This window comes from Trachemys scripta, chromosome 3 (genome assembly GCF_013100865.1).
Source record: "Trachemys scripta elegans isolate TJP31775 chromosome 3, CAS_Tse_1.0, whole genome shotgun sequence".
Lineage (NCBI taxonomy): Eukaryota > Metazoa > Chordata > Testudines > Emydidae > Trachemys > Trachemys scripta.
The window spans coordinates 106,751,753-106,895,931 of record NC_048300.1 but is presented as its reverse complement, the minus strand read 5'-3'; the positions used below and the strand labels follow the sequence as shown (position 1 = coordinate 106,895,931).

Sequence of the window (144,179 nt, the reverse complement as noted above, 5' to 3'; positions counted from 1 at the left end):
GAAAAGAGACAATCCTTGCCCCGAAGCGCTTACAGTCTAAAATGCCATAACATTAAGTCAGTTATTCTATTTTAAATCCATATTTTGGAGGGTCTATATAGAGCTGACTGCAAAAAATATATTCTTGGCCATGTTGTAGAAACTGAGCATTACTGTAATTCTATGTATGAAAATAATTAATGATTAAGGGTCTGATGGGACTGACAAGAGAAAATCTTAAAAGAATTAAATATATAAAGTGAAATCCAGGCCACAATGAAGTCAATGGAAATTTTGCTGTTGATTTCAGTGGAGCCAAGATTTCACCCATATCAGTTAATGACTGAAAGATATGAGAGAATCTCAGACTTCAAACCAAGCAGATGGAGAAATTGTTTAGGACAGGCCAAGAGGAAAGGACTTGGAACAATGGAATTAAATTGAGTGTGTGGGAGGAGGGAGTGAGGGGTGAACTAGGCTGATAGGGAACATTTCTTAGCAATGGTCCAAATCTCTCTTTCTAAAGAAAAGTCTAATGGGAACGGTGTCAGGTAGCAGGGATCTATACTGAAAGTATTCCCCTCTTCTCCCTATGGAGACAGGCGCTGTCCAGCAAGAATGGTTGCTGGTCTGCTGGCCTCCTCTTCCCCTGATATCAAAGTAGATATGCATTTGAGACTTGAATTGTCTTCTCAACCAAATTTCTGCAGGGAATTCGAGAAGGGCAGGAGAAAATGCCCTATTATCTCTGCCCCTGCCCACGTCTGTGTACCCTGGAGTCAATGGCACTTAATCCACATTATAGAGCTCCATCAGAGAAGCGCCCAGATGAGCTAAATGTTGGGGCATGGTGCAGCAAAGGTGCTATTCACTGCCTCAACCCCTTTTGTGTGAAAAATGGGAGAGCTACATGTGAAGGGGGGTCCTTATAACAAGAACTGGAGTGGGACCAGTCTGGCTCATAGGGGTCTACTTGTACTAGACTGTGGAATAATCTCCCACATAAAGAGTTGGAATCCCCATTTATGGAATATTAGGCAAAGCAATGGAGAATGTAGTTTAGGGACCAATCTCATAACTAGCAGAGAGATGTAATAAACGGTCTAATAGTAACGTCTGTGGCACTGGTATTTGCTTATCAGACATAGGAATTGCCATCTGGATCAGAGCAACAGTCTGTCTAGTCCAGTGTCCTGTCCTTAACAGTGGCCATTGCCAGCTACTTGAGAGAAAGGCACAAGAAATCCCTGCAGCAGGCTCCTTTGGAATAACCTGTTCACTCGGAAAGCAATTTCCTCACCCCATTAGTGAGAAGTTTACTTATGCCCTGAATCATGAGGGTTTATATCCTGTCCAAAATCCTAGTGATATATTTTAGTCATTATTAAAACTCTGGATGTTCTTATTATCCATATAAATGTCCAATCCCTCTTTTGAGTCTGTAATGGCTATTAATTACCAGTGATAATAGATTGGCTATTAATTTATATAACTAATTAACCTTTTAGAATAGTTTATATATAAAACCAAACCCAGAAAAAGATATTAACATACAAAGCTTATATTCAAATAGAATATTGTGAACCAGCCAGGAAAGCAACCATTCAGGCTGACCTCCTTTCATGTAGAAACCTGCTTCTTTTTTTACTCCCCTTCTCCATAAAGACATGATCTTAGAATGAAATGTCAGCCTCAGCTTTATATTTCTTAACATTTTTGGTTTAGATCACTGCCTTAATGTTAATTATAAGGTTTTTTTTAATTTACTTGTTCAATTTACCTCTGATATGAAGCTACATTAATCAAGTTTCCACCTACACTGCAGTCTGTTATAAACCACACCACATAAAGCCTCCTTTGCAACACTTGTCTTGTCATAGCATGTGCACTGAAGCTCCTAAAAATAGACAGAGAGAGAGAGAGGAGAGACTGCAAAGAAAATGTGCTAGGTCAATTTATATGAGCTCAATTCTATTCCTAGGGCACATGGCATATTCACATTGTCACTTCTCTTGAAAAATCTGCTACTATGCCTTATGAGGTCAGTAAACTGGCAGTGCCAAGTACCTTTCCCCTGAGGATGTACAAAGGAGTTGAAACAATCGAAGGAAAAAATGCAGTGGGAGATCATTGTACATGACATGCGCCTCTCTGAGCTCTTAGAACTCTTTCAGATCAGAAGAGAGTCAGTGGGAGCTCACTCTGCATTTTGTGGTGCCCTGCAATGTAATTGTTATTATTAGCTTTTCACTAATTAAAAAAAAAACCATAACTCTCCCTTTAAAAGGATGTCAAGCTAGTCAATTCTCTTCCTACTCCAACCCCCATCCAATCCACTCTTCAGATTATGCTGGCTTTGATATGCTATTTGTCTGCCCTTCTCATAACCATCTTTGTGCTTTCTTCCACACTGCCCTTGGTGCATGGGATGCCCTTCCGGAGCTGGTACTCACAGCCACTTCCCTCTCCTCATTCAAATTCTTCTTGACGACTCACTTCTAGTCTCCAGCAAGCTCACAGAGGACAAGTAAACCAGTGTTGTGATGGTGAGCCAGAGATGTGGTGATTTTATAAAGACTGTGGTTGTATATTTTAATCTACATACCATCACATTTTTGTACAATTTGAACCCAGAACTAAGTACAAAATACTAAATGTAGTGGGCAGTGCTGCTATTCCTACTGCTATGATTGTCATGGATAGTGTAAACACACAGACAGCAGCAGCTTCCATGCTTGTATTCCCTTTTGAACTTAAAAATATTTGTTGCCATAAATGACTCCATGGCTTCTGATACCTTCACACTTTATCTGACCAAATACTAAAATCTAACTATCAAATTCTTCATGTGAAAAAACATTTTTGTTCTATTCTATGGGAGCACTTTTGTTTGAAACCCAAGGATGTTGCAACAGCTGTTTGCAGGCTCCACAAATCCAAAATGAACCAGGGAAATCACATGAACTTCTGCCCTCTTGAACTATCAAAAAAGGTCAGACATACATAAATGGATCTGCTTCAGATTTACAATGGAACTAGTAACAACTTCCAGCCAGCTGATCAAGTCAGCAGTAGAGCTGGGCAGGAACCAGATTTTTCCTTTTTTGCATACACTATTGTGCATTTGGAGGGGGGGAAATTGTTCTGAAATAGAATGAAAGCAAAATTATTGGAAATTTCCCACAAAACGAAATTCTGAAAAAAAAATCAGTTTGGGGATGATCAGAATGTTTCATTTTGATAAAATAGAAACAATTTATTCCAATTTTGACATTTAAAAAATATATAATTAAAAAAGTAACAAAAATTTGTTTTGAAATGGAAATCAAAATGGTCCATTAAAAAAAATTGTTGAAATGCTTTGACAGTATCAAAATACTTTTTTCAGGTTTTCTTTCTAAATAAGCTTTCATTGAAATTGACAAGTTTAAATACAAATGTTTTGCTTTTGATGAATCACCTGTTTTCGACAGAAAAACATTTTGTCAGAAAATTCTGATCGGCTCTAGTCAGCAAGTGGTCTCTGTCTCCAGCTCCTCTTGTATGGCACAAATCTTGACAACAGGCCACCACTCATAGAAACAAAAAAACAGTCCTTCCTAATTCAGCCAGTCCGGTGACAGTAAGTGTGTGCTGAGTATGGGGAAGGGAAAAGGACTTGAAGAAATAGCTCAGCAGTAGGAGTTACTCAAAGCCCCTAGCAAGAAGAAGAGAGAATGATTACACTGGTCTACAATTTTTGAGAAGTTGTCTGCTTCAGAGATAAAATGTGCTATTTATTATGTATTTTGATGTGCTGAATTCAAATATGACAATTAAAACAACTGATTGGCCACTGTTTCTAAGATATTTAAGTTTTTACATTTTATGTCTATGTATATTGTGTAGATAGTAGAGTTTTAATCATAAATTGTAAACCTAGGTCTTTTCATGTGTTTATGGTTGCTTTACAGGATAATATTTCACCTGTCCTGTTTATGTAACACTTTAAAAATCAGCAAAAGGGTTATGTAAATAAAATTTATTATGGAAACAAAAGGCAAAAAACTATTATGTACATCGTTTAGTCCTATTCAGTGTCTACTTGGCGCTTCTTGGCTTGTCTCTTGTATTCATTAAATGGAGCATCTCTTGTCACTGTCCAGCAATAGTCTGCAAGCATTGATGGGCTCCATTTGCTCTGATAGCATTTCTCCTCTGTTGCAATGTCCTCCTCTTCCTCGTCTGACTCAAGTGAGAATGATTCTGGTGCATCAGGAACCGGCAGTCCTTCTCCGTGGGGTAGTGGGCGTATAGCTGATGGAATGTTTGGATAATGCACAGTCCACTTTTTTTCTTTGACATACCTTTCCCAACTGGAGGCACCATGCAGAAGTAACAATTGCTGGTATGATCTGTTGGCTCTCTCCAAATCATTGGCACTGCAAAAGGCATAGATTTCCTTTTCCTGTTCAACCACTGGCGAAGATTTGGTGCACAAGTGTTGCAGCATATGTGTGGGGCCCACCTCTTGTCCTGATCTCCAATTTTGCAGCCAAAATAAAGGTGATAGGCTTTCTTAACCATAGTGATTATACTGCACTTTTGTGATGCAAAAGTCACTTCACCACAAACATAGCAGAAGTTATCTGCACTGTTCACACAAGTACGAGGCATCTCTGCTCACTTTGGCTAAACAGAAATGTGTCCCTTTGCAAAATCAAACACTGACAAATAAGAGAGCACGACACTGTATGATTTCTAGAGCTGATATAGGGCAATTTGTTCAGCAGAGTGATGTAAGCTTCGTTATGATTGCATCATCCATGACTTCTAGGAATAACATGATGCAATTCAGATCATGTATGACGCAATAGCAGCTTCAGATTGCATCATTCATTGTTTTGCCTAAAAAGCAAGTACTGTCCAAACCCAGTCATAGATTTATTCATAGATCCAGTCCAAGATGTATTTTAGTCATTTCTGGTTTAAATTGAGATCCCTTACCTTTATAACTCACTTATCCTCCGCCATTCCCAAGTCAAGGGTTGTATATACTGACCCAATAGCATATCTTGAAAACTAGAGCCAATCAACAATTTTAAGCATCATTTTCGTTCTCAGTGACCCAGAATTAGTAAAGTTTGATTACATTTATTTCAGAAGCATTTTGGCTGTAGAGCAGTGAAATGATGCCCCCGTGAGGGGACAGGGGGCCAGAGCCTGGGCTCCAGCCTGGGCCCAAACATCTACATTTCAATTTTTATCTCTGCAGCCTGAGTCGCATGAACCTGAGTCAGCTGACCCATGCCAACTGCCGTTGTGGGCTTTTTATTCTAGAATAGATGCACCCTTTGGCTTTATCTCCCAGTGAGTGGGTGAGAAAATGGTGCTGATCTGCTTCCAGTTGCAAGGCTTCTCAAAAGTAGTGAGATATCCCCCCCTTCCTTAAACTGGTTCGGACACCTGCAGTTCTTCCCTTTGGGAGTCTGTGTGCAATGAGTAACCAGAGAGCCTTCTTAAACCAAGGTATTGTTTATTTTACTAGTGGGAACAAAGCATTTAGTGAAGAAGAATTTTAAAACAGCCACCCACATGTCGGCTTACCATCCCCTGATGGTAACCTAGCCAGGCCTAACTTCTTCAGGCACTGCCAGAAGGTCCTGTGTCAGCCTGGTTTCTCCAAGCAGCTCCTCACCAACCACTTCCCTGTTCAGAGAGTCCCTTTTATTCCAGCCAGAGTTCCTTTGTTCTTGTCAGTTCCCAAGCTTTGGCCCATCTTGTCCAAAACAGTCTCAGCTGAAGGTTGAGCCAGATTCCTCAGAGCCAGTGGCTCCGGCACTGTGATGCTGTGACCAAAAGGGCTAATACAATCCTGGGATGTATAAACAGGGGAATCTCACGTAGGAATAGGGAAGTTCTATTGTCACACTGTCTGGAATGGCTCACGATGGTGAGTGCCAAAAAGCAGAGCAGAAACCCCAAACTGGGGGTATATTCTATAATTTGACTTCATCCATCCAGTAACCAGTGTGAACCCCTAAAACCCTATAACAGTCTTCCCATGGAGTCACAGACTGGAATGCCCAAAGGGACGGTCTATCTTGCCACCCAGGCAACCTGGACTTAGCGATACACCAAAAATCACAATATTCAGGTTACTCCCCATCCCAAAGGACCAGTCACTTACCCCAGGTCATTTGTACTCAGATCTCAAACCAAAGACAACACCTGTAGCCAATCTTGTAATAAACTAACTCAAGATTTATTAACTAAGGAAAGCAACAAGAGAGTTATTTAGAAAGTTAAAACAGGAAACATATACCCACAAATGAGTTACAGTCTCAAATATAAAAAGGTAATACAAGCTTCTATAATAACAAGCTCTATTAAATGTCCTTATGTGTCCTGACATGCCAAGCAGCAGGGAGATCTCTTGCTTATGTCTAGGCATCTTTCGCCCGTAGTGTCTGGACAGCATAAAGAGACCCAGTTTCAACTTGTCCGGGATTTTTTTTATCCCGATCACCCCAGAATTCAAGCTGATGGGATGAGTGCATGCACAGATTTTTCTTTTCTGGAGGCAGTGAGGAATGTGATTAATAAGATCTCTGTCCTTTGATGCTACGCAATGCCTCATTTACCTTCAATGAGCCATCTTGTGTGTAGGATGAGCACTTTGCCTTAATTAATGCTTGTTTTCCTGTTTGGTGAGTTGTACAAGTAGAGGTTTACAATGCAAACACGGAGTATAACTTCATACTATGAGATACAGATAATATAAGTAAGATTAATATGTAGATCACCTACAAGCGATCCATAAACACTAAACACATTCTTGTAACACTAATATCTATTTTAACTATGCTAACCCACAGGTAAGCCAGACTGTTTTCCAGCTGTGCATTTGTCAGTGTTCGTTAGTCCCTCGGCCTTTGCATGAGCTGGCAACTGGTCTGACCACATCACATATATTACCTCTGTATTTGGCACTGGCACAACTGCTGTCCAGTTCTAGTGTCCACAATCCAAGAAGGATGTTGATAAATTGGAGAGGGTTCAGAGAAGAGCCATGAGAACAAATAAAGAATTAGAAAACATGTCGTATAGTGAGAGACTCAAAGAGCTCAATCTATTTAGCTTAACAAAGAGAAGGTTAAGGAGTGACTTGATCACAATTTATAAGTATCATATTTTTGTTCCCCATCCAGGTAATGAGCTCTTCAACCTAGGAGACAAATATATAACAAGATCCAAAGTCTGGAAGTTAAAGCTAGACAAATTCAGAGTGAAAATAAGGTTCAGGTGAGGGTAATTAACTGCAGGAACAAATTACTAAGGGTTGTGGTAGATTCACTACCATTGGCAATTTTGAATTCAAGATTGGATGGCTTTTTCCCCTTAAAGAGATGCTCTAGTTGAAACTGGAATCAATGCAGAGGAGCTATATGGCCTGTGCTATACAGGAGGTCAGACTAAATGATCACAGTGATCCCTTCTGGGTTTATAATCTATAAATCTATTAATTGCCCCATAACAACCTTCAAGTGTTTGCTGAGAGGTGGCTTAGTCCCTTCCTGATTGTTTTTCCCTACAGCCTATTTTAAAATGAAAGCAATATAGTCATACAGTAAACATCCTAGTAACCAGGTCAACATGCACTATTCATAAATTATGACAGAGCAGCTCTGTGTCCATCACACCACTCTTAGCTGCCACAGCAGCATACTTCCTTGGCTGAGTTGCCAAGGGCTTCCATCCAGCTGCTGCCTCTGCCGTCGTTCTCAGGAGTGGGACCGTAAAAAAGTTATTGGGATAGGCTCAGGATTAACCTATCTGCAAACAGCCTTAGGCGTTAACGGAAGGAGGGGGAGTTTCAATGGCGTGTGCTTGCCCCAAAGCACCACCTCAGCCTGCCCACCCCAGTAGACTGCTCAGTCCTCCCACAGCCCCATGAACAGGCTTCTGCTGGGGGCAAGGGAAATGGCACTTTCTCTTTCTATGCCTCTCTCTTTCAATGAATTTTAAATCATCCTTAAATGACCCAGTCCGTAGTATCAAGTCTCCTGCAATATTTATGCTAGGCATTAATCACAAGTCTTTTCAGTTTGGGCTCCCATTGAAATCAGCTGAATCACAGGTGATCAGTACCTCTCACATTCAGGTCCTTATTTCCATTAACTTCAGTGCATCAGCCCTATGTCGGTGACTTAATGACCCCTGGAGATACCTGCAAAAGCCCAAGTTTAGGAATCTGTGACTTTCCTTCTTCACTCAATGAGATAACCACTCCTTTCTCTGCCTTAGATTTCCGTTATGCAGGAGAAATGCAAAAAACAGAGGACCTTACTTCAGCTCCTGCCAGGTAAAAAAGCCTTTTGTTAACCTTTAAAATACACTTTTTTGTAATCTTTTGTATTGAATCTGCATAGTGATATCACAGACTGTTGTTCCACTGGATAGTGTGTGGGTGCATGTGTGGTGGCGGGAGGAGGGTTGGCAGAGTCATGCCCTGCATCTTCCCTGCCCCTTCTCACCACCTTTGTGTGAATTTATGCTCCGGGGGGAGGGAGTGTTATGAGGTAGCAGTCTCTGTGCTCCTGTGAGTAAAAGAGACTGCAATTGTGCCCATCTTTCACCAGTGGGTTTTAAGGGGGCAGAGGATCTCTTTGCCCTTCATGATTTGTGAAAGGGCCAGGTACAATTTGGTCCTTACTGGGCTTAGAAACACGTACAATAAACAGCAAATTTCGGTTTAACTAGGGGAAGAGCCACCTGCTTAATATCCGCATTTAATGCCAACAAAATGAACGAGTGCACAAACCCCTTTTGACTACTAATTCAAAACTCCATAGGTAGGTGCTTTCCTAGTTGCCCTTTCCTGTCTGAGGAGTCTGGTGGTTTATATGTGAATATAAACCACTGCTTGTGAGCACAGGGCCTGATTCTGCCACACTTAGACTGACTAGTACTTTTTTCAGTAAGTCATTCCAATGCAATGAAGGTGACTACTTGCAGAGTACAGTGCTACTCACTGTGAGCGAAGCGGCAGATGTAGTCCCCCCAGTTATCGCAAATTTTTGAGCTAAAATCTCTGCTGGTGTAAATGGGCTCCTTTGACATCCCAGGGGAGCAGTGCCGATTTACACCATTAGAAAATCTGATCCTTTCAATCCACAAAAGTATACGATTAATAACTTGGGATCACAGAGTTTTTTAAAATTGTTTCAATTCACCTTTTAGTCAGAAAACATCTGGTTTTTCTACGCTTGAAAATGGACAACATTTGCCACTTCTTTTCATCTGACAGGTATAAGCCCCTGTAAAATAAAGCTGAAAACAGAAATTCTGGCAGGCACTGCTAAAATAAAAATCACCAGTTCTTCTGCAACAAATTAGAACATGATCTTCTAGAAACTGTATGCAAAATGGTCTAGTAGGTAGGATTTTCGCCTGGGACTCCTGAGAGCTGGGTTCTCTTTCCAGTTTGGACACTGACCTGCTGTGTGACCTTGGGCAAATCACTTTCTCTTTCTATGCCTCTAACTGTAAGCTTTTTGGGGAAGGGACCATCTCCTCATATGGGTCTGTGGTGTGCCTAGTACAATGGAGTCCCAATCTCTATTGAGGTAACATAAATAATAGAAAATTAAAATAAATGATAAGCATTTTGTTCTTTCAGATCCTTTTTGCATTAATGTTAGTACTAACATCTGTGCTCTTATGGATGCCCTGTGCATGGTATGAGTGCTAACTACTTGCTAAAATAACTAGACTCCGGATCCGAGGACAGAGTGCTGTTCCTCATTTGTTATGGGAGCATTTTTAAGCATGACCTCAGAGGAGAGACGCTGTCCCTTCTGAGAGCTGCCATAGTTTTGAATTTGGTCCCTGTGTACATGTAACCCACACACTTCCTGGGTGTGGTGGTCTGTCCCATCTAGTGGCGCAGAGAGAGAGAGAGATTTTATATACAGTAACTCCTCGCTTAATGTTGTAGTTATGTTCCTGAAAAATGCGACTTTAAGCGAAACGATGTTAAGCGAATCCAATTTCCCCATAAGAATTAATGTAAATGGGGGGATTAGGTTCCAGGGAATTTTTTTTTCACCAGACAAAAAACTATATATTATATAGATATACACATGGTATATGTTTTAAACAAACAATTTAATACTGTTCACAGCTATGATGATTGTGAAGCTTGGTTGAGGTGATGAAGTTAGAGGGTGGAAGAGGGAGGGATATTTCCCAGGGAATGCCTTGCTGCTAAATGATGAACTAACACTCGGCTGAGCCCTGAAGGGTTAACACATTGTTGTTAATGTAGCCTCTCATCAAGGCAGCACAAACAGGAGGGAGGAGAGACAGCATAGCAGACAGAGACAGACACACACCTTGTGTGTGGGAGAGAGGGAGAGATGCACACTGCCCCTTTAAGTAAGCTGACCCACTCTTAAGTGCATTGTCTTAAGCTGCTGCCCCAAGCTCTCTCTGTCTCTCTCCATCAGTGTCCCCTCCCTGTTCTATATGGAGAAGGGGTAAGCGAGGTGCAGGAGAAGGGGGGAGAGGGACACCCTGATATTAGCTCCCCCATGAACAGCAAGAAGAGTCTCTGGGAGCAGCTCCAAGGCAGAGGGCAGGAGCAGCACATGGCAGTGGGGGGAGGGACAGCTGCAATTGCTAGCCTGCTGGGCGGCTGCTGCACAGGGGACTTAGGGGAGCGGGGAGCTGATAGGGGGGCTGCCGGCCCACCCTGGTTCAAGCCCCCACCAGCTAGCTGCAAGGGGCTGCTCTTCCTGCAAGCAGTGGACAAAGCAGGCGGCTGCCAAACAACATTAGAAGGGAGCACTGCACAACTCTAAACGAGCATGTTCCCTAATGATCAGCAACGAAACAATGTTAACCGGGATAACTTTAAGTGAGGAGTTACCATATCTATCTATGCTCTAGAGCCTTACCTAAGAGCCAGTTGCTCTTGGCTCATGCCCTAGGGTCCAAAGGCCCCAGGTTTGATCCCACCTGCCAACAACCAGGGTCTGTTGGCATTACATATGCACAAGTGAGGCAGATGTGTCTTTGGCAATGCTGCCCTGCCACTGTTCTCAGACCTGATTACTGGGAACAGTTTAGTCAAGTGAGCAATTTGCTTGCTGCATAAAGAAAATTATCACCTTCAAATTACAAGTCTTAAAAGGGAAGCAAATGCTGGCATTGTTTATGCCCCTTTGTGAAAATGGCAATTATTAGTCCAGATGTGCAGCCATACATATTAGAGTAGTACATACAGAGGGGCTCTAATTGATAGGTACAGTATGTTCAACAGCTTTAGAAACCTTCCTGATTATGACACAATCTGTTTGCTTTTAAACATTGTCTTAGCTGCAGCTGTTCTTTCTGATCACGATGTAGCTTCTTTTCTTTCTTTTTTTTTAAAACATGTTAGAAGACCCCTATTGTGGGTAAGAAACTCATGACAAGCTTTTTTTGTCAACAACCCGATGGCATAAAAGGTTGTAGAACCAACATACCCTCAGAGAGAGACAGAGAGAGTATGTTGGAGGGTGGGAGTATATTCTAATGACCTTATTCACAGCAATCCCATCTAGAGACCTCGTGTAAGATGCAAATGAGGAGCAAGAGCTGCAGGCCTCCTGCTCACTTCCCTCATTATCTCAGGAATGAAGTTGACATGAATGTCAGTTTTTGGCTAAATATTGAACATGAGTGTTGAGTGTTTGATGCAGTCTCCAGCTGGAAATGTGAGAACAGTCCTGAAATAATAAGTAAATCCCACACCACACCCATATACCTGGCGGGTCACAGATGCTTGGAAGGAGGAACGGAATTGCACCCCATTCTTAGAAATCTTAACAAACAAAACACACAACATTTAACAGTAAAAGCAGGAAGAATAATAACAGGCATGGCTTCTTCTGGGTTTAATTTCCCGTCTCCCTGTTCACAATACCTCACCCTGTGAAGCAAGGACCTGTCCATTGTGACTAACATACTTTGACCACTAGAACTGCCACTCTGTTGTACTGGTGAATAATTTTCTGCAGAATAAACTAATGTCTGGAAACCTAGATAACTGCACATGAAACCTATACTGAGATGCAGAGGCTGCTTTCTAAGCTGGTTTTAAACACACACAGCATCCCCCCAGTCACGTCTAAACAATTTTATATAACACTGATGAATATTGATGGGACTTTTGTTTAGTGTGAGTCCTATATAAAATGCCATTTGATATCTTCTTTTGTGTTCCAAGTCACAAGCTATTTTGCACAGACTGCCAAAAATAACTTTGGTATTTAAATTAAACTTAAGGTTCTTTGTTTTATGTCAATGGTAAGGAAACTGCTAATTGCAAGTACTGTTGCACTGAGCACTGCAGGAAAGCCTATACATGAATAATTATAGATAGGCTAGAGTCACAATGTATTGTAGCGGGGCAGTTATCCTGCTGCGACCCTGAAGGGGTTAAAACAGCCCTGGGAAAGGGCTGCTCCGGGGAGCCAATGGGCTTAGGCTGATTGGGGAAGCAGCCACAGCTGGGGCCATGCCCCAATCAGGCCACAACTGGCCCTATAAAAGGAGGAGTGAGGACCTGTGAGTCATTGCCTTGCTACAGTATGCATCCAGATTATGAACACCCCAATGTTTAGGGATATTCAGAAGTGGATTTTTGGTTTAGTCCATTGTAAAGATGGGGCTAACTACAAAATGTAAATTTGAATCCACATGTGGATTTCAGACTCCTCTGAACTTTTGAGATGTTGAGATCTGAGGGGTTTCATTTGAGCCCATCACTGCTGATAAAGTTTGTTTGGTTCTAGTTATGTAAAACAAAATGTGTACTATTGGCAATACAGGCCAGCATTTTCAATAAGCACTTAAACCACAGTGGCCTGATTATCCGATTCCCCCTTGACTTCATACTCAGCACCTCTGTGGAAACCAGGAGACTTTGATTTAGATGCTTAATTTGAGGAACCCAAATTTTGGCCAAAGCAATGCTGTTTGTTAAGCGGTGACCATGACTGCCCATCAGTCAATGAACTGGCATAGAGGATCAGGATCCTTGTGGTACTTAACCTTGTATTTCATGTCACATCAACATGGAAGGCTCATTCTCTCTCTATGGCTCTACACTACCGACTCAGGTTATCCAAAGTGAGAAAAAGTCATATGAAGAGGAAGATCAGAGTTTTTACATGGTTACTGTTGCTAGAGAAACTGCTTTCTTACTTGCCACTTGTTCAGCATCTCAATCTCACCATTGAGTGATAAAGGAAAAGCTGCAACCCTTTCTGCCACTCTCAACCACTACCACCTAGAAAACGATAAAAAACCCTAGCCCCTTCCCCAACATCTCAGAGGAGAAATATCCCAAAACTACCTAAAATGTTGTAGACCTGTGCACTGAAATAATGCAGGGAGATCTGGTTTTATACATCAACATTATTTTTTTTTAAATGTGCCAGGACCCTGATAAGAACACTTCTTATCTCTTTTCCCCCTTGGTCTTTAGAGAGAACGGTACCTGCTATTAAAGGTCTCTGTAGGAACCATGTGTAGGTGCAAAACACATGAAGAATATTCTTGGGACAAAGGAGTGTGAAGCCTTTTTGAAGGGGCCAACACAAGAGCAAAACTACATGTGGGACATGACCCTCTAGCCTCAGTAGCTGTGCCTGCCAGGCCATGGGTCAGTGATTACCACTAACTTTTGGTTCAGGCCAAATTCCTGCCCTGGGAAGCCAGGAAAAACTACAGTTGTAGTGGCTGCTTCTTCAGTGTGATGCCAGACTCCTACCTTCTTCTTTGACCTTTGCTTCAGTGTTGAAAGGGTGTCATTTGCAGAAGGATCTGGGGGATCATTAGCTAGGAAACACTTAAAAAATATTTTGTCTCCAGTGTGGTCTGTTGCATTCCAAAGGCAAGAAGTTTTCTCTTCTGAAGCATCTTTACAAGCCAGGCATGAAGCAACTCTTCGACAGGAATAGCTTAGCAGCATCCAATGAGCAAGCAAAATTAACTCCATCTGATGAGCCCCCATGTTTCCCACTTCCTGCTCTTCTCTTCACAATCAACTATGCCTCACTCTCTTTCCTGAGAAAAGGTTGGCAGGGGGGGTGAGTGGTGTTCTTCTCTAACAGAACATGGCAGGTCATTTACTGTATTTTGCCACTATGTCCCTTCCTGTCTTCAGTTCATTTCCTGTATATCTTGGCATAGCTTTTTCTCAGACCTGTTGTCTCTTTCTTTCTCTACACATGCTGCCATCACTTTCCTCTTTTTTCCCCTCTGTTGTGTTCTCTCCCTCCTTTACCCAGATACTCTTTACATATCTTTTTCCTACACTCATTTTTTCCTTCCTTCTCTCTTCTCCCTTCCCAGATTCTCACTTCAAAGTATGATTGTTTATTCTGTACAACACCCAAGAACATGACAGGCACCTGATATATGGATGATTTGGCTACAATACTTTAGCTCAGTAAGATGACCCAGTAAAGGGTCATCTCTAGGAAGAGAGCATGACCATGTGGCTAAAGTGTTGGGCTGGGACTCAGGAGATCTAGGCTGAGTTTCTGGATCTGCCATGGACTTCCTGTGACTTCGGGCAAGTCTCTCTGACTCTGTTCCCCAGCTACAAAAAGGGATAATTCTACCTTCTTTCACTCTAGTTCAAAGAGGAATTAAAGGAAGTCCTATGGCTTGCATTATACAGAAGGTCCGACTAGATCACAATGGTTTAATAATCCATAATTGTAAACCTAACCATACATGTGAAGAGACAAGAAGTGGAGCCTGCGTCTAGTGAAGTGAGTGAGAGCTTTGCCGTAGTCATCAGCAGGGTAGAATTTCACCCATGATCCCTGTTTGGTGGGGTTTGCAATTAACAGAAGGACATGATCTAACAAGACAGTATGGTGGGGGTTCAAAAGGAAGTAACACCAATAAGACAGCATGTTGATTCTGCAGCTAGTGCACACTGTGGAGGAGGAAAAAGGGAGGGTTTGTATTGCAGAGTAAAGTAAGGTCCTAGCTTGCTATTGTTTGTGCACATTGTGGAAGAAATAGGTCTTAAAGATAAAGAGGGGGTAGTTGTCAACTGGATGAAGACACATATCTGCTGAAATGGTTGGATCTTAGCATCATAGAGTTTAAAGCCAGAATAGACCACCAGATCATATAGTCTGATCTCCTGCATATCATAGGCCACCAACACCACTCAGCACCCACACGTAAACCCTCACCCACAATTCAACCAACGTATTATAGCTCTTGGGAGACTAAACTCTTTTATGTGCCACAGGCAGAGAATACAAGGGACCAAGATGTGCCAGTGGTCCCTGAAATTGCAGGAAACTGATTAAGTGAGATACACTTAAATAATCCTGACAATCAACCTATACCATATAATGAAGAAGAAAGCAAAAAGAATCCCCAGGTCGCTACCAATCTAATCTGGGGGAGGGTGGGGATTCCTTCCCGACCCCACATATGGGGGATCAGTTAGACCTTAAACATGTGAGCAAGAACCAGCCAGCTAAGCATCTGACAGAGAGAATGATCAGTGACAGCTCAGAGCTCTGACCTACCCCATCCAGGGTCTCATCTCCAGGCATGGCCATCCCTGGTGCTTCAGAGGAAGGAGAAAAACAACAACAGAAAACAGAATGCATTGGGGGAGAAAAGGCCCATAGCTGTGATTGTACTTCAGCTTTTACCCTTTAGGGGCATTCTTGTGAAAGTAATTTGTGATACCTTGATGTATTTGATGGACCTAAAGGGTTAGGGTAGGAGTATCTGTCACCAATAGATATTTTTCAGAGTTGGACAGGGAAAACGAGTAGCACCACTTCCAAACAAAAAGACCTCAAGTGAGCTTGATGACATTGCAGCAAGTGCAGTTGACTGCAGATGCTTTTTTTATTCCTGAAACAGTTAGTATGTTGTTGTGAGTGGACTGGATTGGAAATTAGTACTCGCTACAAAACTCTTGCTGTGACTATTGGTGGTTTGTGGATTACGCATTACACACTGGCTCCTACCATAGGGCCTAATAATGCAAGGCATTGAGTGGCTCTGCACCCTCAAGTCCTATTTAAATCAATGAAAGTCAGCCCCTCCCAGAAGAGATTCTTCACCTTTCAGAGCTTTTCACCTTGCTGATACCTCCAATAAAGCTGTCAACTGTTAAGATGTGGACTCACTGGCCATTAGGGAATGGACTGTGAACACTAGCTAATGCACATAAGCCATTAACAGCTATCTGAAAGACAGGGATGAATTTCACTCACTGATGAAAGTGCCAAGGCTGCATTTGAACTAGTGACTTAGAAATAGTGACTTATGGATAAGGTTTCATATCTGAGCCAAACACTCCCCCTCGTATTGGTAATGCTAGCTATTTGTATGATGATTTTCTGCCACATGACAGTAGTACACACAGTAGTTAATGTGACAGTTACTAAAACTGAGACACTATCTATCTGACCATATTTTCTAATTTCATTCTAGTGTCTGTTCTCTCAATCCAAACTTTAACTTGATTTCAGATGCTGAGCATGAACTAATATCTGACTAATAATTACAGTCTCTGCTACCATCTGGTGCATAGACGACAGGGAAATTCAATTTAAATCATTTATCACTGTTTCATGTAGGCTTTTGATCAAATGCCAATTGAACGGGCTAGGCAATAAACCAAGTTCCTAAAGGTAACATAAAATCTGTCTTTCTGACATCTTTTAATGGATGTCTAGTAATCAGCTCCATCTCAACAGGGCTGAAACAGAACTCATAATTTCAACCCCCAAACCTTCTCTGCTACCCCCTTTCTCAGTCACTGTGGACAACACCACCATCCTGCCTGTCACTCAGACCCATAACCTGGGTGTCCTTTTTGACTCAGCCCTCTCTCTAGGTCCTCACAGGCTATGTCTAAGTCTCACAGATTCTCTCTGCGCATCTTTAATAAATGGCCTGCCTCATCCATTAACACAGCTAAAACTCTTATCAAGACATCATCTCGCATCTCAGTTACTGCAGCATCCTTTCCTCTTACCTTGACAAATGCAATCTTGCCCCACTCATATCCAGTCAGAATGCTGCTGCAAAGATCATTTTCCTACTGTATCCCTTTGACTGTGTCTCCCCTCTCTGTGCATCCCTCCACTGGCTTCCTCTTCTCTATTGTATCAAACATCAGTTACTTGTCTTCATTTTCAAGGCCCCTCACAGTCTATCCCCACCCTGTCTATCATCTCTCATTCAGTATTAATAAGTGGACTTCCACCTCTGATTGGCCTATAACACCAGCCTCTACCAGCTACTTGTTAAATTTTCAAACAAGCGCCTTTGTGCTTTCTCCCATGATGCTCCTCACACTTGGGAGAAGCTCCCTATAAACATCCACAGAACTAACTCATTATCCTCTTTCAAACTCTCCTTTCCTGAGAGGCCTACAAAAAACTTGACAATAGTTTAGCTGCTGGTGTGCTGAGACCACAACCTATCTTGCTGATCAATATTGTCTCACTGTTTTCTTGTATTCCCCTGTCTGTCTGTATCCATCTAATCTAAGTATAAGACAGGAGACATTTAGGGTAAAGACTCTTTGTTCTGTGTTTGTACAGCACCTAGCACAATGGTGTTAGTTTACATAAAGGGCTTTGCAGAGATCACTGGTGTTGGCTGTCTCTCTGTCTGCATTTAGATAACCTGAAAGACAGCCCACTGCAACTTGAGACCATTGCTCCTTTTTCTGTCATCTGCCAACACTGAGAATAGCCTAGATACATCTTCTTTGGAACCCCCCTTCAGGTAGTTGAAGACGGCTATCAAATTCCCCCTCACTCTTCTCTTCTGCAGACTAAATAACCCCAGTTCCCTCAGCTTCTCCTCGTAAGTCATGTGCCCCAGCCCCCTAATCATTTCCATTGCCCTCCGCTGGACTCTCTCCAATTTGTCTACATCCCTTCTGTAGTGGGGGGACCAAAACTGGACACAATACTCCAGGTGTGGCCTCACCAGTGCCGAATAGAGGGGAATAATCACTTCCCCTCGATCTGCTGGCAATGCTCCTACTAATATAGCAATACTAATATGCCATTGGCCTTCTTGGCAACAAGGGCACACTGCTGACTCATATCCAGCTTCTGGTCCACTGTAATCCCCAGGTCCTTTTCTGCAGAACTGCTGCTTAGCCAGTCAGTCCCCAGTCTGTAGCGGTGCATGGGGTTCGTCCTTCCTACGTGCAGGACTCTGCACTTGTCCTTGTTGAACCTCATCAGATTTCTTTTGGCCCACTCCTCCAATTTGTGTAGGTCACTCTGGACCCTATCCATACCCTCTAGCGTATCTACCTCTCCCTCCAGTTTAGCATCATCTGTGAACTTGCTGAGGGTGCAATTAATCCCATCATCCAGATCATTAATAAAGATGTTGAACAAAACCGGCCCCAGGACCAAGCCCTGGGGCACTCTGGTTGATACCGGCTGCCAATTAGACATTGAGCCGTTGATCACTACCTGTTGAGCCCGACAATCTAGCCAGCTTTCTATCCACCTTATAATCCATTCATCCAATCCTTACTTTTTTAACTTGCTTGCAAGAATACTGTGGGAGACCATATCAGAAGCTTTGCTAAAGTCAAGATATAGCACATCCATCACTTTCCCCATATTCACAGAGCCAGTTATCTCCTCATAGAAGGCAATCAGGTTGGTCAGGCATGACTTGCCCTTGGTGAATCCATGTTGACTGTTCCTGATCACCTTCCTCTCCTCCAAGTGCTTCAAAATGTATTCCTTGAGGACCTGCTCCATGATTTTGCCAGGGACTTAAGTGAGACTGACTGGTCTGTAGTTCCCCGGGTTCTCTTTCTTCCCTTTTTAAAATATGGGCACTATATTTGCCTTTTTCCAATCATGCGGGACCTCCCCTGATCACCACAATTTTTCAAAGATAATGGCCAAGAGCTCTGCAATCACATCATCCAACTCCCTCAGCACCCTTGGATGCATTAGATCTGGACCCATGGACTTGTGCATGTCCAGCTTTTCTAAAAGGTCCTTAACCTGTTCTTTCACCACTGAGGGCTGCTCACCTCCTCCCCATACTGTGTTGCCCAGTGCAGCAGTCTGGGTCCTGACCTTGTCTGTGAAGACTGAGACAATCATAGATCAATTATATTTTACCATGGTTAAGGTTGTGACAAATAGATAATGCGAATACATTTTTATCCTAAACATAATGTCTTCTTTTTCCAGGGGCTTATGGTCATCAAACCTTAACTTATTTCAGCTGGTTTGTTGTTTAAGCAATATGGATTTATTTGGCAGCCCCATTATTTTTCAAATAAGAACAAGCTCAGGTGAGTACCTCTCCATTTTTCTGGACCACTCCACTCTGGCATGTATGGTGGTAGTGCTTTAATTATGCTTTAATTATGACAAAAAGGTAAATGTGACATAGGGCCAAAAAGGTTAAGCAACTTGCAAGCTAATTGATCCTGATTCAACCTTTAGAGACATATTAGTAGATAATGTTTGTGTCTTGTGTGTTTAAGTATATATTGTTAAAGGTTGACAGTGTAATAAAACAGTTCCTGTCTATGTGTATTCTGTGAAGATCTTAACATTTAAATGTACTGATATCACTGTCTTAATTTCTCTTTGAAGTTTGTAAAATGGTGGGAGATAGGTAATTGCCTTATGTTAATCCATGTAGCTAATTACATGGAAATAGAAGGTTACTTCAAAAGCCTATTGTTCACCCAAGGACTGGTGCTGTCAAGAGGCTGCAAAAATCTCTATTAAAAACTCCTGGGACCTGATCCTTTCATCTCAGATCTGCTTAAGCTTTATTCAGGGGAAGTTTGAGTAGTAAAACTGAGATCTCCAGCCCCATCTACGTTGCTCTAATAATGAATATTTGGATATTGGATGATAACCTGATGAACTGATTCTGAAAAAGACTCTTTGCAATTCTAAAGCTCACCATCTCTACTATGAAACTGACCTAAGGACTCCGTTCATGTCTTTTAACCAATACTCTATCTCTTTTTTCTTTTTTAATAAATGTTAGTTTGGTTAATAAGAATTGGCTGTAAGCATGTATTTGGGCAAGATCTGAAATATTCATGAACCTGGGAGGTAATGTGTCCAATCCTTTGGAATTGGTAGCACTTTTTATATGATGAACAAGACTTTCAATAATCATCATTATATTTGACTTGGTTGTCTGGGTGGAAGCCCAAGGCTGGGTTGTTTTAAGGGAACTGTGTTTTGGCTTCTGGATAACCAGTAAGGCATTGTCAAAGCTGTTTTGTTGCTGGCTTTGTAAATCTGAGTATCAGAATAACCACCAGTTTTGGGGATTGTCTGCCCCATTCTTTGCAGCGTGCCCTAATTGAGCAACCTCAGTGTTCCCTCCCCTTCCCGGAACCCCGGTCACAGTAAGCAAATTGAAAAAGACAACAGAAGAAAGATCTTTGCAAGTGGACTTACAGTAGCCAGCCCATCACAAAGAAAAGTCAGATCCACTTAGATGTTTTGTCACTTTGCCTCTAGTAGCTGAAGGCTAGAAAAGAAAAAAATACATTGAGTGCTAGTAGTAGGGTTGCCAACCCTCCAGGATTGTCCTGGAATTAAAGATTAATCTTTAATTAAAGATTATGTTATGCGATGGCCTTCCAGGAATATGTCCAACCAAAATTGTGAACCAATCAGGCATGGCTATGTTGAAATCTCCTGGGAGACCCCAGAATTTGGAGGGGTCCTAAAGAGCCATTCAAGCAGTCTTAGATTAACCACAGAACTCATTGATTTTAGAGCTACATGAATATTTAGTTTGTGGCAAACTGAGGTAAACTTTAGTCTCTTTGAGATGAGACTAAATCAAACCACATTAACAAACTGAAGCACATCAGCAGGGTCCACACGGACAGTTAGTCTGTGGCCGGCTAGTGTGGAGTAGGTTCACACCCAAGCTTGCTGCTAAGTGTTCGTGTAGACAAGCCCTGAGTCCTGGCGGGTCGGGGTCTAGGCCCACCAGAACTTGAATCCATAGATCCATCTGAGGGGGGCTGATTTTTGGAGATGAACAGGGAGGCTCAAGAGGTGAGGATTCAGGTGAGAGCCTGAGCCTAGCCTCAGCTGCCCTCTGTTATGTCTGAATTAAACACAACTTATGAAGTGTGGTCTAAAATACCCCATTACGAACAGTGGAGGCATGTGCTAAATTCAAACACAAGTGGTAGCAAATGCAGAGTTGTCTACTCATCATTCCCCTCTCTCAAACTGTTATGCCCAGCACCAATCAGTTTCTGGTAAAATACTTCCCAGTTCCTGCTGAAATTCAAGGCTGGCCAGTATTACAATATCAACAGCTTGAAAGTTGAAGCTAGACAAATTCAGACTGGAAATAAGGTATCAGTTTTTAACAGTGAGGGTTTAACCATTGGAACAATTTACCAAGGATTGTGGTGGATTCTCCATCACTGGCAATTTTTAAATCAGGATTGGATGTTTTTCGAAAAGATCTGCTCTAGAAATTCTTTTGAGGCAGTTCTGTGGCCCGTGTTATAGAGGAGGGCAGGCTAGAAATGATCACAGTGGTCCCTTCTGGCCTTGGAATCCCATTCATATCCTTAGAGTTAGCCATTTTTCTATTATAACAACACACAATGCACTACATCACTAAGCAGGGAGTTGGTAATGTATTTGTTTAGCCCATTCAGGTCCCCCTAGCAGTATTCCATACATAATTCATCAGCCGTGTACATATATCAGAGCAGAAGACTTTTTAGTGCTATTTTTTTTAACTGCTCTTCACATCTGTTGATTTGATACACTTTGTAAACAATAAAAACAACGAGAAGTCCTTGTGGCACCTTAGAGACTAACAAATTTATTTGGGCATAAATAAGTTTCTAAGGTGCCACAAGGACTCCTCGTTGTTTTTGCTGATACAGACTACAGATACTACCACTTTGTGTACAATGTCATTATTACATTTCCACCTTCCAGCAAACTCTCCAGTTTGCTTTCATTACAGCATGTCTTATTTTTCACATAGTAAAGCTGTGAGGGTGAGTTTTAAAAGAAAAAAAGTTATTGAAAAAAAATACAGAAACTGCTGTACTTTGAAGTTCTTGTGATAATGTAACAGGTCACAAGAAGGTGCTGGAATAGCAAAAACAGAATTTATTTTTCACTGAAGGATGGAACGAATACAAAGCTTCTACTGTACGATTCTAGCAGGGAAACATGATTTTAACAGGATCCAAATCCTGTTTAGAGTGACCAGATAAGAAGTCTTTGTGCATTATTATATGTTTGAATGACTGGATGATTTAGGGGATTAGCTGTTTAATTTTATTTAGCTATAGCCCTCATTATTCTAGTATATGAGCACATCAGAAAAACTAATCCTGAGGACACCCAGAAGGAAAGGAAGTATTATCAGCTTCCATTTTATAGATGATGGTCCCTTCTGACTTTAAAGTCAGAGTAACCCAAGGCACAGAAAGTTTACATGACAACCATGGTCATATAAGAAGTTTGTTGTATTGCTGGGAATAGAACCCAAGTCTCCAGCTGCTGAGGTGTGTGCCTAAACCACAGGACCACTCTACCCCAATATAGCTGTAGGTCATCAGTTCAACTTCCTCCTAGACTGGTTGTTGCTGAAAGCCCAGCGAGAATGCATGAAGTCGAGAGCCTTGAGTGCAGAACTACCATCACAATTGGCCCCTTCAGTGTCAGTAAAACAAGCCAAGGTATGGATGGATATGGCAACTGAGCTGTACTCTCTCTTAAAAGTGGTCACACCTGAACTAAGGGATGCATGCTGGCACTGGGAGGAGCTTTGCAATCTTGTTGTACCTCATTGTAGACAGGACAGTCAGTGAAATTCTTCACTGTGAATGTGACTTTTACTCTGTTGATTTAAAGCTTCAGCCACAAAGGGAGAAAAGACCTTTTAATCTGTATCTTGACACAAATGTTGGCATACAATTACTAATTATCTATAATTACCAATAGTTATCACCCCTCTGGTGAACCATAAGCAGTTTATTTTCTATATTTTTCTTCTCTTAAACATTTCTGAAGAGCCTTAACTGTATAAGAAATGGTACATGACCAACTTCCTCACTCGATAATTTATTCTATGTAAATCTGTATACTAGATTATTTAATTCCAGAATACAGATCCTGTTAAGCATTGCTTGTTTGCTTGGGGTTGTTTTGTTTTTTATATTAAGTATAATTCTGAAGTCCCACTGTCACAGATTTTCCTCACACTGGTGTAAATCAGTTCTTACTCCACTGAAATCAGTTACACTATGTAAATCTTCTCTCAGTAAGAAGAAAATCAGGCCCTCACAGAACCATCAGGGCATGTATACTTATCCGAACGTCCTTATCTGAACTGCCAGAGCTGTAAAATCAACTGCCATCTTTATCCCTAACTCCTACTCCTTCCTTCTCCCAAATGAAACTTCTCCCACTTTCTAGTTTTCCTAGGGTAGGTCTACACTTACCTCCGGGTCCGGCGGTAAGCAATCGATCTTCTGGGATTGATCCCGGAAGTGCTCGGTGTCGATGCCGGTACTCCAGCTCAGCGAGAGGAGTACGCGGCATCGACGGGGGAGCCTGCCTGCCGCATCTGGACCCGCGGTAAGTTCGAACTAAGGTACTTCGAATTCAGCTACGTTATTAACGTAGCTGAATTTGCGTACTTTAGTTCGAAGTGGGAGGTTAGTGTGGACCAGGCTCTATAGTCCCCTCCACTGAGTAGTGGAAGATTCTATGTGGCAATCTCAGCGCACTGTGGGCCTGCACAGAAGCACTTTGATCTTTGTGCTAGTTCCATTATAGTCTTTACTTGACCCCCCTACACGTTATCTCTGCTATGTTTGCTCATATTTGAAGGGAGGAGCTGTGAACTGGCAGCAGGGGAGTGAGTTACAGCAGGAAGGTAAGCAAAGGGGAGAAAAGGATTCCCCAGCTGGGATTCTGATGGCAGACTAGATGTGAGTCAGACTAGAGATGGGTTCAAACTAAAACCCCAGATACAAATACCTCTGAACTTCCAAATCCACACTTCACAGATGGGCCACACATCAGGAATAGGCCAAACCAAAACCCAGCTTGCCACCTCTCAACCCTTTTTGAGCCAAACTTCTTCACTTGAGCCCATCTCTAACCCTGACTCAGCCAGGCATTTACCAGCCAGAAATCTTAGCAAGGTGCTTCCTAGTAGATCCCTCTTAGCTCTTAGGAAGTGGCCAAGTTCAAAGGTGTTAAATACCTGTGGTTCAGCCAGTGCCTTAAGAATCAATATATGCAGAGATACACATCTCTGAGCACACACTGAATATTTGCTTTAAACAAGTTTGCTTTCAAAGAGCATCAGCTTATTCTTTACATGGGGTTTCTGTGCCTTCCCTTGAACAAAGCAAGGTCAGCTTGTTTTTAAACTTTGATGGGCAGGTTACTTTACAGCATATTGTTCTCTGTGATGCAACTCCTTTCAATGAGAGCTGTGTTTAGCTTTTGGCAAAGAGAAGCAAAATAATTGGCACAAATGGGGCCTAAAAGAATCTGGGTGGGAAATTGCCTTGTTTTCATCCCAGAACAAAGCATACACTGTATAAATAATGTCATCAAGCAGCTATCTCAATGAATTGATTAGCTGGGAATTGTCTTGTTTACATTCAGTAGCAGTCAAGACACCAACAGCCAACTGTGTGGCATTTGTCTTTACTGTAATAATACCCATATTGCACATTTTGTCTTCAAAGAAATGTGTAGACTTAAAATCACAACCTTGTTTTACAGAAGGGGAAACAAGTACAGAGAGGCTAAGTGACATAAACAAGAATACAAAGGTAGATCAATGTCAGAGGTGGGTTTGAGACACAGGTTAAGAAGTCAGGAGTCATGGAGACTGGATGGCTCAGGGCAATGGCATATACAGAGTCTTTCAGCTGCAGGTCACTATTTTGTATCCATCACAGTTTGGTAGTTGTCATTGCCCTTCACCTAGACACCCAAGTCAAAAATGTTATCTTATTCATCATATAAAAAAGTTCTACTAATCCCAAAGGATCGGACACATTACCTCCCAGGTTAATGAATATTCCAGATCTTACCCAAATACATGCTTACAGCCAATTCTTATTAACTAAACTAAAATTTATTAAAAAAAGGAGAGAAAAAATTGGTTAAAAGATCAGTATACATACAGACATGAGTTCAATTTTTGAGGTCCAGATTCTTAGCAGAGATGGTGAGCTTTGTAGTTGCAAAGAGTTCTTTCAGAAATAGTTCATAAGTTATAGTCCAATGTTTATATTCAGGGTGGCCCAGTCAGAAATGGGATTTCAGTCCTTATGACTTAGGCTTCCTCTGCATGAAACCTCAAGCAGATCTGAGATAAAAAGGATTGGGACCCAAACATCTTTATACAATTTCAGGCCTTCTTGTGACAGCTCGGAGTCCTTCAGTGAACAATAGGTACTCATGTGGACTTTGAAGTGGACCCATTTCCTAAGCATCACTGGTAATTATTCACACAGATTAATATAAGGCAATTGCCTGTTTTTTCACCATTCACAGATGATTTGCTATACATTTCAAAGAGAGATGAATACAGCGATATCCTATGTTTACAGTTCATTTAAATGATAAGATGTCCTTTTGATCTTTGAATTAACAGAATACAGCATAGATAGGGATTGTTTGATTACATTTTTCAGAGTAGCAGCCAACTCTGAGAGGCCAATTAAGTAAGAGAAAAAAAAATATTTTTTTGAAGTGATAATCAAGCTAGCCCAGTACAGACAGTTTGATAAGAAGTGTTAGAATACTTAATTGGCCTCTCAGAGTTGGTAAGACAACTCCCACCTGTTCATGCTCTCTGTATGTGTGTATATATATCTCCTCAATATATGTTCCACTCTATATGCAGCCAAAGAAGTGGGCAGTAGCCCACGAAAGCTTATGCTCTAATAAATTTGTTAGTCTCTAAGGTGCCACAGGTACTCCTGTTCTTTTTGATTACATTGTTGACCTCTACCTATATATATTGTGACAGACCCAGACCAGTGGGGTACAGGAGTCTGGTAGAGGGCAAATATACTGGTCACTGGATGAGTAGTTTTCTGTTCCCTGAGTGACCAGAGCAGGGGCTGCACTAGAGTAATCAGGAACTGCTAGAACCAGTTAAGGTAGGGTTACCATATTTAGTGCCTCTGAAAGAAGGACACTCCACAGGGCCCCGCCCCCGCCCCACCTCCGCCCCCTCCCCAAAGTCTCCGCCCCCTCCCCTGCTTCCCGCGAACGTTTGAGTCGCGGGAAGCCTGAAGCAGGTAAGGGGAGGTGTGGGGGGAGGAGGTGCGGCCCACCCCCGGCCCCCGGCACCGCCGGTCCCCAGCCCGGCCCCCAGCACCGCCGGCCCGGCCCCCGAGCCCCTGGCCCAGCACCGCCGGCCCGGTCCCCGAACCCCCGGCCCGGCCCCACTGGCCGGGCCCCCGAGCCCCCGGCCTGGCCCCGCTCCACCGGCCCAGCACCGCATGTCCGATTTTCCCGGACATGTCCGGCTTTTTGGGATTTCCCCCTGGACGGGGATTTGGAGCCCAAAAAGCCGGACGTTTCCGGGAAAATCCGGACGTATGGTAACCCTAGTTAAGGTAGGCAGGCTAATTAGGACACCGGGAGCCAATTAAGAGAAGCTTCTAGAATCAATTAAGGCAGGCTAATCAGGGCACCTGGGTTTTAAAAAGGAGCTCACCCCAGTTTGTGGTGGGAGTGTGAGGAACTAGGAGCAAGAGGTGCAAGGAGCTGAGGCTGTGCTGTGCTGGAGGAGGACTGAGGAGCACAAACGTTATCAGACACCAGGAGGAAGGTCCTGTGGTGAGAATAAGGAAGGTGTTTGGAGGAGGCCATGGGGAAGTAGCCCAGGGAGTTGTAGCTGTCATGCAGCTGTTACAGGAGGCACTATAGACAGCTGCAGTCCATAGGGCCCTGGGCTGGAACCTGGAGTAGAGGGTGGGCCTGGGTTCCCCCCAAACCTCCCAATTGACCTGGACTGTGGGTTCTTCCAGAGGGGAAGGTCTCTGGGCTGTTCCCCAACCCACATGGTGAATCTCTGAGGCAAGAAAATCTGCCAATAAGCGCAGGACCCACCAAGATAGAGGAGGAACTTTGTCACAATATGTAAATACACAAAAACACAAACATTATCTGCCCATATGTTTTTAAGGGTTGAATTTGAATTTGAGTTGATGCATGACCAGAAAGGATTAAGTGTCCTAACTCCTTTTCAGCTTTTGAACTTTTCTTCTCTGCAGAGGTGTTTGTGATTCATAGGGGGAAAAAAACACAATTAAAACAACATACATGAATTTGGCAGAGGTTAGTGACTGCAATGGAATGGAAAGAGCTACTTCATTAAACTACTTTTGTTCCAAATGTTTTTACTGTTTAACAGTCACTGTGTGGTTTATATTCTATTGCAGACTGTAGGAGGTTTCATTTTGCTTTGTCACCAGCAATGACTGCTATGAGGCTTGTGATGGATTCCCTACAGGGCTGATTAACTAAAAGTGATAGCAGCATTAGCAAGTGGGGTTATTAGCAACCACTGAAAAATGCATTCATAAGGAGGAGAGAAGATGAATTTTAAAAAGTTCACAAAAGCATATGCTGGGAAGTCTCAGTTTGCCCAAAAATAGTTATAGGGGGTTTATTAATTTAGAATGAGAGCAGATAAGAGCATGAAGCTTTGTGTGTTCTAGGTTATTGTTTTCCAATGAACTAACCTGAAGACACACCCTGGTTAACAGATGTCAAAGAAAGTTTCAGCTAGAGAGGATATTTCACAGAAACTACTGTACATACAGAACAGATGTGTACTCTGCTAATTAAACTTCATAAATGTAATGAATATTTACATAGGATCCTGCAAACAAACCATCAGTGAGAGGTAAATTAGAGCTGTGGTTCCGGTCTTCCAAAGGGTAAATCAACTCATTTAGATATTTGCCTACTTTTACAGCAGGCTACATAAAAAGCACTAGTGAAGTCATCCCAAACTAAAATTTCATACAGACAATGAGTTGTTTATACTGCGCTATATACTATACCCTGAAATGTAAGTAGAATATTTATATTCAACTTGATTTATTTTAAAATTGTATGGTAAAATGAGGAAGTCAGCAGTTTTTCGGTAATGGTGCTCTATGACACTTCTGTATTTTTATGTCTGATTTTTGGAAGCAAGTAGTTTTTAAGTGAGGTGTAACATGGGGGTACACAAGACAAATCAGACTCCTGAAAGGGGTACAGAAGTCTGGAAAGGTGAGAGCCACTGGATTAGAGGCATAAGGTGAAAAAATCCTTGGAAGTTTTGCCTTTTACTTCAATGGGGCCACAATTTCACCCATAACGTTGAGCAATCATTTAGGGCAACAATTCTCAAACTGTGGGTTGGGACCGTAAAGTGGGCCAATTTTAATGGGGTTGCCAGGGCTGGCTTAGACTTGCTGGGGCCTGGGGCCAAAGCCCGAGCCCCACTGCCTAGGGCTGAAGCCAAAGCCCGAGGGCTTCAGCCCTGGGCGGCAGAGCTCAGGTCACAGATCCCTCTGCCTAGGGCTAAAGCCCTTGGGTTTGCCCTCCCTCCTCCCCCCCCCCCCAATCCAGAGCAGTGGTGCTCGGGCAGGCTCAGACTTTGGTCTCCACTCCTGTGGTCGTGAAGTAATTTTTGTTGTCAGAAGGGGGTCATGGTGGAATGAAGTTTGAGAACCATGATTTAGGGCCATTTTGAGAATGTTTGAGCTATGATTATACTCGGAAAGGATCTGATCCAAAGTGTATTGAAATCAATGGGCTTTAGATTAGGCCCTAAGGCAAGAGTTGACCCTATTTTAACAAATTTAGGCGAGGGATCCCTCTTAAAAAATGCATAATTCCCCAACTCTCATTCTGTAGCTGTGTGTGTATTAGATGCCTACAAACAACTCTTTATTAGAGGTATTTAAATGAAATAAAGTATCTAGAACATCCACTTGTGTCCAGGGTTATTGGAAATGACTGACTTATTCAGTTTCCAAAGAAAGATGTCAGTGCAATGAGTGTGAACAAAGACTAAGGGCCCAGTCCTGCCAGGTTGTAATAGCCCTTTACTCTTTTAAATGGAAGTTCATGCATTCAGCACCTTGCAAAATAAGGTCCTAAAATAACATCTATATCAGGGGTCGGCAACCTCTGGCACGCGGCTCATCAGGGTAAGCACCCTGGCAGGCCGGGCCAGTTTGTTTACCTGCTGTGTCTGTGTGTTCGGCCGATCGCAGCTCCCACTGGCCGTGGTTCGCCGCTCCAGGCCAATGGGGGCTGCGGGAAGCAGCACGGGCCGAGGGATGTGCTGGCCACGGCTTCCCGCCACCCCCATCAACCCATCTTAAAGGTCATCTACAGGTGAGAATGGTAGAAGTCAATCAGAACTCTTCTTAGATTATTCGTCCAGTTACTCCTAAAATCACTGTTATAAGACTGACAGTGAGTCTAAGGCCTAGTCTTCACTTACCGGCTGGTCCGGCGGCACACCATCGATGTTCTGGGATCGATTTATCGCGTCTGGTTAAGACGCGATAAATCGATCCCGGATCGATCCCGGAAGTGCTCACATTTGGCGCCGGTACTCCAGCTCGCCGAGAGGAGTACGCGGCGTCGACGGGGGGAGACTTCCGGCCGCGTCTGGACCGCGGTAAGTTCGGACTAAGGTACTTCGAATTCAGCTACGTTATTAACGTAGCTGAATTTGCGTACCTTAGTCTGAAATCCAGACTAAGTGGGGACCAGGCCTATCGATCAAAACTCTCAAAACTGCTTCCAAGCTAGGATTCTCCCACCATCATCCATTTTAAAAAATGTGATTTATTCAAGGCTGTGGCTGGGATGCCCCAAATCAACAGTGTCAAATCACTCCTGAGATTGTCCTACCAGTTTTTAATGTCTGAACTCAACAGCCAGGTACAAAGAGAAAAACAACTTTCCGAAAAGCTAGTGGTTGGCTGCAACCAATGGCATGTTGTGTATTTTTACAGCCATCTTTTCAGTAGATAAAGGCTACTTGTTCATAACTACATTTACAAATGGGTATTTAGATGTCTAACATACCCACTTGAGCATACAATTTAAGGCACATTTTTGCACATAACACCAACAGAAAACGTGGCTAGTAATTACAAAAATCCAGAAAATATTGAAGGAAAAATATACAAATCAACAATTCACAATTTATTTTTTTTACATGCTTCTATTTAATTGGCCAGAGTTCATTTTTTTAAAAAGTTAATTTAAAATATATTGCACATCACAGTAGTATATAGTTAGTAGACTATCTATATTTAGTTTTCCTTTTTAAAATTATGTGGCTTTGTATAAATTGCTAGAAGAGATGTTCTCATTTTTATAGACTCATAGACTCATAGACATTAAGGTCAGAAGGGACCATTATGATCATCTGGTCTGACCCCCTGCATGCTGCAGGCCGCAAGACCCTTCCCTGTACTCTACCGTTGAAGTCCCCAGTCCTGTGTTTTAGTGACTTCAATCGGCTGAGACCCTCCTGCTAGTGATCCCTGCCCCATGCTGCGGAGGAAGGCGAAAAACCTCCAGAGGCTCGGCCAATCTACCCTGGAGGAAAATTCCTTCCCGACCCCAAATATGGCGATCAGTAATACCCCGAGCATATAGGCAAGAGTCTCTAGCCTGACCCTTGTTGGCCATTATGTTGTTCATGTACCATTGCTTGGTTTTCCTTGGCTACTATGTTTTATCATTAAACCATTCCCTCCATAAACTTATCCAACTTAATCTTAAAACCAGACAGGTCCGTCGCCCCCACCGTTTCCTTCGGAAGGCCGTTCCAATATTTCACCCCTCTGATGGTCAGAAACCTTCGTCTAATTTCTAGCCTAAACTTCCCCCCGGCCAGTTTGTATCCATTTGTTCTCGTGTCCACATTAGTACTAAACTGGAATAATTCCTCTCCCTCCCTTGTATTAACCCCTCTGATATATTTAAAGATAGCAATCATATCCCCCCTCAGCCTTCGCTTTGTCAGACTAAACAACCCAAGCTCCTCTAATCTCTTTTCATACGACAGGTTTTGTTTTTAGAAAGTGTTCAAGAACAGTGTCTGCGATAGACAGGGCCGGCTCCAGGCATCAGCCGACCAAGCACATGCTTGGGGCTGCATGTTGTAAGGGGCGGCCCTCAGATTTTTTTTGTTTGTTTGTTTGTTTGATTTTGGTTCGGTGGGGCAGCGCTTGGGGTGGGTGGGGGTTGTTACGGCGGGGCGTGCTTTTTTTTGTTTTTTTGTTTTTTGCTTGGGGCAGCAAAAAAGTTAGAGCTGGTCCTGGCAATAGAAGCTCTTTTTATATAAAATTGAAAGAAAGTCAGAATGAATGTTCCCTAGCTGTACTATATTAAGAAACCACAAAACATCATAATATATAACTAAACAGAGAAGGCAATAATTTGTATTCTTTGAAATCTGTATAATTGGGGTTTAAACATATTTTAAATAATCCTTTAATCATTTAATTGCATATTTCTCCTTTAGTCATTGATATTTTCCAACACGTTATCATTTTCATATATATATATATATATATATATATATTTTATATATATATATAAAAAATACACACACACACACACACACACCCCTAATGATAACGTGTTGGAAAATATCTATATCTATAAAATGTCTTAGCCTGCAGAAACAACAGCAATGGGGGAGAGAGAGAAATGGAAAACAGAAAACTGGCTTAAACCTCAAAATAGGAAAGTAGTTCAAACTGATTATAGTGAAAATTTTGCTGGCCTCTGATAAACATGAGCCCTGGCAGCATAATGTCTCTGCATTTCAGTTCTGAAAACGGAAATCTTGTCTGTTCCCTTAATTCTGATCTATTCTTTTCTGAACAAACAGAATGATAAAATGTTACCATAATTTTTATAAGCATCTATGATGGGTCATAGGACTATACTGATATGGTGACTGAACTTGTGGATGTCAGATGCAAGGTAAAGTGCAGTATATACAACAGCTTAATTTGGTAAAGATTTTATTAAAACAATTTCTCATTCAGAGGCTCAGACATTCTTCACTGTGATAAACTACTTAGACTTCAGCAACTATAAGACTGATCCAAAGCCCACTGAACTCTGCGGAAATCTTTCCATTAACTTCAGCGGGCTTTGGACCCATCTCTTAAAGAAGATCTCAGAGGGTGGGAAATGCATTAGGTCTCTCTAAATTGCCATGTCAACCCTAGCATTAACTTATGTCAATGTACACTATGAAACTTTGAGTGTGCAGCAGCAGGGTCAACAGGACAACTTAATGTGCAGCAGGCCAGTGTGGGGTAGATTTACATCCTGGCTTTATAATTGGTTCATATGCCAGTTTCTGGTTGCTGTGAGATCAGCATTCTCATACTCCCACTTAATCTCCTCCCTGATCTAACAGGGAGCAATTTCTGGTTGAGGAGAAACACTCACGAGCATTTGTAACCCACTTCCAAATGGGTAGACAAATTTGTAACAAATATTTAGCTGTAAGATCTGAGAATTCCATTTGACATCTTTTAATGTTACATCTTATGCAGAACATCTATATTCTAATTACATTCAACCAGGGAATAACTCTAAAAATTATTTATTTGAACAGCAGTCGCTCAGTGAAAGTGGTGCCATGTGGTTGCTGAAGCCTGGTAATTGGACATGGGAGCCTAGTCTGGCCTGGGGACCTCATGTCTCCAGTTTTCTTTTAGAAGTTGCAGGCACTGCTGCCCTCATACAGCTTCAGATAGTCTTTTGTGCTGAGGCAACTGGTGCAGGCACTCAGTTACTGCACTGCAACCACCAGTAAGGTGGCAGCACTTAGCTTTTTATTTAGCAGGTATCACCATGGAATCTGAGAGACAGTCCTGGAACATCCCACTTTTCAGCTTGCCAGGAGCTCTAAAGTGCAAGCTATCAGATTTTACACCTTTTTATGGGGGCATCTGAGAAGAGTCTTGCAACAGGAAGAGGAAGAGCTAGTACCCCCTCCTCATTTGCTCCATCTTCTTTGCCTTTTTTCCTATAATCTCATTCATTCAGTCTCCAGTCACCTTCCCCTCTGGTCCACAGAGGGCTCTCATGCAAAGGACAGACTGTCATAGAATCATTGATTTCAATAGAAAGTTAAGGAAAATACTCCTCCCTGCTCCCCCAGCCCCAAAAGTCCTTGATTTTGGACTTAAATATAGTGTCTCTTTAACAACATTCCCTGATCTCAGGTCTTCTCTCTAACCTCCTCAGACCATTGGACTCCTTCTTCCCACTAATTTGTGCACTGTATTCTTATGTCCCCCATTTTCTTCTTGCCCCTTGACAATCAAATCAAACTCCAACCTGAACAGTTTGCCTTGGATATTTTTCCATTATTTAGGAATAATTCTCAAAGCACTAGATAAGCAACATCACTCTGTTTCTTAGGAGAGGAAAACAGGTATTTTCATCCCCAGCATTTATAAATTGGTGTGTGGTAATACTGAAAGGAGGGGTGGACTTCAAGCAATCAGTACCAGGGTTTTGTAAAATTATAACAGGTTGTCAGGACTGTGGCTCTCATCCAACAAGCAGCAGAATACCTCCTCATAAAATACTGGGGCACAAATTCCAGTGCTGACTCAGATGACAGACAGACTGTCACCTACTCAGTTGCCACTCTTAGGTATTGCAATGATTAACAAAGCTCTCAGATTGTTCTTGCATATGGCTTATATTTTCATAGATTCCCAGGCCAGACAGGATCCTTGTGATCAACTAGTCAGATCTCCTGTCTGACCTCACAAGCCAGAGAACTTCCCCAAAATAATTCCTAGAGCAGATCTTTTAGAAAAACATCCAATCTTGATTTAAAAATTACCAGCGATGGAGAATCCACCATGACCCTTGATAAATTATTATAATGGTTAATTACTCTCTCTGTTAAAAACATAGACAAATTAGGTATATCTTCAAATTTCCGCCATTGAATCCTGTGATACCTTTATCTGCTAGATTGAAGAGCCATTATATATTTGTTCCCTTTGTAAGTATTCATGGACTGTAACCAAGACACCCCTTAATCTTGCCTTTGTTAAGCTAAATGCAGTGAGCTCCCTGAGTCTGTCACTATAAGGTTTTCTAACCCTTGAATTTTTCTTGTGACTCTTCTCTGAACCCTCTCCAATTCATCAACCTCCTTCAGTTGTGGCCACAGGATTGGACACAGTATTCCAGCAATTGTTGCGCCAGCACCAGATACAGAGATAAAATAACCTCTCTACTCCCTCTTGAGATTCCCTTGTTTATGCATTCAAGAATTGCATGAGTCCTTTAGCCACAGTGTTGCACTAGGGCAGTGGTTTTCAAACTTTTGTACTGGTGACCCCGTTCACATAGCAAGCCTCTGAGTGTGACCCCTCCCTTATAAATTAAAAACACTTAATATATTTAACACCATTCTAAATGCTGGAGGCAAAGAGGGATTTGGGGTGGAGGCTGACAGCTTGTGACCCCTTAAGGGGTCCCAACCCCAATTTGGGAACCCCTGCACTAGGGGCTCAGGTTCAGCTGATTATCCACCACAACCCCAAAATCTTTCTGTCACTGGTTCCCAGAGTAGAATCCCCTCTCCTCTAAGGATGGCCTACATTCTTTGTTGCTAGATGTATACATTTAGATTTAGCCACATTAGAACGCATACAGTTTGCTTGCACCCAGCTTACCAAGCGATTCAGATCTCCCTTTATCAGTGGCCTTGTGATGGGGCAGCTTCCCCTCACTGGCGCCTCCCCCCCCCCCAAAAAAAAAGGATTTAAAAAGCAGCCCTAGGGAAGCTGCACCGGAGGCAGATAATCAGAGGAAGGCTGAAGGGAGTAGCCAATCAGGGCCAAGTAGGCCCATATAAAAAGGGGGCTGCCAGGCAGAGGAAGCTAGTTCTTTGGGAAAAGGACTGTGTCCCTGAAGGGCCAAGAGAACTTGCAGCACCCTGGGCAGAGCAGTGCTGCAACCAGGGGCCAAGGGAGCCAGAGACAGCTCCTGGCTGGCTGCCGGGGGAGTTGTATCAGGGCCTCAGTCTGCAAGTGTAAAGAGGGTGCTGGAGCCACGCAGGAAGTGGCTAGACCATGGATGGCCGTTTGCCACTGGCAGGAAGTGGCTGAACAGCGGACTGCATGTCCCCAGGAAGTGGGGAGCACAGTGTGTGGCTTGGCCGGAAACCTGTGTCGCTGAAGAGGACACCGGAGTCCTTGAAGAGACACGGGTTCAAGAGCGGGAGTCACAGCGGCAATAAACCACCTGAAGGGGGTGCACTTACTTGCAGAGCTAGTTCCCAAGACAGTCTGAGAAGGCACCAGAGTGGTGAGTCACACCCATTACAGACCTATTCTCTTGATTACCATTCTCCCAATTTTTGTCATTTGCAACTTTATCAGTGATTATTTTGTTTTCTTCTAAGCCATTGATACAAATGTTAAATAGCAGAGGCCCAATCCCTGTGGGACCACAGTAAAAACTCAAGTGTTCAATGATGATTCCCCATTTACAATTACATTTTGAGACCTATAATTTAGCCATCTTTTAATCCATTTAATGTGTACCATGTTAATTTTGTATCACTCTAGTTTTTTAATCAAAATGCCATGTGGTAAGTCAAATGCCTTATAGAAGTCTAAGTATATTACATAGTGACTTTATCAACCCAACCTTGTAATCTCATAAAATAAAAATATATCAAGTTATTTTGACAGGATCTATTTTCCTTTAACCGATGTTGATTTGCATTAATTGTATTACCCTCCTTAAATTCATTATCAATCAAATTCCATATCAACGCTCCATTATTTTGTTCAGGATCGATGATAGACTGACAGATTGAGTGTCTGACTGTTCTTCCTATTTGTTTTTAATAGTCCAATATTAGCTCTCAGTGCATATTTCCACACTCTAATTTCTCCCCAAACACCATAAAGGTGTCACTACTCCCTAGATTTTTCCTGGGTCATTTCCCATGCAAAGATTTACAGGCCCAGTGGTTTTTTTTCTTTTTTTTTTTCTTTTGCATTAGGGTATCTGACTAGGCAAATCCAAGGTAGTATGGCTGCAAACTTTCCTCATATGGGTTTCTTTCCACTAACAGTGGTACTTTTTTGTCTATCACCTGACGATATTCTATACCTATACTCGGTGGACTGGCAATCTGTGAGATTGCCTCATTTCCAAAAGGTGCGGGTGTTAATCTGGAGCAGAGAAGGAAAATCAGCCTGTGCTTCTCAGCAGGAAGCTCAGAAACAGAGTGTGGTCTTGGTATTATATAAGCAAACAGTAGAAATCAGATACGTACTTTGTGTTAACCTGTGCTGCTGTAAACAATGACTGGTGTGTCCTCAGAAACCCATGGAGCACTCGGCAGGGGGAGTGCAGTTCTAACCAGCTTGGCATTTGTACTAAAACTAATCGGATCGGGCAAGCTCACCAAAAAGAAATGTGAAGGGCTCAAAAGGAAAGAGCCAATAGGTGGAAATGTCACACATCATTTCAAGTGCGCTAGCCTGCGCTATGTTATTTTCAGATTAAATAGATAGTTGAGTCACTTACAAGATATAAAAGCACTCCACAGAAGAGCAAAGGGAGTTTTCAAAGAACAGCTTGACATAAGTGCTCAAGGACATATTAAAATCCTGATCAGCTTTTTTTTAAAGGTTTTTAAGGCCCAGCTTGACAAAGCCCTGGCTGGGATGATTTAGTTGGTGTTGGTCCTGTTTTGAGCAGGGGATTGGACTAGATGACCTCCTGAGGTCTCTTCCAACCCTAATATTCTATGATTCTAAAAGCTTCTTCCCTTTATTCTACCATCACCACCCCATTTTTTGTTCCATTGCTTTGCTAAAACCAAAGCAAAAGCCTGTCTAGCACAGCTATATCAAAAGTTGTCATACCTAAAACACTGGTAAAGGTAAAGCTTTAAAAAGCCCATGTGTCAGATCTACCCAGGAGATGTCATCTTTGGAATACAAACCCTCACACAAATAATGAATCACCATCATCTGATTTATGAGAGTTTATATGAGATTAGGTGACTGGTGTTGCACCTGTAATTCACAAGATGAATCACGTATTTTGAAACAGAAAAAAGTAGATTTATTTACTGTAAATGCTCTGACCTACATCGGACCAATGATTTTGAATGAGACCAAATCCAGCTCACTTGGAAGTTATTATTTAATCATAGTGCCTCATAGCAGCATTATAATTGTGGTTGGGTACTTTCATTACATGTCCCAGTTTTTATAACTTCCTGGTGAGAGGAAAAAAAATCTCAAGTTTCTTAGCCAAAAGAAGAGAGACAGAGTCTAGCTTGGTCATGTTAGTCATCTCAGCATAAATGTGAGCAAAATTCTAACACTGCAGCTTCATTGTACAACATCTCAGGGTAACTGCAAACTTTCAGAGCACCAGGCTACTGGTTCTATTAAATTCCAGCACAGGTTGGGGCTTTAGAACAGCTACTGCTGAAGAGTGCTTACTGACAAACAGTTTTGGAATAGTTCGGGACTAGCTATTCTCCTTTGGCTAATTCAAGACCTACATAATGCCCTAGGGGCATGGGTGCATTGGGGGACCCATAGGTCTAACAGGTTTCACAATAGATCCAGGGAGAAGCAGGGAAGTGTCCTGGCCCCCATGCTGTTCTGTTGCACAATAGATTGGCTCCTGTGATGCGATCCCCAGAGTGCAACCTGAACTCAGGTGCTGCTGTCCCTTTAACCTGAGCTCCCTCTCACCCTGTGATGCTGTGACAAGCTGAAAACCTCTGGCAGGTACTACAGTCACACACTGACATCCATAGGCAGGGACACACTCAACTGAGTTACATGAATGCTTCTTCCAGCCACTCATGAACTAACAATAGAGAGACTCCAGCCTTATACCCCAGAGCTGTACCGTCTTGCCCTGGTCAGAAGCCTGACCAGTGTACATTTATTACCCAGTCCATCACTCCCTCAATGGAGAGAGGACATGCACAAGCTTTTTTACCTGAGCTGAGTTTTCCAAAGCACTTCAACTATAACACCCTGTTTTAAGTAAAGTACAGAACAGATTTATTGACTATAGAAAGAAAGATTTTAAGTGATTATAAGTGGTAGGCATAAAAAAATCAGACAGTTATCAAAGAAAATAAAAGAAATGTAGAGTCTAAATCGTAAACCTTATTACATTAGGCAGTATTTAGATCAGCAATTTTCTCACCCCACTGCATGTTACAATTCTTGATACACCAGCTTCCCCTTAAGCCTGGACCAGTGTCCACAAATGACCTTCGTCTTCTCAGTAGTCCAGTTGCTTCCAGTGGGGGAGGAGAAAGGCCAAGAATGCTGCAACTGTTTATTTTATACCCACAATCCATGTGCCTGGGAGACACTTGCCCAGACATGTCCTGGGGAGTTTTGCAGAGTCACAATGATGGAGTAAACCCCCATTGTGCAGACTTGGGCAACTGTCATTGAATTGTAAATCCCTTGATTACAACTCTCCTGCTGATTAATGGCATGGAGCACCCTCCTGGGTGGGAAGCAACAGAGGGTCCTCATTTGTATGTCACTAGCAAACTTACAGCGTATTTCAGTAACAACCATACAGCAAAATCTCATAACTATGCACACTAATCATATACATATTTAGACAGAACAACAGGTTTAAGCAGATCATTAATAATTTTATATATATAAAAGAAAGAGATGTCTTGTCTCCTAGAGCTGGAAGAGACCCTGAAATATCATTGAGTCCAGCCCCCTGCCTTCACTAGCAGGACCAAGATTTTGCCCCAGATTCCTAAGTGGCCCCCTCAAGGATTGACCTCATAACCCTAGGTTTAGCAGGCCAATGCTCAAACCACTGAGCTATCCCTCCCCCCATGGATATATTACATTCAGATGATATATTACATGGCATGTTTTCTATGAAATAGCACAATTACATGACCCTGGTAAATGTGGGGGTTACAGGGTGCTATTTTGAGGTACAATGTGTCACAGTCCCTGCACAGCAAACTCTGAAGACTGGACGTGAGGTCAGGAGGGGGTCACTGCCCAGTCACGGACTGCTGGTGGCAATGCGGTCGCCTGCAATAACTTGGCTGTGCCAGATCAGTAATGATCCTGTGGTGCTCTTAGACACTTGGGATAAAACTGTATAGTGTGATCATGGACCTTGGGTGTGATGGACCTCCACTGTCCAAGCATATTGTTGTTGTAGTTACTCAAAAATGGATGAGCTTATTGGATTGGAATTATTATTAGTTATTAGGTAGTGCCCAGAGGACCCAAATCAAGGCCCCAGTCTGTTAGGCACTGTATGTACATACAATAGAAAAGACAATCCCTGCACCAAAGATCTTACAATCTTAGTAGATGATAGAGACACAACAGGTAGACCCAACAAATAAATGGGGTAATTGGCAGGACAAGGTCAAAGTAAATCATATCTAATGATCATGTTTAGCATAATTGGAAGCAGTCACAGCAGAGTGATAGCTTGTTTAATTTGAGAGTTTGAGGGAAAAGGGTAAAGCTCGGTGTAAATTTTCAATCTCGCCACTGAACTTCACCAGCTCCAAACCCAGAATGTATTACCTATCTTCCATTTCAGTCTCTAGTCCCTCTTTCCAAGGCATGCAAATATTTTCTTTCTTCACTGGGTGTCCCAATAATCAGTTTCTCATTTGGAATTAATAGCTTAGCGAACACTCTGTTGTACTGAACTCATTTTTTTCTGAATTAAAATAATAGAAATAGAAATCATACTTTTTGGGGGCAGCAAGATAGAAGAAAACATTTGTAGTCAGTGGGGTGGAGAGGATCATCCTCCAATAGAGTTTCTGATTGACAAACTCAGATCAATCTTTGTTAATGAACAGCTGTTCTGCTAACAAGTGACATGAGACTACAATTTGCAAAGAGCAGAGAAATCTGTAGTAAGAGTGCAAGCTTTCTCATGTGACAGGAGGAAAAGTTTTGCAGTCACTGCCCTTTTACCCATTTGAATGCAAGAAAATGAGATCAAAGAAGAACTCTATTTGCCTAAATATCTGTAGATTAAAATTTACTTTAACCAACTAGTTAAGTACTATGGCTCCAATTCTGCAGAGTTGCACACACATGCTTAACTTTACATATCAATGCGTAGTCGCTCATTGAAGTCAATGAGACTACTTATAACATATAGTTCAGCACATTGCTGCAGCAGTCAGCACTATCTTTATGAGACTACAGTAATTAGATTACACATACATACTTTCAATTCACATATTGTGTAATTTAAAAACCCAGATCTCATACTTCCCAGCAGAATGTTGCATGCATCTGCAGTCACTGTTCAGTAAGTTCAGGAACCAACAGAACTAGGGCATCTACCAGTTTTCAAAAGCTTATTCTTCAATACTTAGCCAAATAAAGGCCAGTTTGCCTTTATTTACCCTGAAGGCCAACTTTGCTACCACCAAAGAAACAATGGGATATTATTCTTACAGTCAGATGTGTGTCTGGATGGCTTCCTTGATTCAGCAACAGAATTAACATGCGGGGCCAGAGTTCATATCTCAGTTTTCAAATTACATCCTAACATTCTCCCATTCTTTGTCTGTCTTGTCCATTTAGACTGCAAGCTCTTAGGAGCAGGAGCTGTCTCTTGCTCTTTTCAGGTACAGTGCCCACCACTATGCATCTCTGATCTTATCTAGGACCTCTACAGCAGTAGTATTCAGCATGCGGGCCAAGCATATTTCAAACAGGTCAAGAAGCTACAATAAATGCTTCGAGGCAGACTCTCTCCTCTCTTCCATTTTCTTTGGACTGCTCAGGTGGCAAAGGGAGGTAAAAAGGTAAAACCACCTGCTTGGCTTGACATGGAAATACCATGGGGCAGACAGAGAAACAGGCTGGGGCAACAGCACTCCTGCTAACCCCAGCTGGTGTTTAGTCATTTGAGAAACACTGAACTGTATGTAAGTTAGAGGTGCCCCTAGGTTGCTCTGCCATGAGCACCTGGTACATGGTAGGATGCAGTGCTGCTATTAGCAGGCCAGGCTTTTGTACCAGATAGGGATTGACTGCAGAGCTTCCTTCCTAGAGAGAGATGCACCAGATGTGTTCGTTATAAGATCTTTTCATGTTCTGCCAGGTATGGCTGAAGTTAGCTTAAATAAGGTATGTTATGCACACTGCTACCTGGTGACTGAAGAGTATAATACAGTTTAGCACTCTACAGCTCTAATCTGAGACAGGGCTCCAGCAGAGAATTAGGGAGTGGTACCTAATTGTTGGGTCTCAGTTTCTCCTTTCTGCACTTTCCTAGACTGTCCTGGGCAGTTGTGTGGTGGGAGGGGATTCATTACCCTAGGCTCAGGCAGAGCTAGTCAGACTCTAAGTGTGCTCTGCCTGGGGCTCTTATCCCCTGTCTAGGAAGTGGGCAAAGGAACAAACCGTGAATTATGCTGCCCAGACAATTTTGGGGTGCAATTCAGCCTTCAACACAGAAATATATCTTTAAGGCACAATGAAGCTCTGAGAATCTGCACTGCCGTTCTCTAGTTTTGGGTGCTTTGGGTTAAATATGAAGGGCATCAGAGAAATTATATTCTACAGAAAAACAATTTTCACTTTCATGGACCCAAACTGCTCTGTACTTGCGTGGTCTTCAGCGGTCTTCTGCAGTGAAGCACAAAAGAGAAATTCTACTTAGGATCCAGCAGCTGGTTACATCTGTTTTGATCAGCAGAGTGCAGACTCACTGCAGAAACACCCTGAGGAGCAAGGCTGCCTAGGCAGGTGGTTTAGCACCAGAAACTGGGACTCTAACTTCATAGTTATTATACAGACTACTCTGTATGTCGCCTGCCAGCCTTAACCAGCTAAAGAGCTGCCAGAAGCAGACAAATCTAATCATAGAAATGCTCAATCTGGAAATGGCCCAAAAAAACTGATAGAACAATCACAGGTGTTTCCTACACTCAACTTTACCAAATGTTAGAAGGAGCAGGCACTAATGACTGAGCACCCTTACCTCTTGGTGGGGAGTGGATCTGTTACTCCAGCATAGTTGCTTCTGTATTATTCAATTAATTTAAGGCGGGGGGCGGGATAGCTCAGTGGTTTGAGCATTGGCCTGCTAAACTCAGGGCTGTGAATTCAATCATTGAGGGGACCGCTTCAGGATCTGGGACAAAATCAGTACTTGGTCCTGCTAGTGAAGGCAAGGGGTTGGACTCAATGACCTTTCAGGGTCCCTTCCAGCTCTATGAGATAGCTACTGTTACTATTTGATACACTGCTGAAGAAAAACTGGCTAGCTGTGTCTCATTCAGTAGCAGAAGCAGATGTCATTAATATACTGTGGCCAGTGAGGGGCTATTATTGTTGTCATACTACTCCAATTCTTCTCTCCTGTACATTCTGTGTGTGGAACTCCTGTTGATACCAACATGAATTCTACTCATATTAAAAAGGCATGACATAAAAGAGAGTATCTATGTCATGGACCAAAGAGGGGCGTTTTACTTCAAGTAAATATTTCTTGCTATGACTCTTCCGTCAACAAGGAAACTGGTCTGAAACATCATAAACAAGCCACCAGGATAGGCAGCAATAGGTTTGGCATTGCTGACAAAGCTATGAAGAACCCAAATAATGTGGGCAGTGATATAAATTGTAAACTGTACATTACTTGCAGTAGGATATAAATTTATCATATTTAAACCTTTGAGAGACAGACTTACCTGTTAGTGGGATAAAGGGAGACCATGGACATGTACAGTCTACTTGGAGGTGGAGGGGGTGAACTATTAACTTTTATTTTATTTTTAAATAGGGCTGTGTGAAATATTGAACAAATGTAAGATGCACTTAAAATTAGCTTTGGTTCAAATTTAAAGGGTGTCCACTAGGGTTGGTTAAAAAGTTTGGTTTGTTTTTCCCCCCCTCACTGACATTTCTATCAAAGCTTGAAATTAACCTTTTCACTCTGTCTGGATATCTGTAACCATTGTGAAACTTCTTTGTGACATTTTGGGGTTCACCCACGCAGTAAGGGGTTAAGTCACCATCTGCCTTGTAACCCTGGGTGTCTTGCGACTGTGCAGCTTTGGTCCAGACCATTGATCCCAACTGCTTACCAGCAGCCCAAAAAGCCTCACTCTGGCTTTGCCCAACCTGGTTACTCCTTGTAGGTGGATTTTAGTACCCTTTCAGCCCTGAAATTCACATGAACCTTCCTACTGCAGGGATCAGTCCCTCTGACTGGACCCTCACAGAGAAAATGTTAGGTTTACTGCCTTTACAGAGACAGTAAAAACTCCAGCCTGTCAGCTTTCTAGAAGCACACACTTTACTGAACTTACACAGCACTGATGATTTACAATGAAAGCAAAACAAGATTATTAGCAAAAGAGTAGGGATTAAGTGATGCCATTAGAACGGCCATACTGGGTCAGACCAAAGGTCCATCTAGCCCAGTATCCTGTCTTCCGACAGTGGCCAATGCCAGGTGCTTCAGAGGGAATGAACAGAACCGGTAATCATCAAGTGATCCATCCCTTGTCGCCCATTTCCAGCTTCTGGCAAACAGAGGCGAGGGACACCATCCCTGCCCATCCTGGCTAATAGCCATTGATGGACCTATTCTCCATGAACTTATCTCGTTCTTTTTAAAATCCTATTATAGTCTTGGCCTTCACAACAGCCTCTGGCAAAGGGTTCCACAGGTTGACTGTGCATTGTGTGAAGAAATACTTCCTTTTCTTTTTTTTTAACCAGCTGCCTATTAAATTTCATTTGATGACCCCTAGGGTTATGAGAAGGCGTAAATAACACTTCTTTATCTACTTTCTCTACATCAGTCATGATTTTATAGACCAAGTGAAAGGGATGAAGGTAGCAATGGTTACAAGCAAGTAAAAGTGAAAACATGCGTCTAAAAATCTAAAACTTAATCTCTCAAGATACAGCCTTTGTTCAAGATGGTTTCTCTCATCCACAGTCTCCTTTTGAGCTTGGCCAGGACCCATCACAGGATCAAATCTCTTGGTTCCTTTGTCTCCTAAAGAGAAGGGTAAAGGAGTCTCTCTCTGTTCCTTATATCCCCAAAGAGATGTCAAGAAGGTCTTCTAGGGATTCAGTCTCCTGTGTCTCTCTGGAGTGCAGGAGCTTTGTTAATTTTCTGTCTCTTGAGTTGAGGATCAGGCTAACCCCTACCGATTTGGTTAGATGGTTTTGTTTACTATTCATATGTAAACTGAGGTAAACTCACACTGCTTTGGTAGGACAGACTTTTTATCACCTTTACTTAAGCTAGGCTGTCTGGTCTTAAGCATGTTATAGTAATATCATACAGAGGGAATTCATAACTTTGCATATAAAATTAACACATGCATTTTATGATATTCATAACCAGCATTTTATTTGCTTTCATATGATACCCCACAAGGCATATTTTGTACAAATATTATTGCAGTAGTATGTAGAGTGTGAGTACAGGGGTGCCTAGGTTCTCACTCTTCCATAATACACACAGAACCACAATTTCAAAAATTTCATTGATCCTGTGTATGTATTCTGGTGGTTCCAACCTGACACACTTAGGTCCAGATTTCCAAAGTCATTTAAGCACCCCTAATTCCCATTGATTTCAATAGGAAGTAAGTGCCTAAACACCATGGAAAATCTGGGCCTTTGTTCTTTGATTTTTCAGAGCTGCTGAGCACCCACAGTTCTCATCAGCTGATCCCTTGAAATTCTGGTACAAGCAGTCTCAAGTTGGACACCCCAGAGTTCAAAGATTCAAAGAGTTTTAGGCCAGAAGGTATCAGCCAGGTTGCCTTTGCCAGCAAAGGTTAATGAATGCCTAGCTAGAGGGGAAAATGAGACTGGAGGGTTGCAGTATACATGCTTTCCATAACTGGGAAAAATTGCGCTTAATCTACATTGTTTGAAATCAACAGAAACTTCAGTGAGGGGTGATTTGTAAGTTACAACAATAACTATAGCAAGTCATTTACAAAGTGCTATACTGTACAAACATTAGCTACTGTAATTACTTCCCTGGCCTGGCTTACTCACAGTTTTTATATTTGTTTTAATTGAAATAGTTATACCAGTACAAACCTCAATATGGATTCAGTTATACTGATACTAGTATAGTTTAAGCAGCAAAGAGTCCTGTGGCACCTTATAGACTAACAGACATATAGAAGCATGAGCTTTCATGGGTGAATACATCCGAAGAAGTGGGTATTCACCCACGAAAGCTCATGCTTCTATACGTCTGTTAGTCTATAAGGTGCCACAGGACTCTCTGCTGCTTTTACAGATCCAGACTAACACGGCTACCCCTTTGATACTAGTATAGCTTAAGTAGATAAGGGCTTAGTTTCACAAGGGTAAAATACCTGCTGGTTGTATCAGATTGAGGGGTTGGCCAAATAATGGAGTTACTCCAGGGATTAATTTGGCCCCTAGTGTTAGGCCTTACAGAAGCCTACACACCCTTTTAGTACCTTGTGTAAATTATGTTATGTCTGTTGCATGAGACATTCTCCCACAAAATGAAGACAGCCAGAGAAAAGGGAACAGGTCCTCCCAATGGAATTCCTGCTGCTCCTCATTCCGAAGAAAATTCCCTGTCCCCTCCTGACACTGTTGAAGACAATAGGTGAGAAGTGAAGATGTGAGGGGCGGAGATGTAGGAGAGTACAAATGCTGATGAGAAGAGATGATAATTTTAGTGTCCAGGAGGAGGAACAAGACCTTTGGAGCAGTGGCTGCCACCTTAATGTCCTATTTCTCATTGCAGCACAGAGCCTGCATCCATGGTGTGTGAAAGAGGGATAATGTTACAAATGGTGGCAGAACTGGTACTGAGATGAACAGTATTAAGTTAATCAGAAAGGATCCTATCAACAGGATCTGGGAAGAAGGATAAAGGAGTTTGAGGCACAACTCGTGTTCTCGTCCATCCTCCTTGTTGAAGGAAAAGGCCCAGGTAGGGACCATCTAATTGTAGAGGTGAATGTATGGTTACACTGGTGGTGTTGGAGATAGGGCTTTGGATTCTTCGACCATGGGATGTTGTTCCGGGAAGAAGGATTGCTAGGAAGAGAAAGGATTCACCTAATGAAGAGAGGGAAGAGCATCATCACAGGCAGGCTTTCTAACTTGGTGAGGAAGGCTTTAAACCAGGTTCGTCGGGGGATGGTGACCTAAGCCCAGAGGTAAGTGGGATACCGGGAGAAAACACAAGGAGGAGGGTACAAGACAGGAAGCCTCCTGATTCATACTGAGAAAGTAGGGCAATCTGCTAGTTATCTTAGGTGCATGTACACGAATGCAAGAAGCCTGGGAAACAAGCAGGAAGAACAGAAGTCCTGGCACAATCAAGGAACTATGATGTGATTGGAAAAACAGAAACTTGGTGGGGCAGTTCACATGACTGGAGCACTGTCATGGATGGGTCTAAACTGTTCAGGAAGGACAGGTACGGGAGGAAAGGTGGAGGAGTTGCATTGTATGTAAGAGAATGGTATGATTGCTTAGAGCTCCAGTATGAAACTGGAGAAAAGCCTGTTGAGAGTCTTTGCGTTAAGTTTAGAGGTGAGAGCAACAAGGGTGATGTCATGGTGGGCGTGTGCTATAGACCATCGGATCACAAGGATGAGGTAGACGAGGCTTTCTTCGGACATCAAACTGAAGTTTCCAGATCACAGGATCTCGTTCTCCTGGGGGACTTCAATCACCCTGACATCTACTGGGAGAGCAATACAGCAATGCACAGACAATCCAGGAAGTTTTTGGAGAGTGTTGGGGACAACTTCCTGGTGCAAGTGCTGGAAGAACCAACTAGGGGCTGTGATCCTCTTGACCTCCTGCTTACAAACAGGGAAGAATTGGTAGGGGAAGTAGAAGTGGGTGGGAACCTAGGCAGCAGTGACCATGAGATCAGGATCCTGACAAAAGGAAGAAAGGAGAGTAGCAAAATACGGACCCTGGACTTCAGAAAAGCAGACTTAGACTACCTTAGGGAACTGATGGACAGGATCCCCTGGGAGGTTAATATGAGGGGGAAAGGAGTCCAGGAGACCTGTCTGTATTTTAAAGAAGCCTTATTGAGGGCACTGGAACAAACCACCCCGATGTGCAGAAAGAATAGCAAATATGGCAGGCGACCAGCTTGGCTTAAAAGTGAAATCTTTGGTAAGCTTAAACTCAAAAAGGAAGTTTAAAAGAAGTGGAAATTTGGACAGATGACTAGGGAGGAGTATAAAAATATTGCTAGAGCGTGCAGGGGTGTAATCAGGAAGGCCAAGGCACAATTGGAGTTGCAGCTAGCAAGGGATGAAGAGTAACAAGAAGAGTTTCTACAGGTATGTTAGCAACAAGAAGATGGTCAGGGAAAGTGTGGGACCTTTACTGAATGGGGGAGGCAACATAGTGACAGAAGATGTGGAAAAAGCTGAAGTACTCAATGCTTTTCCCCCCTTCAATCTTCACAGACAAGATCAGTTCCCAGACTGCTGTGTGGTGTACCACAGTATGGGGAGGAGGTGAGCAGCCCTCATTGGTGAAAGAACAGGTTAAGGACTCTTTAGAAAAGCTGGACATGCACAAGTCCAAGGGTCCAGATCTAATGCATCCAAGGGTGCTGAGGGAGTTGGCTGATGTGATTGCAGAGCCATTGGCCATTATCTTTGAAAACTGGTGGCGAACGGGGGAGGTCCCAGCTGACTGGAAAAAGGCAAATATAGTGCCCATATTTTAAAAAGAGAAGAAAAGGAACCCGGGGAACTACAGAGCGGTCAGCTTCACTTCAGTCTCTGGCAAAATCATGGAGCAGGTTCTCAAGGAATCCATTTTGAAGCACTTGGAGGAGAGGAAGGTGATCAGGAACAGTCAACATGGATTCACCAAGGGCAAGTCATATCTGACCAACCTGATTGCCTTCTATGATGAGATAACTGGCTCTGTGGATATGGGGAAAGCAGTGGATGTGATATATCTTGACTTTAGCAAAGCTTTTGATATCGTCTCCCACAGTATTCTTGCAAGCAAGTAAAAAAAGTAAGGATTGGATGAATGGACTATAAGGTGGATAGAAAGCTGGCTAGATTCTCAGGCTCAACAGGTAGTGATCAACGGCTCAATGTCTAGTTGGCAGCCGGTATCAAGCGGTGTGTCCCAGGGGTCGGTCCTGAGGCCGGTTTTGTTCAACATCTTTATTAATGATCTGGATGATGGGATTACTTGCACACTCAGCAAGTTCGCAGATGACACTAAGCTGGGGGGAGAGGTGGATACGCTGGAGGGTACGGATAGGGTCCAGAGTGACCTAGACAAATTGGAGGATTGGGCCAAAAGAAATCTGAGGTTCAACAAGGACAAGTGCGGAGTCCTGCATGTAGGAAGGACGAATCCCATGCACTGCTACAGACTGGGGACCAACTGGCTAAGCAGTAGTTCTGCAGAAAAGGACCTGGGGATTACAGTGGACCAGAAGCTGGATATGAGTCAGCAGTGTGCCCTTGTTGCCAAGAAGGCCAATGGCATATTGGGCTGTATTAGTAGGAGCATTGCCAGCAGATCAAGGTAAGTGATTATTCCCCTCTATTCAGCACTGGTGAGGCCACACCTGGAGTATTGTGTCCAGTTTTGGTCCCCCCAGTACAGAAGGAATATGGACAAATTGGAGAGAGTCCAGCGGAGGGCAATGACAATGATTGTGGGCTGGGGCACATGACTTACAAGGAGAGGCTAAGGGAACTGGGGTTATTTCGTCTGCAGAAAAGAAAAGCGAGGGGGGATTTGATAGCCGCCTTCAACTACCTGAAGGGGGGTTCCAAAAAGGATGGAGCTTGGCTGTTCTTAGTGGTTGCAGATAACAGAACAAGAAGCAATGGTCTCAAGTTGCAGTGCGGGAGGTCTAGGTTGGATATTAGGAAACGGTATTTCACTAGGAGGGTGGTGAAGCACTGGAATGGGTTACCTAGGGAGGTGATGGAATCTCCATCTTTAGAGGATTTTAAGTCCCAACTTGACAAAGCCCTGGCTGGGATGATTTAGTTGGGGATTGGTCCTGCTTTTGGCAAGGGGATTGGACTAGATGATCTCCTGAGTCTTTTCCAACCCTAATATTCTATGATTCTAACAGATTGGTTTAGGATCTTTCCTTCTATTTAAGGTACTTATATGGCCTGTCATATCTGAGTAGCTCATAACCCCTAATGTATTTATCCTCACAACATCTCTGTGATGCAGGGCAATGCTGTCATTCCCATTTTTACAGATGAGGAACTGAGGCACAGAGAGACACTAAGTGACTTGCCTAAGATCACCCCAGTGAATTGAATCTGGGTCTCCCAAGTCCTGGGCTGGTGTCTTAACCACTGGACCACCCTTCCTCTCTATTTGTCAGGCTGAAGGTAAGAAGTGGATTTTTAATAAATACCCCCCTCGCCAAATCTACAACATTTAATCCCCATAATTTGTTATGCTGTCATAGTGGGCTGTCTTTCAGGTTATCTAAATGCAGACAGAGAGACAGCCAACACCAGTGATCTCTGCAAAGCCCTTTATGTAAACTAACACCACCACTAAACATCTGTTTTGGATTTGTGTCACATCAGAGGAAATATGCCATTTGCTAGATTCAGTTTAAAATTTATTAGATGAGTTGAAAATGTTTTTTAAAACACACCTGTCAACTTGTCACTTGCTCAAGTGAAATATAGCTTGCCAATGAAGCCTAGAAATTGGGTTTTTATGGAGTCACATCCATTTCACAAGACACATCTTTCCCTGACAGCATTGTTTCCTTGACATTTTAGGCAATCCTAGATTTGTTGATATAAATCAAAATGTAGTCTCAATTTTTAATTCATACAAGCAGCTGCCTTATATTTACTTTTCTTTTCCTATCCTGTGACAAGCTGTCAAGTGAGCTGAACACCCCAGACTCATTTCCCCACTCTTTCCTCTTTAAAAATATACATACATGCACTGATTTATTTACAAGACAGCTACAAAATTTTAGACAGTGTCTATGTTGTGCTCCCTGCTTCAGGTCAATGCATACCTCATGGCTGTTTGGTGGACAGGTGGCCCCATCATAGAAACCACCACAATTGGTACATGTTTTGGGAGTCTCAGACTGGCCAAAGATTGAGATCCTGACCAAAGCCAACTGAAGTCAGTGGAAAGACACCCATTGGCTTCAATGACATTTGGAACTCATCTTGAATAAGCATGGAGTTTGAATAACCCTATACATTCTAGGCCCTATCTACGATAGAATAATTTGAACTACTTAGTAGGCTCATAGAATGAGTGCAGCACCAAGGGTTGTTGTAGCATTTTAGCACGTAGAGAAGAATATTACCATATTAAAAATAGCTGTATCCTCTCTACACTACAGCTTGGACATATTAAATATGGTTACACATTTTTCTAGTGTGGATAGCACCTAGATGAAGATGTATTGGCAGGATTCCATGGAGAAACTTGCACTACTACTGCTCAGGCTCTACCTGTACTCTCCAGCATTACTGAGCTTTTGTTGACACTGATTTCACACACCAAAAGAATTAAAAGGAAAAGTCGTAGTGAGTATTTTGAAGACAAAAGCAATGACACAATCGGTAGAGGAGACAGAGAGAGGTGAATGCACTGTCAACAGAATTGACAAATCACTTTGTATACCTTGAGGTTGGACTATTACCAAGATTCATGTGACAGCGCATCTCACAGGCAGTTATGGAAAGGAAAATTAAATAGAGGCAGTGCCTTGTGGGTTGAATATATCCTTATATGCACTTGTTTGGCTAGGAGTCTGGAAATGAGTGGAAAGTGCTGAACGAGAACTTATTCAAAAGAAGAAAAACTGGAAAAAAAAAAAACAATAAAAATTTGCACTTTATCAAAGCTCTCCAGTGAATATATTTTTACTGCATTTTGGAGCCATTAAATGACCTTTTTAGCATCTCCTCAGAAAATACTTCATAATAAAATGGATGCTGCTAATGAACAGCCTTGTGATTTTCTTGATTGGGGTGATTTCTTCTTTTCCCTTTTTAAAGGTAAGGACCAACATCTTAAAGAGATGCCCATACTAAAACAGGGGAACCTGTTCTTGTGCTTCCCAGTTGGGTAGTTCATTGAATTATGAGGTATCTTTGCCCCATTGTGGTTGGGAGGAGATCCCAGTAACCATCCACAAAGCTCCTCAATTATCCATCTTTAAATCTGTCCTTAAAACTCTGGCATGACGCTTACAAGAATCCTGACAATAGTTAGGCTGCTGATGTGCCGAAACCACTGCCTATCTTGTTGACAATACTGTCTCATTGTTTCCTTTTCCTCTCCTGTCTGTCAACATCCTTCTTTTGTTTTATACTTAGACGGTAAATTATCTGGGCAGGGACCATCTTTTCATTCTGTATTTGTACAGCACCTAGCACAATGAGGTTCTGTTTCATGACTGTGGCTCATAGGTGTTGTACTAATATAAATAATGATAATTGTAGGACCAATGAGTCTCCAGAGCTTCAAGTTCTGTTTTTGAAACTTTGAACCCACAGTGTTTTAGTAGGCTCAAAATTAACCAGACACTTGCACATTAGAAATATTGTAATAGGTATACCCCAAGTCTAAGAGATTTCTTTCACTCTAGAAAGCATATTTTTGGATACCTTTATTTTTTGTTAAGAATCCTTTACATTCACTAGTGTTCTTAGTATCAGATATGAAAAACAGATAGAATATTCAAAAATAGGAGTAAGTACAATATTCATTGTAGGGTTTGTCCATACTCTTGCCCAAACTCTCTTCTCAAAAAGACCCATTAGGTTTTACTGAAAGTTCAAAAGCTGTCTTTTCTAGTTCATGTCTATACAGCTTTGACTCCACAGTATGAGAACTCTAATCACATCATAAAAGAGCTGATAGGGAATGTGGGATGGACTGGAAATGAGTGGGGACTATTTTGTTTTATTCAGATAATAAAATTAAAATGGTATCCTTCCCAGCAGATGGGATTTCCAGCATTGTAGAAAACGGTGACACTGCAGAACAAAGATTTAATGCATTTATATGGAAAAATAATCAGTAATAGAAAAACTTTCCATTGTTAGGTTCCATAAATTAGGTTCTCAAATCTATGAATGTGCACCAGAGCCACTTGCAAGTCCAAGCCCATTTGTCTGCATATCCTTCAGACATACACAAGCTGATAAAAACCCATGCAAATATAGTAATGATCCAATTTTCAAATGAGCTCCACACCCAGCAGTAGTTATTAAAGTATGACTCTACAAATATCACCATTGCATGACACATATACACCCTGTTTTATTCCAATCCAACATCTCCCTCCCCTATGAAGGAACACTAGGCTCCCAAGGCCAACCATAAAAACGGCCATACTGGGTCAGACCAAAGGTCCATTTAGCCCAGTATCCTGTCCTCTGACAGTGACCAATGCCAGGTACCCCAGAGGCAATGAACAGAACAAGTAATCATCAAATGGTCCATCCCCTGTTGCCCATTCCCAGCTTCTGGCAAAAAGAAGCAAGGACACCATCCCTGCCCATCCTGGCTAATAGCCATTGATGGACCTCTCCTCCATGAATTTATCTAGTTCTTTTTTGAACCCTGTTATAGTCTTGGCTGTCACAACATCCTCTGACAAAGAGTTACACCATGCCAGCATGTGCCCTTAGAATGCAAGGACATCAGGGCAAGAATCCTATAGTTGCTCTGGCACAGCTCTCCAGTTGTGTAATACCAGGTATACCAATAGTGCTAGATAAACAGTCAATTGTGCCAAACTTTCTATTGAACTAACATGTCATTTTTAAGTGTTTGTTTTTTCTCTCCCCCACGAACCAAGATATACACAGGAAGAAGGAAAGATACCATGTGACAATGGTAAAGCACCAAGGAGCAACTTCCTTGTAACACTGAACAGGGAACTTATTAAAACAAGAAAAACAGCAGTATTTCTAAACCTACTCTGTCCCTCAATCTGTTTAACTGCAGAGCTTCTGCTTAGACCTTCCCCAGACCTTCCCATCTCGCTCCCTGTTTCAGATTTAGGGAACAGTAAGTACAGATATCCTCAAGGAAAGTTTCTCCTTGTATTTTTTGTGGGAGGTTTTCTGCTTATTCCCTCTAGTTTTAGTCCCTTCATCACACCTCTCCCAGTGACTAGAAATGGAAACCTGAAAACTGAGAGAAGCAGGAAAATGTGCCTTCATTCCTTACTATCCCAGTCAAGGTCCCTTGAAGTCACCTAACTAGTTCTGGTTTCCCCAGTAAGGTGGCAGACAGGAGAGTTATTAAGAAGTCTGAAAAAAAGCAGCATAGGCGAAAGTAATTACATTTTACCACTGTCAACTACTATAAAGGATGTGTCTAATGTACCAAAATGAGGCGTACTAGGTTGGCTGTATTGTAACAGTAAACACTGGATTCCGGTGACTGTAATAAATTTGGCAACCATGACCTATGTCTGGTGACTAGGAAACAAAATCATCTTGCTGGTTCAAGATTCACTAGTGCGCTGGTTTTCAACCTTTTTTCATATGTGGACCCCTAAAAAATTTCACATGGAGATGCAGACTCCTTTGGAAATCTTAGACATACAGGTTGAAAACCACTGTTCTATGGTAAAGACAACCTTTTGTGGATCCCTTAAACATAGTCTGAGGAGTCTCAGGGGTCCGTGGACAACAGGTTGAAAATCACTGCACTAGTGTAATAATTGGATGACACACAGAAGGGCTTGCAAGTGACTTGACTTTATTTCCTGGCTCCATGCACTTGACGTAGGTCAGATTGCAAAATTCATGCCCCTGTCATCTGACAGGTTAATAACCTCCAAAAAACATAACCTTCTTTTGGCTGGAAAGGAGTGGAACAAAGTACATACTTCATGGGACTATGTTATTTGGACAGCATCCACTCACCTATGGAGGTTCTTGGTGATTTTTCCTCCCTGCCCTTGTAGGTAAAATAGTTCTGGCAATGACAGCACTTAATGTACTCCCCCACTATGCAGGACGCATTTACTACGAGTGCTTCCACTGCAGCCCAGCAGATACATCTGAGCTGTTTTTATATGTATTTGGCCACACAAGTAGCTTGGTCTGAATTTTCAGGGGAAAGTGATGTGGAGAGGGGGCAGGAATAACACAAGGGGAGAAAAAAGTTCAGAACCTGTCCTCTTATCCTCACAGGAACTGTGCCTATACTTAGCATCTTTGAGGGGCTAAGGGAGATTTAAAAAAAAAATCAAATTTCATCAAGAGAACTTTGTAGACCTGAATAGCTCTTATCTCTAGAAATCTTAGTGGTTGCTTGCCAAGATTTTCAGAAGTGGGTGGCTAGTGATAATGGATGCCTAACTTGATATGCCTTGATGAGTTCTGATTTTTAGAAAGTGCAGAGCACCAATGTGCTAAAAGAATCAGACTCTTTCCTGGCACCAAAAAATAACTAGTCACTTGAAAACCTTGGCTGTTGTTCAAAAGCCTGCCCTCAATTTTGTGGTCCTGGCTTGCCTGACTCAGCGGTGTTTTAATACTTGCGACTTGTTGACAGCCACATAAGGCTATTAAGCTCCCAAAAGGAGTAAGTTTTGTTTCTTTCAGATTTTATCCCCTATCATCAAAATTGTATTTGGACTATACACTCAACACCCTGAATGGACTCAGATAGCTATTTTCAGAGATGGGGAGTTAGATTTCATAGTGGGCAGGCACACCCTTGTTATCTCCTGTGTGTGCATTGGAGTGCATATCTAGCACTGATGCACAAAAGTATCTTCAAGGGACTGCAGAGATGTGAACTATGACTATGTTCTGATTTTGTCTGTCCCTTCCAGATAGTGCAGGTCCTGAGTCTTCCAATCACAGGACAGATCATACCGACTGGGGTATATGAGGCAGGGAATGGGCTCAGAAAACTTAAAAAAGCTTTTTAATAATAGTTACTGGAGCACAGGGGAGGTGTTTATAAACCTGTCACTTATGGAGACTTATCCATCCATCTACTACAACAGGATATATTAATACTTAGAAGGCTGTTGCATAAATATCACAAAAGTTGGATTTTAAGGTTTCTTATAAACCACTGAATTTAAAATGAAGAAGCTATAGCTATAGTAGAACAGCAACAGGCTGCAACAGGGTGTACTTTCCTGAAGGATAAAAGCCTTCTACTTCACAATCTAGCCGAGGCATGTCTTGCCCTGTAATGCACACCACAGCAAGGTGTGCTACTTAACACTTGCAAAAGAGTTAGAAGCTTGGCACTCAGAAACCGCTGTGAATTAACAAACTTGCCATAGTTATGTAGAATTAAACAATAACGAATACAAAATATACAGTTAATGGGGTTATTCTCTTGCATAGACTCAAGGACAGGAAAGTGGCAATTGCTGATGCTGTTCTTATGCAATTGCTCTTTTCAGTGGGTGGAAAAAAAGAACGTTCCCCCTCCCACCACAATGGTAAATAGCTCCCTTCTGTTATAAATGGGAGCCAGTGAAAGGACTGAGAGTCTGCCTTCCAAAGGGAGGGACCTGTTTCATTTTGGTGAGATCCCCGAGGGGAAGGTGTGTGGCAGAATGAGTGCCAAACCGAAGACCTCCGCTGGAATCATCTGGGCTCCTTTTTCAAAAGGACAGGTAGAGTGTTTCCAATTTTTCTAAAAATGTGCTTGTGTTTAGGGGGTTTTAGACTGGAAATTATGAAGCCACTACTGTCTGTGACCTTTGTTCCTTGTTTCTCTTGGTCTCATTCTCTTTATTAGAAAGGGGGGCATAAAGAATATCAAGTAAGCTACATGTCTAGCACAGTTTTCCACAGCTCTGGATGAGAAGGCACTTTCACCCATGTCAGTCCCAAAGACAACACTTAGCTTTGTTTTGTTCTTAGTGCAAATGTTATATTTCAAAAAAGTTCAGTTAAATTCTGTTTGGTTTGAGCAATTGAAGCACAAGAGAAGTTTCTCTCTCCCCACACCAGCTTTGCAGACCTCAAAACTCCCTTATTACTATATTGCACACTTGTCATGAACAGAGTCTTCATTCATGGACGAATGCTGCCCTTGTAAATATGAGCAAAAAGTTGGGTTAAACATAATTACACTATAATTGTTAGAAATTTGCTGGCTTTATTTGTGTAATATGGGAGTTCTCCTAATCTTAATGACATCTTGCAGGGAGGAGTTCCGGATATACACCTGCCCGAGCACATTGAATCAGTGCAGTCATGCTTATTTCAATAATTAGTCACGGCCTACACAATGCCTCTGATGTGATTATACTTGCTTCCAGATTACACCCTCCACCATCGTATTTGTAATCTGCTTCCAAGAACAATGTTTTCTCCTTTAATTATGAAGATGGTAACTCCTCCCCACACACACGCAGATAGGAGGTTCATGGCAGCGACATAGGAAATAAATACACAAGTAAAGAGAGAATACTGGTATAGAAATATTAGCTCATTAACTTTTGTGATGCAATACTATTCAAAAACAAATACAAAGAATAAAAGGCTGGTTGGAAAATGTTTTTCTGCAGGAAAAAACATTTTCAGAGGAAAAATTAAAAACTGAAATGTTTCAGTTCTGAAGTTTTGCCGTTGTGTCTCATGTGAGTTGTAATTCAGATGTATCTTGCTCCTATTCTCCTCTACAAGCCAGGCTCCATCTCCCATAATGTATCACAGTCTCCCCTTGGTAGGGTTGTAGGGGTGGGAGGGTGAGGCATCATGGGAATCATGTGCCATGGTACATCATGAAAGATGAAGTCCAGCTGGGGGCCTGGCCCACAGATGAGAATAGCAGTATGAGGCACCACAGCAGCACTTCACAAGTGAAATGTCTCGGTATTCAGGTTTTTTTGGGGGGGGGGGGGGGGGGAGGGGAAGCAGATAATTTTAACAAATAAATTGTTTAGTCTAAAATGCAATTTTCCATTGAAAGTCAGGTTTGATGGAAATTTTCAATCAGCCCTAGTCTGTTTAGAAATTCCTACCTTGATCAGCTTTAAGCATTCCAGTGGCAAAGCTGACCACTGTCTAGGTGGTCTTCCTATATAAACAATATGACTATATGACTAAACAGTGTTATATAGAAAACTAAATTTAAGTCACCTTATTTTCAGGGGTGCTGCCCCTCTAGTTAAAAATCAATGGCAGTGGTAGGTGTTCAGCACTTTTAAAAATTAGGTTCTCTTTTGTAAGGCTTTCCTTCAGATAAACTTACTGCATAACCCCCACGCTGAGCTTTTTCTTAGGAAAAACCCTGCCCTCTTCAGCCTGCTGTAAGGCTGGTTTTTCAAAGCTGTAAGGGCATGGTCTTCAGTCCCTTTTTATTCAGCTAGCAGCATTACCCTGTGCTGTAGCCCAGTTCAGCTTTGTCTCAGAAACAAAAGTACACACACTGGAAGAGAAACAGATTCTCTTTCCAGCCTGGCATGTGCTTGCTCCTGTTACCAGTACGCTCTCTTTCTACACTCTTGTGACGGATTGGATCACAGAAACCGCCTTGGGAACTACCAGCTGATGTGCCAAGACTACTTCTGCCCCTGCTTTCCTGCCCTGGCAGCTTGGGACTTCAGTGCCCTGCCTGGTTCGAGCCAGACCCGCTAGCCCAGGGGTTCTCAAACTGGGGGTTGGGACCCCTCAGGGGGTCACGAGATTATTACATGGGGGGTCGCGAGCTGTCAGCCTCTACCCCAAACCCCGCTTTGCCTCTAGCATTTATAATGGTGTTAAGCATATAAAAATGTGTTTTTAATTTATAAGGGGGGGGGTCACATTCAGAGGCTTGCTGTGTGAAAGGGGTCACCAGTACAAAAGGGGTCACAGTACACTGTGCTAGCCTGCTGCAAACTCAGACCCAGGTCTGAACCATGTCCCCTAACAGCTGTAGGCTTAATTGAAAGAATCTTAAGAAGTGTTCCTGTCTTTAACACTCAGATGCTCAACTACCAATGGGGTCCAAACCCCAAATAAATCCATTTTACCCTGTATAAAGCTTATACAGGGTAAACTCATAACTTGTTCACCCTCTATAACACTGATAGAGAGATATGCACAGCTGTTTGCCCTCCCTCCCCCCAGGTATTAATACATACTCTGGGTTAATTAATAAGGAAAAAGTGATTTTATTAAATACAGAAAGTAGGATTTAAGTGGTTCCAAGTAGTAACAAAGTGAATTACCAAGTAAAATAAACTAGAGCACGCAAGTCTATGTCTAATACAGTAAGAAGACTGAATACAGATAAAATCTCACCCTCAGAGGAGTTCCAGTAAGCTTCATTTTACAGACTAGTTTCCTTCTAGTCTGGGTCCAGCAATCACTTAACTTGCACATTCCTTTCTCAAGAAGCTGACCAAATGCTTTACTAAGACTACTTAGAAATCACACAGCCAATATTCATAACTTTGAACACAAAAATGACACATGCATACAAATAGAATGAATAGATTCAGTAAACCATAACCTTTACAGAGATATGTTACATGGCATATGTAGCATAAAACATATTCCTGTTATGTCATATATATACATTCAAAAGCATATTTCCATAAAGCCTTATGGGGTGCACCGTCACAGCTCTCCATTTCCAAACTGTAAAGTGCACCTGAGGGTGAGGGCATGACTTGTAGTTAGATGTGGAGACTATCATTCCCCTCCTACATGCACTAATTCAGTGGTTCTCAAACTATTGTATTGGTGACCCCTTTCACATAGCAAGCTTCTGAGTGCGACCCCCCCTTACAAATTAAACACACTTGTTTATATATTTAACACCATTATAAATGTTGGAGGCAAAGCAGTGTTTGGGGTGGAGGCTGACAGCTCGCAACCCCTCCATGTAATAACCTCGCGACCCCCTGAGGGGTCCCAACTCCCAGTTTGAGAACCTCTGCACTAATTAAAGTAACATGCCCATTTATTCTTTTTGAGCGTTATTCCATTTCTGCAATCCATTCCTTAAAAAACTTACCCCAAGTATCACAAAAAATTATAATGTCTAGACTGATACAAACATGCAATACATAATGTTCTGGTTTGGCTGGGCTGATGGACTCAGAGGGTGTTAGCTGGACTTGCTTTTCTTTCTCCCTTCTCTTAATTAACCTACAATATTGTGATGTGTAAACAGTTGCAGCCTCTGGGATCCCAAGTCCAAGAATGAATGTGTATAATGTAGGGCCAGATTTTCAAAAGAGCTCAGCCTCCAATGTTCCAAATGTTTTTGAAGATCTGGCTTCAGCGGTGGGAGCTGATCACTTTCAGACATGATCATATCTCAAAAACACACAAAAAATCCGCAATAACAAGCAAGGAATTTAAAGTGTGCATGGAGTGGAATCTGTTAAGCAACATTGAGAATAAAATTCCTAACCTTTGCACGTATGAATATCTCAGTTATATACTGCAACAGCCCTGTGTATGCTCCGCCCTTTTGAAAATCAGATAGGATTCAACATTTGTAAGTTATATACACCCTCTTGTGTCTGAGCATAAGTGAAGCCACTAACTGATGCGGTTAAAAAGAAACTTACTCTGTGGGGGCAAGATATTTCATATTTGCCTATTTTAGGATTTCTTCCACCTTCAAAGGGGGAAAATTACATTTCTCTTCTAGCCCAGTTAGGTGGTACCAATCAATTATAGAATATCAGGGTTAGAAGGGACCTCAGGAGGTCATCTAGTCTAACCCCCTGCTCAAAGCAGGACCAATCCCCAGACAAGTTTTTGCCCCAGAACCCTAAATGGCCCCCTCAAGGATGGAGCTCACAACCCTGGGTTTATCAGGCCAACGCTCAAACCACTGAGCTATCCCTGGAGACAGGATATGGGAGTAGATGGAACACTGGTCTGATTCAGCATGGCTGTTTCTCTTATGACATAATTTACTGGTATTAGAATATAGCTACTTCATTTTAAATGTGTTTGTTTCAAAAACTCATTTTGGTGTTATAGAAAAAGCATCTTTTTCTACTGTGAAATAGTTTGTAGTAGAAAGATAAGAACAGACAGGTATAAACAATGACAACTTTGTTTTGTATTTCTGGCACTGGACTGGTACTCAGGAGACCTGGGTTCAGGTCATGCTCTGCCACAGACTTCCTAAGTAACCTGGGCAAGTCACTTAATCTTTCTGAGCCTCAGTTCCTTATCTGTAACATGACAATACTTCTTTTCTCCCACTTTTTGTTCTATTTAGATTGTAAACTCTTGAGGGCAAAGACTGGGTCTTTCTATATTCAGGGTGTTGTGACGATAAGCACATTAAAGATTGTGAGGTGCTCAGATACTTCAGTAATGTGGACAATATAAGTAACTACTCTTAGCTGGGGCTTGTAGGTGCTACTGTAACTAAAATAATATATTTCATTAAGGTTACCTGGACTTCTCCATTGAATCCAGCTGTCTCCTGGCAATAATTTGTATCCTAGTTGGCATGTTCTGTTCTCATTTTTCACTGCCAACAACTGAGTGCTGCAAGTCTTGCCCATACAAATAATTCTCATTCGCACACATGGTTTCATTGAAGTCAAGGGGATGGCTCTGATAAGTAGAGCTCATAAACATGAGAGGAGCCTTGCATGATGATGCCCTGAATCTGGAGTGTCAAACTTCCAACTTACTTCTATAATAATAATTAATTTAGATATCCCATCTCCTAGAACTGAAAGGGACCTTGCTAGGTCATTAAGTCCAGCCCCCTGCCTTCACTAGCAGGACCAAGTACTGATTTTGCCCCAGATCCCTAAGTAGCCCCCTCAAGGATTGAACTCACAACCCTGGGTTTAGCAGGCCAATGCTCAAACCACTGAGCTATCCCTCCCCCCAATAAAGAACTTAGGCTAGGTCTATACTACCCGCCTGAATCGGCGGGTAGAAATCGACCTCTCGGGGATCGATTTATTGCGTCCCGTTGGGACGCGACAATCGATCCCCGAATCGGCGCTCTTACTCCACCAGCGGAGGTGGTAGTAAGCGCCGCCGACAGAAAGCCGCAGAAGTCGATTTTGCCGCCATCCTCACAACGGGGTAAGTCGGCTGCGACATGTCGAATTCAGCTATGCTATTCACGTAGCTGAATTTGCGTATCTTAAATCGACTCCCCCCTGTAGTGTAGATGTACCCTGAGAGGTGTTAGCTGTGAAGTGCTACAGAAAGGACATTGCTGAATCCAGGCACACAGGAGCTATTTAAATCTGCCTGTTTTGTGCCTTTGAGGCCTCCAGCAGTCTCTCCTCCCTCATGCAGCTGTGCTGTGTACTTCAAAGAAAGCTGGGCTGCTTTAAAACGTAGCTTGTACTTAAAGCACCACCTCGGGACCAGTCAGTCAGTTCCCATTTCAACTTTTTAATTAAAAGTCAAACTGTAAAGCAGCCCGGCCACAGCTCTGTGCTGGAGCTTGGCTAGAAGCGAAATGTAATTCTCCCCTCTGAAGCTGGGTTACTTCAGAGGGACCAGGAGAGAAACTTCAAAGGCTGCTGTGTCTTTCATCCGGTCCAGTGCCAAGTTTCCCAAGCAGCCGGCCTCTGACAAACCCTTTATCTATAGATCTGAAAAGGAACCAATTTACCTTTAAAACAACTCAACTCCCATTAACGTCAGTGTGAGTGACACATGTATCAGGCAGATAGACTGGACGCAATACAGCAGCTGCCCTCTATGGCAAAATGAGTTCATTTCCAGTCTCAGAGCTGGCTAATAATTATTTTAAATGATAAAGAAAATGATCATCTCCTTTTCAATGTAATAGGCAATAGAAGAAACCGTTACCCTTACAAAGGATATAAATGCTCTTATGAACCTTGTAGTGAATGTTTGTTTCTGTATTGTTAACATCCCCTACATCCAGAACCCTTCTTTTTCTTGCATGTAAATTACTGCTTAAGTCGATGAAAGTTACATCGCTCAGGGGTGTAAACCCCTTCCCCCGCGAGTGACGTAACTTACATCGACTTAACATGGTGTCCACACTGTGCTATGTTGGTGGGATACGCTCTCCCATTGACATAATTAATCCACTTGAACAAGAGGCAGAAGTTATGTCCATGGGAGAGCGCTCACCTATCTTATCGCATCCTCATCAGACCTGCTAAATCAACGCTGCTACATTGATTGCAACGGCGCCGATGTAGCATGCTATGAAGACAAGCCCTTAGATAGAAGCTTTCAGTAATTTCATATAGAACAAAACATATACAAGAGGACAATGATTTTTGCTTTCAGTTGTTTGAAATGACCAGAGGCCGTGCTTGAGAATTCCTAGGCCAGGTTGGATGTGAAAAGGATCAATTTTGTTAGCTGATAGAACTGTTCAAACACAGAGAATGGCTAATGTTCCATTACCCGAAAAATTAGAAAAAAAAGGTGATTTTTTTTTCTTTCAAAATAGATTTTCCTTGATGCTTGTAAACTACTTTTCAAGGGCCTGGGCTCCCTTAAGGTGCAGTTATGTGCACCCATGGATCTCTTACAGCAATTTATTTTCTGTGCCCTATTTCAACTACAGCCCCAATCCTACAACTGGGTACGAGTGGGGGACCCATGCAGAGCCTGATTCATTTCAACATGGATCAGCTTGTAGGATAGGAACCCAGATTTCTTTCCTGGATAGATTTTTGCCTCCTGTACTTACATCAGAACAGAATAGGTGCTATACTTGTTTTTCTTCCAATCAAATTATTTTAGAGCAGCACATTTGCACATAATGTGTTTAATGTAAATTCTGCTCCAAAACAGGGTTTTCTATAACACGATTGCTCAGGTACACGATCTGCCTGACTTCTTATATTTCTTGTTAATAGGCACGGGAAGGAACGGAAGAAGGGCCGGCAGTGGTGAAGGAAGCTGGCCTGATTGATAAACTAACAGCTCAAGGTATTTTTCAAATGGAAAACACAAATTTAAATACAATTAACATTATCCATTATAAACACACCAACAAGTACATAAGCAATGCTCTGGCATCTTTAATGAAAAAAAAATGACTGAAACGTTTAAATAAAACCAAAACACTATGTTTGAAAATTTGCAGAAAATTGCAAAGTGCCTAAAAATCACAGAAGCTGTAGAAGTTTTGTGCTCACAATTTTTTGTCACCCGAGAGGATTCCTTAAGTGTTTTGAGACACTTACCTTCTCCGTGCAAATTGACCCAGAAGCCCCCATTCTACCCTGCCCCTCCCCTTGGCCAGCAAAAGCGTGTACTTATTTTAGATTTCTGGTGATGTCATCTTAGCAGATCCTCACTTCGTAAGTCCAAAAGTAGATTTCCCCCCCTGTCGCTTACTGTGTAACTTTATATTTCGTGAAGTCTAGCCAAAGGAGGGCTAACTATATATCAAGCCTGGCCGTTCAAATGTGTGTGAATGAAAAAAGCAAGCTTAGCTGAAAATATGTTTCCTATCCCCACCCCTCCAAGCTCAAAACCACTGGAGAGATGTTCTTCAAACGTTTCTGGAGTGGAGGGAAGCTGCCTATGTCACAGCCCCAGTGGTGCTTGGGAGGCTTAGAACGCTGCAGAAGTAGCAGAACCCAACATTTCTTTAGCGTTGAATGAGCTACTGCCTCCTCATGTGACAGAGCGCTGCCTTGTACTTGTACACTGCTGCCTACCTGGTACTTATATGGCCCCCCTGGCCATAGTATCTGAGTGCTCTACAGTATTGGATGTATTTATTCTCACAGCACCCGGGAAGTAGAGAAATACTATTAGCCCCATTTTTCAGCAGGGGAACTCAGGCACAGACAACAAAGTCATTTGCCTAAAGTTACACGGGCAGCCTGCAGCAGAGCAGGGAATTGAACCAGGGACTCTCAAATCTAGGACAACACCGTAACCAGTGCACCATTACTAATTATTATTATTGGTATTCCTGCAGCACCTTGGAGGACCTGGACTCCATTGAGCTGGGTGCTGTACAACCACAGAACAAAACACCAATCCCTGCCCCCAAGAGCTCCCTTCCCTTTAAGGTAGCGGCTAGCTCCTTCCTCACCTGCCCTTGTTGACCATCTCTTAGCTACTCAGGAGGGTGAAAGTTTGCTCTCCTACACATAGGTCTCTGGAAGCCATGCTAGTAATAGCAGCATAAGCGCCAGCCTCAGGCTTTTCAGAATGGTAACCTAGGCAAATGGGCGAGTTGGGTTAGAAGCTGCTCAATAAGGATCTAAAGAAGAAAAGCAGAGTTATAGATTAAGATGCAAACAAAAACACACATCCAAACATAAAATAGGTTTACAAATTACACGTGATTTACTCCATATCACCTGCTACACAATAATGTTCAATTGTTTTCAACAGGAAATTTTAAATGAAAAATGTACTTTCTTGTGACCTTTAACTTTTTCCTTCCACTGTGCTAATCACAGGGTGTGATGTTAAAGATTATGGCGCCTTGCAGTTTGATGACATTCCCGATGACAGACCATGTCATAATGCAAAAAATCCCAGAAGCGTTGGGCGCGCAAACGAGAAGCTAGCCAGCGCTGTGGCAGAAGTGAAGAAGAGTGGAAGAACCTGTTTGGTAGTTGGCGGGGATCACAGGTCCTTTGTTATACTTGTTTGTATAAAAGCATGAATGGCTTTCAGAGCTGCACAAATGACGCAAATGAAGAGCCAGTTCATTTTTAGCTAAGTCCTTTCAGTTCAGTTTCAAGACTAGCAGTTGTCTGTTAAATCTGATCAAAAGCCTTTCCCCATTCCAACACCCCTTTAAAGAGCTTGGTAGAAAAAATAATCAGCCATTCAAACAAGCCAAGGCAGTTTCCTACACAGCAGTGTTTGCATTTAAAAAAAATGTATGAGGAACCCTCATTCCAGCAGAGGTTAACCTTGGAGTTTTATGTAGATTTGGGTCCCTAATTTTACGCAGTGCAAATAGTTCCAGTAAGGGAGGGGTGGGTAGTTAATGTGGCTGTTCACCAAAGCACTCAAGCATGAGCGTAGCTTTAAAGAATGTAAATAGTGTTGGGATTCCCTTGGAGCTCTCGCTTCATTCAGCTTCCCAAGAACTCAGTTCCACTCTAGATTTCGTCACTCAGGTATCATAATTTGGCATACAGCAATGCTACGCTGAGTTGATCAGGGAACATCACAGCTCCAAAGTTATACAGAAACTATTTCTCTTTGTACACATTCACACAATTCATTACATTTACTAGACACTGCATCACACACTTTAGGATCAGATTGGTTAATCTGTAGGAACCGATCCCAGTACCGCATGCTCTATCCACCTGCTGTCCATTTTAGACTTCCTCTTTACCACATTCTCTACACTCCTAATTTACTTTGTCCCTTGTTATCTAGTTCATAGTAAATAGTTCCCTGGGTGTTCTCCCTCTCACTTAGCTAGCTCACTCATTGTCTTTTTAGCCTTCTGACCCATCTACTTATCTTATTTAGCACAAAAGTCCTGTTTTCAGCCTGATGATTCATTTACCTCCCTAATCCTATTTTCCAAAGAATGAGGCCTCCACACAAGTGTTAATTACTTCAGACCAGGTCTCAACAACAAAGTCTCATTCACTTCATTGGGACTATTCAAACTGTGTGCATCCTTAAGCACTTGAGACCTCCCAGCAAAGTGAATGGGACAACTGACGTTCTACACATGCGTGAGTGCTTTTCTGGATCAGGGCCCAAATTACCATTCTCGACCAGGGCATCTGTGCAGTATGTGAACTTGCTAGCCATTCTCCTGCCAATGCTCCAGAGTTTTGCCCTGTGCTTCTGTGAGAGTGCTGACCCCAAGCTCAACTCCATAGTACACAGGAAGCCACACCCTTTCCTTTTCCAGCCTTCCTCTTCCTGGATTCTCCCCACCCAGAAGAAATATAGCATTTCCAGTGCATGAGGAGCCTTCCTTGGCTGCATTGTGGGCTGCAGATTTTCATCCTCAGAGAATGGTTTGCAACAACAAATGCTTTTACAAATAAGTTTAGCATGGTGCTGTGAGAAGGAAAATATGTTGTGTGCTGTGCCATGTAATGCCTGTGTTTACGCACAACTCTCTGTCTACTCAGCTTGGGAATTGGAAGCATATCTGGCCATGCAAAGATTCACCCTGATCTTGGTGTAATTTGGTTTGACGCCCACACTGATATTAACACTCCATTGACATCATTATCTGGGAACATGCATGGGCAGCCTGTGTCTTTCCTTCTGAAGGAACTGAAGGACAAGGTAATACAATTGCCATCACCTCTTTACATTGCAAGTATCTTGGAAACTTGTCCTAAATGGATGTGGGTTCTGCTCATCCTCTGCTCCCCCAATTACTACTGTAACATTTAGAATTAGTAACCGAACACACCCGCCTGTTTCCTCATATTGGGACCCCTTCTCCCCCATGGATCACCCATGGCTCCTGTGGGCAAGAAGTCTGGCAGTCCCTGCCCTGAACCCTTGGGGTCAGCCAGGAGCTTCAAAGCTCTGCCTCTGGTCGGGAGCCAAGGTAAAGGAGGACCCCCAAGGACCCAGTGTCCTATGGCTCTGATTTACGGGCAAGGTTTGATCTTCAGCCTGCTCTCAATCCATCCAACCTTTCTACACTCACATTTTGGGCTTTTTAAGAAGTCAAGCCTTATTCTCTCCCCTCCCCACCCCACTTTGAGGATGAGGCTGTTTGTTGGGGTGTAACATAGTAAAAATAAAACCTCTTTTGATCCTCTGAGATGCCTGATGTTCCAGGATTCTCGTGGATAACCCCGTGCCTGTCTGCTGAAGACATTGTGTATATTGGACTAAGAGATGTGGACAATGCTGAACAGTGAGTCTAGTTCCTCTCTCAATAGTGCTCAAAAGCCACATTTCCCTTGCCTAAATGGATGTGTGGTGTTGCTGCAGACTGCAAAGTAGGTGTCTCCTTGACCAGTGTGAGGCTTAATGTGATGTGATTTGGAAACAACTGGCTAGGCAGCAGTACTGCAGAAAATAATCGGGGGGTTGGGGGGAAACAGGATAGAATGGATCACAAATTGAATATGAGCCAATAATGTGATGCGGTTGTGGAAAAAAAATCTAATATTCCGGGGTATATTAACAGAGTGTTGTATGTAAGGCACAAGAGGTAATTGTCCCGCTCTACCTGGCCCTGGTGAACCCTCAGATGGAGTACTGTGTCCAATTCTGGGCATCACACTTTAGGAAAGATGTGGCTAAATCAGAGTGCGTCCAGAGGAGAGCAACAAAAATGAGAAAAGTGTTAAGAAAACCTGGCCTCCAAGGAAGTGTTAAAAATAAAATGTGTTTATTTAGTCTTGAGAAAAGAAGACTGAGGGGGGTCTGATAATAGTCTTCAAATATATTAATGGCTGTTATAAAGAGGATGGTGATCTATTGGTGTTCCTGTCTATTGAAGGTAGGGCAAGAAGCAATGGGCTTAATCTGCAACAAGGGAGATTTAGGTTAGATATTTGGAAAACTTTAAGTATAAAGGATAGTTAAGGACTACAATAGGCTTCCAAGGGAGGTTGTAGAGTCCCTGTCTTTGGAGGTTTTTAAGAACAGATTAGACAAACACCTACCAGGGATGGTCTAGGTTTACTTGGTCCTGCCTCAGCCCGAGATTTCTATGATTCTATGATGGGAGAAAATAAAGTAGAAAATAGGCCCTCCTTCCCCAAAGACAGCCAGCCAATGGACAAAATCTTCAATATATAAATCAAGAATTGCAGGGAGAAGACACTATCTTTAAATATCACCTCACCTCAAAAGGTCATGCTAAATTCACCAGAAGTAATTTCCCTCCCCTCCTCTCATATTGGATTCCTCTGCTCACGTTCATAAGTGAAATGTTGGGGGAAAATCCAGTGCCTAAGAAGACTTCCTCCCAAACTGCTCAACCCCTTTTTGCTGACTGAATGAAGCCTGGACCCACAGCCATCAACACATCTTCTTTACCTTTGGCTCTCTCCTCAAACCAGATGCCTGCTCCTCTCCTGTGCTGAGGAGTCTCTCCAATTTCTTCAAAGAGAAAAGATGCAATCCAGCAAGAACTCTCACCTTCCTGCCCATCCCCTACCCTGTACATTTCATCTTTTTCACTCCAGTCTGTCTCACAGGTCTGTCTCCTCTTTGTTCTCTAATGCCCAGTCGATCCTCTCTACATCATCTCTTAGCTTTCCCTACTTTTCTTTACCTCCTCTCTTATCCTCCCCCACCCATCTGGTTCTTTCATCTTCAGTCATCTGCTTCTCCAATCAAAAACCAACTTCGATCAACTGCTCCTGCCTGTCCCCTCCTCTGTTTGTCTAAACCAGCACGTGTATAAATACATACGTTTTAAATCCAAATTTAAGAACTTAAATATTGATTTGTAAGCATCTAAATGGTGACTTAAGGTATCCAAATTCCAAACCTAAATACATATTTCAAATGTAACCAATATAGATTAGGTGCCTATATATGCGCTTAGGTACCCAAGTTCAAAAATTAAGCACTTCAATATAAGCAGAATACTTTACTCCTCTCTCTTACCTTTATAATTCATTCACCTGGTTGATAATTTGTAAGCAGAATTAAAATGTAAAATTTACTTAATATTTGTACTTAGTTCTCAGATGGAAGATAACATTTCAGAGATCAGTACATTTACAAAATGCTGAAAAAACAATGTACTTTTAGTTGCATTCATAAGCCGTTAATGTGTCTGCCATGTCTCTTTCAGCTGTATTCTGAAATCTCTGGGTATTAAATACTATTCGATGACTGAAATAGATCAACTTGGGATTCGGAAGGTGATGGAAGAAACACTTTGTTATTTGCTGGCCAAGTAAGTAAAGAAACTATTTCTTTTTTTTTTTAATACAGAATAAAAATTACACTGCAACCCATGCTCAAAAATGGTCAGGTAAATCACCCCAGAATTTTGAGATCCCAGTCAGTCACTGGAGTGCTCCAGGGATGCTGAATAGATACCTGCCAGGACAGTACAGCAAAATTGTTCTAGGGCAGTGGGAAAAGAGGTCCTCTATATGTAATAGGACTATGTGATTGTGTTAAAGTTCAACAGATCTAAGAGAACACAGCACATTTTGCCTAATACTCATGCATATAAATCAAGCCCAATTTATGTACTGACAATCTGAACCCAAAGATCAGAAAAACAAAATTTCTGCCCTGACCGTTACAGGAGACCCACTAAGTATTGTTGATCCTATGGTCAAAGATCACTTCAAAACTCTCCTGTATGACATACATTTAAAACACAAGTGGTTCATTTTAATGGTATTTAAATTGGTATCTAATTTTAAAAGTTTGAAGTGAATACTCAAATCCGCCCAACTGGCTGCTCACAACTGTGTCCAAGTCTCTCTTTGGCACTGGATGAGTACAATGGAAGTCATCAGGCACTGGTCTAGGCCCCTGGGTAACTCCAGAGGCCTCTAGTGTCTTCATGCCATGTACTTTATGGCAGGGACTCTTTGTTGTTTGTACAGTGCCTAGCACTATGGGGGTTTGGTTCATGTCTGGGGCTCCTAGGTGCTACGGTAACACAAGTAATAGGTGCCTCCATACTGGCTCTAGGGTGTTCTTCCCGCCCACAGATCAAACAGAGCTAGGCTGCTAGGGCTTCCCCCATCTGCTGCTACCGTTGGAACTCTCCCCTGCTCAAGCAGGGATTCCTTTCCATCCTTGGGGCCTACAGTCTTACTGAGGGCAGTGAAAAAGGGTAGTAGTAACAGGAAGGAGTGATAGGATTACATTTAAAAAACAGCACAGCTTTAGGCAGAATTCAGGGAAAGCTTCGTCGCAGGGAGATTGTAAGACTAGAACAGTCTCACATCGGGAAATGGTGACAGCATCATCAATTTAGCTCAATTTTGTTTATTTTTCTCTAGTGAATATATTCACAAAAATTCACGTCCCGTGACCTGTCCATGACTTTTACTATATACCCCTGACTAAAACTTAGGGAAGGGGGGGGGCAGCTCGGGAGGGCGGCCCGGGGGGGTTCCACAGGTGTTCGGGGGAAGGGGGGTGGAGTTGCGGCTCAGGGGGTGCCGGGGGGGCTGGAGCAGGCTCCCTACCCAGCTCCTGGGAAGCAGTGACCCCAGCTCCTAGCTCCACGTGCTGCCTCCGCTCTGCCCCAAGTCCCGGTTCTGCAGCTCCCATTGGGAACCGTGGCCAATGGGAGCTGCGGGGGTAGTGCCTGCGGGCGGAGGCAGCACGTGGAGCTAGGAGGGAGCGGAGTTGCTGTTGCCCTTCTGGGGAGCGCCCCACCCCAGGTAAGCACTGCCCTGCACCCCAGCCCTGAGCCCCCCCACACCCAAACTCCTGCTGCTGGGGACCTGGGGGGCCCAAGACTGCTCCAGCACCAGCCGCTGTAGAAGTCACAGAAGTCACGGAATCCGTGACTTCTGTGACAAACATGGAGCCAATTTACAATCTGTTCCTTGCTTCACTGTGCTGCAGTCCAAGGCAGTATGTCATTTCATAACTTCTTTATGTGGCACAAATGTTTTCTAAGTAGGACTCAAGCAAGAAGCCTCAATCAGCGGGCTTAAGTTTTTCCATTGTTTGTGAAGAACGTTTTCACAGGACCACTTTACAGCTTCTGTTTAATTTTATTCTTTTGCTTTCCACCAATAAAGTAAGAAGAGACCAATTCACCTAAGTTTTGATGTTGATGGCTTGGATCCCTCTCTGGCACCAGCTACAGGCACCCCAGTTCCTGGAGGAGTGACTTTGAGAGAGGGTATCTATGTAGCAGAAGAACTTTATAGAACAGGTACAATAAACACCTGAAAATTCTTAATACAGGTTTAGATTTAACATTTGCCATGTCTACCTACAGCATTTGAAGTGTTATGGTGAGGGATTTTCCAACTTTGAGGTACATATTGGATTTTTGCATTGCTTTAATATAAGAGGAATTCACACATCAAATAAGAGAATGTGATATTCACTATTGCATAGTAGTCATGTAGGATGAAGGCTGATGAGCTCACAGTTTAGCTGTGGATGTCCAGAGTAAAACCTGAGTTTTAACTATAAATTAAGACCTAAATAAGTGAGCATTGCCTAAGACCTTGTCTACACTAAAGGGAAAAGTTGATCTAACCTACGCAATTTGAGTTATGTGAATAGATCCACACTATTTTTTGAATGACGTGAATTAGATCCACACTACGCGACGTCGATGTGAGACATTCTCCCGTCGACTCTCCTTACTCTTCTCGATCAGGTGGAGTACAGGAGTTGATGGGAAAGTGATCGGCGGTCGATTTAGCGGGTCTTCACTAGACCCGCTAAATCAACCACAGATGCATCGATCGCTGCAGCGTTGATCCTCTGGTAAGTGTAGACACGTCCTCAGCCATACCTGCCATTAAAATTACAATAGGTTGTGGCTCTGACTAGGAGAAAGAAAAGGAAAAGAAAAAGAATCCTACTTGCCATGCTTTATTTGGAATCTATGGACTGGGTAGTGACACAGACCTGGCAGAGCTCCCATTGCTGAATACTCAGCAGACTCCTATGTTTGAAATTCAAGTACTGGGTCGTGCATGCTATTAAGCCCACTGAGTCTGAGAAACAGGATTGTCAGGCTCTCTTCCAGTTTGTAGACTCCCTGGCTGGTACCCCTTTTTGTAAGTAGGACCCCATCATCCAAATGCAGTAGGCTTCAAGACCAATGCTGAACTACCACCCCCAAGTCTCATCAATAACTTAAACATACCCTTCCCCCGACACTTAACTCAGCAAGCGTAAGAGACTTAAGATGTGTGCAAAAGTAACAAAGCCTTTACAAACATCTCTCACCCTCCTTTGTCCTCACCACGCAAAGCCCTTTGGGTTTTGGTCAGTTCTTTTAATGTCCCAAGTCCTTCCTCTCTCCTGCTCAGTCTTGTATTCTTGTCCTGGTCACTGAGAGGCAGCTGCTAAGAACAGGCCATGTACGTTTATAACTTTAAGCCCGCTCTGACATGGGAACCTCCTGGTCTCCCCGTCAGGTGATCAAGGCCCTCCATTAGGTGATCCGTTTTTTGGTTACCACTCACCAAAGTCCAGACTGGAAAAACTGGTTTCTTGCAGCTTGCAACCTTCTTTAGTGTACCCATTGTATTGCCAGAGAGAAGTAATTCGATATTTACAGCCCTTGACTGCTTTGCAATGTACACTATCACCACCTCTTGGAATTCCAGTCCAAAATAAAGGCAAAAAGACAACAGGGAAGGCACAACGTTATTGTAGCTGTGTCAGTCCCAGGATATTAGAGGAACAAGGTGGATGAGCTAATATTGTTTATTGGACCAACTTCAGTTGGTGAGAGAGACAAGCTTTCAAGCAACACAGAGCTCTTTTTCAGGTCTGGGAAAAGTATTAAGAGTGTCACAGCTAAATACAAAATCAAACGGATACATGTAGTTTAGCATAAGTATCTGTTCTAAGGGTCTATTCAAATCTAAACTTTCAGGAATACTTTGCCCACAGCATTCTAAATAGTGAATCCAGATGATGTCAAACCAGTGTGGTCACATGTGGTAATATCACCTCACCTCTTTGCCTACAGATTAAAACAACATTAGGATTGAACATTTAATCAAAGCAGAGAAAGTGTCACCCTCTTTTAGTATAGGAAAAGAAAACGAAAGTATTGCTGAAGACTGGAGCTCATTAAAATTAAAACTGGAGGGGACAGAATAGTGAGTTAAATAGCAAGTTTTGAATACCTAGATGTTCTGGACCCAAAGGTTCAAATATCCTCTAACATCTCCTCATCCTTCCTTCAGAGAGATTAACTGTACCATATAGCTTACTCTCTGTGCAGGGCTTTTGGGTAAGACCTTTAACTGAGGTCCTGGCTGCTCTCATAGCACATTTAGCATGAATAGGGATTTACTAATTTCTACAGGCTACATTTCCCATGCTGTCCCTACTTTGTAGCACTCCGGTCTCTGCGTAGCTGTTGCACTCCCACCACAGCTACCTGTGTGTTTTAGTGGCATTTAGTTTGTGATGTGCTTTGTCAATTCACTGGAATGCGGGTGTTTGATAAAATGTAAAAACAGACACAAAGAAAGTTAGAAATCACCTGCAACTTTGTAGTATGGGACCCCCAACAGGCATAGAGCTGATGTAGCTGGCTCCTATGACTTCTTCTTTACACCCTTGGCTCAGATGACATATTGGGGGTGGGACTGAATGGGTCCTGGGCACTAAGAGGAAGTATCCAGAGCATTCTGCACTTTGGCTATACCTCAGGTAGTGTATGAACTCTTGGGGACAAAGCTAGCTGGTTCAAATTAGAGTAGCCCCCCAACGATGCCTGAGGCTGAGGATTAGAGTCATAACTAGCTGTCTGATATCAGCTCCTTGTTGTTGTGTCCAGCAGAAGATGAGCAGAATATCTGACTCTAAATAGCTGCTTTGTTAACGTTGATAAAGAACAAACGCAAAACCTAACAGGGGGAAAATACATCCTGCCTTGGAACCTCTGTGGTAATGAGTTTGGAATTTCTTGACCTGAAAAGAAAATTATGCATCAATTGAAAGTTTTCTCAGTATAACTGTCATTTGTTATTGCAGGGTTGCTATCAGCAGTAGATATAATGGAGATCAATCCGGCTCTTGGGAAGACACAAGAAGAAGTTAACACAACGGTCAACACAGCTGTTTCAATTATCTTATCCTGTTTTGGTAAAGAACGTGAAGGTTCTCATAGTTCCAGTTACCGTATACCCAAGCCACAAAAATCCATCTGAACATATATAATTAAGTTCCAAGAAGTTTTTCAGTCCTAAAGTATAATATTTTGTTAATGACAGTTGCTTACTGAATGACTTTGGTAACCTCAAGCAAAAAAATCTTTTCATCGAAGCTCAGTCACTAATGAGACAGCAATTCTCACTCATGCTACTGGAGGCTGGTGAAGTAAAGTGTCAGATTTGCTCATACTGTTTTCTACTTTATGACAAATTCTAAAAGTCAAGTCAAACCATTTATTACCACCATTGCAGTAAATCACATTATTACTTCTATTTACTGACCTTGTTTTCATTGCTCTCTATAAAGTTCCTGGTTCGTTAAAAAGAAAGTGGACATTTTTCTTATGCACTAAACTAAGTTTTCTGGAAGAGATTGCAAACTGTTAGTACTAGATAATCGTTCAACAAATTTCTACATGCAAAAACAGCCCACTACTTAGTAACATTACTTTAGCTCACCTTCTGCATTACTAAAACTTGAGTCAACACATCCAACATGTTATCTTACAAATTAAAAAGAAATCGACATTTTAAAATACCAAGTAACTGGATTTGGGAAGTAGTTTTATAATGGGTATGTATGTTTCATTATAAATGAAATATTAATTAACTTTATATTGAAATTTTGCAGACAGACTAATGTACAGATGTGCTCTAGGCATTATTTTGGGGAAGTTCTATGGCCTGTGTTCTACAGGAGGTCAGAATAGATGATCACAATGGTCTCTTCTGGTCTCGGAATCTATGGTTTCATAGAACCATAGAATGGGAATGCACCATGTGAACTCCCTCTGGTGGCTAATAACTAAATTGAACTTTTTCCAGAGACTGAACTCAGTTAAGTCAGATAACTTTGGCATTACAGACAGTTTTGTTCAAGTCTTACTAGATGAGTTTCCTCTGATCAAATACATTATATACAGAAATACCTAGGGTGACCACATTTCCCTAAGGGAAAACAGAATACTGTGTGGGATAGCCCGAGCCCCTTCCCCCCCCGCCAAACTGCTCACCTGAGCCTTGCGTCCCCCCCGCGCGTGGAGCTGGCATCACCGCTCACCCCCTCCCCTGCATGTTCCACCGCACCCCACCCCACTTTTTTGATGAAAGTGGGCATTTGTCCCATTTGCTCTTGAGAATTGATAAAGTTGGCAAGAGCAAACAGGAAAACATGCCCACTTTTGCCAAAAAGTCAGGACAGCTGGGATAGGGCTTAAAAAAGGGACTGCCCTGGCCAAAACAGGACATATGGTCACCCTAAAAATACCAGATCATTAAAAACAATCATGCGTGCATGCCTCTGCATTCTCCATGCTGCCTCCTACACAGAGGACAGTCTCTCAATTCTTATGCAGCAGGCCCTTCTTTCACCTCCCGCAAATCGGATTATTCATACCTGCTGTGTTTGTCACAAACATTAACCCATGCTGCCATTGCCTGGGCAGCTGAGGGTCTCACCTTCAGGTTTAAACTCAACGATCAGCCACCCAAATGTAGGTCTGAAATTGTACACAAACTATGCTTTGCTGTGATAGTCATGTAAAGCATTAGCAAAAAAGCACAACTTCTAACCTAAAGCATTCAGTCCAAAGTAGGCAACGTTAGGCAAACAATCATTTCTTTTTAGACCACTGATGGTTAAGATAAGAGATTAAAGGACACTCACATCAAACAATGCTGGTATCTGTTTCTGTTGGTCAGGTACCTTATTCCAATGGTCTAGGGCAGCAGTTCTCAACCCACGGAAGTAGCACACAACTGCAGCCCAGCTCAGCTGTCTGCTAAAGGCCCGCCTGCATGCCAAGGGTCTGCCGGGTTCCCAGCAGTCTGGTGTGAAGGGGTCCGAGCTGCCAAGTGTGGAGGGGTCCAGCCAGGCTGCCCCACCGCCCAGGGTGGCGGGGATGGGGTCGGGGCTGCTGGCCTGCCCTGCATGGTGGGAATCCGGAGTCACGGCTGCTAGCAGGCCCCGTGGGGTCAGGGGCTCCAGCAGGGTCTGGGTCTAGGGCAGTTACCCAGCCCCATGAGCTCTGGGGTCCAGATCCAGGGCAGCCGGCCCACCTCTCATGCTCTGGGGCAGCCGGCCAGTCCCGATGGGTCTGGGGCTTCTGGCTGGACTGTCAGGGTCCAGGGCCTTATTGAAATTCCAGGAGGCAGGCGGGCAGAAGCCCATCCACATCTAAAGGCCCCTTTCCTAGCCTTGTAGGAGGAACCACTGGACCTGGGATCCAACTGAATATGGGGGGACAACTAAGGGCAGGGAGTGGGGGTCAGGTTCAAAATTAGGGATGCAGATGGGGACACCGAGCAGAGAACCCCAGACAGCCCCACGGCTCCTCAAAGCTGTCTAGGGAGCCAGCAGATGCCACCCACAGGAACTCTGCCCGGATATGAGAGACAAGGGAGGAAGAGAAATAGGCGCCACAGTCGCAGAGCCCCTCCCCGTCCAGCATCCTCCTCCTGGTATTGTATATATGGCCACTTTGGAGCTTGCCAGTTCGCTTTCAAACCGTGCCAAGGGAACAACTCTACACAGCAGGAGAAGGTTGACTAGGAAGTCTCGCAACTTCATGGGGCCATGGACAGGGTGTGCATATTTGAAAAGGTGTGGGGAGAAGAACAGCCAGAACTTCAAACAGAGATTCTGGAGGAGCCGGAATAGGGGCTGCAACCTGACGCATTCTAGATAGACATGCGCCAGGTTCTCCCTCACACAGCAAAAGGGGCAGGCATAGGAGATGGGGGTGAACCGCGCTAGGTACACGCCCGTGCTTACGGCTCTATTGGGGAGCCACCAACCGACATCCTGGGCAGGCCATGGGACTAGGGTGGAATATAGGCTGATCCACTGGGGTTCCTCACCTTCTACAGATGGTAGACGGTCCTACCACTTGGTATCGTGGTGGGACACGATGGTGAAGAAGTGAAATGCGTGGAGAATGAACGTGTAAAGTTGTTCCCTTGGTGTGATTCAAAAGGTATCCGGGGTGGGCAGCTGGCCGGCCATGTGGGGCCCGGGGCAGCTGCATGGCAAGGTCCAGGGTAGCCAGCCATCCCCGCGGGGTCCAGGGCAAGCAGTGGGGCGGCCCACGCAGCGAGGGACGGGGTCAGGGCTGCCGCTGCTCTGCCACCTGGCCCCTGTGGACCACAATGTGTAATCAGTTGAAAACCACTGGTCTAGCGCAACAACCTCGGAAGCCTGCTAATGAGCTTTGCACACACATCAAAAGGAGACTATATCCCAACACTTATGTATTTAAAAAGTACTTAAACCCATTGGACAGTAATTCTACCACCTAGCTAAAGACAGAATGACTCAGGAGACTGTTAATGGGACAGAGAGCCTTTCAGCTTTAGGTCACAGGTTCCAACCCAGGCTGGTAGTGGCCAAACATGATCTTTTGATGGCCTCAGTCCAATTTCACTTTTTGTCATCTCTGCATAGGCCAGGAACTGAAGGAGCTTAGACACTGAGCTACTAAACCCATTTATGTACACAGGTAGACATTCGATAGAGGGAGAGGGCTAATTTATATTGTTGCAGCTTGCTTAGCGAAGAAACAAAAGATTTCAGGCTCCAATTTTAAAAGGTGAGAAAAACCTCACAGGTTTTAGGGTTCTCAATAGCTCTAAACATTTGCTCCTAAAGGCAGGAGGCCAAATTCTCTGTTACTCTCCACGCAAGACCAATGACTGTAAATAGGTGCTACGCAGAACTGCAGATGTACATTCTAGTCCCAGGCCAACCCAAAGAATTATTTCTACATAGCATAGGACTATCCTGTAGTGTGTGCACACATAGTAGTTGCTATTGTTCGGTCAGAAGGCACACACGCATCAGTAATGAAGCTTGATACTTATGCAGCATTTTTCATTCATACATCTTAAACTTGTTTAGAAAGGTGAGCAAATATTATCTCAGTTTTACAGAGAAGTAAATTGAAACACAGAGAGGGAAGTGATTTGACCAAAGTGATATAGCAGACCCGGGAACAGAACTCAGCCCTTCTGCATCCCAACCCTATCAAATGACCCTTTGGCTCTGCCCCAGAATAACCTTTGGAGAGGCCTCTGGAGAAGCAGACTAAACTTCCAAGATGTGTACTGGATTTCTGGAGGGCACCTAGGTGCAGTGTGTTACCAAATCCAGTCTGGCAGACACGAGAATCACTTAACTCAACTTTGGAATGGAGCAAGACAGCTTTTTAAACAGCATGCAGAAGTACTACTGTTCCTGTCCTAAACTATTGTGAAGTTGTATAACTTATGCAAATTGTCAGATGAATATAGGTAAGGCAGTTCATAATTACTCACACTGGACCACTTGTTAGAATCTTGGGGGGTATGACAATATAGTGCCTTCTAACACTATGCTAGGTGTTGACTATGCAGACTGATATGAAGAATTCTTTCTACTGAAACAACACTATCTTTTAAAGCACCAGGGCTTTCAGCAGGAGGTGCTCATGAGGCCTAACCTTCCTAAAGTTGTGAGTTCTGTGGAGATCATCATCTGAGATGGTATTGTTGTAGAACTGAAGATTTAGGACACAGAGACTTAGATGTTCTAAATAACCCCTATTTTTAAACTGAAGAGCATGGCAAATAAATATTAAGGCGTAAGATAGCAAACAGTATTACCATAAACTTCAAGGGTTTTTTTAATTAAAAAATTCTTTAAAGATGTCAAATATGATCAATATTTTACAAATCTTAATTGAGACTATTTTCACTTTTGTTATCCAGTCATACCTGGTAAACAACTGACAGTACACACACACACACACACACACACACACACACACACACAATTAAAATTTGAAGAATTAAAGTAGTGGATTATACAAACCTAAAATAAAGTTTGGATGTGATAAAAATCCAACCATGACTGACTAATAAAAATTACACCATTTCCCAACTAGGGAAAATAAATATCAACCAGCAAACCTTAATTGAATACACAGATTTTAAACACAGTTCCATTTCAGATGGTCTTTGGCTAATAATTTAGCAGCCTGTTAGTTCACACTAGATCAAAGCCACTGCTCATCTATTTACTTTAATGAAGACATCCGTAAATTCCCTAGTTTACAATGAGTCCTTCACAGTCATTAAAGAGACTAAGGCCAGGTCTACACTACAGAGTTATATCGGTATAACTATGTTGCTCAGGGTGTGAAAAATCCATCCCCCTGAGCGACGCTGTCGTACCACCTAACCCCGAGAGTATACAGTGCTGTCGATGGGAGGGCTTCTCCTATCGACATAACTACCACCTCTCATGGAGGTGGATTAGCTACGCTGACAGAAGATGCTCTCCTGTCGGTGTAGCAGTGTCTTCACTAAAGTGCTGCTGCTGCGCCGCTGCAGTGCTGTATGCACAGACAAGCCCTAAATCCCCAATTGAAGAAAGCATTTAAACACATCCTTAACTTTAATCAGATATGCAAGTCCCATTGACTTACACCACTGGAACTTAAGCATGTAGTTAAGCAACCTCCCTGTGGGACTAAACTTGTTCATATGATCAAAAATCAAGAACATTAATTTTCACAGCTCAATCTCATCATGAGCGGGCGGTCAAGTAAAAGGGATTTGTGCACGCAAGATGTGACGGTGCCGCCTGTACTCATGTCGGATGGTACCTTATTACATGGGTAGTCCCACTGACTTCAAAAAGGCAGTATTCAAGATGAGTGAGGATCAATATCTGTCCCCTAGTGATTAAGTAGACAGTACTGGTGAATAACAATTGAAGTATCCATCTTTATGTTTAGTCCATGGATTAATATTCCATCCCAGAGTTTGAAGAGAGAATCTGGCTGACATTTAGGATTAACGTTTTCATTTAAAAGAAAACTAGGTTTTTACATACCACCATGCTAGGCACCTCTGAAAAAAGCTAATATTGACAGATAGAAAGAAGGAAAACTACGATGGTTTGAAGAGGGATATGGAGCTGCTTTACAAAATAGTCATCTTATCAGACATCCACAAATGCCACTGTTTGCAGCATACCTTTGACCAGTTCAACACATCCCTTATCTAGTCTCTGATATAAACAGGAAGAGTGGAGTGGAGTGCAGATGATGCACAAACGGATTCACCACACAAATCAAAATGAAGCTGCAGGCTGGAGATGGTTCTCGTCCCTTGTTCCACAATGTCACCAAGTTCAGACCAAAGAGAGTTTCATCTTGATCAATAGAAAAGAGTCTTCACATAGACACCAGTGTGATGTCCTATTCTATTGTGTTACTGGCTAAGCAACATTAACAGGCACTTGGCTAGGCTGTGGTGCTGGAGACCCGCTGTTGATGGATTGCTGAGGAATAGCAGCTGGTTCCGTTTTGCTGATATGTGTTATGAAACGTAGACGGAGTTTCAAAGACGGTCTTAAATTGCAAATAATTTTCTCTACCTATAAAAAACAAAACAAAAAGAGACCCCTCAGGATACATCTACACTGCAGCTGGGAGTATGCTTCCCAGTGCAGGCAAATGGACATGCACTAGCTCTTCTCAAGCTAATGCGCTAAGCACAGTAGTGTAGCTGGGGGATAGCAAGGGCAGCGGCTTGGCTAGTCACTAAAGTACATTCCCAGGAGAGGCTGGGCAGGTTTGTACTCAGGCAACTCACTTGAGCAGCCACTTGTGCTACCCTGATTACACTGGTAGCGCATCCATCCTCCCACGCTGGGAAGTACGTTCCCAGCTGCAGTTTAGACGTACCCACAAATGCTGAAAAATGTATTATCAAAACAAAGTAATTTGACACATTTTAACTCAAGAGAAGAAGGATACCCTAGAACAATACAGCAAGACAGATTTATTGTAAATGCTACCTAAATGAATCTCTGAATTTCATCAATTCTTATCCCAAAACCTCCTCGGTCTAGGACTCAACCAAAACTGTGCAAAAATTCATTCAGGAAACATAATGCTTATCTGGACTTTACACTTTGTTACAAAATAGAAACCTGGATCAGGTTTCAGTAAAAGATTAATTAAAGTTCAAGAACCCTTTTGGTGAACATGGGATGTTTTATGCTTTTGCAACAAAACCAGATGAAATTTGGTTATTTAATTTGAACCCAAAGCTCAAAGTAAAACTCAGAAGGTGTGGATTGAAACAGCACAAAAAACTAAACATAAATGTTTATGAATCAAACACACTGACATTTATATAGCAGCACTCCTATTGCCATCTCATAAAGAAAATCAAACTCTCGTCACAATTTCCCTGTGGTCCGAAATTTGTCTCAAAATCTGGCCTACGGCTTCTAACTGAGAAAAACTGTACCAGTAATTGATTGGGAATGTACAGCTGCGAAGGGTTTTGTGATCTTTTTACATTTAAGATCATACACAAAAAGAGACCATGGTACAAATTGTTATATTAAATGTAACCTTGATTTTAGCTTCAAGGTATATTGTTCACTTACTTGATCTTTCACGCTGTCCCCAGTAAACATGTACTTCATATGATACAAGAAATCACATATGGGATCCATGTAGTTCAGATGTGTACTGCATTGGTCCACATCCAGAAGCATTTCATAAAATGCCACCCCAATCTGTTTTCACACACAAAAACCAAATGAAAATAAAAAGTTTAAAACATTTGCTGTCTGGATTTACACGCTATATTTTTAAGTTTATTCTTTTGTGAAGGTGAAATACATTTATTATGTGCATCTTCTACTTATCTGAACTTCCTGTTAAACATTTGCTTTTGCGTGAAAGAAGTCTGACAACTCTAAGGTTATGTCTACACGAGGGGTGGCCAACCTGAGTCTGAGAAGGAGCCAGAATTTACCAATGTACATTGCCAAAGAGCCACAGTAATATGTCAGCAGCCCCTCATCAGCTCCTCCCCACTTACTTACAGCGTCTCCCACCCACCGGCAGCCCCGCTGATCAGCGCCTCCCCCCACCTCCTGATCAGCTGTTTTGTGACGTGCAGGAGGCTCTGGGGGGGGAGTGGGAGGAGCGAGGGCACGCCAGGCTCAGGGGAGGGGGCGGGAAGGGGTGGAGTGGAGGCCAAGCCTGTGGCACAGCTAGGGGTTGAGCAATGAGCACCCCCGGCACATTGGAAAGTTGGTGCCTGTAGCGCCAGCCCTGGAGTCGGTGCCTATACATATTAACTTCTGAAGAATGCAAGTGGCTCCGGAGCCACAGGTTGGCCACCCCTGGTCTACACTATGAACCAGCAGTGTGATTCCCCTGCGCACGTACATATACTCACGCAAGCTCTCATTGAGCTAGCACGAGTACAAACAGGCAGCAGCAGTAGAGGCACGGTTGTGCCGAATACATACCAACCAGTTTCACGTGGGTTAGTACTAGGCACAGCTAAGCCATGCCTACACTGCCCTACCAGTGGTACCACAGCTACACTGCTATTTATACTCGTACTAGCTCGATGAGAGCTAGCACGAGTATGTGTACATGAGCAAGGGAATCGCATTCCTAGCTTACAGCATACATGTAGCCTAACTGGCCCCATGGCGCCTCACTTTGGGAATTAGAATAATTTAATAACCTTCCTAAAAATCTGAATTATGGTCGTTTTATTTATGTAGTTTGATACCCAATGCTTTTAATCAGATTTTTACTAGGTTCAGAGTCAGCAAACTATTCCTCTTCAGCAAAGTAATAAGCACAAACTTAAGTCTCATTGACTGAAACAGACTTTAAGCATGTGCTTATGTGATTTGCTGGAGTCCTAGAGAGTGCTATGCTAATACAGAAAAAGATTTTAAAGTCTCCTATTAGTTGATGGACATAAACTAATGCTAATTAATGAACATTTTTGGCTCAGGACCCCTACAATTAAAACACCGAGAAATTTCAGATTTAAATAGGTGAAATCATGAAATTTACGATTTTTAAAATCCTATGACCATGAAATTGATCAAAATGGACCATGAATTTGGTAGGGCCTTACTTATAATGGAGGGCATTAGGTAACCTTAACTACAGGCTTAACTAGCGCAACCAGTCCTGTCTAGAATTTATTATGCATACACTGCAAGAGTGATAAAATGTGTGTATATATTTGACCCTGATGTTTAATTACTTTAAATGCTAAGTTCTTTCTATACTAAAAAGTAATAAATTTTCAATAAGCCGGTGGGTTAGCTCCCTTCAAGTAGCGAGCACCATGAAAGCACAGGGTTCTGTTCTCACAGAGCTCATTGCAGGACTGGGGCTTTAATTTAAAAGATTTTCCCAGCTTTTGAGTTTCAAAGACCAGACAGAATTAGACTGTAAAAGCCAGGACAAGAACTATATTTTACCTCTATCATACATCGTGTCCTCTCTTGCTGAAACCGCTGTAGAAAAGGACCAACAAGGTGGTAAACATAAAGTAACTGGAATTCTGTCTTCACTATGGGTATCAAGACTTCAGTGAGGAATCTGCAGTATTTCAAACAGGACACATCACTATTTTGTACATTTATCTTACGTTAAAGTAGCCATGCCACCAAAATCAACACCATTTTTCAACATTCAATATTATCGTCACTCATTACGCTCAGACATTTATGACTGCATTTGGGGTTTTCTTGCTCTACCTCAGACTGGTTGGGAGTGACAGCATTTTGCTATGGTGGAAATACCGTCAAAGTGTTTCATCCTCCCCTAAAACCCAAACTTAAGTGCTCATGTTAAAAATGACTGAACGCTTGCTGAATAACACTCATAAAACCATACTCAGTATGTCAGCACAACTAGCAGTAGGGATCATGACTGAGCTATGAATGGTTCACACAGCCCCAAGGACTAGAAGCTGCATAGGCTCACCCAAGATCAGCCTGGAGAATGAAAGGGAGAGTCAAATGCAGGCCTCTTAGGTAGTGACACTGGCACTAAGTCACTGAATAGGGTCACCTAATTGTGACTAGTACTTCATGCCATCTTCCACTTATGTAGACAACGATAAATCCAGGACAGAATATTAAAAGATGAACTGAAAAGCTAAAATGGAAGCTGAGTAAAAGCCCCCACACATGCTCTGTACGCTCCCATTAATAAGGCAGCATAGAAATACATTTTAACTAAACTTCTAATGAACTGCAAGGTATGAAATGCTACAGCTTCCTGGCTTGTTAAGGACATCTCCAAGTGTATCACTGCAATGTCTATTAATTTACAAAGAACTTCCCCCATTGGCAACAAATGCTACATACAAATATTAAAAACAAAATTACACAGAGCTGATCATAACGGATGGCATTAAGCAAGTGTATTGCCACTGCCAGTATAAGCTGCAGCCAATCTGTAATGAGTAAGAAAAAACCAAACACAAGCTAAATGAGATAAAATATGCTTTACATCATACCCTCAAAGCTACCAAACGCTGGTGGAGAGCCCAAAGATATAGATAAAAGAGACAAGATGCTTAAAAACCAAAAAACCCTACCATCACCCATGTTTTAGAGGATTTTTTGATTACTTGTTCTGATTTGCTTTCCCTCTCTGCCACATACTTGTGTACATATTGTTTTCCTGTACACAGTATGGAAGGGGTGTCAAAAGTGTACTTTAAACTATCAGTTACCCATTATACATACTTTGGAATGAGGGAAAGTTGACCAATGCTAGAATGGTGCCACACGGCATGTGCCAATGCCAAAGTGTAACTACAACTCATCTCAGAGTAAGACTGATGGCAAGCTGTGAAGTCAAAGAGCTGGAATGGGTAACCAACCCACTCTGTTTCTGATGTCAAGCTAGGACTGTTGATAACACTGACAATTCGATCATGGAGGACAATCCAGTATGGCTCCTGGCAAAACAAAAAACCCCAAAGGATTGTTATGCTTTTAATTTTTAGAAGAAAAGGTAATACTTTCTCCCCCACCTCCCTCAGATTACTGTAAATTATTAAAAATATTTATATAACAGTCTTAATTTACACAAATACTTTACCTACCCATTTCCTGACAAAGATCTTAATATCTAAATAAGACAAGATACCACCAGTTCAGGAGAGAGGGAGCACGGGGATTGTTAATGAAAGGAAGGATGGAGGGACTGTTTGAAAATATGGAATTTAAAGAGTCACCTGAAGCAGAAAAGAATGGCAGTTGGTGGAAGAAGATTGGGGAACTGTTCCAGGCACAGGAACAATACAAGGCACAAGCTAAGAACATACCAACGGCCATACCGGGTCAGACCAAAGGTCCATCTAGCCCAGTATCCAGTCTTCCAACAGTGGCCAATGCCAGGTGCTTCAGAGGGAATGAACAGAACAGGTAATCATCAAATGATCCATCCCCTGCCCTCCCAGCTTCTGGCAAATGGAGGCTAGGGACAAGGATGGGACAAGGAGATAAAGGGAAGGTAGGAGACTGTAGGGAGCAAAGAAAGCAGAGATGCAGGACCTTGTAGATGAAGATGAGAAGCTTACATTTTTGACAATGAGAAACAGGAAGACAATGGACGGTTTCAAAGGGATGCGTGATGTAACTGGGCAGGGTGTGGAAATAACTTTGGTAGATCAAGTGGAAAGGGGACCGAAGCAGAAAAGGGGTGAAAAAAGGAAATTAAATCAAAAATATTCAGTGTTGAAGCTGAGTCATCAAACACTAAAACTCAGCATCTTCAAAAGATGAAAATTTCTACTAGAACATTTTAAACTCAATTATATATATTAGTTTCTATTCTTGTTTTCCTTGTTAAATTTTAAACTTCCTATGATTTATTCCTATTCCATTATGTTCTATAAAGCTATATGGAATGTGCAAAGTAGAGTTAATGTTACATCAGTCTTCTATCTTGGGGAATTTTCTGACTTAATTCTCAAGCTTAAACACCGCACAATTTTTTTTTTGTAGTTAATATATAGCAACTTTATTTTCCCACAAGGAAACAAGATTGTGAAAAATCCAGTTTCGCACCCCACCCCTGCAAATCCCACAGTGGGTTTGGTCCGACAATGAAGGACAAAGCACAGATGTTTCATAAGCTTCCCAGGGGCTTTTGGAACTACTCCAGGTGCATCTGAAAGAAACTAGTTGCACTAATCCCTAGCTTTTATGGAAGAATGCATTCTTTTCTCTGTTCAGAAAATTTTAAAATACATACAGACTCACTGGTAAGGCTGTGATAATCAGTCCAATAGCATTCATCCAAGCTGTGATATTCTCTCTTGGCACCAGAGGCTGACTACAAATAGGGAGGGGAAAAAAATCTGAAGTTATATAAGATTTCTCATGACTTTTGATATATTTATGATGAATGAAATATATTCCTAGAGAAATTATAGACTTTTGTCTTAAGAAAAAGGTATATATACAAATGCGTGACTATGTGGTTTAATTAACTGGTTAGTTGAGTACCACATTGACACTGCGTGGAAAACTTCTTAAACAATTTTGTTCCTGTAGCATGTTTTCTCTTAAGAGACATTAGAGACACTTGTATGAATAAAGTCTTCACCGTGATATCGATTCCTTTGATGACTCATTTCCCCATGATCCCAAAGCCTGCATCAGGGCAACCTTCCTTGGCTGGGTAAAGTGGGAAAGGAATCCTTTTTTTCAACCTATCATTACCACTAGGGTGACCAGATAGCAAGTATGAAAAATCAGGACGGGGAGGGGGGTAATAGGTTCCTATATAAGAAAAAGTCCCAAATATCGGGACATCTGGTCACCCTAATTATCACTTAGAGATGGCCTTCTGAGTCACTAATTAAATACAAGGTGCTCCGTCCCTTTACAACTCTTTCAGTACCTTCTGGCCCAAAAAGCAAGTCACTGAGCTTAGGAATGAAGTCCAAATGTCTCATGTGGCAACACAGAATGAGATCTGTAAAATGCCATCTCCAATATCACATGGTAACAATGAAAATTATAACAGATGTTAAATGCAGTATAAAAATATAAACTCTGATACACTTTTGGACCTCAAGCATCCTACCAATTTTTCTGCTTTTCTCCCTGTAGTCAAAGATCTTTTGTTAAAGGAACTGATGGCTCTCCCCCTCTGGATGAGTGCTACACATGGCTCCTTTCCCCTCCTGTTAACGCCTATGAACACACTGGACAAGTTGCTGACAAATGTACGGTACTTCCACCATCTCTCCCACATGAAGCTGAGTCTCAGTCAACACCAGCACCGGGATCTAAGGTATTCACCACACACGTGGTTTGTTCTTGACTCTTAGAATGATATCCAACACCATATTATTGCTCGCCTCCCAATGATATCAATATATAAAACAACGTTTAAGAAAAGGAAGCTTCAGAACCAGTGAGCAATTTGTAACCACTGTACTGCTTTTTGTAGAGAGCAGTTCTGTAAGTCCAATATACCTCTTTAACACAACATTTAGAAGTGCATTGCCCACATCCTTTCCTGGAACAGCCAGCGCCATGAGTTCAACACAGGTAACATGAAGAGCATGGGCAGCTGGGTTAGGAAACTCATTGAATCGCCAGTCGCAGTTTGGAAATGGACCAGGCGACTTGCCAGCCATAGGTAACAATGATTAAGGAAAACAAACAAATTCCCACATGGGGACTGGTAAGACGCAAACAATGTAGTTCTGCATGTACAAAATGTATTTAACACAAAATATATCTAATACACAAACAAAACAATAGAGTCCCACAAATTCCTGATAATACGTGTGTGTATTTTTTATAACAAAACACACACACACACACACACACACACACACACACACACACACACACGACAGTACTGAACGAAACTAATGGCCACAGTCAACTAAAGGCACATATTTAAGATAAGTCAGTTATTGGAAAGCATTTTTAAAATAAATATCTAGAGAAATATCTGTATGTATAGAAACACATACATACACACAATACAACAGATACTTTTCTGACAGGAAGATTTATTATGTTTGGGCCATGTCAGAGTCCATTTATTCTAAACCTAAGATATTTTGTTTATTAGAAAAATGGTGAGAAATTTCTACACTATTAATAATCTTTTTTGAAGTATATTGTTAAATGTAAACATACTACTCGTATTAGAATTTTTCAGGTGGCAACATTGAAAAAAATTAAACTCTTGAATAGACAAAGAACAAACAACTGTGACTATCTGATTGCCAATGAAAATTAAAGGCGCTCCAGAACAACATCACAGAGTGTGTTTTTCTACTTATAGGACAGTGGAATCACTAGCATCATTAGATGCTTAAAACTTATGTAAACTAGGGGTTTATATACTTTTTTCCCCCCTAATCAGAGAGACAAGTCCAGCTCCCCCGAAGTTGGACATCTCAGCAAAGTAGAGGAAATGGTGGAGTTGTGGGAGGAGGTTAACAAAGGTGCACAGAGAACTAATCAACTTCTCAGCAGGTTGGCATTAGAGAAAAGGGGAAGAGGATGGCCAGGGAGAGTCAGGGCAGGTCTACACTACAAGGCTAAATCGACGTAAGTTACGCAACTCCAGTTACATGAAGAACGTAGCTGGAATCGAGGTCCTTACGTCGACTTATTGCGATGTCTACACCACGCTGGGTCAATGGGAGAAACTCTCCCATTGACTTACCTTATGGTTCTCGTTCCGGTGGAGTACTGGAATCGATGGGAAGCGATTGCTGGTCAATTTAGCAGGTCTTCACAACACCCGCTAAATTGACCCCCGGTTAATCGATCGTCATGCATCAATCCCCCGTTACGTGGAGACAAGCCCTCAGTCCTGCAGTATTTGAACTGTATGGAATATAACTAAACTCTGGTGAACTGAAACTACAATACTGATAATTTTCCTTAAGCACAAATCATTATAAAAAGGATATTGTCTACTAGTCTTCCAATCAATTTGCAATAATAAGTGTCATCGGGGATCCATGGATTATCTTCTCGTACATTCATAGCAGACTTGATGTAAGTGTCACTTAGACACCAGCCTTGTGGTCGATTATCTTTGAGAGAACCAATGATGGCATGGACAAGCTTCCGCTTGAGGTTTGTGCGCTCTCTGAGATGCCTCTCATAATAATGAAGAGTATTGTACAGGTATGTCACTGGACGGTCTGCCAACAAAAAAAACCCAGAAACACAGTAGCATCGCACTTAATTTTTTATTGGTAATAGTAAGCTTATGCGAAATAAAGGGTGAGGTAAAAACAAATACACCAGTAGAAATGCCCCATGTTTTTATTGTTACTGTACCACTATATTAAATGAAACTGGACAAAAAGTTTATCTGAAATGAGGTCAAAACCAATACTTCAATGTTTGTGATATTGCTTAAAACATTATTTACAAACAACTAAACCCCTCCTGCAAGGCCTCTCTATATACACAGCATTAGACAGCATCTCAAGGGGAGATTCTGATAAGAAACAAGGAGTAGAAAGAACAAGACTGACACTGTTGTGCCATTATTACAACATGGTTTGTGTCATACTCAACATGATCACAACCAAGTTAAAAAACTGTGTTTGAACCCTGCTGAGAAGGAAGAGGATGGATAGAATGGGTAGCGTTGAATAAGGTTTTTGCTAACAAGGTTTACTATATTAAAGCCCATACAACACTGAAACAGCTAAATCAGTGTTCAAAAAGAGTCAGTCATTATCATTCTGCTAGTAAACCAAGTTGCTCTTCAGAACAGACAGTTAGCGAATAAGGTTTGGTTTCCCATCGTGGACAGGACTTTACTGATATGCACCACAACGAAGAATCTGTAGTGATTGTATTGCAAGTATAAAGAGCTAATGGGCTTGAGGAACTTACCATGGAATTTGTATAAGCCTCCTAGATGATCCAGTAGAGTTTCCAGGGATTTGGACACTGGAAGCAATTCCAGAAATCTGTGGATTACAATGTCAAATACTGGCAGGAAGCGAAGGCACACATTTCCGAAGTAGATGGGTAGGTACTGGGGTTGGATCTGAACAGGAGGGTTGACCTGTTCTGCCAACCCTTCAAAATACAGCTTTTCAGGATATTTCTGTAGAAATCAAAAACAGATTTTTTTTAAAAGTATACTGAAAACATTACTGAGTACTTGCAATACTTTAAAAATGTACTGAACCTACATTGTACTCCATTCTGTAGACACTCCGTAACAATTTGGAATTATATATATATACACATACATCCAAAGAGAAGGTATGAATTTCATAATGAATTGGTTTCTTGAAATTTCTGTGTGTGTGTGCAAATCCCTAGTGGATTATGAATTTTATCTATCACAGTAACTAAATATAATTGGACAAAATATATTAAACTCATTTTTTCTTGAAAAAGTATTTTAAAAAAGAGAGAGATTGTTTCAGATTCACTAAAACTGGTGCAGGGAGGTATAAAGTACTAAAAGGAAATTAATCCTGAGAGCAGGCAGGCAGTGATACCACCACTTATCCACCCTTGTTGTCAAAGACTCCAAAGAAAATCAAGAGAGAAATCAACTCTATTGTACATTAAATGCTTCCCCTGGAGCCTGAGAACACTAGTCTGTCATGTGTTGAATCTATCCATTACAAATAATTTGTATGTGATTTCTCCCTGGGGAAAGGAACCCCACACATAACATATAAAGCATAGCTGGATGGTGCTTACATACATGTGACAGGGCACAGTTTAAGCTTTATATAATATTCCAGCTGTCACATCCCGCCCCAGCCAGCAGTTCCCACTTTTTGGGTAACACTAAAATCTGGAATGTCTCCCTCCCTGTGAGTTTTTCAATACTGTGGAAGCTTGCAGAAGCCTAGTAAAATCTGCCCCTCAATGAAAAAACAAAACTATATTTTCCCCAATTCACAAAGGAGAAACTGGGTCTTTGTTCTTTCTGATTGGCTTCCAGAAAAATCAAGGATTAAACGTGGGATTCAGATGAGCAGAGACTCCCAATTCTTCAGTCACTTCTATCTTTTAGTATTACATGCACATTTTCTTTTTACATTATTCTGTAAACATACAATGATTTTACATTAACCCAAATATTCAAATATTACTAATGTTAAATGTATCTTTAAAAGTTATTGTTGTGGTATTAAATGACACACTGAATAGCAGAACAAGGCATATAGCAAAAATGTAAATAATACACAAAACAAAGGACTACTTCAGTATCTCAACTGCACAGCACACATTACACCAGAGGATTGTGCAATCTATAGTACCTTATGATAACTCATGTGTTTTGTATGCCAATCATTCTGTAGCCAGTGCTCTGGAGAGTTCTCTTTCACAAAATCACTCACTCGGTTTCTGAAATCATTAGGCTTGAGTAAGAGTAACTGAATTATGAAGTAGCAGACCTGGGCTTCATTTCCTTCATGACTGCGCATAGCCTTTAACAATAACAACAAAAGTATTAGATTGCAGAACAATGTAAAATTATAGCTAATGCTGTCTGCTTTCATTCATAGAATCCAAGGCCAGAAGGGACCACTGTCAACATCTAGTCAGATCTCTAGTATAACAAAGGCCATAGAACTTCCCCAAAATAACTCCTAGAGCAGATCTTTTAGAAAAACATCCAATCTTGATTTAACAATTGCCAGTGATGGAGAAGCCACCACAACTCTTGATAAATTGTTCCAATTGTTAAGTATCCTCATCGTTAATGACGTTAGGTAATTAAACATCCTAATTTTAATATAACTGGCCAGCCAACTCACCCACTCATTATATTCTCTGTGTAGACACAAATGCAAGCAAGGGTCTGAACACTGGACACCATCCCCTCCCAGTGATAAGCGCTCATCAACTCACTCATTTCCCAGTGGAGAAATTCTCCCATGTTCCTCAGTGAGAGGCATCAGTTTTATCCCAGCTGCCAAATCCATCCCTCCAACACTGATAGTACCAAGAAAGGTATGCCAGTTTCAAAATTCTAGTCATTCCAATGATAGGTACTTGTGGAATTGCAAACACTGCATTCTGTTTTTGACATATCATCTTGGACATTTCTTTTGGTAGCTCCATACCAGGAAGAAAGATTTTAAAATCTGGTGAAAGGATAGTACCTACTGAAGCAATATTTTAGCTATTTTTTTTGAGAATTCCTAACCAATGAAAAGAGGAAGGGAACTAAAGACAGAGCATACAATCCCTCGTACCCACCCTTTTGATACAGCTGGCAGATTTTTAATCTCCCTGAAACAAAGATAGCATTGTCCAAAGGCCACATTAGGTTTTCCATTTATTTGCCAATATGTCATTTGTCATGCACCTTGTTCCCTTTCAAAATATGAACAGTCATTGCAAAACTAAGATGGAAGAGAACCAGCCCCATACAATGGTGATGTTAATTCCAATTCATTCAATGCTGTTATATGATCAATAAAGCTAGACAGAGTTCTCCTCGCCAGAGAATGGGACAATTGTGACACTCCTAGTTTTCATTCACTCAGGGGGCAAAAAAAAAATCTGTAGTTCTATAGTACTACTTGGTTATTGAACTAGTAATTAGTCACTATTCAATTCAATATATTTGCACAAAAATGGGTGTAGTTTGCTGGGAAACAGGCAGGCATGGAATTTGCCCCCTATGTGCTGCTCTGATGGCCGGACTGGAGCTGCTTCCCAAAAACTGAAGTCAAACTTCAGCTATGTAAGTGATTGCTATAGAAGTGGATCAGAAGACATTGGCCAAATTTTGGATAAAGAAACACCTTGCACCTAACTTATTAAGGTAATACTTACCAAGCACAGTATCAGTCTGTCCAGTGTTACAATATTATATTTCCACACCATGTCATTAAGAATCTCAATACATTTGTTGAGTTGCTGGCCTCCTGCTGACGTGGAGAACTCATATACCAAGAAATCTGCAAATGTCCTAACGTGAGCAACCAGAGCTCTAGCCCCAATTCTCTCCAAAACTCTAGCAAACAGAGGGTAAGAAATGATCTTGTTACTGTAACATGCACATAGCAGAAGCGGACTGCATAATTTATAGAAGTCTTGATACATTTTTATCTGGCTAACTTTGCAGGACTGTGTTTCAAGTTTTTATACAAAATAGTCATTCAAATACAAACATCAAAACATGCTAATAAGTGTAACCCAACTCCCAGAAGTGAGGGCACTCCAAGGTCAGGATACCACAAGCTACTAATTAGCAGTGAAAATAAATCATTTTCCGCTTCATGGATAGATTCTGGGCATAAGTCTCCATAAATATACATGTATCAGTCTTGTAGAACTGAATTCTTCAGTAGGATGTAACATATAACATGCTGCTAAAACTAGTTAATTTTTTCTGTAATATTTTTTACACACACAGTTCCAAAGGCGTCACATTTCCTAACTGTAGGGATGCTTATCAAGCATTTTATCAGATATTCAGTAATTGCTCTGACAGGCCTAGTGAGGGAGGAAAGAGGATAACTGATTTTTTGTTGGTACGGCATGTTTTAAGCTTTCTAAAACTGGAAATGAGAGTTAGACAGCCATGAAAATTATTGACTTCTTCAATTCAGAGATAAGCCTTCTGAGCAGTCAAACCCAATAAAGCTTTTGGTATTAAAAGTTATTAAAATATTTCAGATAAATAGTAAATAATGAACAGAAAGACTGTCTAGAACAGTGCTTCAAGGTAAGTAAAACTTTGACTTTGTAGACCACTTATCTCTCCCCACCATCCAAAAACTGCAACTCAACAGCTGAATCCTTCACCTGCATCTGTCATTTTTATCAGGAGATAAGTACATCATAGAAATTTACACATAAAAACAGGACCAACCAGTAGTAAGCACTACTGTTAGACATTATGCAATCCTTGAAGTATGTTAATCCTTCTAATTGTACATCAAAACCCATCATCTAACAATGTACTAAATCTGATTCTCTAGTGTAGAAGAACTGTGCCCACTGTACTGAAGAAAGCTTACTATCCTTAAGCTATAACTGGTATAGAATGCAGCTACACTTTTAAAAGCTCACCTGTAGCCAATCTGATTAATGTGATCAGTCTCTAACAGCATCTTCCATAGGAGACAAAGGAATAGGGGAGGGGAGCCCTGCATGGAAAAGTGGGTGATTATATCATTCTCATTGGTCATAGACTTCCACTTTCGGTATTCCTCTTCCACATTCTTCTTAAGGTTAAAACGGCTTTCTTGGGGAACATTATTCTGTTTGAAAAATGCCTGAAATAAAGTGTGTTTGTTGTTAACTGACAAGTCTGAAACATTTAAGTAGTGTTGTTGTAGCTATGTCAGTCCCAGAATATTAAAGAGACAAGGTAATATCTTTTATTGGACCAACCTCTGTTGGAGAGACGAGCTTTTGAGCTTACACAAAGCTCTTCTTCAGGTCTGGGAAATGTACTCAGTGTCACAGCCACCTGAACACCCTGAGAGAAGCTGCTTCAATACAGAAATAAAACTCCTTCTGACCACACACCCCTTGTTGTCACCTATCACCCCACATTGGAACCCATCCGGGGTATCATCAAACAACTACAACTCATTCAATGGGGATCCCATCCTTAAAGAAATCTTTTCTGAACCCCCTCTTCTGGCCTTCAAACTGCCCCCCCCAACCTCATCATCAAAAGCAAGCTCCCCACAGACCAAGACACCTTGAAGTGGCAGCACACCCTGCCAGAACAACAGATGCAAAACCTGCTGACATATCTCCACTATGAATGAAAACCTTTTCCAATGCGAAAGAAATCATTTGTCATATACATCAACTGGATAATTTTGCTAAGATCTGCAAACACTGCTTTATCTTTTTTTGGTCAGAACCACTTCCCAAACATTTCATCCTAAAACACCTACCATTTCAAAATCATGCATGATTTCTCATGTGACTTGAGCATAATATAGAAGGAACAAGGGAAGAAAACTAACTATGAAGGGGACAACAAAGATCCCACTGAGATAATTATTTCCCCAGCTGTTCAAGCACTTAGTTTGAAACAATTACCTGCAGTGGAGCTGGAAAACAGCTTAGTGTGTGTGAAGCCCAGTTATGGGGAGTGAAACTCATGATAGTCTGCAATATGTCCTTGCACCAAGTTCCCTGAATTGAATCGGAGCCTGTGAAAAAGTCTAAATGGACACATATGCAACATTAATCAAACACAATGGATTGGTGAAACTGGATCTTTACATAAAACTGACATTTCTTCCCCAGGCTTTTACATTAGTAGGATGGATATCTTGGAAAACGCAGACACGTTTACTTATTTGTCTGTCTAAAATGTTTATATTGCCCATCCTCCCCTTTTTTTTTTTTTTTTTTTTTTTTTTTTTTTTCCTTTTTCTCACTCCTGATTGATTCTGTAGAACCAACATACCTGCAGGGAGAATGGTCTGAATTATATCCTGCTGAAGATGCACAAATCAAAAGTGATAATAGTTTCAGAATTCCTATGTTGCAGTTGCAGAATCTTTATGGCTGTTGACAAATGAGCTAGAAATAACCCAGTTTTGTTTTAAGTTTCTAGACATAGCTTGCTGGACTGGCAATTGCAAGACACACCTTGCTTGTAAATTGAGCAGGTATCATATGGAAATCATTGAGAGACAGTCAACATGGAATCCCAAGACGTCATTTTTAAAGAATCAACTTTTCCAAGCAGAAATGCACGTGAAGCATTATCCTATGAAACATTCTAACATAGTCAATGTAAAAAGCTAGTGTTAATGCAATATTAAAGTTGCAAAAATCGAGCAAAAAAGTCAGAAAATGCCAAAAATCCCTTCCACATTCAAACTTTCACTCTCTTGGCTTTTCTGATATTATAGTTATACCAATTCTCCAGTCAGTCTCCAGACTAGATCAAAATTTCCAAAGTAAAAAACAAAACAAAACAGGAAAATAAAAAGCTTTTAACTCTCTCCTATCCAAAACACTCACCCCAACCTTTCAGGCCTTTATAAATCATAAAAAGACAAAAAAGGACACAAAAGCCAAGTTTTCTTTTGCTTTGCAGATCGCCTTTAAGAAGGTTTCTTCCACAACATTAACCTTAGCCCTGTTGTACCTTCCATATATATTTATGGTGTGCATTAGTACATGAGCATTTAAATGTAATAAGGAAAACTAAAATGGAAAATACATATGTGTAAGTTAACTGACTTAACATTGTAGAATAAAATAACTTCAGAATGCCTGACGTTCAGTTCTTGATTTCAGAATGTTAGTATTGCATTAATACTGCTGGCCCCGAGTGGCATCTCTTTATTTGGAGGAAGATAATTTAATTCACTTTCATGTAGATTATCCCTTATTTGACAAATTCACTCTTACCTGTCACATGTGTTGCTCTTGCTAGAGTCAAAATCAGAGCCCTGTTGAGTTCTTCTGACTCTGCTGAAAGAACTGTTTTAGGGTCACTAAGGAAACGTGTAAATTGTGGTTGGACCTCAGAGCTGCCCAACGCAGTGATTAGCCTTAGAGCAGTGCTCTCAACACTAAAGAAGAGAAGGAAAAAAGTTAGGCTGGTTAGGGGAAAAATAAATAAATACTGAAAAACATTAGCACTCCTTGTAATTTGTTACCTTTTTGCTTCATATAATATGTATATAATTGTTTTCAAAACAGTTTTAGTATGGAAAGAACAATCTACTTCTGTTTCTTGGAGGCTAGGGCCAAGAATTTTAGGTGATCGGTGATTTTGGATGACTCCATCTTTGGGTTTTAAGAAAGTGCTGAGCACATACCATCTGAAAAGGGGAAAGAACTCTCCAGTTGAGCACCCCAAAAATCTTTTTATTTTTATTTTTTACATTTGATAATCTTGGTCCAAAGATCTGAAGTCATTATTTAAAGAGACTAATGTGGTACAGGAAGTTGCAAAGCCAACTTCTTCATTTACAGTTCCAGATAGTAATTATACTGTTTGAATTAAAATCTCGGGGAGGAGGGAGGTGGAGAAGGGAAATAAATTATTGCTTTTCATTTGAGGTGCATTATTTTAAGTTCTTCACTGGTCCAATTACAGCTAGTTTTCTCACTTGCTAGTTAGAAGCAATTTAAGAGATATCGTCATTGTATCATCTAATTTACTGAAACACCTACAGCGCGGAGTCAAATTGTTTCATTTCTAGTTGTGTGCCTCTAGTTCCGCATTGACAGGTCTCTGCCATGATCTTATCTTTCAAGAGACATGCAAAAGTTCATAATCACATAATCAATGACAATATAGATTCCTCCACTTTCCTGTTCCCCTCACTTTTCCCCTGCTCTCTCAGCAGAGATGGGTAATTACTAAGCTTACAGTTGTACTTGGGCTAAGAAATCAGAAGGTAGTCAGAAGGACTTCCTTGGTATCAACTGAGAAAACTGATCTGGACAAAGGAGCTTGATAATCAACAGCTCATACCCTTCCTAGGGTTTTGCTCTATTAACAAAGACCTTTCAACAACTAAGTTCAACGCAAGCCTTTTCCCCACACTTGACTGCACCTTGATCTTCTACCACAGGATTCTCAGTGGAGTTGGTCAGGAATTTTTTTGATGAAAGCCCTAATTGCTGAGTTATTGAGTATTCTGCAAGGGGTGTCTCCCAATCTCTCCAACTGGTGTGGTTCCACTTTGTATTAATAATTAAATATTCATTGGATTAGAAAGAGTGACACTAACTCTATAGCCCTGCGATTAGGGCACTCAACTGGGATGTGGGAGAGCCAAGTTCAAGTCGCTGCTGCAAATCAGACAGAGCAAGGATTTGAACCCAGGTCTCCCACATCCCAGTGAGAGTGCCCTAACTCCTGGGCTATTTGCTACTCTGTGGTGGGACGGTTTCTCTCTGACTTTTGAAAGGTCTTGGTTTCATAATGGAACAAAACCAAATGCTGAAACCTTGAAATTTGTTGTAAAATGGAATTCCTGTCTTCTGGCCAGCCCTACTGTTCAGTCCAAACCCTGATAGTATCTTTCTCCGTTATATTCAGGGAAGCCACCTGCTTCTGATTCAGCAGAACCTGTTTAACATTTTCCTAGGAGAATCAACAGCTGCTAGCAGGATGGGTGTATCAGGCAAACACTGACAACCTATTATGTAAAGATCCTGCAGGATTTTCAATAAATTACTAAGGAAGGGGATAAAAGTTTAGTGATGGTTACCCTCACTCACCAGAGATGAAGCTGGTTCTGATTGGTCTGTGGTACAGCAGCCAAAGAATGAAGATGGCTCAGCAGCTGGACTCTGTAGTGAGGTTGGATGTGATGCATACGGTAGCTGAACATCTCCAGCAGTGTGTGCAAAATTCCCCAAGCGTGAGATTTAAACACTGTTGGCAACAGCTGACCTAATAAGAGAGAAGAGAATTGATCAAGTATTCTCCAGTGACATCATTTGGAAAAGGCTATTTTACTCATTTTTATCTAGTTATAGGCATTTTAAGTCTATCCTAAGAAAAACATACTGCCACATCACCAACTCCTCTTAACATCTGACATGAAAATGAAATCTATACCTGATGCAAAAGCACAGTTATCATATTAAATTGCAAGCCATAAACTACTAAAAGAATGAATCAGCTCTAACACTACACGTGCAAGTATCATCTCTAGTAAGTGTTATTTCTCTTCAGATGTGTGCATTACATTTACTCCATACTGATTAATTAAAAATTCAATATAGTGCAGACGTACAAATAAGTAAAGTGAAAATGTAGTTGCATGTTGAGCTTGACCAATTAAGTATACTTAAGCTTAAGAGAGAATCTGTAGATGACAACAACATATTTGTGCACAACAGTCATAATACTTAGGCCCTGATGCTACAATAGATGGCACACGAGCACAGTGGTGTTCTCCTGTAGAATCTATTGCAGGATTAGGGCTATATAATATGAACTCTTTGGGGCAGCAATTCTTTGTTTCTTCCTAAGTATTTGTACAGCCCCTTGAACAGAGGGGCTCTGACCTTGATTACAGCTTCTGGGTACTAATGAAATATAAAGTGTTATTAAATAAAAAAAATTCTTACTGATAAAGCCTTTGATGCCCAAGGACTCTATTTCCATATAAACCAATAAGCGACTGTATGTCTCCACAAGTGCTGGTGCCAAGGCCAGACTAGACTTTGCATGGGCCAGTTTAATCACCCTGGTAGCTATGCTGTGAATAAGACTGAAAAAAATAAAAATAAAAAAGTATGTACTTGAAACTATTAAGAAATTAGTTGTATAAGCAGATAGACATTCTATACAAAAGAAGCAAACAAAATAATGAACTTTCCTCTTTATACAGTTACACTTACATGAAGATCCACAGGTAAAAGTAAATTGATTACATTTTAAAACCATACTGTACCTCATTTTGGCATGAACTGTAAGCGAATCCAAGAGGTTCATTGGTAATGGGGTAATAGATCCGGAAGCCATGCAATTTGTTCCTGGAAGAGGTATCCTCATGTTGCCATTACCATAAATAGTTTCTACTAGAACACCCATAGGCAATGTGAAACATTCTGAATTGGTTGAATATGCATTACATAATAAGGCGATCTTGTAGTCATTCATCTGTAAACTTTTATTCCTTAGACTCTGTTGTAGGAACCTGCATAATCAAGACAGGTTAAATGTTAAGTGAAAGAAAAGAAAAAGAGAAAGAAAAACAAGACATATCTGAACTGCAAATCTGAGGCCAAATTAATCCCTCATGTAACTCCACTGTAAAGTTCATTCAGCTATCATAGTAAATAGGTGATTAGGATTTTGTGCCCAGGCAGGTAAATATTATGATAGCTTCATAAGTCTTGGGTAAAGGGACAATTGTTCGAGTTATGTGTCAGGGTAAAAGTTATTAAAATAATCCTATTTTTGTTATATTTTAGATTATTAAAACTGAAAACTAAACATAATTTACTATTCACCATTTATTAACGGTTTACTTTTTTGCATTTCACACACTTTGAACAGGAAAATAGTCTGTTTCACTTTCTGGTACTCAATAACTAGCACAAGTGTAATGGTAGAGTTGTAAGGAAAACAGAAACATGCTTAAAGTCAAAAGAGGAATTCTTTTTCTTAAAAACGCCATGAAAATATTTAACATTAATTTATGTGAAACTCATTTGGGCTTGAGCTACCTGACAATAGTCCTTTAAAACATGATCAAAATAATTCATCTTTAACTTTTTTAAGAGACACTTTTTCAGTTACATGGCGTCATATCACACAAGACAAATACTAAACATGGATTTGGAACTTCTTTTTTGATTCTTTGGTCCTGACTAGGAATAAGCCGTAATATGGAATTAAAAAAAACAAAAACAAAACAAAAAAAAAAAACAACCACCAGCAACCAAAAACCGAAACAAACCAAACTTACTCATGATGAAGCTTAAGAGAATGAGGAATGGGAATTTGTAATTTGGAGTTGTCACTGTGAGCCTTTCGGTTCAGGTGTATCCAGATACAGGTCATTGCAAAGGCATGAGTTGACTGTGGTTTGTTAATATCAGGTACAGGAATACACTAAAGAAAGAACACACAAATTACATATTGTATGTATAACCTTTTGTAACAACTAACATTCACTGATCAAGTGGCTTTTTCTGATGCACAGAAGAGTGAACAACACACTTATCTGACAAATTTTTGTCTCACACACATGCATACAACGTCAGCTGAAGACAAAAGGAACCAAGGACTGAATCTGGCTATTAGTTTTTACCCAGAGAACCTAATAAAGCATTCAAAAACTTCAGCGAATAAATGCTTACATTTACAATATATAGGAGTCAAGGGAATTAAATATATATTTTTGTTACAAACCAAATGCTTTCAGACTCAGGTTTTGCATAGGACAAATTTCAGAGATTGTTTATGGGATATAAAAGCTCAAAAATGGAAATGGAGAGATATAATACAGAAAGAGAGAATAGCAGTAGTTTGACAGTCAATATAAAACTTCCATTAATAGCCCATCAGGAAAAAGGATGCCTTTGCATCTGACAGTCAAATATCCCACAAGAAAAAGATGTAATCTGCTCCATTTACGTAAATGGCATTCAAAACTGGTTTGTAGAAAGCGAGAAAATCCAGTTGGTTTTATATACTGATGCACACCAGAGAAGCCAAGGACAGAGGAATATCAAAAAGTAAGTGTTCTAACTTAGTTCTCGCTCCTACAAAAATGCACAAAGAGCCTGTCCATAAATCCAAAGTGACAGGAGCTACTGCAAGCAGGGTGCAATGTGCAGGATGTGTGACTGCAAGTTTGAGTGCTCCTCTCACAGCTGGCAATGGGAACTATGCATACAAATATTACAGAAACTATTTGTGTACGCGAGCATGTATCCCCATGCCCAACTTCAGCAACTAATCAGGACAGTGTGCATTTCAGGATGGGAAAGCAGTGTGGTAGATAACTGCCAGTCAGAATACAAAATTAGTATCACTTTTGTGGTACGTGCCCTTGTATGGGGGCCCTTTTTGCAGTAAGATATTTTCGTATTTACTCTATTTATGGCAGGAAAAGATTTTAAAAACTCCACCCATTCTCTCACTTGAGAAAACATTCATTTTTTCTTAAGGAGAAAAGAAGAACTGCAGTTCTGAAATGAAAGTTGTGTTAAGCATAGCTCTGTGCTGAAGATCCCACTACTAGGTCAGGGGAGGCATTCAGCATGAAATAGGTATAAAACTCAGGATGTGAAGACAGCCAAATTATATATTTAAGTCCAGTTTGTGGTCCTGTGTGTGCAGTAGTGCAAAGGAGTAAAGGAGAATAAAGTGCCCCCTTTACTCCATTGCACTGGTTTCATGACTCAGAGGTAGCAGTGGTTGGGGATAGGTGAAGGGGAAGAAGGAAGAAGGGAAAGGAGGAATAGTGCTTTCTGAAGGACAGCTACCCCTCCCTCTGCAAAAGAGGACAGGACAGGGTGAGGAGTGGGCAGAGCTTCGGCTCCAACCTCCACTACAACACACTGCCAAGCAAAGGACCTGCCTAACAGCAGGTATATGAGGCCTCACACAGGGCATTTTCCCCTCAAGCAGGGTTAAACTAGGAGGCAGATTGTGACTTGACAATCTGCTTCCTGGGATGCTCCTGAGGTACTAATGTGTTGCCTCTTGCTTGAGGTTCCTGTCAAAGGCACAAATGAGCCCTTAATTATCATCTATGGGCCTGGTCTGAAACATTAAGGCCGTATACTACCTTTGATCCACAGAGCGTCTCCCCCAATAACAGTTAGAAGCTCGTACAAGGATTAAGGGTAAAGTATGTACCTTATTTAATATCAATGATTTCTGATGTTCAGAAACGCTGAGCATCTAGAGCTCTTGTTGCCTGCAAGTGGAGCTGTGGATACCCAGCACATCTGCAAATTAGATCCTAAACTTAAAGCAGACACTGTTACAGTCAAAGAGTGGTGTTGTCAGACCCCTGAGGGCTGCTATTATTGCTGCCCTTTATTTAGTCATTTATACCCACCACTCCTCAACTTTCCCCCTCACTTCCACCCCTACAGGAACTTCACAGTGTGGGTTTGCAATTGCATACCAACATCACTTCAAATCATGTTAGCTAAGCTTTTAAAAGTACAAGCAAGACCCCTAAAATGCCTTGTTCACTAAAAATATGAGAATGCATCATTTTGTTTTAACCCAGATACCCAAAGACTCACTGAAATCCTTCATATCAGAAATGCCACCACACAGTGATAGGGAAAAAAAATAAGTCCTTGAGACTTTCACAGAATAAAAAAAATTCTTAAAAGATTAGTTACAACTTATTTTGGTGCCAAATGCTTCCCCCTCCACCCAAATTTAATTATTAGAGAAATTCAGCACATAAATTTTGAGCTTAACAGTAGTTTTCACTTTATTTTTGTAATTCCCCTGTTGAATTATGCTGCACAGTATTAAGGTACACGTTAAGAGCTAGGTATTATTATTATTACTCCTGAAGGCTCATTTTAATTAACATGTTCAATTATGACTCTGGCTTTTAATTTTGTATGGAAAACTCACTTCTTTTTCAGGGTAAAGGAGATCAAAAAGCTTCATAACTGGGAGGAAGTCAGCCAGTGCATTTTTTTGAATGCTGCCAGAGATGAACTGCAATAGTACCCACATCAGATGATCTCTGCCTTTAATAAGACCTCGTCCAGCCAACTGTTTAAAAAATACACACACACAAAAAACTTATTTAGGAATAGATACACTGCAGGCAGAGGAAAAATTGCCTCTAACCAACCAGTTCTTGCACAGTAAGTCTTAATATTCATTCACCCTACACTTCTACCCCAATATAACACGACCCGATATAACATGAATTCGGATATAATGCGGTAAAGCAGCGCTCTGGCGGATCAAAGCAAGTTCAATATAACGCGGTTTCACTTATAACGCAGTAAGATTTTTTGGCTCCCGAGGACAGCATTATATCGGGGTAGAGGTGTATATATATTTAGCAGTAAGTTAAAATAGTTAAGCTTTCCATAAGTTGTTGGGGAACATTAAAAAAAAACTTCTTAGAAACACTGGATTTGCATTTCCATAAGTGGGGACAACATAGGCACAATGGTCTCAAAAACTGAAAGGGTCATGGGATTGAAAATCAGCTGCTTTTTATAAAGGCTAGGTCTACAATATTTGGTCTGCGTACAAGTTATAACAGTATAATCTGAAAGAAAACAAGGCCACCTTCAAATTCCAGCTGCAAATTTATTTTACAACATATCCAAGTACAGAATGGTATCCTGTAATCTAATGCAATGAAGAGAAAGACCTAACCAGTTAACACCATGACAGGGAGCAGGGGATGAATCAGTGTTTACGTCGCACTCCCCAGCAGTACTCGGCCCAAGCTGGGGAAGCTAATGATCCAACTAGCAGACCAAATTCAGTGATGAGTCCTGGTCACATGAGACCTGAGGCACATTGCGCACATGCTAAGAAGAACACAATGATTTACATTGCATGAATACGTCATCTCATCTCTGCCAGTGTGATTACAAACTTCAGTCTCACATAGACAGATTCTTTTCACATCCTACCAAAAGAGAATGCCACAGAAAAGGTACCTTTTGATGGAGTGACAGGACCATGTGAGGAAAGCTTGCAAACTGAAAGAGCACGAAGAAAATGAGCTGGCTGGAAAGGTGCTGCCACAACAACTGGCTGGTTCCACCATCGTCAAACTTCTCCTCAGTCTCCGAACGTTCCATGGCATACACGACGAGATCCACCAACTGGTCCTCCAGCACAGGACAGCGCTGTTTGTGCTGCAAGGCAGAGACCAGATACAGTATTCCAAAAGCTTTGCAATTAACTTCAACACAATGGTAACAATTTCAGTACAGTATTTCGACAGAAGGCTGGGAAGCATGAAATGAAGTCTGAACTTAAGAAGTTAAAGGATAAGCCAGTGTATTAAAGCTGCACTGTGTTACAGGTCACAAATAATTTTACATTCTACCATATATTAATTCCCTGCCCCTCCACACATAAATAACTGGTGTAACAGTTTTCATCAGTACAAAATGTTATTTTTCTGCCATAATATTTATGAATCTAATCGGCACCTGCAAAGCCCAAGTGTTCTAAATATGAGTCTATGTGTATATGAAGAGAAAACACTAATTGTACCACTAAAAACAGAGGACGTATTCCAAAGATAACATAAATATTCAAATAGACTATCTTAAGGAGATGTCTGATCTCTTTTACTTCCGGTTCAATTCTATTCCAATTAAAGTTAACAGCAGAAATCTCAATGATTTCAATGGCAGCAAGAAACTGCTTTTGGTTAGGATTCTAAAGGTGAATGGTACATTGACAATTTGTATTTTATAAATTATGGTCTCCTACACTTGATGGGGTGTGATCCCTAGTTTGACGGCCAGTAGTGTAGCTGCAGTAGCAAGGGCAGTGGAGAGCAGTGGCACAGATTAGTCATCCTGAGTACATATACCTAAGGTTTGGGAGTTCTGTACTCAAGGCAGTTAGTCCATACTGTGGCTCACCACTGTCTATGCTACTGCAGCTATGCCACTATTTTTAGCAAGCTAGCTCCATTAGAGCTAGTGGGAATATGTCAAGCTGGGAATCATACCCCTAGCTCCAAGTTGTAGACAGCCTTAGACATGATTAATGTCCCAAGTAATGGTGACACACTAGTTTATATACTACGGTGATGAGAACCATAAAAATTATTTAGGTTGCAGCTTCTCCACAGGCAATTTCAAGGCCCCTAAACACACAAATAAATAAATCACCTCTTAAACTCTCTCTCTTCCTTGATGTCTTTCAACAATGATCAAATATAGAATATATTCATTATGTGTGTGTATATATCTCTACCCCGATATAACGTGACCCGATATAACACAAATTCGGATATAACGCAGTAAAGCAGTGCCGCGGGGGGGGGGAGGGGGAGAGGGCTGCGCACTCCGGCGGATCAAAACAAGTTTGATAGAATGCTGTTTCACCTATAACGCGGTAAGATTTTTTGGCTCCTGAGGACAGCGTTATATCAGGGTAGAGGTGTATATAAAAAATAAAATATCTGCAGTACTTGAAGTTTGCACCTCCAACTTTTTGGTACAAGTTTAGACTATTTTCTGTGCATAAGTTATATTGTAAACACTTTTGTAAGGAACTGTGTATTACTTTATGTTTGTACATCTTCAAACAGAACGATAAGCCTAAATGCTACTGAGGGGGTGAAAGCTGAGTGTCATTTGACTCATTCCATACAGTGCTAGGGCTTGAAGATTTATTGTGTCATTCTACAGACTAGGTTTAAAAATAGTTACATTTAGATTTTTACACCTAATTCCTGTAACATAATGCAGCCTTAATTAAAGAAAAAAGTATTACTTTAATGATGAGAGAAAAGAAGGAACTGAGCTGCTCAAATACTAGTCATGAAAATACAGTGTCCCTTTCTAGAGGCAAAAAAGGCTTTATTATTATTATTTTTTAAAAAATAGAAGTTTAATTTTTTTTAAACCAAAATACATGTCAGGGCTTCCTTAACAAAGGAGTTCTTTGACTCGCTAGCCAGGCAGCCTAAAAACCTTTTTAATAAAAAAGGAAAGAAAATTGCTGAAAGGAGATGCTCATTCTAATTTTAACCAATATTAGTCTTTTGCCATGAAAAAGGGATTTTTTTCCTTCAAATTAAGAATAAAATGCAAGAATGGGAAAACTTGACAAATATAATGAACATCATCCCCTTTTTTACATGCTCTTTGCCAGCTCAAAACTGCAGAAAGCTACAAGTTTAGCTGCGCTTTCTTGAAGCATGCTTAACACAAACTTCTAACTAAAAAAGGAAGCATCAATTTCTGTTTCACCTTCTCTTCCAAATACACAAGGCCATTGTCACATATCAACCACATTACAGGTTTACAAAGAGCAATATTAACACCACCAGTTGAGAATACTTTTTTCCAAATGCAACTAATTATGAAGCAGAGCAGGGTGCAACAGACAACACTACAGACTATTTCATAATCCAGCATGCAAAACTACTGTGTACAGGGCTTGAAATTCACTAGCTTGATAGGCAGTGGGTTAATGTCCAACAGCCCACCAACCTTAGCCTATATTAAAAAATAAAAGTTATTCAAAATATACAATAGACAGGAAAATATGACCATGAAAAAGAAAAGCCAGAATTTCCAGTAGGATTTTTCCACTAGTAATGTACATTTTATTCTATAGTTTATAATAAAATTGACAAAATGGTAGTCAGATCCCCAGCACATTTAATTAAGGAACAAGTCTTAATAAATATATATTTTAACATTTAAATAATATCAAGGCTGGACAAACTTTGGAGCCAGGAAATTCAAGCACACAGCTGATCACTTAATCCTCTACTCATATTGCTTTAAAATAACTTTCAAGGGATTGGGAAGAAGCTTAACAATGCTTTTTGAGTACAGTCTTTCAGCATTAACTCAATATCTGGCATTTTACTATTTTCCATACATAAAGGTTTGAAGCAACTTCTATGTAAACCTCATGCTTTGGACTACTCACATGAGTAAAATTATGCACATATGAAAAAGTTTGCAGGATTGGGGCTTTAATTTATTAAAAACAGGCATATCCCAGGGACTGGTCTACAGCATGAATACCTATAGCCTCATGGTTTAACTCCTTAAAATACCAGAACTAGCAGTTACTAATTTGCCTTTTTTTGGTTAAAGGAGTATTTTTGGAATTATATATGAATTTTAAAAAGTATCTGAAACAATTAAGACTTTCTTCTAAGACCCACTTATTACAATAAATTTTTTAAAAATATGGTTAAACAAAATGATTCCCAGACTAGTAACTGGAGTTTCATCCTGAGACAAGTTTTTAAATGCTTGAAAAATGGGGATTTATATTTGAAACTGCAATTAAACCATAAACAAATATGAAAAAAAAAATCAGAATAGTACTACCACAGCCATTTCTGACTTTCTGAAAAAGTTTATAAGACCAATCCCTGAAGAACTAGGGATGCCATAGTGAACTGGTCAAAATGTCAACTGCCTTGTAATAAAAAATATTTAGAGAAAACACATTTTTAAAAAAATTTAATAATTCAATAAATAATGTAACTGTCCTCATAGTTCTCAAATATTTAATAAGATATGGATGGTTGAGCTGAGAAACAATTAATAAATGCTTTAGACACTACGAATAATACTGGTACAAATTGCCCCCTTTTTCCAAATATGGTGGTTACCCAGGCTCACAATTAGCTTGTTAAAATTGCAACCAGACGTTTGTATCGAGTCTGATCCTACTTCTACCAGCTTAATGAACATTTTGCCATTTTCTTCAATAGGAGCTGAATCAATCCCAGTAAGTAGAAGTATGTGCCATTTCTGACATATGAATGGAAAGAATATCAAAGGGTTAGTTTACACCTTAACACCAGTGGATCCATAATGTTTGCCATATTAATACTGTGAAATACCAGGAAATTCAAATTCCTAGTACCAAACAGAAAATGTGATAAAAAGAAAAGGGAAAGGAAAGTCAACTGAATAATACTGTATTAAGTCATTCCTTTCACTTCATGCTTCAATTCCATTTCCGGGATGCATAGACCGAGGTAAAATCAACAGCTCCTTTCTCAAACAACCTGGCACAAATGGATTTAGGCAGGGATGAAACTACAACCTGGCTTGGGAGAAGGCATAGAAGAGGATATTCTACTTTAATCTTTATACCATCACTGCTGGCTGAAAAGGTGAACAGCAAAGATTTTAAGAACTTATGAAGAGCCATACTGGGTCAGACCAACAGTTCATCTAGCCCAGTACTCTCTCTTCAGTCACCAGAACCAAATGCTCCAGAGGGAGTAACAAAACCGAGCAAGGGACACCTTGCAGAGGCTAGGGACACCTTGAGCATGGTCCCTGACCGTGTTGGCTAATAGCTACTGATGGGCCTATCCTCCGTGAATTTATCAAATTCTTTTTTGAACCGTTATATTTTTGGTCTTCACACCATCCTGACAATGAGTTCCGCAGATTGACTTCCTTTTGTTTGTTTTAAACCTGCTACCTATTAAATTTCATCAGGTGATCCCTGGTTCATGAACATATCCTCATTCATGATTTTATAGACCTCTAACATATTGCCTCCTAGTTGTCTCTTTTCCAAGATGAGCAGTCCAATCTCTTTAATCTCTCCTCATATAGAAGCTGTTTCATACCCCTAAATCATTTTTGCTGCCCTTCGCTATACTTTTTCCATTTTTAATATATCTTTTTGAGAGAGGGCAACCAGAATGGCACACAGTATTCAAGGCGTGGGCATACCGCTGATTTGTAGAGAGGCGTTATAATATTGTGTGTCTTATTATCTAACCCTTTCCTAATGGTTTCTAACATTGTTAGCTTTTTGGACTGCTGCTGCGCACTGAGCACGTTTTCAGAGAACTATACATAATGACTCAAAGACCTTCTTCTTCCATGGTAACAGCTAATTTAGACCCCATCATTTTGTATATATAATTGGGACTATGTTTTCTAATGCGGATTACTTTGCATTTATCAACATTGTATTTCATCTGACATTTTCTTGCCCAGTCACCCAGTTTTGTGAGATTCCCTTGCAACTCCTCACAGTCTGCTTTCGATTTAGCCATCTTGAGTAATTCTATATTGTCTGCAAACTTTGCCACCTCACTGTTTACCTCCTTTTCCAGACCATTTATGAATATGTTGACCAGCTCAGTTCCCAGTTCAGATCCTTAAGGGACCCCCACTATTTATTCTCCATTCTGAAAATTGACCATTTATTCTTACCCTTTGTTTCCTATCTTTTAGCCAGTTACTGATCCATGAGGTGACCTTCCCTCTTATCCCATGACTGCTTAGTTTGCTTAAGAGTCTTTGATGAGGGACCCCTTGTCAACATGTATGTTGAACCCATAAAAGAATTCTAATAGATTGGCGAGATATGATTTCCAATTACAAAAGCCACGTTGACTCTTCCCCAACATATCATGTGTCTGATAATTTTGTTCTTTACTATAGTTCTAACCAATCTGCCTGGTGCTGAAGTTAGGCTGTAATTACTAGGTTCGCCATTGGAGCCTTTTTTAAAGATTGGCACCATATTAGGGGGGAGGGATAGCTCAGTGGTTTGACCATTGGCCTGCTAAACCCAGGTTGTGAGTTCAATCCTTGAGGGGGCCACTTAGGGATCTGGGGCAAAATCAAAAATTGGTCCTGCTAGTGAAGGCAGGGGGCTGGACTCGATGACCTTTCAAGGTCCCTTTCAGTTCTAGGAGATGGGATATCTCCGAAAATTTAGAAATTTAGCTATCAGCCAGTCACCTGGTATGGAGGCTAATTTAAGCAATAGGTTACATACCACAGTTAGTAGTTCTGCAATTTCATATTGAGTTCCTTCAGAGCTCTTGGGTAAATACCATCTGGTCCTGGTGACTTATTACTGTTTACTTTATCAGTTTGTTCCAAGGCCTCCTCTACTGACACTTCAGTCTGGGACAGTTCCTCAGATTTGTCACCTAAAAAGAATGGCTCAGGTTTGGGAATCTCCCTAACAGCCTCTGCAGAGAAGACTGATGCAAAGAATTTATTTAGCTTCTCCACAATGGCCTTGTCTGTCTTGAGAGCTTCTTTAGCACCTCGATTGTTCAGTGGCCCTACTGATTGTTTGCAGGCTTCCTGCTTTTGATGTACTTTAAAAAAAAAAAAAAAGAAAGAAAAAAAAAGAAGAAATTTATTGTTACATTTGTCTCTCTTTTGCTTCAAATTCTTTTTTGGCCCACCTAATTATACTTTTATACTTGACTTGCCAGAATTTATGTTCCTTTCTATTTTAATATGAGTAAAATTGTTTTAAGGTCCAAAATTATTAACAGCAGGCAATAATTACAGGTACAGAAACAAAATGTTTGAAGATATCTTTCATTCACACTTGCCAAGCGATAGAAATCACACGTTAAAGAAAGCTTAGAGCACTCTACTGTTTGATGGGTCAGAGATACCATCAAGGAACCCAAACTGTAGGCAACTAAACTAAAGAGGAAATGGTTTTCAATTTGTTTTAAATGTATGTTTAGTCACAGAGAAAATAAAATCATACTCCAACATGGGATGCCAGCCTGAAACATGATAAAGGGGTGATTATTCAGCACTTTCTGAAAAGGATGCCCCCTTGAAGAGGTGGCAATTTGACTTCCTGAAATTTACGGCATCCAAAATAACTAATCATATTTAAAATATTTGCTATGACGAACATTCTATGAAACTGTACAAAGTTAAAGAAATATTGGGAAGAAATTAGTAATATACTGACCGAGATGAAATACAAATTGGATCAAACTGTACATCCTAAAGGACAATTTAATTTTTAACACTTATGCAAGAGATGGTGTACCACACTTTCGCATGCCAAATTGTGCATTACTAGAAAATGGAAAACCCCCAGAACCCACACACTATAAGAATATTTTGAAGATATAATTTTTCATCGAGACCAATGTGACAGAAATAGCCATAAAAGACTAAACAAAAACTGAGAATCCTGACATTAGTGTGTAAAATTGTGTATCCTTCTCTGCCTTGATGTTTGTCTCTACAAGGTTAATATGAAAAACAGTTAAATTTGTACTTTTCGTGTACCTCAAAGAACTTTTTCAAAGTAAATATTTCTAATATAAATCTATACATGGTTAAAAAACAAAAATAATACTAACAGTTTTGCTGTTCACTTTTAAGAATATTTGATAATCAGGTCAAGGGTCTTGTTTATCGGTATCACATTTATCCTGAACACTTTTCTACTGTAATGAGCTAATAGGTACACACGAAGGCTCCAATCCTGCAACTGGGTCTGTGTGGATAGGTAAGTGAGGGTCTGCAAAGCATAGCTAAGTAAAAGGGGCAGATCTGATTGTAGGATAGTCCTATATTTATTTGTTTCTACGTTTATTTCTAAGAGTGGGCAAGGCACAAAACTAGTTTTTAAAACAAAGTTTATACTATTAATGATTTTCTTTACATTTTCAATAGTTTCGGTTATACTGACAACCACTTGGCTTTCAATAGATTAACTCATATCTAATACTATTATTAGATCTAGATGGATTATCATCATCATCACAAAAATAGTTAAGAATTTTACTGCAGGTAGCAACACAAATAGCATGCTTTTCAGGAAGTGCTATACAACATTTTACTGAAGCTACTGGAAATATCAATGCAGTCATAATAAATTAACCTACACCCAAATGTGAGTAAACTTTCATATTCTACTTAAAACTGTGAAAAATAGGATTTTTTAAGGTGTACTGCTTAATATTTTCTCTTCTATCCTGATACACCCCCTATTTCATGCTTAAATTTTTACTGTCAATACAATGGTCTGAAAGTCCATATACTGGTATTATGGTAGCACAGCTACAGTTCATGTTCTGTCAGCATTTCCATTATAAGCCATGTTTTTCAAGGGTTTGTTTCTTTGCCATAAAAATTCACTCTAGGTTGAAACGCTGTGTAGAAAATACCATCTAGAACTCAAAAAAAAAAAAGTATTTCAGTTATCTTTTAATTAGAGAATAGCAAACTTAAAAGTTAAAATTAACATTTTAACTTTGATCTTCTGGCCTGAAAGGGCAGACCACCACCAATAAACTAAATACAATACATTCAGTACACATTTTAGCCTATGTCTTGTGCTATTTAGCAACTAAACCATAAAAAGCTGCACAAAGTGACAACCTGATCTATTGTCTAAATAGAAATTTAGAGACAATAAAAAATCCGATTAATTTAAATATTAATCTAGCGGCTAGTTTTCATATTTTTACATTTCAGCTGCCTTAGATGATTTTGGTTTTAAAATATTTAGGATAATTACATGCAATGGAGTATTATTTGTCAAATAGCTTGATAAGATAAAGAAGTTTGTGCATTCAAAAGGACTGACCAAATCAAGTAACGTAATCTGTTTTTATTTACAGTGGAAGATATTATATGCGAGGTTTCAGAGTCATGCAAATTTTACAGTCAAGTTACAAATCCCTGAAAGAAGTTTTATAAATGGAAACACTGACACAACCTTCACCATAGTATTGCAAACAGCAACGCTATTTTACATATCTTAGATATTACTTTTTTTTTTTTTTTAAATAGATGTTGATCCAGTTACTATTCTAAGAAGGATTCAAAATTTAAAAAATAAAAAAGGTTGTAATAACCAATATTTACAATTTCAAGCATAAGTCCATACAGTAGATTTGGACAGGAAATAAACAGAAGGTTTATAAAATTTGGCTTTAAAAAACAAACAAACATTTTTTCTAGCACTTTGTGTTCTCTTAGTTCACCCTGCTTGGAGGACACTGGAAGGTTAATGTAGGAAAGGGAATTTGTCACAGAGGCTGTCTGATAATGTGACCTCCCCATCAAGTTCCATTTTAGCAGTTGTTGCCTCTCCAGATATACAGTGCTAAAAGTGAATTCAAGGAATGTTTTTATATTCACATAAGGAAAGAAAGAACTGGACCAATAATCTCTCTTCATCCAAAAATTCCAGCAAACCAAGAAAAAGCCTATAGATCAGGTGGGGAAGTGGTGGTGGTCCAACCCAACTAAAATTTTAGGATTAGAGGACCACTGGGGCTGTAAATTTTCATATTAAATAAATCTCTCATATCCTAAGAGATTTTAATGAGAATTTGCCCTTGTCCTAGCATCTAATGGTCCTGCCAATTTCAAGCCCTGACCGTACATGTATTCTCTAACTGGAATCAGTGGCTACAAAGCGGCCAGCGTATCGTTAGTCACAATACAACAGTAAGGTTGTGAACATACCTGAGCAATGTTCAAGGTCTAGAGCATTGGAGGATGGGCAGGACAAGACAGGACAGAACAAAAATAAAGGAAGAAAAAAAGAAAAGACAAAACAGTGACTATGAGGCCAGCCTCAAGGAATCCCAAGTCAGACAAAGCCCTCCCACTTAAAGGTATAAAAAAATAAAATCAGTGCTCGACTGATAGAATGCTGTAACATGCCAAAGTAACAACATACAACAAAGTTCTGGGAACTAATTACATGAACATTAACAAGAACTTTAAAAAAAAAACTAATAACTTTGGTAAGTTATAGTCTGTCAAAGGTATAGTTGAGGCTGGCCTTATAGGAAAAAAAAAAAAGCAATGCAAAAAAAAAAAATCAATATTTTAAATCTCTATTTTTCAATTTAAACACCCTTAAAGTAATATAAAAATGATAGGTACAATATAGAATCCAATTTACCTAATATGATATTAAAAAAAAAATCATTGTCCGGACCTAAACTGTTTTGCTCAGTTAGCTATAGCAAAGAAAAGAGAAAAGAATAGTGCAGATTCTATGCAGAATTAAATCGTGCATCACAGTATAGTACAGTACCTGTTTATTCAGACCTAGCATATTGCAGACCATATCCCTGGAATAAGGTTGTTCCAACACATATCTCAACAAAGCAGTCTGTGGCTCAAACAGATCCTTAAAAACAAACAAACAAACATACGCGAACATTGCCTCAAGATTAAATTAAATGTTGTGATTAAATGTAACAAAATTAAAAATGAATTCTTTTCAATATGTTTATATTTGTAGGTATGTACTATTGGTGGTGAACTATTTTGTTCTCGAATACCCAAGAGGGAGGTAAGTATCAGCAGAGAGTGTCCTCCTCTAGGTTTTACACTCCCAGTTGTGGGTGACCTTCTTCGACAATAAGAAGATGGGATACTTTTTGGAAAACATCTTTGAAATATGGGCAGAGCAGCTTCAGAAGACCAATGAGATTCCTCTCAATAAGGGCTGTGCACACTGCCTCCACAGTGCTCCTGGGGTCTGAGACCAATTTAAAAAGTGAAATCAGGTGTCTTGCCCTGTTGTGCAAGTCATGAACTACATAGTTCTTTTTTTCCACATTCTATTTCCTCTATATCTTCCTCTCTCTCTCTCTCTCTCTCTCTCTCTCACATGCCGACACAGAATAGGTGCATGCAACACCTACTGCTTCTCAGAATTCAGGGCATCAGTGTGCCAGGCAGTAAAAACATCACATACCGCCTGGTGTGTGTATGGTTTGCCATTACTGTGTCATGTATTTGGAGAAATTAAGTTAATTAATTTTGAAGTTCTAATTGAAAATGGGATAGCCCGAGTTTTCAAAATAATTGCCCTCTTCCTTTCTCTAATCTACAAATAAATAGTAATTTCATAGATTAAACACACAAAAGTTTCATAACTAAGAGGTTTACGCATGCATACCTTATCATATGGCAAGAGTCCTTTCAAAGGGAAACGAAGGGTTGTAGGATCCAGCTTCCATGAGTTACACATGGCGCCAGAGTTATTTACCACAGGAAGAAGACTACAACGTCCTGCACATATTACACAGAATGAGAAAGGATAAACGCTAAGGAAGTTGAGTGGATATGGCACTTAATCATTAAAGGTCAAGAACACAACTCGGAAACTACTAATAATATTCCTTCCCGCTATATTTATTTAAATCTGTTATCTCCCACCAGGAATTGGCTAGCATAAAGCTTCCAATGTTAGCAATTATTCCTTTTGCATTAGAAATCTCAACTCATTAGCTAAAGGGCAAACTCAACTATTATGTTTTGCTATAAACTGTTCAGTTTGGACATCCCCAGATATATTAAAATACTTGTAAATATGACACTAAAAGATACTATTTATCCTCAGGAGAAGTCTTCCTATTCACATCATATGCTCAGACCATAAAAACTTTTTTTTGGTCCAATAAATGTTTATAACTAAAGCAGGAGTTGTATTTCAGCCATAATGGGCCATTATGGACCTTTTATTGTAAATGGGTCAAGCCTCTTCTCTGGATGGTCATAGTTCCTTTATTGCCATTACATCCAAAAGCACAGGAGAAGTAATGTAATAATATTCAGTTTGGCTACACTGAGCCTTCAACTTCCCTCAAACAAAATGAAATTAAAGGATAACTGCTTTCCCCCTGCCACCCTATTAAAGTACAGTAACTCCTCACTTAACGTTGTAGTTATGTTCCTAAAAAATGCGACTTTAAGCAAAATGATGTTAAGCAAATCCAATTTCCCCACAAGAATTAATGTAAATGAGGGGAGGGGTGTTAGCTTCCAGGGAAATTTTTTTCGCCAGACAAAAGACTCTCTCTCTGTATGTATATATGTATACACACACACATATATCTAAGTTTTAAACAAACAATTTAATACTGTACGCAGCAATGATGATTGTGAAGCTTGGTTGAGGTGGTGGAGTCAGGGTGGAATATTTCCCAGGGAATGCCTTACTGCTAAATGATGAACTAGCACTCGTCTGAGCCCTCAAGGGTTAAACACATTGTTGTTAATGTAGCCTCACACTCTACAAGGCAGCACGAATGGAGGGAGGGGAGGCAATGTGGCAGAGAGAGACAGAGACACTCACCATGTGTGTGTGAGAGACAGACACGTGCATTGCCCCTTTAAGTATGCTGACCCAACTCTAGGTACATTGCCTTTTTAAGTAGATCAGCCACTTGAGACAGCAGCTGCTGCCAGCGAGCTCCCTCCATCCCGAACCCTGTGATGTTCCCCACCTGCTCTGTGGAGATGGGGGGCAGGAGCAGGGGGAGGAAGACACCCTGACATTAGCACCCCCCTCCCCCCCACACACACACAGCAAGCAGGAGACTTCCAGGAGCAGCTCCAAGGCAGAGGGCAGGAGCAGCACCCGGCAGTGAGGGGGAGGGACAGCTGAACTGCCCTGCAATTGATAGCCTGCTGGGAAGTTGCCACACAGGGAACTTAGGGGAGCTGATGGGGGGCTGCCAGTCCACCCTAGTTCCAAGCCCTGACCAGCTAGCTCCAACGGGTTGCTCTTTCTGCAAGCAGTGGACAAAGCAGATGGCTGCCAAAAAACGTTATAAGGGAGCACTGTGCAACTTTAAATAAGCATGTTCCCTAATGATCAGCAATGTAACAATGAAATGTTAACTGGACGAGGTTAAGGGAGGAGTTACTGTAGACGGTTAGTCCACCCACTCTGGTTTCCTGCCTTCAGCAGTAATTATACTACTATACTGTAGTAGTAGTGGGTGTGGGCAGAACTACTATACACAGCAAGCACCTCTAATACTATTTCCACCTTAAACTGTATATAGTCTGTTTGTAGAGTCAGAGAATGTATAAAGTCAACAATACACCTGGTCATTTATGCAAATACTTTCAGCAAATCAGGAAATCTCTTCCAGGACTGAGAGTCACATGAATAAATCCTTTCCATGTGTTTGGAAAAATATACTTAAGAGTGTTAGCATACTCTTGCAAAAACAAAGAAATAACCAACAACAACAACAACAACAAAAATGTACAGGGAAAAAAAGCATCCTTCTTCTAAAAGAGCAAAAATAGTATTAAACAGGACTGAAATGCCCTAATCAAACTTTTGCAGATTTCTTGAGAGGAGTAAAACTGAATGAAAAAACTTTTTTTTTTTAATGGAGACTAAAAGATCACATAAATTAGGGAATTCGGCATAGCTAGACCAGTGCAAAAGTAATTAAATGTAGACACACCCTTGAATTCATAGGCCAGGTTAAGACCACAGAAGGGACAATATCACTTTGTGCAGAGGGGGCAAGTGAAAAAAAAGCAATTTTCCACTTTCTACCTCTGCTCAAAGCAGTAGTTTTAATCTGGTAAATCCAAATAAGTTTTCAAACTTTTTTTAAATTGAAGCAGGATAAAAAAAGTCATTGATAGGTATTACATAAATGCTACACACTCAAGCATTTTGCACGAATTAACATATAAAGGCTAACCCCAAATTAGCTAGACCTACTGGTTAAAAATTCAATTCAATCTAAATTCACTTCACTCGTGCTTTCTTACCGCAAATGGAATTTATTCTTGCGGTGGGTCTGAAGGTATCCACAAAGTCTGATACTAAGTTACCTAGCAACTGAAAGAAGATTATTAATACTAAATTATTTAAATTAACATAATATTCAATTTAAAACAAGACATTAAATCAGGTAAGTTACTTGAAGGATCTATGCTCTTTTTGGCAGAAATCAGAGCAAATCAAAATAGCTACTTTTCACGTGTACAACATTCTTGCAATGTACATTATTTATTGCCTTTCATGTCAGGTTTAAAATTCTATTTAGCAATAGAACACCATTTTCTTCATCTGAGCAATTCCTCAAAGGCACTTAACTTACCACTTCTTGGATGAAATCCTGGCCCCGGTGAAATCAATGGGAGTTTCATCCCTTATCTCCATTAATCAAAGAAACATGCCCCTTTCTGTGCAAGCAAAACCAGAGATCTGGTTCTTCAAAAGAACCAAAATGACAAGAGGAACATGTATTGAATGAGTATCACAATCTTTAGGAAGTGAAGGCTGTTTTGATTATACGAAAATGCCAAATAATTCTGTAATGGTGAATATCAGGCCACAAAACTGGCCATACTGGAAAATTAAAGCTGTTTGCTTATCTTCCTAGTCATATGGAGAGTGTGAATAAAGCTGGTAGGCACATGAAGAATTTCAACCCAGTCTCAAATGCTAAAATTCGAGAACATAACATTCAGATGCACATCTAAAGCAATATGGCCAACGTTTGTGTGTAGTTTTTGTTGCTGTTTTTAAGCCTAATTTAGTCAACTTAAATAAGTTGCCTAGTTTTCCAAATTTTAAATCAATAAGACCTGCTGAGCACTCAACAATTTTGAAAGTTAGGCCACTTGCATGGAGTCTATGGCATGATCCGCGCGTAAGCACAGGGTTCTGCCAGCGAATCAGCTGCAATACAGGGGCCTCATTTAGTGCTTAAACAGAAACTAAGAGTATATTTTCAAGTGCTACAGAGGCACAGCTGCAGCTATGCTGCTGTAGCACAGACAAATACTACAGTGATAGCAGGGGGGTTTCTGTTACTCCAGTAAATTCACCTCTTGAGAGATGACAGCTAGGTCGATGGAAGAATTCTTCTGTTGACCTTGCTGCATCTACAGTCAGGGTTAGGTTGACCAAACTACATTGCACAGGACATGAAATTTTTCACAGTCCTGAGCGATGTAGTTAGGTCAACCTAAGTTTTAGGTACTGTATAGACAAGGCATTAGGCATCCATTTTTTAAAAAATTGCACTCAATGTTTTGTAAGGAGAGAACGAGGCACATATCACTTTATAAAATATAATGAATAAACCCTTACCCAATGAGGAAGCTTTCCCTCCGGGTACAGTTTTCTTATCTCTGTAACTGCAAAGTAGGCAGGTAATAAACAAGCATTTCTTTCCAAAATATAGGCTACAACCTAGAAATAAGTAAAATTTTAAAATGTAAGGCAATTTGGACAATTACCATAAACAAATTAAATATTATTAAATAAACTACAATGAGCTCTAGAAGCTAGACACGTAAGATTTGAAGGGACATTAAGTTACTTTTTTAAACTGTGACTTGTGTTATTAGTATCACATTGATTATAATGAAATTGTCATTAAATTGTATCTTGTTTTTCACCCTTTATGCTGTTTGCTTTTTACATTTTACTCAGTTTGGACAATGAAAGAAGAATGGTGAGATTCAATTTCTGGTTCTAATGCGCTAGCACAACTCTGCAATATCTGGTTGCAACAATGGGAAATATTTAAATCCCAACTGTTTTTCTTTTTTTTTTGGTTTAATGAAAATATTAATACTGGATTTCATAAAGCTTATTTAGCATCCCTTTAAGGCTGAGATTCTAACCTGACTTTACTACGCCCAGGTGGGTGAGGTAAACCACCTTGTGTCTCTAATATCCTAGGACCAACACGGCTACATCACTGCATTCTACTATGCCCAGATAGCCTGGTAATGGAAATGTTGTAGATCAGTGGTTTTCAACCTTTTTTCATTTGCGAACCCCTAAAAAATGTCAAATGGAGGGGCGGACCCCTTTGGAAATCGACATAGTCTGTAGACCCCCACGGGTCACGGACCACAGGCAGAAAACCACTGTTGTAGATAATACGAGAAGGATCACTATTAGATGACCCTGAAATACACTGGCACAAAAACCAGTAGAAGACATGTCATCAGCTTTAGCTATTCATTTATATCAGATCTAAAAGGCTCCAAAGAGATCCATTTTAGAATATTATGAAGATCAATGACTAAAGATTGAGACCAACTTTTTCATTGTGACACCATATAACATTTTAGAGTTACCTCTCTTGCTGCTAAGAGCTGCTGTACAACAGCTGAGCTCACTGTGTTAGGAATAGTTAGGATTTTCTCCAGGATCACCTTCAATAGATCTCGCACACCCTGAGAGAATCATATACAAATTAATGTTCACAAAAATTCTCAATTTCTAGGAGCCAAAGTGCATCAGAAGACAGCTCAGAAAATATTAAGGACAAGGTTCGGTGAGTTGCTTCTAAGAGTCACAGTAAGAACCCACTGCCCGGGCTCCAGCCTGAGCCTGGAAGTCAACACAGCAATGAAACTGCCCCGCAGCCCAAGCCTTGTGAGTCTGAATCAGCTGGCACAGGCCAGCTACGGGTTTTTCTTTGCTGTGTAGACTTACCCCAAGAGGCAGATTTACGAATGTCTTCCTCAGTGCTTGCACTGGCAAACTCTTCCCACACCAGACACAGTGCTTCTGTAAGATGCCTTTTACATTGCTCAGTCTGACCCTTTCCATAGCACAGAGATGGAGCTGAGGATATTACCCTAAATGTTTTTATAACAACACTTTTCCAGGCAAACAATTGTTGAAATTGCATTAGGAATATTATTTAGTTTGCAATTGAAAATGGAAGGTAAGGTGACTCTGTCACCATGACTGGGAAGTAAGGTGTACAACAGAAAATGTTAATTAAGATGTGGTCTACACTAGGAAAAAAATTGTGAATATCTGATTTAATTGATGACAAAATACTAAACTGACAGAGACAGGTTCAACACAGTCTCTGGAATACCAGAAAGAAGCACTATAAACTTATAAAAACCACCACAGTTTCCAAAATTTCTTAGGAAAAATACCTTGTAGTCTACACCTCCAATTATTTTCCGGACCAGTTTAAATGTTAATGCCCACAGCTGTGTCCTTTCCCATTCAAGGGTGTCCGAGTTTATTAGAGATTCACAAACCATTCTAGTAAAAAAGAATACAACAGTGAGTGATGCACGAGAATAAGTAGATGATTTCCAATTAACAGTAGTTTTAAGGAATTTTTTTTTAATTAATCTACGATTCTACAACTTATGCATATTGTATTTCTTGCTTCACCAACACTAAACATACCTGGGTGGCAACAGACCAGTCTCGACTGCCATTGCTAAACAGTCATACAAGAAAGAAATTCTTTTAGGACTGTGCTGGCTGTGGATGAATCTTACAATCCACTGGACACATTGTTCATGAGATTCCTGGAAAACAGTGGAGGATTAAAATAAACTACTTACTATGGCAACATAAGTAACTTCGTCTTAAAACCACAAATTGCTACACTGAGTAAAAGGAACAAATGAGAGATAATGACTTCTGGGTATTTAATCTGTCAAAGATTGCTCCTTTAACATCCACTTTTATCTTATTTCAAGAAATTTCCCCAATCTGTGACATACAAAGTTATATTCCGATAGCCTGTGTGAAGAGAAACAAAGAAAGTATATTGCTGGGCTGACTACAGAGTTGAAATGAAGACTTCATATATCCAGTATGTAATTAAATTAAACCATTCATTTACCGATATTAATGTTTTATAATAGCAGGATATACCAAAGTAAGGAATGATACTTGTGAACAGGAACAAATAATCAGATTACTTTGAAACAGAGTGGAATAGGCTGCCGAACACAGGATGCATCAACAGAGATTTGAGTGAATTTTGGCAGTGCATAAAGTAATCAGAGAAGTTTAATGATTGCTTTAGAAAACCCTATGTATAATGCATTTCTTTCTACCTATATCAAAGACCCATGCTTTTCAAGAATGGTCACTCATCGGATAGTAATATTTTATGCATAAATGTTTTTCATGAAATATATCCCTCCTTTCATTCAAGGCCCTCCTTCAGAACCTCTTCTACCACAACAGCTGTAAGAAATTATCCCATTTACCCTAGAAATGACCATTTACTTTTGATATTTATATTTATAAAAGGAGTTATTCTTTACTACTACACCATGTTGTGCACCAGCCTTTGCCAAGTAATCATGTAATTTCATTGATGTCAGCACTATCCTTCCCATCTAAGCTCACCATAGTGTTTTGTTATTTCCCTACTACTTGTTTTCCCCAGTCTGAAATTAGATTGTGAGCTGTTTGGGACAGGAATCATGCCTTAGCTATGTATCTAGTACACTATCGGGTGCTGTAAAATATAACTACATTAGCAATAAATGAAATGCTTACCTGGGAAAGACTGCTCCAGAACTGTCTAAAAGCTCCCAGGCAGCTGATCAATTTGGTTCTCTCATCTTCAGGAGTGTCCATAAACATGCTATTGCAAATAAGAACACTAGTTATCTGCAATGTGTTCTTGAAAGGTAGCACCATTAAAAAAGCAGATATAGAAGATAGTCACAATGAATCTCATGCACAAATAAATTGTCATTACACTCACCCAGGGAAAGCCTCCTCTATAACTTCTGTTTTCTGTAAGAGAAAGGGGTTCAAGTCTTGGTGATTAATGGCAACTTGATCTAAAGCTCTGCTACAGATACACTTAGTAGTAATGAAAATAGAATTATCAAGATGAGGCATGTTCAGTAAAAAGTAACATAGGATCACACCAATGGTCTTTCTAGCCTGATATACTGTCTCTTGAAAGTGACCTGCACCAGATGCTTCAGCAGGCACAATGTCCCTCTCTGCCCTCCCATGCATGCCCTTTGACAAATATACAACAACATTTCTTGAGGAGATGGGTGGAGGGAGTTTCTCTCTAACCCATAGTGATTGATTTATGTACTGAAGTAGGAGGATTTATATTTTTATTCACTTTTTATTCTAGCTTGTGTAACTGTGGATCTTCTTATAAATATAAAGATCTAATCATCTGAATCCTACTGAATTCTTTTCCTCAATTATATTATGCAACAGTGAGTTCCACAAATTAATTATGCTGTGCGTATGAAAGTATTTCCTTTTATTTAATTTACATCTGTTGATTTTTAATTTTACTGGATGATCCTATGGTCTTGGATTATAAGGCTATATAGAAATACTCAATTTACCTTCTTTATACCATTAATTATTTTATATATCCTCTTACTTTTCTCCTTTCTGAACAGTCTTTTTTAGTATATCACGTGAGATTATTTCCATCCCTCTAATAATTTTTGTTGCCCTTCTATGGGCCTTTCACATTTCTTTTATATTTAGATAGGGTGTCTAGTGCTGAACACAATATTCAAGATGATGGCACCACATCAATGTATATATAATGACATTAAATGCTTTAAATATTATTCTCTACTGGTAATAGGATGTGAAGGAATAGAGGGTGCCTTTGATGGTCCTTTTTCACCTGTAAGTCCTTGCATTGCCTGCTTACAGCAGCTTATAGCTTTTCCAAGAACCTGCAGAGAGTTGATTCTCCTAAATTCTTGACAGAAACTAAAGTCAGTTTCACAGCTAGGAGTCTGGTGGCACCTTAAAGACTAATAATCTGTTAGTCTTTAAAGTGCCACCGGACTCCTCCTTGTTTTTGTGGATACAGATTAACATGGCTACCCCTCTGATACTTAGTTTCACAGCTGTCCACAGAGTAATGAAAGTTACAAATAGCAGCACTGAAAGCAACCATTCGTTAATTTCTCTAGTGGTTGGCAAAGCCATGAGTACAACAGAACCATTGGAAGTGTCTTTCTGAACATTCAGACACAGTATTTAATCAGTTCACATTATCAGGTGATCCTCACAACCATAAGCCAAAAACAATTTTGCAGACAAAAGCAAGTTTCTCAGAAAAATATATTTTAAGTTTGTTAATGATGTTCTTTAGTCACTTCAGGGTGGATATAAAAAGAATATTTAAATTAGGCTATCGATTAATTGCAGTTAACTCATCAAAAAATTTAATCATGATTAATCACAGTTTTAATTGCATTGTTAAACAACAGAATACCAATTGAAATGTACTACTTTCTTGGATGTTTTTCTATATTGTCGAATATATTGTTTTCAATTACAAAACAGAATACAAAGTATACAGTGCTCACTTTTTATTATTTGTATTGCAAATAATTGCTCTGTAAAAATGATAAACAAAAGAAATAGTATTTTTCAAATCACATCAAAACAAGTACTGTAGTGCAATCTCTTTATCCTGAAAGTGCAACTTACAAATGTAGAATTTTTTTTTGGGGGGGGGGGGGTTAACTGCACTCAAAAACAAAACAATGTAAAAATTTAGAGCCTACAATCCACTCAGTCTTACGTCTTGTTCAGCCAATCACTAAGACAAACAAGTTAGTTTACATCTGAGGGAGATAATGTATATTATTTTTATTATTGAATCTGAAAAAAACCCCTACATGTTACAAGTTACAATGATTTGGATATGTATAGATACGTATTTATTTGTTTTGCTTGAAGTTAATTACATATTTTAGGAAAACATGTCAGACTGGCCACCAGCAAAAGTTTGTTGTGAGAACCACTACTATAAGATCTACATATTCAGGGCTTATCCAAGTTTTGTTGCTTCTACTTAACATTCAGCCTTTTCAGTCTGACTGCCAGATCTCTTGTTGAGCTCCTTGTGATCCCAGGCATTGACTACTGTAACCCAACCTCGCTGACTTAGATACCTGACACATCACTTTCCTTAAGTCTACTAAAAATACTGGGATCATCTTCCTGGCTCCAACCACATCTCCCTACTCTTTGTATTCCTCTACTGGCTCCCCTCTCCTCCACCGTATCAAACACAAACTCCTTGGTTTTGCTTTTCAGGTGTTTTTATCGTTTAGCCCTGCGCTACTCAGCTTGACAACTGAATGACCCATCAAACCTGCCAATGATGCCTGCCTTGATCACGCCCTTCTCTCTCGAGTATTTCCATGATTTCTCCCAAATCATCCCCCTATTCCTGAAAAAAAAAACCCACCTTCCTAACAGAATTTTCCAAGCCACCATCTGTCCTCTTTTTAAATCCTTCCTTAAAACCAACTTCTGCCGTATCTACAAATCACCACAATCTAGCTTTAGTTAGGCAAGTAGAGAGCTGAGACTTATGTTCTTCCACCAAACTGCTTTATTGTTGCCTCATTCTTTCAGCCCGTTATTAGTGGGACACACCAGCTCTTTAAAATTGTAACAACATCCCACAGGGGCCCGTACTGCCCCCGGGCCCCATGATGCTGGGACAAAATCAGCAAGGGCCATAAAGCAACTATGGATCACTCCCCAATTTGTAAATAAGTCTCCAGCTCCTCACATCCCCGCTACACCCAGACCCGCCTCGCAACACCCCAGAGCCCCCCATTCCCTCCCACCCCGTGGCCCCTGGGGCTGGGGCGGCCCGGCTCTGCGACTCACCACCACCTCCTCGAAGATGCTCTGCAGCTGGGTCTCCATCGGCACCATCGGGATCGCCATGGCCCCGCCCGGGGCTCGGCCCCAGACTCCCTGCGGGCAGCGGCGGCACCGAACCGGGACCAGCTCCTGCTCCCGCGCCGGGGTGGCCGCGCCGAGGAACCGAGCGGCGGCGGTTCTGGGTCCGGCGGCGACCCAGGCGGAAGGTGCGTCCCTGAACCCGTCCCCGCCGGGAAGCAGCTTCCCGGGCCGAGCAGTTCCGCGCTGGGGCCGCCCCCAGCCTCCGGCTCTCGCACCTCCCTGGCCTGAGGCCGGGCCCCGTGTGCGCCGCGGGGAGAAACAGGCCGGTGCGGAACACGAGCGCGCCCCTGGCTTGGGGGGAGTATGGCGGGGACTAGGCTAGCTACGCCCCGCGTGTCAGCCGCTCTCAGGCCTGGCCCTGCCCTGGGCGGGACTCGGGCCGAGGCGTCTCCCGCGGCTCCCAGAGCTTGTCCAGCAAGTCCCACTGGGGAGGCTGCAGCTCAAGAGCTTGGCCGCAGTGGCGCAGGCAGCGGCCAGGCCGCCGTCTTCAACCGAGGCTTTGTTGCATCACAAGAGACAACTGAGAGGAGGGAGGGATAGCTCAGTGGCCTGAGCACAGGCCTGCTAAACGCAGGGTTGTGAGTTCAATCCTTGAGGGGGCCGTTTAGGGAACGGGGGTAAATATCTGTCCGGGGATTGGCCCTGATTTGAGCAGGGTTGGATCTTCTACGATATCGTTGCAAAGCGCCGGAAAGCGTTAGGGGCACAGGCAGGGCTGTTTTATGCTAAGCCTCAGCACTCTAAGGTGCAGAGACTGGATGTCAGGCTGCTCCCGGTTGCCAACTTTCTATTGGTACAAAACTGAACACTTTAGCCCCATCCCTTCCCCAAAGCGCCACCCCTCCTCACTACATTTCCCATCCCTTGATGGCTCGCTCTCCCTCACCGTCACTCACTTTCCCTGTGCTGGGGTTCAGGGTATGGAAGGGGGGGGTGTCTCTGGGCTGGGGGTGCAGGCTCTGCAGTAGGGCCAGAGATGCAGTGTTTGGAGTGCAAGAGGGGGCTCAGGGCTGGGGCATAGGTTTACCTTTGGTGGCTGCTGGTCAGCAGTGCTGCAGAGCCAAGGCAGGCTGCCTGCCTGTACTGGGGCACCGCACTGCGCCCCGGAAGTGGCCAGCAGGTCCAGCTCCTAGGCAGGAGGGGAAGGGGGCAGGAAACTGTGCAGTGCGCGCTACTCTCACCTGAAGACACTGCCCCGCAGCTCCCACTTGCCGGCGCTGGTACTCCGGGCGGGGGCAGTGCACAGAGCCTCGTAGTCCCCCCGCCTTGGAGCCTGACCTGCTGCCCCAGGACAGGTAGGGACTATTGACACCAGGGGGTGCTACTACCCCCGAAATGGATCTCTACTGGCTCCCAGTGGAGCAGATTACTGTCATACCAGTGAAAAAGGTCCACAGTAATTATCTTCAATGCACAGCAGTTTATTGAGAAGGAATTATATAAGTGGTAAAGGGTTATATTAAGCACGTAACTCCTATGTTAGAAATTAAGAGCTATACATTCCTCTTAACGAGTCTCTCTTTCACAAACATACACAAACAGGCCTTGCGCTAGCCCCACGCAGTTTCTGCTTGGCAAACAGAGAATGTGATTACCAATTTTATAGACGACTTCTTCCCTCCAGGTCTGTTCTTCTGAAACCTCTGGTCTGTCTGGATTCCCTCGAGGCAAGGCTTAGGTTGCCTTGACACCCCTCTGGTTCACAGTCCTACTCGAGCCACGGAGCAGAATTTTGGCTACTCTGTCCAGCAGTATTGCTTCTTCCAGCATCAATTACTTTGCTTGAGTCTTATATTCTTTTTTCCTCAAAGGAGTCACATGTCTTACAAGCATGCCCAGTGGGCGTGTGGTTATTAATTTTACCTAATTAGTATTTTAGAAGGGTTGGGGGGGTGCTGAATGAAGATCATCCCATATTTACTCACTCATCAGTCATTCACTCTGGCTCTCTGCGTGGTGTCCTTGCTGTAAGGTCACTATAACCAGGTTGACCTGTGCTCTATGCTGGAACTTTATACATGTGATATTTACTTTTGCATGGGCCCATATTTGCTGACCAATAGGTTCAATATTGATCACACACTCAGGCTTTGTCAGTCCTTTATCAAATCTGCTTCTGCTAAAGGGACTCTGCTCCCAGGATCCTCGGCAGCCATTCAGCCATGTTTAAGTCATGTCAAGTTATGCTCACACCATTCATTCAGTATGGCCACACCAATTTGGCACCATCCCAACAGGGACTAGCCTGCCTTGGCTCTGCAGCACCGCTGACCGGACTTTTAACGGCCCAGTCAGCGGTGCTGACCGGAGTCACCAGGGTCCTTTTTCGACTGAGTATTCCTGTCGAAAACCAGATACCTGGTCACGCTTTGCAGCGCCTATTGGCCATGGTTCCTGGGCAGCACGTGGAGCCACCTGGCTCCTCCACTTAGGAGCTGGACATGCCAGCCACTTCCGGGAGCCGCCTGAGGTAAGCACCGTCTGGAGCCTGCACCCGGTACACCTTCCCGCGCCCCAACACTGAGCCTACTCCCCACCCAAACTCCCTCCCCGTGCCTGCACCACGTGCCTTGCCCCCCAAACTCCTCATTGCCAGACCCACCCCAGAGCCCGCACCCCCAGACGGAGCCCTCATCCCCCCAACCCCTGCCACAGCCCAGAGCCCCCTCTAACACTCTGAACCCCTCGCCCCCAACCGCCGCCTGGAGCTCCCTCCCAAACCCCAAACTCCTCATCCCTGGCCCCACCCCAGAGCATGCACACCTAGCTGGTGCCCTTGCCCCCTCCCACACCCCAACTCCCTGCCCCAGCCTGGTGAAAATGAGCAAGTGAGCGGGGTGGGGAAGAGCAAGCAATGGAGGGAGGGGGGATGGAGTGAGTGGGGGCGGGATCTCTGTAAAGGGACAGGTCCTCAGGGCAGGGGTGGAGTTTGGGGCAAGGGTGTTTGGTTTTCTGCAATCAGAAAATTGGCAACCCTAGCTTGGGGCGGGGGCAGCAAGCAGAGCCTCCCTGGCCACCCCTGCGCCTTGGAGCTGGACACGCCGGCCGCTTCTGGGAGACGTATGGAGCCAAGGCAGGTAGGGAGTTGGGGTGCGGCCTGGTCAGTGGTGCTGCCTGGAGCCACTAGGGTCCCATTTCAACCAGATGTTCCAGTCAAAAACTGGATGCCTGGCAACTCTACTCTGTCTGCTTCAGACATCTACTATCCTGTAAGGACCAGTGCAAGAGCCATTCACTTTAATGTTCCACCTCTGACCCCCTGCGGAGATTACCAGACTAGTTTGTCAGGGTTTTGTGTATTTCTGGGAGGATCTCCAAGCTTGTGAACATATGAGAACAAAGACCCTGACTAAGGGCAAGTCTATATTTAATACACGGCTGTAGCGCTTCAGTGAAGATGCTACTAAACCGATGTGAAAGGTAGTAGTTATGTAACAGTAGAAGCACTGTCTACATAGCGCTGTCTACACTGGTGGTTAGATTGGTATAACTGCATGTGACCCTCAGGGCTGTGGATTTTTCACACCCCTTGACAACGAAGTTATACCGATGTAGTGTAGACATGGCCTAGTTTAAAAGGCCACACTTCCTGTAGCAGGGGGGGGGGGGGGGGGAGAGAGTCTTCTTGAATTAATCCCATGTTTTCACACAATAACCCCCTTACAACAATCAGACAAACATATAGAACATACAGTAGTCATAAATTATTACAGATAAGCCCCACAGCTGTCAAAATTTTACACTAGTGCCGCTTCACTGGTGGTAGTAACAGTAGAAGCTGTAAAAAGCGACAAAGAGTCCTGTGGCACCTTATAGACCAGGGGTCGGCAACCTACTGCACGCGTGCCAAACACGGCACGTGAACCGATTCTGAGTGGCACGCTGCCTGGCCAGTGAGAAATGGAAATGCATTGAAACATCTGTTTTCAGATCAAAAGCCTGAGCTTTTCAATTCAGTCTCTCTCTTGTCAGAAGTGACTGGAGAATTCTTGACCCAAAAAAGGCCCTTTCAAACAAAAACTTTGCTGAAACCATTATGCCTCCATAAAACATTTTGGCTTTGACAAAACAACTTATTTTGATGAAATTTTATTTTGTCAAAAATGTCCCAACCAGCTCAGTGCAATGTCAACAATTGGATAGCTTCGTTTAAATCAATTCTATCTGTGCAGCCACAGAATGATGATGAAATGTTTTTTTCCTCATTCTTATGGCACCTATGTTAATGTGTTAAACTTGTTTCCCTGCTCTTCCCCACTCGTTATTTTTCTTGCTTGTTTCCTTCTTCTAGCGTCTTGTGATATTCTTGTAACTATGATGATGAACTGTAGTTACTCTTCAGTGACTCTTAACCAAATAATACGATGTATTGTCAACTTGCCATGTAACATTTATTGACATGTAGAGCCTGATTCCCATTGCTTTCCCCCCTGTAGAATCAATTACGCCTGTACAAAATAAATGCAAAGTGGTGTAAAATGTTAGCAGATCGGAATACAATATTTTATAACCACTTTGCCCTGGTGTATTTGACTGCAAGCTGCAGGGCAATTGTGAATCAAGCCCTTTTACTCTTACTACTTTCATTATGACTGGCCTAGCTTATGAAATAGTAACACAATAGCGAGCAGTTGCAATACAAAATCAGAGATATTAAATCTTGTGATAATGGCTTTGATCCTATTGGATAAACTTAAGTATTCAAAGTAAATTTCATGATAGCTCCCATAATAATTCTGCAATATCTCAAATTTTTGAAAAATATAATTAGACTTCTCCACCTGAATATTCTATTTTTCTATTATGTATTCTCTAAACAAATAATAAAAAGGAATTTAATATTGTGAGGAGTATGAAAGCTTGCATTTCAAATAGAAAAACAGAATTACACTGCTCCTGAGTTAGGCTATATCTACAGTGCACAGTTAACCTGGGTGACTGGCATTCAGGTTAGTCCAGTCTGGGTGTGAGCACCACCACAGCAAAGCCATATTTGCATTACTATGTCCTAACTATTTCTGCACTTGTCCATGTGTGTCTGGGGGCACATGCCATGGTTCTTTGTAATGAGAAACTCTAGGAGTCTTTCTCAGTCACTTGTGGGAGAGCTTGTTTGTCCTTCAGGGAGAATTGTGGGAAGGGCAGTGGAGGACTGTTAACACTCAGGTGATTTTGCCGGCATCTCATTGCACAGTGGGGCAGGTGCCAGCCCAAATTAGAGTAGAACCCAACCTGGGCTCTAACCCACACCCCTCAGCTGGGTAAACAAGCTGGGCTTAAAGCACCTCCAAACGTGGGTCAGAGATTTTTCTATGTGGATGGTAGGGGGTTTGGGCTAAAACCAGAAAAACACAGATTAACTGTGTAGTATAGACATACTCTGAGACTCAGCATACCCTGAGACAGCTGTTTTGGCACAAAGTTCTTTGTGAACATGTATGACTGTATCTCTTTATATAACTTTAAAATTAATAGTTTAAAATATTGTTTTACTTTCAATTTTGTTTACAAGGATTGTTTACCTAGTCTGAATTTCACATCTTTTCCCCGTATCATTATTCATAATAATATTCATATTATTTTTATAATTATCCTAATTTTATACACACACACACAGTTTTGTGTGGACGTCACCCAACTTTGATGGAAATAAGCTCATATTATTAATTTTACTAAATGTGTTGAGAAGTGATTTGGGAAATAGTTTTTGACAATTATTCAGAACATTCTGACTCTAGGCTCCTGGCCATGTTCTATTTAATTGTTGTATTCTTAAGGATTGGAATAACTTTAGTGCTAAAACCATCTTTTGTTCTCTTTACAGGCAGCTGCAGAAACAGATGTAATGAGCCATTTAATAAAAAGGGGCAGGGCTGCCAGTGTCATGGTGGCTGTAAAGAACTTCAAAACTGCTGCTGGGATTATGAGGGTACCTGCCTGGAACCAAGTACGTTCCCATAAATGTGAGATTTGTTAGCCTAGTCTTTTTATTAATTTTTCTGAAGGGAGGGTGAGGGGAAATGAGAAATGTGCTATGTTTGCTTATTCTGCCACAAGTACAGATGCAAAAAAGTCTTCCGGCCATCTTTTGTATTTTAGAGACTTGTTATGGCACGTGGTGAATTCTGGGGCTGTCGTATGTATGTTGAATGCATGTTGCTACCTCCCTCTCAGAAGTGAGTGGATTAATGAATGCCCCCAGTACTCTGTGTTCTGAATAGTATGCAGCACACAATGGTATGTTGGCAGGATGAATTGGATCCGTGGGCTACAAAGTTCTCTAGCAGACTTGTCTGCTACTATATCACATCTAATGTCTTTTCCCTGCATGTTCCTTTCTCTGTCCATTCACTCTAACTGTTCCCATGACAGCTTCTTGGAATCCATCTTTCCTGTTCTGCTCTCTCTCTCTCTCTCTCACTTCTGTTCTGTAACATGTAGACTAACAGACGTATTGAAGCATAAGCTTTCGTGGGTGAATACCCACTTCGTCAGACGCATGTGGTGGAAATTTCCAGAGGTAGGTATAAATATGCAGGCAAGAATCAGTCTAGAGATAACAAGGTTAGTTCAATCAGGGAGGATGAGGTCCTCTTCTAGCAGTTGAGGTGTGAACACCAAGGGAGGAGAAACTGCTTTTGTAGTTGGCTAGCCATTCACAGTCTTTGTTTAATCCTGAGCTGATGGTGTCAAATTTGCAAATGAACTGAAGTTCAGCATTTCTCTTTGGAGTCTGGTCCTGAATTTTTTTTGCTGCAGGATGGCTACCTTTAAATCTGCTGTTGTGTGTCCAGGGAGGTTGAAGTCTTCTCCTACAGGTTTTTGTATATTGCCATTCCTAATATCTGATTTGTGTCCATTTATCTTTTTACGTAGGGAGTGTCCAGTTTGGCCGATGTACATAGCAGAGGGGCATTGCTGGCACGTGATGGCGTATATTACATTGGTGGACGTGCAGGTGAATGAACTGGTGATGTTGTGGCTGATCTGGTTAGGTCCTGTGATGGTATTGCTGGTGTAAATATGTGGGCAGAGTTGGCATCGAGGTTTGTTGCATGGATTGGTTCCTGAGTTAGAGTTACTATGGTGCGGTGTGTGGTTGCTGGTGAGAATATGCTTAAGGCTGGCAGGTTGTCTGGGCGAGGACTGGCTTGCCTCCCAAGGCCTGTGAAAGTGAGGGATCGTTGTCCAGGATGGGTTGTAGATCACTGATGATGCATTGGAGAGGTTTTAGCTGAGGACTGTAGGAGATGGCCAGTGGAGTTCTGTTGGTTTCTTTCTTGCAGCAGGAGGCTTCTGGGTACATGTCTGGCTCTGTTGATTTGTTTCCTTATTTCCTCGTGCGGGTATCCTAGTTTTGAGAATGCTTGGTGAAGATCTTGTAGGTGCTGGTCTCTGTCTGAGGGGTTGGAGCAGATGCGGTTATACCTCAGTGCTTGGCTGTAGATGATGGATTGTGTGGTGTGTCCGGGATGGAACCTGGAGGCATAAAGGTAGGCATAGCGGTCGGTGGGTTTTCGGTATAGGGTGGTGTTAACGTGACCGTCACAGTGCAGACCAGGTAAAAGCTCTTGCCAAGGCTTTATGCCTCAGCCAAGCACTGGCAAATTCACTGCTGGAAACTAATCCAGCTCTCCTGTGTGTTAAGATGGGTATTGGACTTAAAAAATATTTAGTGTTTAGACTTTATGAACTGTTTGTAAGTTGCTACATGTATTAATCCTACTTATAATGTTGGTATCTCATGCTATGAGGTAACACTTAGGTATTTGCAATATAGGTGTAAAATGTTTGTTCTAAACCAGGGGGTTCCCAATTTTGGTTCACGGCTTGTTCAGGATAACCCCCCGGCGGGCTGCGAGACGCTTTGTTTACCTGAGCGTCCGCAGGTATGGCCGCTTGCAGCTCCCAGTGGCAATGGTTCACTGTTCCCAGCCAATGGGCCTGCAGGCTGGGCCATCGCTTCCCCCAGCTCCCATTGGCCGGGAACGGCGAACCATCGCCACTGGGAGCTGCGAGCGGCCGTACCTGCGGATGCTCAGGTAAACAAAGCGTCTCGCGGCCTGCCAAGGGCTTACCCTGAACAAACCGCGAACCAAGTTTGGAAACCCCTGTTCTAAACTATGCAACTCACCTAACAAGAAAAGACTTTGCCTAGTGCAAAATGCTTAATGCCATAGACTGCAACTCATTTGTGTATATATGCTTGTCTGCTTTAACCTGTAAATAACTCTCATTTATTTTTCCTAATTAATAAATCCTTAATTCGTCTACTATAGGATTGGCTACAAGTATTGTCTCTGGTGTGAGATCGGAGGTACAAATTGATCTGGGGTAAGTGACCAGTCTCTTAGGACTGGAAGCAACCTGACTCTTTTGTGATCTTTAGAGTGTAACAACTAACTGTCATTAAGTCCACCTTGCCTGGTTGGTAAGATAGACTGGAATGCCCAAGGAGACTGTCTGTGACTCCATGGTAAGACTGTTTTGGTGCTTCAGGAGTTCACATTTGTTATTGGGTTGGAGAAATCTAGTTATAGAACATACACCCCGTTTGGAGTCTCTGCCATGCCTTTTGACAGTCTCTCCTGAGGTTGGCTCTCACAGTCGTAAACCACTCCAGACGGTGTGACACGTTATGCTAGTCTAAAGCCACATACAGGCACCAAACTTAACCCCAGCCCATGCTCACAGTCTAGGTCCATATCTAACCAGACCCTGGATCAGCAACCTTAAACAACTCTAACTCTTCCCCTGGCCCACAGACTGGTCACAGCACTTGCCCAGTCTGGGCATTCAAATGGGCCTATCCCTTATCATAACTGCAACATACAAAATGGCATCAACCCTTACCCTAGACCATGGTCGCAACCCAGTCCCAACAAAACAGAGCCAATACTAACACTAGCGCCATCATATCATCTGGACACAGTATTATGCTTAAACTAGACCCTTTATCTGCATCACAATTAGAGCTGGTTGGAGAATGGTAATTCCATTTTGCAGAGGATTTTGACAAATTTTGTTTCATTCCAGTTCGGAACAAACCCTGCAAATTTAGAATTTTTTCACAAAGCAGAATGGGAGCCCTGCTCTGGGGCAATCTACCTGGTGAGTTCATAGACACATGGACTTTAAGGTCAGAAGGGATCATCATGATCATCTTGTCTAACCTGCACATTGCAGGCCACAGAACTTAGCCCACCCACTCCTGTAATAGACCCATAACTTCTAACTGAGTTACTGAAGTCCTCAAATCACGATTTAAAGACTTCAAATTACGGATAATCCACCATTTACACTAGTCTAAACCTGCAAGTGACCCATGCCCCATGCTGCAGAGGAAGGTGAAAAAACCCCCAGGACCTCAACTACAAGTCACCCTGTCTAGCAGGCTTCCCAGGAACAGGGGACCCTGATAACCCTGGCTCCAAGAGCTAAGTTGTAGAGCCTGAGAGCCCAGGCCGTTAAGGAGCTACAGTTTCCATATTCTTGGCTTCCTGTCATCCCACCAGGTGAGCTTAGGGTGACCAGATGTCCTGATTTTATAGGGACAGTCCAGATTTTGGGGTCTTTTTCTTATATAGGCTCCTTTTATCCCCCCACCCCCTGTCCCGATTCATCACGCTTGCTCTCTGGGCACCCTAGGTGAGCTGCAGAGGAGCCAGGTGGGCAAGCTAGCAGGAAAGCAGGCAAGTTTCCTATGGAACCCTACCTGGCAGAGGATTCTGTTGGAAATCTGCCTGGGTTCTCTTGGAATTTCATTGAAATTGACACATCTCTGCAAAACATTGAGACAAATGAGCAAACCTTATCACAGCCTTATTATAGCAGTATGCCAGCTCCACTGTAGTTAAGGGTGAGAACTGCTTTCTGTTTAAAGGTTGACTCTTCTAAGTGCTCTAAAATCCACATGGTTACTCAGATTGTCTTGAAATTTGTTGTGCCTCATGAAAGTGTGGGGTAGGATTAGTGAACCAAATTTGGAACCATTTGCTGAAGAAGTTCCCAAGATACAGCCCTCCTCCCCCACAACCTCAGCTTTTCTTAAAGTTGCAAATTCTGTCATTGTGATTGTTTGTTTTTGCGCAAACTTAGGGATCAAACCATGGTGATGTTCTCAGTTCAGTGAGAACACCTCATGGAGCGGTAGCTTGAAGGATAGCTCTGAGCAGTGCGAACTCCTCCATTCATCTCAGTGAGTGTTCCCATCCTCCCACTCTAGGACCAGTGTTGAGAGCCTGTGATATACATTGTGCATGCCCATTCTCAGCTATACACCCCAGCCACAACATTGTGTGCTTGGTGAGACTCCCAGCATGCCAGTTCTCAGCTCTCCGCCCAGAGGGAGAGGTCAAGCAAATCTGACCCAAACCTAACCAGAGTCCGGGTCTGTAAATTGGCCATATACTAAGCCTAAATTGGGTCCTCAACCTGACCCACATGAACCCACAAACTGGTATTAACTGTAGCTCTAACCCAGGCTCATTACCTAGGCCATAATTCAGTTTACCAAATTTAAGATATTCCTAAATGTAGCCTTGGCAAACAATGTGGTCACTGCATTATAGCCTGTGTACATCAAGCCTGACCTTAACAGTTTTTATGGATGCCAGTTTCAAAGCATGGGGGAACCTTCACATGCTATCTTTTGCCACAGAGAAGCTGGACATCAAAGAGAAACAACACCACACTGATCTTGAGAACAAAGAGGTTGACTCTTACATTTCTCCACCAGAGTCTTAACTTCAACATTCTTGTGGCTAACATTTACCTTCTGTCAGCTGATGGTAGAAACATTCACTGCCAGAAAGAATAACAAACAATTAAGGTTTATTTTAGGGAAGTGGAGGGATCACATGGTATAACTAAGTTGTGACAAAAAGAGTGATAAGAGAGTTGGCTTTATTTCCTGGCTCCAATTACCTGACATAGGTCAGAGTTGCAAAAGGTTAGTTATAGAGATGGTCAAAAAAGGTATTGAAAAATATTTTTAATGAAGAATGGATTTTTGTAGAAATGAAATTTTCACAGAAAATGCACATTTCCCTGGATTTGTTTTGGTTTTGTTGAAAAAAACAAAGCCCTGAAAACTAAGCAGCTTATGTTTTTGGGGGTTCTAGTTTTGCACTGAAAAATTTAGATAAAAGGTTTTTTTTTAAAGAAAAGTTTCAACTATCTTAGATAATGGTGACCGCATCAGATGACAGGATCAGTACTCAATGACTCCATTGGCTACTCTTAGTACTCCTTTTACACCCAGCCTATTCTTTTGTATATGTCTGTGTGTGTGAAAATGTCAGGAATCAGTCTGCAGCAGAACTAGTCTCCAAGCAACCTCATCAGTACAACTAAAGCAAACTGCCTGATTGGCCATGCCATCTGATTGGCTACAGGTAGGGTGACCAGATGAGAGGAACAAAATATCGGGAGTCCGGGGAGGCAGGGGAGGGGGATCCGGCGGCAGAGAAAAAAAAAAGCCGAGTGCTGCTGGCTGCGCGAAATATAGGGACAAATTGCGGGACAAACACCGAAAAATCAGGACGGTTCAACAGGCCAACTCTTAAACCAGCAGCAGCTTGCTGGAGGATCAATGCTTACATCCACCACCGTGATTGCTCCTGTGTTACCTTGTTCATACTGTTCCTGCCTTGCTCCCAGCCTTGGACCTTCCCCTGCCATGAACCACTCCTGGCTCTCTCCCCTGCTCACTCCAGTTCCTGACACCTGGCTTGACCTGTGGCTCTGGCTTCTCATTCCAGATGCCTGCTCTGAACCCTAGGCATGACACCTGCTCTCATCACTAGGCTAGACTACTTTCATCCTGGTCACCTGACAGAAAATTAATGCAAATAAAATATAACTGAAAGCAACAACCACAAAATAATACAGCCAGTTAATAAAATACATAAATGGAGATGTCTAGGTTGGAGGACAGAGGAGACAACCTGAATCCCCGAACAGAGGAGAGGATTACAGTATTGTGCCTCTTAGAGTCCCAACTATGAGGAAGGTTGGTCCAATGATTAGAGTGATAGCCTGGGATGGGCCCACTCTAGCTGGAGGCAAACTAAGCAGCTGCCTAGGGCAACAGATTTCTGGGAGAAGCTGTTTGTCATCATGGAACCACAGACCTATTTATGGGGATGTGAATTGCAGAGTGCTCTAATGTGTAGTGCTCTAACTGCCCATATAGACCCTGCTGGTGTAAACTAAGAGTTTGGGATGATGTAATCTGGACTAAATTAACACACACTAGGTACCTTTTAGTTCACACCGGCAGGGTTTACATGGGGCAATGAGAGCACTACACATTAGAATGCTCTGCAGTTCATACCCCTATAGGCTAGTCTGTAGTGCCATGTGGATAAGCCTTATGTCTGATAACACAGAGGTTCCCAGCTGTGGCGAGGGAGAGGGGCTTCTGATTGTTATGGAATAACTGGGGAGACAAAGCACCAGGTTACAGATTTGACCTGGGTGCCCCTCCATCATGACAGAGGGACAGCAGGGACAAATTTGAGTGGGTGGCATTGTGACCTGGAATGCTCAAGAGAGGGGTGTGTCTTTGTAGTGGAGGCGCCAAGTGCAAAGGGGGTGTCTGACATTTCCTGGGGGTACTCAGCATTGTGAAGCATCTCACTACCACCTGCCCTTAGTATGAGGAAGCTTTAGGTCAGCTCCCTGACTCCACCAGCCCTGGGCAACACAAGCAATCTCCACGCAGCATATACAGGCTCCACTGTCCCTCTGCAGGTTAGCAATAGGCATGCTCCAAACCCTAAGTTCTCCGAGCAGCCCCTTGGAGCGTCCAGTCCCTGTTCCACTGGACATTCATAGAATTCCTGGATCCGCTGTTCCCAAAGGAACAGTACCCCTTGTTTACTAGCTGCATCTCAGACCACAGTCTCTGCTTAATTCGTATATGTTTATTTAACAAAGACCCAAGATTCAAGTAATAGTAAGTAGGTAGAAGTATTGGAAACAATTGGTCACATATAAAAGAAAATCATAGCATGCATTCTAGGTCCTAGACTTGATTAACAAGGTACTTTCCTATCTAATAAAGTTTAGCTCACCCCCAAGTCTTTGTCACAGTGCTTACCAGCCCTGGTTGGCTGTGATTCTCTGTTCATAAGACATTCACACTGGCAGCTTCTCCCCCTAAGGGAAGGAGAGTATTCTCTGTTACACACCTAAAATCCATTGTCTTCACTGGTACACATGATACACCCTGCTGTTTTCTTTTTTCTCTGCAACTTTCTCTCTCTTGTGATTTTGTAAACTTAATTAGCTTGGAGGCTCAGTACACAAATAGACTTACATTGGGAGACATACAATACACAATACACACAGTACCAGACAGAGATAAGCATTCTTACCTCCTGCTTGAAAGGAACCTGTTTATCACCTCCTGGTGACCAGCCCTGTCTCACAGATCTTAAGAACATGATTTTCAAGATATATACATAATTCCTTAAATAATATCCATCCATACATTTCATAATAAAAATGATGACCAGTGAGCTATTGGCTTTTAGTGGAGACCTCACATGCCACCCTTTGGTGAATTATGATGCATGTACCTGGCGATCCCTGTAGTGCCTATGCACTCCTTCTTTGTCTTCAGCCAGTTGGCACTCAGAGGTTCCTGGGTCACAGGGTGCTAAGGTGAGGCATGGTTCAAAGGGGGTTGAGAACCCTTGTGATAACAGAAAGCATTTGGGGCAGAATAGCAAAAATACAAAATGGGGGGGGGGGCAAGGAACAGGGGGGCACAACAGATTGTCTTGAGCTGCATCTGAGCCTGGGGCTGAGGAGACCTATATTCAAATGCCTGCTTTGCCACAGACTTCCTTTCTGACCTTTGGTAAGTCACTTTACCTTAGTTCCCCATCAATAAAATGGGGTGTCATGAGGATAAATACATTAAAATATTGTAAGACGCTTGCACCATATAGCAATGGGGGCCAAATAAGCATCTAGATATATAGATATACAGGTGTCAATAACTACCTTGGAACCTCAAATGCTTTCTGATAACATGGCCACTTTTGTGCCCCAAGTAGTTGCTTCTGAAAATGTGTGTTCATCTGCTGAGGTAGAACCACCATCTGGGGCCTGTATTTACTGTTCTGATGGTACAGCTGCACCTCAAACTGGGGGTGTAATTCCCAGCTTGAAGAGGCATACTGCACCCTCAGTTCTGCTCGAGCTGGTGCCTAAAAATAGCAGTGTGTCTGTGATGGTGTGGGTAGCCACTTGGGCTAGTCACTTCAAGTGCATTCCTGCCTGATCCTCTGGGTATGTACGTGGGCGGCTAGCCCGAGCTGCTATATTTAGACTCTAGCTTAAGCAGAGCTAGCATGGGTACATCTATTTAAGCTGTGAATCACACCTTCCTGTTCAAATGTAGATGTACTCTATGTGTTTCACAGTGACAGTGGCTAGATGTGTTACTTCTGTCAGCAGAGGAGCATTGTCAGTAGCATTTGGATGTTCTCGAGAAACAGGAAGCCAGTGTCTTCTTGGGTTTTGTTCAGTAGTCTTCTGTTCCTTCTGTAGGACTGACTCCCTGGGGTTCGGTGAGGTTACCTTGTTACCGTGCCACTTTCTATTTGGAATTATGGTCCACCCTTTCTCTTAATATAAGTACAAGGGGATGATCAATAAAACTGAAAGGTGGCAAATTGAAAACCAATAAAAGGAAATACATTTTCTACTCAGTGAGTATTTAGACTATGGAATGTATTGCCATAGTATGACATTGAGGCCTAGAATGTAGCAGGATTCAAAGAGGGATTGAACATTATGTAGATTATGTGGCCATCCAGTTATAATTGTAAACACACATACAAAAAAGTTTTGGAAGGAAAATAAAGCCTGATGCTTCAGGGCCGAGTTTAACTCAGTTTATTCGTAAGCACCTTGTTGGCCATAAGCACCTACATCAAGTTAAAGAATTTATTTGTTTTGTGGGCAGTGTTAGCTTTATGATTTCTTTGCCTAGTAATTTCCTTATTTTAAGTGCTTGAGTTTTATAAATTAAGGCTTGTCTACAGGACAATTTACTTAACAGAAAGCTGGGGTGTGAATGTACCCAGCACTAGCCTGCAGCACATTTACTGCTTGTGCAGACCCTGCTGATGTGCATTAATAGTTAGTGCGCTTTGATCTAGTTCAGTTTCAATACGGACTAGATCAAAGTGCATTAACGATATTGCCACCCTGACTTCTGTGCTACTGCTGGCAGTGGCGCTGCCTTCAGAGCTGGGCACCCAGCCAGTAGCCACTGCTCTCCACTCTGCCTTCAGAGCTGGGTAGTCAGAGACCAGATTTCATGGAAGAGACCAGATTTCACGGTCCATGACGTGATTTTCACAGCCACGAATTTGGTAGACTCCTAGTAATAGCCAACATGGATTTGTCAAGAACAAATCATGTCAAACCAACCTAATTTCATTCTTTGACAAGTTGACTGGCCTAATCAATGAGGGGGAAGCAGTTGTGATATATCTTGATTTTAGTAAGGCTTTTGACACAATCTCACATGACATTCTCATAAGCAAACTAGGGAAATATGGTCTAGATTAAACTACTATAAAGTGGCTGCATGATTGGTTGAAAGACTATACTTAAAAAGTAGTTCTATTAGTGGTTCACTGTCAAATGGGGAGGATATATCTAGTGGAGTCCCACAGAGGTCTGTCCTGTCCTGGTACTATTTATCAATTTCGTTAATGACGTGGATAATGGAGTGGAGAGTATGCTTATAAAATTTGTGGCTGACACCTAGCTGGGAGGGATTGCAGGCACTTTGGAGGAGAGGAATAGAATTCCAAATGGCCTTGAGAAATTGGAGAATTGGTCAGGAATCAACAAGATGAAATTCAGTATGACAAGTGTAACCCTTCTGCCGGGTGGAGCAACAGATACAAGGGCCTGGTTCAGTATCTAAGGGTTTCTTTTCAACAATACAACCAAAACCGGCTCGAGCCCCTACCCAGTGACCTGGGACAATTACACACCACGCCCCTGGGTGCCTCTAAGAGGCAATACTTCCCCTCTCGCAAGCACAGAGTCTGAGTGTAGCAAGAACTTTTACTAAAAGGAGGAAGTTCACTCAGCATTAATTTGGGAAAACACCGCAACTAGGGTTCATAAACACAAACCATGAGCAAAAGACCCACCCCCAAGTAAGTTGGGCAGTGTCCTTTTCCCCTCAGGGTTTTAAGTCCAGCAACGCAAAAGTCCCTTTAACGTGCCCATCCCTTCTCTGTACCACACTCACAGTTGCTGTCCTTAGCCAGTGCAGCCCCAGAGTTCAGAGATTCATCTGCAGAGTTCACCTTCCACCCTGTGTGGAAGGCAGGGAAGGTAAGGAGGCATCTTATATGCTGCACTGCTTGGGCACTTGCTCGTCACCCCAACAGTCGATTGCCACACTTCTGCATGGCTCTGCTCTGGCCGTTTGCCGCGCCTCTCCACCAGCCTCTCTGCTGCCCGCGCCTCTCTGCCAGCCGCCCTGCTGGCCGCTTGCCACGCCTCTCCACCAGCTGCCCTGCTGGCTGCTTGCCGCGCCTCTCCGCCAGCCACCCGGCTGGCCACTTGCTGCACCTCTCCGCCAGCTGCAGGGGTGAAAGTAACTTACAGGACTTACCGGTACTGCTGGAATCCTGAGGGGAGCGTGGTCTCAACCGGAAGAGGCGTGGCCTCAACCGGAAGAGGCAGGGCATCTCAAGATTTAAAGGCCCTGGGGCATCGGTTGCGGCTGGAAGCCCCAGGGCCCTTAATCAACCCAGGGCTCCCAGCTGCAGAGGTGGCTGGGAGCCCCTGGGGCTCAGGGGCAAATTAAAGGGCTCGGGGCTCTGGCCACTGCGGAGCTCCGGGCCCTTTAAATCCCCCCTGCAGCTCTGGCTGATGGAGCTGCGGGGGGGATTTAAAGGGCTCGGGGCTCCCCGCAGCGGCCCTTTAAATCCTGGCCCCCGGTTCGCATGGCTGCAGGGAGCCCAGAGCCTTGCCAGGCTGGGGCTGGGATTTAAAGGGCCCGGAGCTCCTGCCACTGCGGGGAGCCCCGAGCCCTTTAAATCCCAGCCCTGGCCCGGCTACTGGAGCTGCAGGTGGGATTTAAAGGGCTGTGGGTTCCCCGCCATGGCAGCCGGTGCGGTCCGGCACGGTGTACTGGCTCTTGCCGGTATGCCGTACTGGACCCTACCGGCTTACTTTCACCTCTGGCCAGCTGCCCAGCTTCAGCCCCACCCCTCCATTAACACAGGTCTCAATGATTTCAGCTGTTAGTGGGGGAGCCTCACTGCTGGTGCACGCTGGGCAGCCTCTTGCAATAGAGACACTGTCTCAAAGTAGGTCTAATACTTAGACATAGGATTAGTGATTTCAGTTCCACAGCATGTAACAAGACTCTCAATTGAGTCTAAATTAGCTTTTATTATATCATAGAGAGAGGAAGGGTCAAATGGTGTCTAAGACTCTTAAACAGAGCCTTCATCAGCAGGTACAAACATCTAACCCCACCCTCTCTCAACTCATTGGGCTTTAGAACCCATGTGCCCTGCCTCACGGGTGCCGTTCAGTTGAGGGTGAGTCCCTCCAGGGGGGTATGTCAGGTACAGTTCTGCTGCCCTCGGTTCACACAACAAGGATAACAACGCTTTGTTACTCCTGCCCCAATAACAAGGAGACTGGGGATCCAACACCAGCCACAAGTGATCATTTGGGCAAGCAATCCCATCATGCTGAGCACCTAGGCAGGGTGTGTGCGTCCATGCAAACGAGATCAGCTTCTGAAGTCTTTTTCCACAGCTCACCCACTAGATGTCAGGGGAGAGCTCATTCAGACTCTGCTTACACAAGTGCAAAGTATTACATTACTATACTTACGAAGGACAAATCAAATGAACTAATACAAAAAGGGTTTTAACTTCCTATGGAGTAGTATTGCTCAAAAGGATCTGGGGGTTATAGTGGATCACAAATTGAATATGAGCCAACAGTGTGATGCAAATGTGAAAAAGGCTAATATAATTCTGGGGTGTAACAGGATGTTGTACGTGAGACAGGGGAGGTAATTGTCCCATTCTACTTAGCATTGGAGAGGCCTCAGCTGGAGCATTGTTTGCTGTTTTGGGTGCCACACATTAAGGAAAATCTGGACAAATTGGAGAGAGTCTCAAGGAAAGCTACAAAAATTATAAAAGATCTGAGGAAAAGTTAAAAAAATGGGTATGCTTATTCTCGAGAAAAGCCTGAGGGGTGGACCTGATGAGTGACTTCAAATATTGCCAGGGCTGTTCTAAAGATGTTGGTGAGCAATTGTTCTCCCTATATACTGAAAGTAGGACAAGAAGTAATGAGCTTATTCCACGGCAACAGAGTTATAAGTTAGATATTAGGAAAAACTTTCCAACCATAAGGATAGCTAAGTACTGGAAGGGAGGTTGTGAAATCCCCATCACTGGAGATTTTTAAGAACAATTTAAAGAAACGTCTGTCAGAGATGGTCTAGATTTACTTGATCCTGCCTTAGCATAGGGGGTTGGACTAGATGGCCTCTCAAGGTCCCTTCCAGCCTTACATTTCTATGATTCTGTGATTCTGTTATTTCTATAACATTGCAGATGATGCAGAAGCGTGTGAAAGCTTTTGCCAGTTCTGAGTTTTGTGGGATTCTCCTGCTGCAGGTATCCTCAAGTAAGTTAATGAAGCAAGGAGCAAACATATTTGATTTTCAGTATATATAGTGGGCTCAGTCTTTCAGTCCTTTCTCAGGCCATCTCCCATAGCAGCTAATGGGAATTTCCCCCTAACATTATTTCTCATACTGCAACATACTTTGTATGCATACATATATACATGTTTTCCTGTTGTGGTGGGTTAAAATAAATGTGAAAAAATATTTTTATTTGTTGAAAAGTGTGTAACGTTGCACTCCATAATGTTTTATGGAAATATGCTTATGAATGTGTATATAAGGTAACTGAAATATGCTTTATGCAAAAGGTCTCTTGTAAGGTATCATTACAAAGCTTATAATCTATCGAGTGTGTTCATCCTATTTGTATGTATGTATCATTCTTGTATCTAAAACTAGAAATATGAAATATAACTCTGAGGTCCTATTGTAACTATGTAAAGTGTGGGCCATTAATGGTGGCTTAAAATCTTAATGGCTCCCATTGACTAGAACAATTGGTTGTGAATGGGGTTATTTACCTGAAGGCCTTCCTGTGTTCGT

The 144,179-nt window shown here is 41.8% G+C and overlaps 2 protein-coding genes across 4 annotated transcripts; one reads left to right on the top strand and one right to left on the bottom strand.

Moving 5' to 3' along the window:
- Positions 1–55,654: 55,654 nt before the first annotated feature.
- On the top strand, positions 55,655–74,218 carry ARG1 (arginase 1). Its single transcript, XM_034765649.1, has 8 exons — positions 55,655–55,811; positions 62,979–63,051; positions 64,545–64,719; positions 66,201–66,360; positions 66,852–66,946; positions 68,846–68,950; positions 70,773–70,909; positions 73,711–74,218. The coding sequence occupies exons 1-8, from the start codon at positions 55,659–55,661 to the stop codon at positions 73,884–73,886; spliced, it is 1,074 nt and encodes a 357-aa protein (XP_034621540.1). The 5' UTR covers positions 55,655–55,658; the 3' UTR covers positions 73,887–74,218.
- A 4,305-nt stretch (positions 74,219–78,523) lies between these two features.
- Positions 78,524–125,402, bottom strand: MED23 (mediator complex subunit 23). 3 transcript variants are annotated; one of them, XM_034765646.1, is made up of 30 exons: positions 124,850–125,393; positions 121,929–121,960; positions 121,718–121,805; positions 120,605–120,729; positions 120,343–120,454; positions 119,524–119,622; positions 118,523–118,624; positions 117,193–117,262; positions 114,569–114,681; positions 113,696–113,791; positions 113,116–113,133; positions 103,834–104,034; positions 102,779–102,922; positions 100,134–100,279; positions 99,114–99,359; positions 98,788–98,930; positions 97,930–98,104; positions 96,103–96,266; positions 94,774–94,898; positions 93,784–93,989; positions 92,542–92,722; positions 91,014–91,184; positions 89,620–89,836; positions 88,677–88,913; positions 87,214–87,379; positions 85,990–86,062; positions 84,466–84,680; positions 83,188–83,308; positions 81,331–81,462; positions 78,524–80,307 (listed from the first exon to the last, which is right to left on the bottom strand). In XM_034765646.1, the coding sequence occupies exons 1-30, from the start codon at positions 124,907–124,909 to the stop codon at positions 80,149–80,151; spliced, it is 4,137 nt and encodes a 1,378-aa protein (XP_034621537.1). In that variant the 5' UTR covers positions 124,910–125,393; the 3' UTR covers positions 78,524–80,148. The 3 variants fall into 3 exon arrangements, with proteins under 3 accessions (XP_034621537.1, XP_034621538.1, XP_034621539.1); XM_034765647.1 differs by lacking the exon at positions 113,116–113,133 and having other exon boundaries at positions 124,850–125,392; XM_034765648.1 differs by lacking the exons at positions 78,524–80,307; positions 81,331–81,462; positions 83,188–83,308 and having other exon boundaries at positions 84,473–84,680; positions 85,982–86,062; positions 124,850–125,402.
- Between the last annotated feature and the right edge of the window lie 18,777 nt (positions 125,403–144,179).

Coding starts and splice junctions, on each gene's coding strand:
- ARG1 (XM_034765649.1), top strand. CDS start 55,659: ATGGGAGCCAGTGAAAGGACTGAGAGTCTGCCTTCCAAAGGGAGGGAC. Junction 64,720..66,200: donor GTAGTTGGCGGGGATCACAG/GTCCTTTGTTAT, acceptor CTGTCTACTCAG/CTTGGGAATTGGAAGCATAT. Junction 68,951..70,772: donor CTTTGTTATTTGCTGGCCAA/GTAAGTAAAGAA, acceptor CCACCAATAAAG/TAAGAAGAGACCAATTCACC.
- MED23 (XM_034765646.1), bottom strand. CDS start 124,909: ATGGCGATCCCGATGGTGCCGATGGAGACCCAGCTGCAGAGCATCTTC. Junction 120,730..121,717: donor TCTGGAGCAGTCTTTCCCAG/GTAAGCATTTCA, acceptor ACTGTTTTCCAG/GAATCTCATGAACAATGTGT. Junction 102,923..103,833: donor TCCTGTCACTCCATCAAAAG/GTACCTTTTCTG, acceptor TTTTTTAAACAG/TTGGCTGGACGAGGTCTTAT.